Source organism: Abramis brama (assembly GCF_963993115.1).
Source record: "Abramis brama genome assembly, chromosome: 7".
NCBI lineage: Eukaryota > Metazoa > Chordata > Actinopteri > Cypriniformes > Leuciscidae > Abramis > Abramis brama.
The window spans coordinates 41,641,441-41,782,441 of NC_139969.1; the positions used below are offsets into that span (position 1 = coordinate 41,641,441).

Here is a 141,001-nt window from a genome sequence, read left to right on the forward strand (position 1 = left end):
GCAGAAGGGCAGGATTATGGTCACATTAAACCACGTGAGATGATTGACAGCTGTACAGCGAATGATAGAGCGCTGAGATCATAACTGACCCAAATCTAATCAAGCGTGCAAGTGAAGAACAAAAACAAGTGCAAGATCAGGATGACCGAAGTCAGCTATGCTGGACATATTCTGACTGCAGAAGGGTTGAAGCCAGACAAAGAGAAAGTCTGAGCGATACAGAACATGCCAGAGCCAGAGGACAAAGCTGCACTAATGAGGTTCTTAGGCCTGCTTCACTATCTGTCCAAGTTCGTTCCAAACATGTCAGACCAATGCTCCGTTGAGGAAACTGCTAGAGGGAGATGTTGCATGGCATTCGGAGTCAGAACAACAGAAGAGCTTTGAAAAACTGAAGTCACTTGTGAGCAACGCCCCAGTGTTAAATTACTTTGATGTCAACAAAGAGATAATGCTGTCAGTGGATCCAAGCGCTGAAGGTCTGGGAGCAGTGTTGCTGCAAGAAGGACATCCGGTGGCATTTGGCTCAAGGTCTCTTTCTGAGTGTTAAAAAAGATATGCACAAATTGAAAAAGAACTCTTGGCAATTGTCTATGGATGCGAGAAATTTTATCAATATGTCTATGGAAAAACAGTACAAGTGGAGACGGATAATAAGCCCTTGGAGGCAGTGTTCAAAAAGTCTCTCCAAAAAGCTCCTCCGAGACTGCAGAGAATGCTGATGAGATTGCAGCTATGTGATTTACGTGTCAGCTACAAGCCTGGAAAGGAGCTGTACATAGCAGACACTCTGAGTCGAACCTACCTAAAAGAACAAACAGAACCACTCCTGGAAGATGAGTCACAAGTTCATACTTTGTCAGTTTGTCTGCCAATCTCAAAGGAAAAGCAGAATACATTCAGAACAGCAACAGCAGAAGATGAAGAGTTGCAAAAAGTCGTGGAAGTAGTTCAGTCAGGATGGCCTGCAGACATAAGACAAGTTCCAGCAGACATAAGAAAGAACTGGACTTTCAGAGAAGAACTTACCCGTTCCGATGGGTTCCTCTTCAAGAACTGGAGAATAGTAGTTCCACAAAGCTTGAGAGCAGACATGCTAAAAAGAGTTCATGAATCACATCTGGGCAGGGGCGTAGAATTTAGTAGGGACGCTAGGGACGTGTCCCTACCAATATCCAGTGACACTGATATATCCTTAGCAATAATTTTGATCAAAACTTAAAATATATTTATATTGATGTCCCCGTCCCCACCAATTTCAAAATCAAACCTACGCCACTGCATCTGGGTATTGTCAAATGCAAAGAGAGGGCAAGAGATGTGATGTTTTAGCCCAGCATGGCAAAGCAAATTGAGGATGTCGTGTTGAAGTGTGCTATCTGTGATACTTTCAGATGGAGTAACACCAAAGAGCCTCTCATCTGCCATGACATTCCAGACAGAGCATGGGCGAAAGTAGGAGTAGACTTGTTCCACTTCAACAGAGGTAAATATTTGTTACTTTCGAAGTTGCCGGAGATTGCTAAACTCACACAGACAACAAGCAAACATGTGGGGACAGCTCTTAAATCCATCTTTGCGAGACATGGGATCCCGGATGAAGTGATGTCGGACAATGGTCCACAATTCTCGAGTGCAGAATTCAAAGCATTTGCAGAAAACTAGGAGTTTGAACACACCACCTCGAGTCCTGGATTTCCACAGGCAAATGGACAAAGTGAAAAAACGATCCAGACAGTCAAGAACCTGTTAAAGAAAGCACAGGAGAGCCAAAGAGATCCTTATACTGCTCTATTGGAGTACAGAAATGCTCCTATGGATGGTGTGAAACTATCTCCTGCACAGATGCTTATGGGTCGAAGACTGAAAATAAAAATTGCCTACATCAACACAGCTGTTGAGACCACAATTGTACAGAAATGTACATAAAGACATCAAGGACAGACAGCTGAAACAGAAAGGTTACTTTGACTGTGGAGCAGTTACCACCTGTAGCAGACGGAGAGAAAGTGAGAGTAAAAGTCAAAAACAACTGGCAACCAGCAATTGTGTTGAGGTGTCATGAAAAAACGAGAAACCAAAAAAAGAGAAACATTCCACAACCAAGCTCTATAGAGTTGGAGGAATGTTCTCCGCTAACAGAGAGCTTGCAGAGAGTGGTACTCCAGTGCAATCACCGGCACTGTCACCAGTGAAAAGATCTGTAACACCAACTGTGGACAAGGAAGAACAGGTCAAAAGGTCAAGATCGGGTAGACTGATTAGACCACCAAAACTCTATTCTCCATGAAAGCATTAAAGAGGAGTTAAAGAGTAAAGAGATGTTTATAGTTAATGGGTTATGGGAACAACACTATAGTGTGTAATTGAGAAAATAATAATAATAGTAGATGTGTTGTTTAAACTATTCTGTAAGGGAATTTATTTCTTAAGAGGGGAGATGTGATGTATGGTAATTGTATTATTATACCTTACCTGAGGATGGCGCTCTCAGGCTAAAGATGTGTTGGATTGTAACCTGTAAAAGGGGGGATTAAGAAAGTTCAGTAAAAACAGCAAGTCGCATGAAACCAGTGTCTCCATGAATTATTCAAACTTACATCCAATAAACATCACAGGCCAGACATTATTCTGTATGCATTCCCACTGGTTTGGAGGACTGTAGCCGCCTTCTGCTGTTAGTAGCTCCACATTGGCCAGCAAGGCCATGGTTTCAGACTCTTCTAGAGCAACCTTATCTTCTGCCCAGCAGACCAGACTGACTGAGTCACTTAGAATGGACATTTTTGGCACTAAAAGGTGTGTGGTGTACATTAAAGGTGTATGTGGCGCCATTAGCGGCTCATCTATCTGAGTTTAGTAATACTTCACCTGGATCTGACCAGTTAATTGTTGCCTTCCTGAAAGAGCTAATCGTCTGTGTCCTACACGTGCTGTGTGAAGTCCTACGTAGGATTTGAGTAGGGTTCTCAATTCCCTGTGTCAGCCCCCATTTGAGCCAATATTGAGTCAGATATTAAATGGCTGTCTGTCATTTAAGACCGCATTTCACCATTGCAACAGTGAAGCGGGTTTTCTATGGCCAGCTCCAGAGCAGCATGCACTCTCAAACAGGGCAATCAAATGTTACAAGGACTGCCTTAAAGCTACACAGTGTAACTTTTTAAGTTGATTCTTAGCAAAAAACACTTTGTTCTTTCAAAATTATATGTGCTTATTCATGTGTAATTACTTCCACCAACTAATCAAGTATTCTCGTAAGCATAGAATCTGCCATTCAGAATACATACGAGCGAGATGTTGCGCCTGCATCTTGAAAATACATTAGCCATAGAGGGACATACCTGGAAATTCAAGCTTCGCCTTTCGCGCTTTTACACTCAGTGTCACCGTGAGGAATGCGAGGGGGAGATTACTCACGACTGCCGGCAGATTTGAAAGCCTGTTGAAGATGGAGAATCACGCCTATTCTCGAGGACATGTAGCAGAGTCGCCAAGGGAAAGAGAGAATTAAATCGACAACGCGACAGGCAAATCAACAAGACCAAAGTCAATATTGGAGTGGCTTTTCCAAGATGGAAAGAGCTCATGAGGAGCAAGGATTTTAAAAGGGACGCCGAAGTCGTCTGCTTTCTTCTCGATAGGTAATTCAGCCTATATGTGTAAATTCCAAGTTTTATAGTTGCTTGGCTAACTATAGCATTGTTGTGCATAACACTAGAATGACGTCTAGGATACTTTTCCTCGCGTCAGTGATGAAAAAGGATTGTTTACCTTGTAACATATACCTGTGTGCTGCGATGTATTACAAGCGATGAATAGTTTTACTGGCGCCATTTGTAGGCTATATCAAAGGGCACTGTAAATTTTTATTATTTTTCATGGCTTTTACTTTGTACACAATGTCCAGTTAGGTCTTTGAGGGCTGGCATTGATAAGACGGCAGCTTTGCGTGAGACGGACCAATTGATTGTTTGCTTTAGTGATGCACGCATAGGTTCTGTGCGAGACTGGCGCACTGGGTGAAGCAGGTCGTTTCTCATGCATACGTGTCTGCTGGGCAGTCTGTGGCTTTATCTGTTCTCTGTCATTCCAAACGAGCTTTGGCAACATTTGGCAGCATTCAGAGGAGTGTCGCCCTGTGAGATTTGTGCTGCACCAACTTGGGGTTTAGGCTGCATGTTTCCTTGTTTCTACAGATTGAATGTGACTCTCTCTCTCCAGCGGTGTGTGCTGCAGTGCTCTCTGCCTGCCCGGATGCTTCGCGAGGGGATTCCTCACGACTGCGTAGGTATTCATCTTCCCCTAGTGCTTTCAGCACTGCCTCTGGCGGTCTGCCACGAAAAGAAATAGGATGCTTGTAACAAAAGTAACTGTGGTTCTATGACTAAGTGGAAGACTGCCAGAATCTCTGGACTCGGTAATGTGAGAATGATCCAGAGATTGAGATGACATGTTAGGGTGTTTTTATATCTCAAGACATGTCATGAGTCACAAGGTGACAACTTTATTATTCAGTTGTCGGTCAAGCGCCAGCATTAGGGGTCTTTCAGCACTGCCGCTTCCACTTAGTCATAGAACCACAGTTACTTTTGTAACATGCATTTAGTTTTGTGTGAAAATATGAAAATATGGCTGAAAGAAGTGAGAGGTTTTACAACCTTTACAAGCGAGTGCTGAAGGAAATTATTGAATGAATGTATGAATGTGTCTAAAGAGAACTGACTGCCTTTAGGAAACTTTAGAAAACGTTCAAAATCACCCCCTATACCCTTAAATATGGCACTATTTGAAGGAATAGCCATTTGCCGTGGTGTTCTGAAAGCAAAGTGGATGATATTGAGTGCATTCATTCAATCCCACGATGCACCGCAATAACGATTGTACAACTGATGTACGCCTAAATGGCTAGAGAATACCCATAATTCACTCTGAGTGTCACCATTCATTCACGCGCCGAAATAATTCCCGCGTTTGACCAGAAGATGGCGCCGCAGCAGAATCATCCATCCATCCATTTTCCAATCCGCTGGTTCAATGTGGGTACAGCGTAATATCATACAGGGATACATTCCTTTTAAATTTATTATTAAATGGTTTAATCAAGGTTTATAGATAGTTTCCATGACAGAGTTCAAGAATTGCATGTTTATATCTCGCAAATCTGACTTTATAACATGCAATTGTGAGATATAAAGTCAGAATTGCATGATATAAAGTCGCAATTGTGTGTCATAAAGAATTATGAGATATAAACTTGCAATTCTTGCAAGTCAGTCTTTTAAAATAAAAGATAAAATAAATAATAATTTATAATTTTGACTCATCCTGTTTCTTAAAAATGTTTTAAAGGCTGAAATGTGAGGTTTTAAAAATTCAACTGTGATTTTACACATGGAGGAAAAACACTCTCAGGCTTTCTTCAGTGTGTGAGGCAATCCAACATCTCCAACTACTATTTAAACAATTAATTCTCTGTCACCATCGATCAACAAGTTTGATGCTAAATATCATAAACATCAATAAATATCAATAATGTTTGATATGTAAAATTAATTTTTGGATGTGAAGATGACTAAGATAGATGGTTTCTTGCAAACTTCCAAGTATCCAAAACCTATGGATGGAAACACGATATTAGGAATAGATCGATTATTATTATTTTTATAACAGAGGATATCCAGAAGTTTGGTTAGAAAATGTTAATAAATTAGACAGAAATGATCTCTCGAGTACAAAAAAAAAAAAAAAAAAAAAAAATGAAAATCCATCTGTAAACAAAAAAATGTATCTGTAAATTGTACATGAACATATAAATCTCTTATTCAAAAACATTGGATATATTATCATCTGATGAATCATTAAATGATACATTTCAATATCGCCCAATATTTATATTTTAGAGATATGTTGATTAGTCCGGATGTTGGTATAAGGAAAAGTCTGCTTAAAGGGTTCATCAGATGCACATTTTCCACAAGTTGGTGTGATTCTTTAGGGTCTTCATGTAAAGTTTGGAACATACTTTGGTTAAAATTCCTCAATGGTTGTGTAAAACAGCACCCTTTTACCTCCTCAAAAACAGCTGTGTTCGCAGCGACCCGTTTTGGTGCATGTCTCTTTAAATGAGCAACTGATCACTGCTAAAGTGTCCTTGCCAAAAGATATAGATTGGAAAATCATCAGGACAATCAAAGTTACAGATTAATGAACATAAATCAAACATTAGATGGCAGACATACCTGTAACTTCACCAGTAGCTACATTTTAACCAGCTGGGACGTAATATTAAACAACTGGAATGTATCGGGATAGAGGAAGACTTACGATCACGGAGAGCTGATAATATTAATAAAGAATTGTTGAAACGAGAAGCATTTTGGATTTAGAAACTTAAATCACTGGATCCCAATGGGATGAATGAGGAATTAGATGTGAATACATTCTGATTAATTCCTGATTTCTGACAATCTAACAAATGTTGTATAAATACCTCAAGATTTTAAAATATGAAGATTTATGTTCAACTTCTTTCTTTTTTTTTTTTTAATTATTGAATTATTTCATTGTTGTTTTTAGTGTAACATTATGTCCTATATAAATGTAATTGTTTTATGTAGTTTGTTGGTGGATGTAATTAAGGTTATATTGGATTATATTGGTTTTATATTTAGCAATGATCAAACTTGTTGATCGATGGTGAAGTTAATAGAATTAATTGTTTAAATAGGGGGAGATATTGGACTGCATTAAGGATTTTGGATGTTCAAATAGGGTTCTCCTGGGGTCTTAGAGTAGTAATATGAACCCTTAAGGTATTACTATGAACCTTTATATTGTGAATAAGATAGAAACTTGTACTTTTGAGGGTTCTGCTTCAGTGGCAAGCTGTTGAACCACTAAAGATATAGTTTTTGCACATGTTTTGTAGTGCCGTGATCCCTTTATGATCCTCGCTGTTCTTCTTTCTGGAGGTCAACAGTGGCGATGGAAAAGAGCAGCTTTAGACCTTCTCCTTTGGCCAAGCTCCCACAGAAACACAAAGCAGCGTTTGGCTTTGGAATGAGCAAATAATGACGGGACTTTCATTTTAGGGTGAACTGTTGTTTAAAATACTGGACTGTTTATGTGACTACACGTGCTGACTGTCTGATCTTCATCCTCATCCTCATCCTCCTCTGGACTGGCGTTACACAGCATTCGTCTCTGTATCTGTCCGTACAGTTGGTCAGCTGATCAGTGGGTTTTAGTGCAGAATTAAAGCAAGCCCATCAGATGAGCGAGTGTTTGAGTCCTGTCTGTGAGCACTCGAGGGAATCACTAATGCTCAGCTGTTCAGAGGAAACCGCACAAATGGTTTAGAGGAGTAAAGCTTAAGCTATTTTTAGCAACAATAAGCTGTGCAGTGTGTCAGTGTGTGCAGCAGATCGCAAACACTGCTGTCGAATAAAGCAGGAGAACACACTCGTGTGAACGCAGGTACTGAGGACAGTCACACCGAGGATTGAGCGACGAGGAACGGCGTGTTTCAACTGACATGTTTCATGTGTTTGTTCAGAGGTTTGTTTGCTGAGAAACAAATAATCAACTAAATGCATGTATGAAAATTCAAGTTGAATAGACCTGTTTATCAAGTGTCTTTAACTACTATGCACTAACATTTAGATTAATCATTTGATGCAATGCACTTATTGTGTACAGTACATACATGTTTTTACATTTATGTTTAAATATTTATAACTTAAGCTCTCTTTGTCTTCAGCCATTAATCATGGAAAATATGATTTATATATTTGGCATATTTTGTTGGTAAACAAATAAATGCATCTCATAAAATGTGTTATGATAAGAAGTAACAATTACAATAAGGTTAATTAGTTAACATTAGTTACAGTTAACATTAACTAAGAATGAACAATACTTCTACAGCATTTATTAATCTTAGTTAATATTAATTTCAACATTTACTAATACTTTATTATTTGTTAACATTAGTTAATGCACTGTCAACTAACATGAACAATGAACTAAAGCTGTATTTTTATTAACTAACATTAATAAAGATTAATAAATACTGCACAAATGTATTGCTCATTGTTAGTTAATGTTAGTTAATAATCTAATGAACGTTATTGTAAAGTGTTACCGAAACAAGTAGGCCTACAGCTGTAATGTTGTAGTTTTTGCTGCTCGAACACAGATGATGATCATGTGTTTGAGATGTTCCTCAATGCAAGAGTGCGTGTCTTGCTCATACAGTCTCAGTGCAGGGTGTACAGGACGATATAAACACTATATTCCTCCTCCTCCTCCTCCTCGATGTCTCCGGCTCAAGGACAGCGGATGAAGAGATTCACTGCAGCACTGCGTGATGAACCCATAGACTGTAAAAAATATGGACAAAGCGTCTGTGACGTCACCCATAGACTTTCTGAAGAACGGGTTTGAAGCCGTTTATGGGGGGTATGGGCGGCGCCATCTTGGAAAATCTTGGGAAATCCTAACCCCGCCCACCTTCTGACGCAGCGCGCGTCACTCAGCTCGCTCTGCTACTCCGGTTATCTCTGTGTATATTTTAGGCAACAAAATATGTTATAAAACACCATACAAACTCTTTTCGTTTTCATTTAAAGAAATCTTAAACATTATAGCCACACAAATGTGGTTCAGGCAACGCGTATTGATTATATTCACTGCACATAACGTTTGCCTATTTATAAAAAAACAAAATATAAAACACAAACCTGCCTCTTTTCGTTTTAAATACAATATAAAAATATTAAACATTTTAATATGGTCCAGGCAATATGTGCATTTGTACTAAACAACAGATGTTGCAGTAAACAACTTTACAGATCATCTTTGTTGTATTAAAATTTAAAATGACAAAACTCAACCCAGTCTCTTTTTGTTAAATTTCACTTTTATCAATATTAGCCATTATAAAAATATAATTAAAAGGTACAAGAAGCTATACAAATAAAGCAAACAATTCAGTCAAACATACAAAGTCAGCGCTAGTCTAACCATAACGGTAAAGTTAAATAGCTTATAAAGTTATGAAACTTCCCCTCAGCCAAAACGATTGGCCAGGGAACAAATTATAGATTCACGAGACCAAAAATCGCCCATTAGATATAGACAAGACGAATTATATCTCATGTTTAACCACTACAGAGACGCCAGAGTCAGCGGCAAACGCCAGAACGTCTAGCCGAGGAAAGGCTGTTCCAGGCGGGGTACATGAGCGCCGAGCGCCCGGTCATCGCGGGATCTCACAACTGGATAAAATTTTCATAAATCTTTAAATAAACCACAGATTTGAGCTTTAAACAACTACATTCTCGCCTGAAAAACTCTTAAAACTACATTTCATGATACAGAAACAGTAGTATTATATTTCAACTGTGTTAAAAAATGGCGCTTCTTATGTTGTCATTCTCCTTGGCGCAGCCTTGTCAGCTGTCAATCAAGCTGTCAATCAAAGTTAACCACGCCCTTATTTGTCATACATTTTATATCTAAATACGATCTAAACTAAGGAGTCAGAAAAAAATTCACCCCCCCCACAGTTGTCAGGCACTCGGAAGCTATCGAAAAATACAATAAAAGTCCATGGGACCAACCTGTAAAAACATGAATTTATGCTGTGAAAACGGACATTTTAACATGGGGGCTATGGACATTTGCTCCCTTTTGGGACCTGCCCCTAGCAGATTTTCGATGTATTGCAGTTTTTCGCACTTCCGGGTAGGCTTCATTTTTCAGATTAGAATGTTGCCGCTTGGATGAACCTCAGCACAGCGACAGATGCTGCTCTCTTCAGACCCACGGCTCATCTCTGCACACAATAAATCACCCAGAAGAGGGAGAAGCCGTGAGGATCAGGACGGAGACGCAGCAGAAAACACACAGGAGCTTTCAGATCACTTTCTGCATTCATTTCTCATTCAGGAAACTCATTACACATTACACACTTTACACAATTTCTGTCTTTTTTAAAACATATTGCTTCGTCATTCATAATTTGATTTAATGTATTTATCCATTTCTCATCCAGGGCAAGTAAATGATGATTTATGGGTGAACTATCGCTTTAAGACTTCATATTAGCTCATATTAACATCTTAAAGTCACCATAATATCAGAACTGATAATACGTTTTTTTTAATGGAATATTGCAGTGGTTATCATAAATGATTTATCTGTGTTTTAAATTGATGTTCCTGGTAATCTTGAATCAGAATAAGTTCATCTTGCAGCATCTCTTCTCTTCTCTGATGACGAGGGCAGGGCTATAACCTGTCACTCACATGAGATCCACCAATAGCAAACCACAACCATCCAATCATCCAATCAATTCCTCACAGACACAATCAAGCCCCGCCCACATTTGTTCTTGTTCCAGAAGCGTTTCACTGAGATATACGACACAATAGAGGAGAAAAGACCAGCTCAACTTCCCTTTCTTGATGACTTAAACATTTTTACACACTTTAAAAGGGAAGTCTAATGCAATTTCATGCATTTTAAAGAGTTGGATTCTTATGCTAAACATGACCAGAGTTTCAGTTTCTGTCCCAAATACACTCCTTAAGGGTTCGTATGTGTTTCGGAAAGTTTGAGTATAGCCCTGTGTAACATAAAATGAATAAATATTTAATAAATCTGATAAAATATAGATATGAAGGATGCAATACTCAAGATTAACATGAGATTGGCAGAAACTGTGTGTTATGTGTCCTTTAAACACTCCAGTTGTTGTTTCAATGTTCATTTTTTCCTAAGTGCATGATGCAATGTCATGAAAACTGGGACATCTTCTGTCATTATTGTGTTTCATGAATGACATACAGTGTATATAGTTCTTTTCTCTTTTTTTTACCTTCAAATTCCAAAATAAAATGCCAAATGTACTTGAAGGAGCAAGAAAACAAATTTCCAATCTTAAAATAAATGAATGTAAGACTGATGGATTTATGTTGCTCTGTGTCATCTGATCATTCTCCATCTTCTGTTCAGCAATACAGAACATACATATGCAACAGAGCAAATAAAACACACTGCTTTGCTTTCAGGCCGTGTATTTCACAGCGCTGTCAGAAACGTGACTATTTTTAGCATCCCTAAAGTACCTGTTGAGGTGATTTTTCAGGTGAGATGAGACAGGTGTGAGAACAGGTGACAATTCCCAGACTAACACACCTGCACACACACTAGCATTCATACCAGCGTCTGAGCGTCTGCTGTGAGAAATCAACAAGATCCTATAGAAACGTCTGATCTAAAGGCTTCTGAACATTGGGTTTGTAGACTAAGTACTGTATGCAATTCTGTACTATTATTCTAATATGTGGGAAAGAGTCGTAAATAATACACAATAAATCCAAATGTTTGACAGATGCATGGTTTAATAGATCTTGGCTGAAAAAATTAGATATTTGTTCATTCATTAATTTGTTGAATGTTATGTAGAGAGAAGCTCCAACACACAATGGAATATGTAAAACAAAATAAGTCATCTTGATTTATCTCACAAATGTTATTTAAATGTTAAATGTTTAGAAAAAGGCTGAGATCACACTTTGTTTGAAGGTTACAAATGTTACATATTGTAATAACAGTAAATTATTAAGCACTACACTAAAAATGTAATGAGTCTTTCTTCCTCAAAATGTCATGTTTAATTCAATGTTACTTGCTGATTCTTTATCCTTTTTGTGAAATTTACTAGCAATGTATGTGTGAAAATTGTTTCCACACCATATTTTTGATCAACTTTAAACCAAACCCTAACCTGAATCCTACATGTATATAGGAACAAACACTGAACAGTTGTTTTACTGTAGCATTTTTACAGTATTTTCTTAAACGAAGTCAAGTGTAAATGCAGGTCATCCTGAAAAACGAACGAGATCTGCATTAAGATCTGTTTGCACATGGACTCTTTTTGAAGTTTTGAGGATAGGAGCATGGTTTCATCCTTTCCATCCGAGAACCGAAGGACGACGATAAATCAACATGAAAGTGTGTGTCATGCAGGTCAGAGAGAGAGAGAGAGAGAGAGAGAGAAAGATTTTTTGAAAGTTGTAAATAAAACAAGGAGCTAACTCTTTATTTTACAGTGTCCTTGTTACACGTTACATGTCTGTTGTAATAACTATAAAATATGCATAATTACATGCAACTAACCCTAAAGCAAACCACAATCCTAACCCTAACTCTATGGCAAGTGAATTATTCGTAAATAGTAAATTATTATTACTCAGTACTTAAATGCATAATTACACTGTAACACGGACACCTTAAAATAAAGGCTTACACTTTATTTTAAGGTGCCATTGTTACAGTGTAATTACACAAATAAGTCCAGAACAATATATATGAAAAACTGTAATAAATCTTGAAGAACATAATAAACACAAAAACATCAAATACAATTCATTGAAAAAAAGTACGTTTTAAGTTGAGATGTAAAGGCAGATAGAGAAGAAATATTATGAAGATATTACAAACTACATCTAGTCGAGCTGAGCATTCTTGCAGCTGCAGGTTGTACATACTGTAGCCTTTTAATGTGTGTGTGTGTGTGTGTGTGTGTGTGTGTGTGTTTTGTAGGCCAATTAACAAGCCATTGCAGTTGCCCAAACGAGACGTTATTAGTGCATGAATGAGGATTTCTATATTAGTCAGATTGAGGAGCGGAAACAACCGATATTACGCAGGTGCATAAAAGAGTTTTTAACAACTGAAGTAATATGAGAAACAAATGAAAGAGAGGAATCATATAAAACACCAATATTACATACAGGGGAGACGAGTTTATCTAAGTCAAGGGACAGGTCCATTATATTTACATTATTTCAGTTTTGCTGTCATTTCATTTAAGAAAGTTCAGAAACATCGAGTGTTTGATTTCTCTAATACATGCAGTGAGTGAGTCGGGCAGAGATGAAATATCATAGGAGGTGGTAAGATATATTGTGATGTCATCAGTATAACCATGAAAACGAAGTCCATACTTGTGTATGATATAATCAAGTGTCTGCATGTAGATGATAAAAGCAACAGACCAAGAACAGAGCCCTGTGGAACACCCTGTGTCAGTGGAGCTGTGGTGCACTTATACCCTTGCATGCTGATATATACTCTAAAAAATATTGGGTTATTTTTTTCTACCCAAATCCTGGGTTGAGCTTTTTGAGTCAATTTTTGGGGTTATTTTTTCAGTGTTTGGGTAGTTTTTGTGTAACCCAGATCCTGGGTAAGATGTAACAACCCAGTGTTTGGGTAGTTTTTGTGTAACCCAGATCCTGGGTCAGACGTAACAACCCAGTGTTTGGGTAGTTTTTGTGTTACCCAGATCCTGGGTCAGACGTAACAACCCAGTGTTTGGGTAGTTTTTGTGTTACCCAGATCCTGGGTCAGACGTAACAACCCAGTGTTTGGGTAGTTTTTGTGTTACCCAGATCCTGGGTCAGACGTAACAACCCAGTGTTTGGGTAGTTTTTGTGTTACCCAGATCCTGGGTCAGACGTAACAACCCAGTGTTTGGGTAGTTTTTGTGTTACCCAGATCCTGGATCAGATGTAACAGCCCAGTGTTTGGGTAGTTTTTGTGTAACCCAGATCCTGGGTCAGACGTAACAACCCAGTGTTTGGGTAGTTTTTGTGTTACCCAGATCCTGGGTCAGACGTAACAACCCAGTGTTTGGGTAGTTTTTGTGAAACACACATCCTGGATCAGACGTAACAACCCAGTGTTTGGGTAGTTTTTGTGTAACCCAGATCCTGGGTCAGATATAACAACCCAGTGTTTGGGTAGTTTTTATGTTACCCAGATCTTGGGTCAGACATAACAACCCAGTGTTTGGGTAGTTTTTGTGAAACACACATCCTGGATCAGACGTAACAACCCAGTGGTTGGGGTAGTTTTTGTGAAACACACATCCTGGATCAGACGTAACAACCCAGTGTTTGGGTAGTTTTGTGTTACCCAGATCCTGGGTCAGATATAACAACCCAGTGTTTGGGTAGTTTTTGTGTTACCCAGATCCTGGGTCAGACATAACAACCCAGTGTTTGGGTAGTTTTTGTGAAACACACATCCTGGATCAGACGTAACAACCCAGTGTTTGGGTAGTTTTGTGTAACCCAGATCCTGGGTCAGATATAACAACCCAGTGTTTGGGTAGTTTTTGTGTTACCCAGATCCTGGGTCAGACGTAACAACCCAGTGTTTGGGTAGTTTTTGTGTTACACACATCCTGGATCAGACGTAACAACCCAGTGTTTGGGTAGTTTTTGTGTAACCCAGATCCTGGGTCAGATATAACAACCCAGTGTTTGGGTAGTTTTTGTGTTACACACATCCTGGATCAGACGTAACAACCCAGTGTTTGGGTAGTTTTTGTGTTACCCAGATCCTGGGTCAGACGTAACAACCCAGTGTTTGGGTAGTTTTTGTGTAACCCAGATCCTGGGTCAGATATAACAACCCAGTGTTTGGGTAGTTTTTGTGTTACCCAGATCTTGGGTCAGACATAACAACCCAGTGTTTGGGTAGTTTTTGTGAAACACACATCCTGGATCAGACGTAACAACCCAGTGGTTGGGGTAGTTTTTGTGAAACACACATCCTGGATCAGACGTAACAACCCAGTGTTTGGGTAGTTTTGTGTTACCCAGATCTTGGGTCAGACATAACAACCCAGTGTTTGGGTAGTTTTTGTGAAACACACATCCTGGATCAGACGTAACAACCCAGTGTTTGGGTAGTTTTGTGTTACCCAGATCCTGGGTCAGATATAACAACCCAGTGTTTGGGTAGTTTTTGTGAAACACACATCCTGGATCAGACGTAACAACCCAGTGTTTGGGTAGTTTTGTGTTACCCAGATCCTGGGTCAGATATAACAACCCAGTGTTTGGGTAGTTTTTGTGTAACCCAGATCCTGGGTCAGACATAACAACCCAGTGTTTGGGTAGTTTTTGTGAAACACACATCCTGGATCAGACGTAACAACCCAGTGTTTGGGTAGTTTTTGTGAAACACACATCCTGGATCAGACGTAACAACCCAGTGTTTGGGTAGTTTTGTGTAACCCAGATCCTGGGTCAGATATAACAACCCAGTGTTTGGGTAGTTTTTGTGTTACCCAGATCCTGGGTCAGACATAACAACCCAGTGTTTGGGTAGTTTTTGTGTTACACACATCCTGGATCAGACGTAACAACCCAGTGTTTGGGTAGTTTTTGTGTAACCCAGATCCTGGGTCAGATATAACAACCCAGTGTTTGGGTAGTTTTTGTGTTACACACATCCTGGATCAGACGTAACAACCCAGTGTTTGGGTAGTTTTTGTGTTACCCAGATCCTGGGTCAGACGTAACAACCCAGTGTTTGGGTAGTTTTGTGTTACCCAGATCCTGTGTCAGATATAACAACCCAGTGTTTGGGTAGTTTTTGTGAAACACACATCCTGGATCAGACGTAACAACCCAGTGTTTGGGTAGGTTTTGTGTTACCCAGCTCCTGGGTCAGGCGTAACAACCCAGTGTTTGGGTAGTTTTTGTGTTACTCAGATCCTGGGTCAGACATAACAACCCAGTGTTTGGGTAGTTTTTGTGTAACACAGATCCTGGGTCAGATGTAACAACCCAGTGTTTGGGTAGTTTTTGTGTAACCCAGATCCTGGGTCAGACGTAACAACCCAGTGTTTGGGTAGGTTTTGTGTTACCCAGCTCCTGGGTCAGGCGTAACAACCCAGTGTTTGAGTAGTTTTTGTGTAACACAGATCCTGGGTCAGACGTAACAACCCAGTGTTTGAGTAGTTTTTGAGTTAACCAGATCCTGGGTCAGACGTAACAACCCAGTGTTTGGGTAGTTTTTGTGTAACACAGATCCTGGGTCAGATGTAACAACCCAGTGTTTGGGTAGTTTTTGTGTAACCCAGATCCTGGGTCAGACGTAACAACCCAGTGTTTGGGTAGGTTTTGTGTTACCCAGCTCCTGGGTCAGGCGTAACAACCCAGTGTTTGAGTAGTTTTTGTGTAACCCAGATCCTGGGTCAGACGTAACAACCCAGTGTTTGAGTAGTTTTTGAGTTAACCAGATCCTGGGTCAGACGTAACACAGGGGTTGAGTTATTTATCGCGGGCTTTTTGCGACCTCTTCAGGAGAGAGCAGCGCTGCTCCATCAAATTGGTGCGTCTTCAGTAAAATACAGGTTTGTGTACATTTTATTTTATATATTCATCATTGGTATATAGTTTAATTTTATGCACAGCAACATAGAGGCGCGATGTGATTTGTACTTTTAAGATTTGTTAAACGAGCTTAAATGTAGGCAATATGTATTCAAAACTATATAAAATATTATATACTGTAAAATATGATTTAAAAAAATAAAGGAATTACAATGCAAACCAGTGGTTGTGTGAAGTTTTTATATTTTATTTAGATAATTAAGTTAATCTGTAAACATTAATTCATGTATGAAGTAAAACAAATCTAGTACTAAAATGAATCAACCCAATTTGCTGGGTAAAATGATGTTTTCTGTCCTATATTTACCCAGCCTTTAGGTTGAAACCCCAGTGTTTTTTAGAGTGTAGTTATTTCTTTCAGTGAGATAAGAAATGAACCAGGAAAGAGCAGAACATCTGATTCTGATATCAGGAAGACGGGAAATGAGGACATCATGACAGATAGTATCAAACGCTGATCTTAGATCGAGGAGAATAAGGATGTTTATAAACCCAGAATCCAAGGATATCATCAACCACACGAATAAGAGCCAATTTCAGTACTTTGTGATTGGTGAAATCCAGAATGAAAAAGTTCAAAAACACCATTTACTGTTAAGTAGGATCGTATTTGAGAAGCTACTACTTTCTTAATGTTTTTTGCCAGAAAGGGTAAGTTAGAGATTGGCTTGTATTTTTCATATTCAAACGATCCAGGCCAGATTTATTAAGGATGTGCAGATTCTAAACTACAATTTACCAAAATGGTAATGATGAGTGAAATATCAGGAACGCACATTTTAAGTAAAACAGTCTGTGTGGGGTCAAGCACTGGCCATTTAATGTTTCTTCTAAGTTTTTGTTATCAGAAACTATATAACATTAGGCTTTTATGTTCTATCTCATGTTGTGAAATGAATGTTTACTGCATTAGTTTAGTGTCTTGTTTTGTGTTGAGAGAGAGAGAGAGAGAGAGAGAGAGAGAGTGTGTGTGTGTGTGTGACACAGTGTGCATTTATCTCTGCTGCTTGTGATGAACTTCGATTCATCATGACTTTCTCTTCATCAGTGTTATTATGGTGGATGTCAGAATACGTTTAAAGATCTGAAACAAATTTTAATAGCAACATGGCCTTTCAAATGTAACATTTTACATTTACATGTTTTTCCTGTTTTCCAGCTTCCTTTTATTCTTTTCTTTTTCCCCCCTGTAAAAACATCAACTTGCAGCCCGTGTATTGAACACCGTGTGTGGGTCGTGTGTGCCTCGCTCGCTCGCGCTGCTCCTCGGAGATCCGCGCTCTTGTCAATCAGCAGAATTATCGCGGCTCGCGTTGCGCAGGCGTGATCCAGTCTGAGCCGCGCGAGCTCGAGGCCAGTCTCTCTCTCTCTCTCTCTCTCTCTCTCTCTCTCTCTCTCTCTCTCTCTCTCTCTCTCGAGCGAACCAGCTCCATCTCTCCCGCCAGACATGCCTCTGCACCACCTGCGGATCGCGCGTCTCTCCGGCGCGTGAATGGCTCTCGCGCCATGGACGAATTGCCGTTCCAGAAAGTCAAGACCCGGCGCCGGAGGAGCCACTGCCCGCCCGGGGTCATCGCGTGCGAGGACGAGTTCGACTGCAAAGAGCTCGAGTCGCTCTTCCACAACTACAACCTGAAGCTGGAGCAGGCGTCCACGCTGAAGGCGCTGTGCGTGCTCCTCCTGCTGTCCTTTGGGCTCAGTCTGCTGGAGCTGCTGCTGTCCGGCGCCGGCCTCAGCGTCGCCAAGGGCTCCTACCCCGTGCACTGCGTCGTCTTCATCGCGCTCTTCATCGTCAGCAACGTCAAGTACCTGCAGGTGCCCCAGCTGCAGCAGATCGCGCACCTGAGTCTGTTCTTCAGCCTCACCTTCGCGCTGCTGTGCTGCCCGTTCCCGCACGCGTCGGGCGCGTCGGGCGCCGCGGGTCCGGAGCAGGGCGTGTGGCCGCTGCTGCTGCTGACGTTCGTGGCGTACGCGTTGCTGCCCGTCCGGACGCTGCTCGCGCTGCTCTTCGGGCTGCTGGTGTCCGTGTCGCACACGGTCGTCGCGGCCGCGTCGGTGACGGTGAAGACGCAACGCCTGTGGAGAGCGGTGAGCCTCTGCTTCTTCACACACACGCACGCGTAATGTAGTTCATGAGTTCAGCACTGGACAGCGCGCGCGCGCTCAGACACCGGCACCAAAGATGCCGTTCCGATTCGTTTTCCATGTTAAACGCAATAATTGCTATACAATGCAGGGAAATACAATACATAAGCTGACTGATCAGCAGGCTTTTCTAAAGCTCATCTATTTGATCATCACGCATAATCAAGATTATGTTTGAGAAGCTCTGCGTCAATCTGTTTGTTCGGATGTTTCAAACACTCCTGCCATGCAATCAAGCTGTGTGATTTACTGCTTACTCTGTTTCTCAAGTTAAGAGCATGCTCGAGGAGGGAAATATTTTCACTCAGTAAATTGCTAAATTTCACCAATTGGTTAATTAGGAAGAAACGGCACACATACATTACACGTGACGTGACATTTTAAAGGAGAAAGACTGAAATAGTATTTAATTGTAAATGCACTCCAGCAATCTTCAAAAAGATTTGTTTATAGTGGGAAAATCTGAATCAGAAGTTCTACTAACTTAATCTCTGAGTTTATTAAATTGAAATATGTTAACTGAATATCTCAAATTAGCTGCCATTGTACAGATTGATTTGATTGATTGAACAAAATAGTCCTGCTATCATTCATTTTCCTGAAAGGTTAACACTTTAATAATATCTGTTGATTTTGATTGAAAGAACGTGGAGGTAAAGACTGTGATGACGCGTTTCCGGTTATTAACATCACAAATCTATTTAACAAATGTATGTATGTTTATTACACTATACTTTGTGTTACATCTACTGCATTATTACAGTAAACTAGTTAATGCTACTCTTGGTTAATGGGTAGTTTTAATCGTTTTGTTTTCAGATGAGAACACAGATTCAGTATGTGGGACTGTGCATTTAGTGTGTTGCAGAGTCTTCATTTGCGTACTTGTGTGACGAATGTTTCTGGCTTCATCCTGATGCCTTTAGAAAAAAGACAGAAACATGCTGCACTTTATACTGTAAGAGTCACACACTCTCAGCATCGAACCATAAAGGGTTTTGTCAGGCGCTTCATATAGGCTACAGAACCTTAGGGGTCCCATCATGAGATCATTTTATAGATTTACTTTAAATTCATTAATTTTGTTTACATTTTTAATGAAATGTTATGAATTAAACAGCTCATTAACATACTTCATCAGTAGAAAACATTGAAATAACATAAACATAAAAGCATTTTGCAATAATTGAAGACATTAAACTGCCTTGCTGTTTGACATCTTTCTCTCTTCTGATCAACGTAATCAATCTCTTCATATTTCTGTCCTCTTATGGAAAGTCAGAAACAATATCATGGATTTGATCTTTTGGGACAAATGGGAAATTCATTTAATTCAATTCAATTAAATTCCTTTTATTGTCTTTGCATGTATTATACAATGAAATTAATTAGCAAACCTTGCTGTGAATCCACACATGACAACACAACAACAATAATTAAGACACCATAAATGAAACACACTACAATACAGAAACTTGACAGTTTCAGTAAAGATATTGCACATTGTTGTCACAAAGTGACCCTAACTGTAATTATGATTAGTGCAATTGAAACATGACTATTCAAGGTGTAATCAAAAGTTCAGTGTTTAGCAGAGTAGTTCTCAGAAACTATGTTAGTTGGGTCCAGATTCACCCAGAGGACGAGCGGCTCGAAGTAGGACGGCTCTGAACAGAGACCAGACACACTTCTGAAAGCTATTTTAGCACAGAAATGGGCAATGAGGCTTCAGATGATCCATACCGGATCCACAGACGTCTGTAGATGTGACTGTGAATGTAGGGTTAGTGATCAGCGCTGGTCTCCTGCAGGACTGACGCATACAGACATATCACTAAAATAACGCATGGAAATCATGTCAGGAATGGTTGGCACCACTGTTGTGCATGTTGGAGTGTATGTTGGAAGGCCTGTGCATTACAGTATTACAGTAGGGCATTACAGTAGTCCAGTCTGAATAGAACAAGAGCTTGGACAAGGAGTTGTGTAGCTCTGATAGGAAGGGTATGATCCTCCTAATGTTTTATAAGGCAAATCTGCAGGACTGGGCAGTTCTAGCAATGTGGTCTGTGAGGTCCAACTGATCGTCAATCACAACTCCAAGGTTCCTGTCTGTCCTGGAGTTATGGCTGATAAGCCTAGCTGAATGGAGATTTAATATTGAACAATATTATTGATCTGCCTGCATTGCCTGCATTGATTATATGAGAACTGAACTGAGCTGGACAATGACATCACTGTTTTCTCCAAAGCAGCTATATATATATATATAAATTAACTAAATAAATAACTTTTTTTACAACAAAAATGAACTATTAGTGAACTTACTAAAGCTGGACTGTGATGCTGTTTTCTTCTAGATCTACTGTACAGCAGAAACTAACTTTGTTGCATTATTTTTCTGTTATCACTATAAAGCTGCTTTGAAACAATCTGTATTGTAAAAAGTGCTATATAAATAAAGGTGACTTAACTTGATGTGACTGAATGGAGAAGTTGTGCTGAAGTGTTGGGATGGCCGAGTACGCAAGCAGTTCTGTCTTTATAAGGTTGTGCTGAAGGTGATGGTTCTTCATCCAGCAGTAAATGTCTGTCAGGCAGGCTGAGATGCGAGCGGCTACCGTCTAATCCTCAGGCTGGAATGAGAGGTAGAGTTGTGTGTCGTCAGCGTAGCAGTGATGGGGAAAACCATGTTTCTGAATCGTAGATCCTAGTGATGTCATGTAGATGGAGAAGAGAAGCGGTCCCAGCACTGAGCCCTGAGGCACTCCAGTAGCTAGATGTTGGGTCGTAGACCCCTCACCCCTCCACGACACCCTGAAAGTGTTTTTGTTTTTTTGTGGTTAAAAATGTGAGACGCAAGTCAGTGCAAGGAAAATCAAGCAAGGTCTACAGACACGTTTTTAAAGTTGAACTTCTTTTCGTTTTTAGATTGCCGTGTCATGTGCGAGACACTGCAAAAGATGCGAGACGCGAGAACAACAGTCAAACACGTCAGTCTAGCTCTTGTTTACTTGATTATAGAAAAGCAGTGCAGTGGAAAAACATGTGAACAGAGTGTCACTCACATGAATGTTTCATTTCCCTGTAGGCCTGAAACACGTTTCATGGGCAGTTGCTTACTGAAAAGTTTAAGTGCACAGTTCATAATGTAAGGCAGGCATTGAGGAGTGAATTTTGTGTGAGGGCCAGAGATTTCCACAAGCAGATGTGACTCACTGTACTGAGTGACAGAAAGCTGCTCTGTGTGAGTTCATACACTACACTAGTGACAGTAGACAACAGACATTTTTTGCCTGGTAAATTTTACTGATGCACCTTTAGATTCTCAGTGCTGCCACGAGAGACTCTAGTAGACATGAACTTACACTGTCTCCTTCTGCGGATACACTTTCCTCTCTCAGATACATAACTACAACTACACAATGATGGTCAAAAGAGTCATGCTGAGCTACTTAGTTAAAGCTAGTTGACATGTTTACATGAACAATACCGGAACAATAACACATCTGGTATAATTACTCTATCAACCCCTTAACATTTGAGCTTTGCAAAAATCATTGTTAATGGATAGTTTTCATAATTTTCTGTAAACACAGATTCAGTATGTGGGACTGTGCATTTAGTGTGTTGCAGAGTCTTCATGTCTGTATTTGCGTACTTGCGTGACGAATGTTTCTGGCCTCATCCTGATGCCTTTAGAAAAAAGAGAGAAACATGCTGCACTTTATACTGTAAGAGTCACACACTCTCAGCAGAAAAGCTTCTATATCGAACCGTGAATTTAGTTTTAATTAATCAATTTTGTTTACATTTTTAATTGCATTTAATGAATTAAACAGCGTGTAAACACACTTCATCAGTAGAAAACATTGAAATAACATAAAAATAAAAGTATTTTGCAATCATTTAAGACATTTCCCCTTATATGGAAGCTTTTTGGCAAAAAAGGTTCTTTGAAACTGGGTCAAGAACCCTAGAGTTTTATATAGAACCCCACTGAACCTTTTCCTCATGTTGGTCTGTGTGTAAATCACTGAGTTTTCAGCATGTGCTTGTGCAGAGTAAGGCCGGCTAAATAAAGGTGCTGTGCGTGTGTCCTCTGACGAATCTAATCCAATAAAGAGGAGATAGACTCAGGTCCCTTAACTCTACGACCTGAATATGAACAGAAAACCAGCACTGACCGCACTGATGAGGACAAACACACGTCCAAACGAAACTACAACCACACTTAATGCTGTTGTTCACATTGCTCCACTGACACAAACTGTTCTAGTGCTCTTTTACAAAGTCTTGTTGTTTTCGTGTTCTTCTAGAACAGGTTTTCCTGCTTGAATGTTGATTATTCTCCTCATATTCTCCATTGTTGCGGCTCCTCTCTTCCCAGTCTGTCAGTAACGCTCTGTTTACTTCCTGTCTCTATGAAGCCCCTCCTCCTGAAAAGCACACTGTGCTCTGATTGGTCGGCTGGTGAAGTGTGTTGTGATTGGTCGAGCGCTTCGAGTGTGTTTGGGAAATGTCCCGCTCTTACCATAACCGCCGGTTTAACACACTACTAACTAACTCAACCAGGCCCCGCCCCTTTATTCTGCGTATTAATTATTATAATGAGGAATACTGTGACGTGTTCGTTCCCGGAAGAAACTCAAGACTACAATGGAGGCGTTTCAGGAGTTCAGAAACACTGACACTGATATAGAGAAGAACATTACACACTAAAGAGAGATGAAGATGGAGAAAAGCAGAATAGCTGCTCTTTAAAGCTCTCATATTGAAGCTTGTGTCGTGTCAACATGTCTTGTAATGATTGATCTGGTCTGTATGTTGGCAGCTGGTGGCGAACACACTGCTCTTCACCAGTGTGAATCTGTCCGGTCTGTTCGTACGCATCCTGACGGAGCGAGCACAGCGGAAAGCCTTTCTCCAGGCCCGGAACTGCATCGAGGAGCGACTGCGCATGGAGGACGAGAACGAGAAGCAGGTCAAACTTCATGTGATTCCTTCATTCTTCAGAGATGCTTGTGCTGTTTTGTTCTTGATTTGTCATGTGAACGTCCACTCATGCAGGAGCGTCTGTTGATGAGTCTTCTGCCCAGGAACGTGGCCATGGAGATGAAGGAGGACTTCCTCAAACCACCCGAGAGGATCTTCCACAAGATTTACATCCAGCGGCACGACAACGTCAGGTAACGCGGACTGAGATGGTTTGAGTAAATGTAAAGGTTACTGACATCAACTTGATTAACCAGCTTGAGACTTTGTTTTCTTTGTTTACACCCTTGACTGACTGATGGACCTTGAGTCAGCATGAATTCGGGCTGACTGACACATTGATTTTACAGTGCTGATAGTTGCTTTATTAGTTTACTACTGGTTCCATCAGCAAAGATCAGTGGCTGATAGTTTGTTATAGTTTTTCCTCTGTGTTTCTCTGTGGCTGCAGGGATAAAACCGTAAACTACATGAACACACATTCACCTGACACATGAGCTCACGCGGATATGAAATGTATAGTGCTGTTCTAAAATTACATTACAAAAAGACTAGAATTTACTTTATTTCTAGCCCTTTCTTGTACAGTGCATTGTACATTTGGCAGTAAAATAAACATAATGTACTATTTTTATTAATTTGATTAAATAATAACAATGCATTCTCATGGTTTAGTCATTATTGTGATTTTTTAATTATATATATATATGAAGACTTCAGATGCAAAAGCCTCTAAGTGCCATCTGAAATTTTCTTCTAAAATTATCATTTTTATCAAGCTCGTATATTTAAGTTCAGTAATTTCACTTTGAAATCTTCAGCTTTATAAAAATGATCATTCCAGAAGAAAATTTCAGATGGCACTTGGAGGCTTTTGCATCTGAAGTCTTCATATATATATATATATATATTTTTTTTTTTAATTGAATGGAAAGTTTTCAAAACCCAGTTTTCCACCCTAGTTATCGCTAGTGGTCGTCCTCTACTCTTCACTTTACTACAGCGCATGTTCAGTCTCATTGTGAATGACATTCTTCTAAACAAATACATGCATGTTTGTCATAATCTTTTATGAAAATGTCATGACTTTCTCTGCTGATCTTCAGTCAGTGTTCACTATAGGGGGAATTACTGTAAGTGTTGGTTCTCGTGGAGAACAGGATCCCGTGATCAGTGAAGGTCCTTCAGCTCCGTGTGTCCTGCGGTGTTTCTGAGACACTTCGCTGGTCTGCAGATTAAACCTCTGCAGGGATTTGCTGCAACGGACACTAAAGACTGTTGCGTAACGCTGGCAGTGCTTAAAGACACACACACACACACACACACTCACACACACACACACACACACACACACACACACACACACACACACACACACACACACACACACACACACACACACACACACACACACACACACACACACACACACACACTGACAGAGATCTGCTCATGCTCAAGAGTATTTCTGTCCAGATCAGAGGGAGGGAATATGCGCCATTCCTCCTCCTGCCCTGTTGACTCTGAATGACAAATATTTTTCAGTATTTCTAACAGTGATATGCATATGTATATATTTCAATATTTAAACATTTACTTTAAAGGGTGATTCATGTTTCAGTGAGAGGAAGCATCATTTAACTCAACAGTCATCAACAGAGAAGGCAGTTTGACTTTGAACTTCCAGATCAAATAACTCACAGAACTCACGCACTTTAAAGTGCCCCTGCTATTTTAAAGATTGTTGATGTTGTTTTTGCGTCTCCTACAACAGGTTTAAATGCATCGGTCAGTCTGTTGTGATTGGTCTACTCTGTTCTGATTGGTCAGATGTCCCAGTCTGTTGTGAGTGGTCTACTCTGCTCTGATTGGTCAGATGACCCAGTGTTATGTTGTGATTGGTCTACTCTGCTCTGATTGGTTAGATGACCCAGTCTGTTGTGATTGGTCTACTCTGTTCTGATTGGTCAGATGTCCCAGTCTGTTGTCATTGGTCTACTCTGCTCTGATTGGTCAGTCTGTTGTGATTAGTCTACTCTGCTCTGATTGGTCAGATGTCCCAGTCTGTTGTGAGTGGTCTACTCTGCTCTGATTGGTCAGATGACCCAGTGTTATGTTGTGATTAGTCTACTCTGCTATGATTGGTCAGATGGCCCAGTCTGTTGTGATTGGTCTACTCTGCTATGATTGGTAAGATGACCCAGTCTGTTGTGATTGGTCTACTCTGCTCTGATTGGTCAGATGGCCCAGTCTGTTGTGATTGGTCTACTCGGCTCTGATTGGTCAGATGACCCAGTCTGTTGTGATTGGTCTACTCTGCTATGATTGGTAAGATGACCCAGTCTGTTGTGATTGGTCTACTCTGTTCTGATTGGTCAGATGGCTCAGTCAGTTTATGATTGGTCTACTCTGCTCTGATTGGTCAGATGACCCAGTCTGTTGTGATTGGTCTACTCTGCTCTGATTGGTCAGATGGCCCAGTCTGTTTATGATTGGTCTACTCTGCTCTGATTGGTCAGATGGCCCAGTCTGTTGTGATTGGTCTGCTCTGCTCTGATTGGTCAGTCTGTTGTGATTGGTCTACTCTGCTCTGATTGGTCAGATGGTCCAGTCTGTTGTGATTGGTCTACTCTGCTATGATTGGTCAGATGGCCCAGTCTGTTGTGATTGGTCTACTCTGCTCTGATTGGTCAGATGACCCAGTCTGTTGTGATTGGTCTACTCTGCTCTGATTGGTCAGATGACCCAGTGTTATGTTGTGATTTGTCTACTCTGTTCTGATTGATCAGATGGCCAAGTCTGTTGTGATTGGTCTACTCTGCTCTGATTGGTCAGTCTGTTGTGATTGGTCTACTCTGCTCTGATTGGTCAGTCTGTTGTGATTGTCTACTCTGCTCTGATTGGTCAGTCTGTTGTGATTGTCTACTCTGCTCTGATTGGTCAGTCTGTTGTGATTGGTCAACCGCTTACAAGGCATGCCTTTTTTCAGACAATTTAAATTTTACACCAAGTGATAAGACACACCAGTAATTACTGCCCATAATGTCCCAGCAACCACAATCACTAAGAACACCCTAGCACCCTCTTAGTAACAGTAGTCTTCAGTTCATCATGTGTCATTACTCATAAAGGCTGATTAAATGATGTGTAACTCGTGCTCGTCTCTGTCCTGATCTGTCACTCATTATCTTCATTGATTGAAAGATTCTGTCACTCATGCTCCTCTGATTGCTCGTCAACAGCATGAACTCTGTCACAGATGGACGCGCATTAAGACACTCACAGCAAACTGAATTTATGGCACCAGTGTTACGGAGGCATCTGTGATCTGACAGAGCGGCATTTGAGCGGCTCAGTGTTCCTGCGCCTCCGCACACACTCCGCGGGACGCCTCGAACGCCTCGCTCTCATGTGTGTGTCGCTTCACAGCTCAGATGGAGCTGGACGTCAGTGTTCATGTGTTTCTGGACCGTCAAGGTGTGTGTGTGTGTGTGTGTGTGTGTGTGTGTGTGTGTGTGCATATCATCGTCATCTTCATCATATCACTATGACAGTGGGAGGCAGTCAAATGACAGGTGGCCGAACCGTCATCAGACCTGGTTTATTAACACTCTCATGAGAACCAGAGAGACTGAAGCCTTTATCTCAGTTACTGTGGTGTGAGCTTCAGATCTGACTCATATTTCATCAACTGTTTACTGCCCTGGAAAAATGTTCTTCCTTGTGGTATTTCTGACTTGTTTATTTTTAACTTGTTTAACAGTACAAATATCTAAATATCTAAATTCAAATAGCTGAATATCAAGATACATTTGCTTGAGATGCACAAAGACATGCACATAAGACGTCTTGTTTACAGAGTTTATGCATAAAACAAGAAAGAAAATATGTGGACGGAGATTGAAACAGAGGTCGTGATCAGCTTCACTCCTGTACTGTGATATATTTCTAAGTGAAACAGCTTTTCAAACAGGAAACATGTAGTGCAGGAACTGGTTTTATCAAGGGTTGTTGATTGGATGGGGAAGTGATTGCTGAATGCTGGAACATATTCGTGGAAAACAACAGAAAATAAATGATTCAGTCAGTAGGAGACATTTTATTTGAGTGAAAGCTTAGAATTGAGAATAATACTGAAGAAATATCAATAAACACATGTAGTTTAAAAAGCACCTATTCTGCTTTTCTCCTTCTTCATCTGTCTTTAGTGTGTACTGTTGTTGTTTGAGCATGAAAAAGCTCTGAGTTCTTCTCTATATCAGTGTCTGAACTCCTGAAACGCCTCCATTGTATCTTGAGTTTCTTCCGAACACGTCACAATATTCCTCATTATAATAATTCATACGCAGAATAAAGTGGTTGAGTTAGTTAGTAGTGTGTTAAACTGGTGGTTATGGTAAAGGGCGGGACATTTCCCAAACACACTTGAAGCGCTCAACCAATCACAACACACCGCTCTAGCCGACCAATCAGAGCACAGTGTGCTTTTCAGAAGGAGGGGCTTCATAGAGACAGGAAGTAAACAGAGCGTTACTGACAGACTGGGAAGAGAGGAGCCGCAACAATGGAGAATATGAGGAAAATAATCAACATTCAAGCAGGAAAACTTGCTCTAGAAGAGGGGACTTTAAGTGAGAACACAGTTACAGAAATGTATGAGCTTTACAAAAACTAGGCATGGTGGTCATATGACACATTTGATGAGGCATGTTCCAGTCTTTAATAGGCTATTTGCTGTATGTGCAGGAGACAATAATTAGTTTACACACACACAGGGTTTGTTGTTGTGCTCCATTTGTAATCTATATGTCGCCTGGTTCTCCATTTACACCTTGAGCTCTCGCTCACCTGTTTATGGAATGAGTGATCCTGCTTTTTTTATTGGATTATGACATTCAGATTCGTCTGGCACTGCAGGAGTGATAGAAGATTTCGTCCTACCATCTTTAAAAAAATGAACACTCTGCCTGCCAAATAACAGTTATAAACACACCACTGAAATGTAGAGGATCAAAGCAAAAATGACAGATGCTCATTATGCAAGAGATCAATGCCAACCCTAAACGTGTAAAAATAGACAGATTTATATGTCTCTTTACTTTATATTATGCTTATAGATGATACATTTAGAAATAGCCTTATGCTTGCGTATAAAATCTCATTCTCGACAGAGAAGTTGCACCTCTGCGAGAGAAAGCAGAAAGCTTCCACTCATGTCTTATGAACTTGAGCACGGACAGATTTATTTTCATCACAAAGAACGTTCAGGGCTTCAGCTCGATTAACCCCAGCGGACTCGTCTCTGTCCATTCATTATTACAATGAGGGTGGACAGACAGATACAGGCCAGCGCCTCTGTGCCGCAGCTCAGACTACAGATGATATTTTCTGACAGTTGTCATCTTACACTGAATAATTTAATCTGAATCAGATGAAACATTCAATAAAATTGTGACACCCATATTAAACTGCTCACTACTGCAACGGAAATATAAACAAACATATTGCTTCATTTTATATTATTATTTTTATTTTTTTTAAATCTTCCTTATTGAGATCCTTTTGATGTAAAGTGACAACCAAAAGACACGTCTAAAACCCTTTCCCCTGCTCTCTGTTCCTCCAGCATCTTGTTTGCGGATATCGTGGGCTTCACAAGTCTGGCGTCGCAGTGCACCGCACAGGAGCTGGTCAAACTGCTCAACGAGCTCTTCGGGAAGTTCGACGAGCTGGCCACGGTGAGTCTCTCCTGCTCTCTCCTCTCATTGGCTCATTCCTGTTGCTATGAAAGTGAGAAAGTGATGTGTAGCCAAGTACGGTGTCCCATGCTCTGCATTTCACCCATCCAAGTGCACACACACACGGCAGTGAGTATTGCAGTGGGGTGGGAATCTTTTGGTACCTCGCGAATCGATTCACATCGATACTTGAGGTCACGATTCTCGATTTTGAATCAAATTTCGATTCGATATGTGCATAGATTTGATTGTAGTTTACTTTTTTGTGTTACTTTTCTTATTTGACTGCAGTAGACAGTTTAATAAATCTAGAAGAAGAACAATCCTACTGAATTACATGCAAACCTTAAAATTAATTTAGTTTTTCTTCTCATTTTATTCAACCCAATATTATAAAACAAATGCCTTTTAAGCCGACTACAATCATTACACACAGTCTTCTGTAATAAAGCAAGGCAAGGCATTTTTATTTAACTTTTGATATTAAAAATAGGAACAAAGAAGCAAATTACAAACAATAGGACAAATACAATAGAAAATAATATACTAATTAAATATTGTTTTGGGTACAGTAGCATAGGTATATTTAACATGTCAAATGTTAACAATAATCAAATGTTAAAATAAAACACTGTATAGTCTTCACTGTATGAATTAAATATACATTTTTAATTAACATTAATAAATTGGATGGCAACAGTTTATGAGGCTGCTGTCCCTTTAAGAATGAATGCACGGATCTGTTACACATCCGATGTTCTCCCATTTGTTTTCTTTGCGTAAGACAGAACAGACTGTTTACAGTGAATACTCTAAAGTCCACATGATGTGCATTTTGACACAATTGTGTGTGTGTAGCTGTGAAAGAGAACTGAATTTGAGATTGTATGCATGTGAGAGTCGGCATCTGTGCTCGTACTTCAGCTGTGTGTCTGTCGTGTGTCCATTGTGATTAACGTCAGTAACTTCAAAGTTAAAGAAGTCTAACACTTTAGAAAATGTATTTTTGAAATTTGTGAATCGATGCAGATCCCCATACAGAAATGTAATATATGTCAATATATGTTAATTACATATATAATGTCAGTGCTCATGTATGTCTGCTGCCTATATGAGAATATATGCAAAATTCATATATGTAAAACACATATACATATATGAAACATATATTTCAAAATATAGCAAAAATGGCCGTTTTCATGTAAGTGCCATATATTTTCCTGTATATGCACATAAATGTGAAATATATGTAAGACGCATATATGTATACATGCATATATGTACTTATTTCCATAGTACATACTTTCACTATATATTATTCACTTAAATATAGTATTTTTAATACAATAATACAGTGTTTTCTTTGTCATTTTTGACAAATACATCCACAAAGTACCATAACCATATGCCACAGCTTTAAAAATGCATCAGTATCACATGCATGTATGTTTACATACATTTATTAAATATGCGGAAAACAAATATGTATGTCACATATTTATATTTAATGTTGTCCATATATGCGAGAAACCAATACTATACTGTAACATATGCAGATATATGGTATCATATATGGATGAACTCAAATATTTTCTTCACATGTTTGGACACATAAATGTTCATATATGTTGCAGGCATATATTGTGTTCTCAGATAAGTCAAATATATGTATAGATATATGTCATGCTATTTAAAATATAAGTACATATATGGCCATATATTACATTTCTGTATTGGAAGATAGAATTGCTATTCATATATGAATCAATTTTTTCCCTCACTCATAAGTATTGAACACACACCTAGTGCTGTGGTGCTCGGGGAGTGATTGGGGGTTCGGTGTCTTGCTCAAGAACACCTCAGTTGTGGGTAATGAGAGTTGAAGAGAGCGCTGTTCGTTCACTCCTACATTTCCTGCTGCTACTGTGACTCGAACCCACAACCTTTGGGTTGCAAGTCCGACTCTCTAACCATGCCACTACTGCCCTCTTTTTTCTTTTTCTTTTTCTTTGTTTTCTTCTTTTTATAAAAGGTATTTTTTTGTGATTTCATGCAACAGCATCAGGAAGACAGGTCTGCATAATCAAAGAGTTATATGCTTCTGAAAATGACAGAAGCGGTGTGATCATGACAGGCTGTTCCCTGAGGTGTTTGATCAAACTTGTGTGATCTGAGAGTCAAGAGCTGATGTCATGTGTGTCTGTGTGTGTGAAAGAGCTTCACAAATCCTTTTTTTAAAGCACACAGTATCTGTATGTGTTGGTGAGAAACATTCAAAAAATCACAGTAATAATAGGATCAAAGACAGAAATTAAAAAATTTCAGACATTCAGACAACAGACATTAAAATGTGACGCTTCATTGGTTGCAATGCGGAAGTAGATATCTTTCTCCAAGTTTTCCAGTCACTCTCATTCTTCAGTCTCTACGCATGGATGGACTTGGTTAGAAATATCTTTGCTCTGAAAGGCTCTTCCCCACACTGCATTGCTATGCTAATAAACACAACTGCGCACATAACAGTAATTCTGACCTGTCTTACTGAGGATAATGTGATCTTTATTAAACAATTCTGTAAACTTAGATTTATTGTATGAACTGTGTACAAGTGAAAGAACTCTAAACAGGGTTATTATTGTTAACTAAAACTAAAACCATAAAATAAAAAATAAAAAAAACCTTAAACTTATTTTATTTCAGGTCGTTGCCAAGGCAGCATTTCTCATTTTGATTTAGTTTAAGTTGAAGTACTAAAATAACTAAAACTAAATAAAAACTTTATAGACATATTTCACATCCTCTCCTCTTGTCATTTTGACCCGAAATTAATTTCCTTTTTAATACAATTTTTTTTTGTGTGTTCATTGGAGTGGTACAAGACCTGGTCAATTTGATCCCCACTGGAATAAATGGGAAATTGGATAAAATGGGTATTTTTTTAAATTGTCTGAATAAATGAATAAATAAATCTGGCGCAATACAGAACAATGTTTCAATGTGAGGTTGGTGCTTTCCTTCCGTTTAGCTAGGTCTGTGGTAAACACCTTCTTGAACCTCAACACATAGACCGGATCATCATCTGATGGCTTCATAACTCTGAACAAGTGGCACAATGCTGGTAACACCACTGAACAGGAGATGTATTGCTCTCCCCCCAGGAGTTCAGTCACATTTCTGCAGTGGAAATGTTTGAAATATGTCAGTAAATTGTAATAAATTACACACACACACACACACACACACACAGAGAGAGAGAGAGAGAGAGAGAGAGAGAGAGTAATAGAGCATCCCCTATCAGACACATACATACACACAGAGAGAGAGAGAGAGAGAGAGAGAGTAATAGAGCATCCCCTATCACACACACACACACACACACACACACACACACACACACACACACACACACACACACACACACACACAGAGAGAGAGAGAGAGAGAGTAATAGAGCATCCCCTATCACACACACACACACACACACACACACACACACACACACACACACACACACACACACACACACACACACACACACACACACAGAGTAATAGAGAATCCCCTATCACACATACACACACACACACACACACAAAGATGGAGAGAACACAAACATAAGACACAGGGAGAGAGAGAGAGAGAGAGAGAGAGAGAGAGAGAGAGAGAGAACACAAACTAAATACAGAGGGGGATAAACGCACACAGAAGACAGAGAGCACACACACAAACATAGGTAGAGAGATACTAGCATAATATTAACTAACCTGCAAGGTTCTAGTAGTTCCTCCAGCTTTTGCAGTTTAGCGAGCTCTTGTGCAGTGAACATGACAATTTTGCTGTTTTGCTGAGCCAAAGTGGTGGACAGTGACGATTGGTTTCTCTGGATCCGCTTGACCATCTCTAGGGTAGAATTCCATCTGGTCGCTACGTCCTGTACAAGTGTTTCTTGCTCGACTTCCAAAAAATGTTCAGCGCATGCCTCTGCAAAGTGGTGCTCTGTGGTCTGACTCACAGTAAGGGCAAACGAACGCAATCGCCACTCTTCATCTATGAGATGTGCTGTGACGCCCAAGTAGTTGTCATTGCTCACGGATGTCCAGTGATCTCCTGTGAGAGCGACATATTTTGCTTTCTCTAAAATGTCCATCCTTCGCGCCCTCTCGCTGTCATACAAACTGTGTATTCTCGACATAATCGTTCTTCTCGAGGGTAGATTGTAAGACGTGTCTCCCGATGCAATTTGCATGATTTCTCTCAGTCCCTCGTCTTCCACAGTGCTAACTGGGCGGCAGTTTCTAGCTATCCATTTAGCTAAAGCATCGGTTCATTTTTCAGTTACAGGTTTGGTCAATGGCCTGCCACGATTACTGTAGCACTCTAGTAACGTGGATTGGCGAGGCCCTCCTGTAGCCTCGCTAGTTACGTTGCTAGCACCTGGGTGCTTTGCTTTTAAATGGTAGATTAAAGACGAATTGCTTCTATAATATTTGAATTCAGCTTTGCAAATCGTACACACCATCTTTGTTTTATCAAACAGGCCATCAGGCAACTTTTTAAATGTAAACATTCCTCCTAAAACTCCATCCTTGTCCATCTCCATCATGACAGGGTGACTTGGTTCGGCACACTCACAATAGCAGCCGCAACAGGAAGTCATGGAAACAAGGTGAAAAAAAAAGAAGTGCTGCGTCAATTGCGTTATTATTTTTTTACGCGTTAAACATCTAAAATTAATCGCAAAGATTAACGCGTTAATTCCCCCATCCCTAGTAATAACATAAAAGTCCAGGAACGCACAAGACGGGCACAAAGGTTGAAATCATCACATCAACAATAGGTGATAATAGATGACCAACAATATGCAAGTCCTGTGACCAGTCCCAGTTAGTCCAGCAAAGTACACATAGCATTATGTTTTTCTTTTTTCTTTAAAATAAATATAGAATAGTAACTTTGAGTATTAATGTGTCAAGTGTTGACAAAAAAGATGCGTCTTCAGCATTTTCTTGAAAATGGCTAAAGACTGGTTGAGTTGAGTGCTTGGTTGAGTTGGGCAGGTCAGTCCACCGGCAGGGAACAGTCCAGGTGAAGGTCAGTGAAAGTGATGTTGTGCCTCTTTGAGATGATGGCACACCGTTCACATGCAGAACACAAGCTTCTGGAGGACTCACAGGTCTGGAGTAGAGAGTTTAGGTATAGGGGAGCAGAGCCACTGGTTGTTCTGTAGGAAAACCAGTAGTTTGTTTTGACGAGCCTAGCTGAATGGAGAAGTTGAGCTGAAGTGTTGGGTTGGCTGAGACCGCAAGCAGCGCTGTCTTCGCAAGGTTGAGTTGAAGGTGATGGTTCTTCATCCAGCAGTAAATGTCTGTCAGGCAGGCTGAGATGCGAGCGGCTACCGTCGGATCATCTGCCGTCGGATCATCCGGCTGGAATGAGAGGTAGAGTTGTGTGTCGTCAGCGTAGCAGTGATGGGAAAAAACATGTTTCTGAATGACAGACCCTAGTGATGACATGTAGATGGAGAAGAGAAGCGGTCCCAGCACTGAGCCCTGAGGCACTCCAGACACCTCACCCCTCCACGACACCCTGAAGGACCTGCTGAGAGGTAAGGCCTGAACCACTGGAGTGCGGTTCCTGAGATGCCCTTCATCTTGAGGATCTGCTGTGTCAAACGCAGCTGACAGATCCAGCGGGATGAGAACTGAGGATCTGGAAGCTGTTCTTGCCAGTCTCAGAGCCTCAATAACTGAGAGTAGGGCAGTCTCAGTTGAGTGAAGCTTCTGAAGCCAGACTGGTTGTTGTCCAGGAGATTGTTTTGTAAGAAAAGTGTGTTTGCAATGAATGGAAGAAGGGTTTAGAGTGGGTTTCTTAAGCAGTGGGGTTATCAGAGCCTCTTAAATGCTGTGGGAAAGGCACCAGTGTGAAGAGAGAGGTGTTGATAATATGAGTGAGTGCAGTTACAACTGAAGAAGAAATGGCCTGAAGGAGGTGAGTGGAGATTTGATCAAGCGGACAGGTAGCAGGGTGATTGGAAAGGATGAGTTTGGAGAGCAGAGAGAAGGAGGGGTGAATGTGTGTGTTTGCTATTATGATGTTTGTGTCAGTTTGTGGAGTGGAAAATTGGCCACTGATGGTGGTTGTTTTATTTACACACACACACACACACACACACACACACACACACACACACACACACACACACACACACACACACACACACACACACACACACATGCACACGCACACACACACACACACACACACACACACACACACACACACACACACACACACACCTAGAAATTCCCCCACTGATTTATATCATTCTTACTGTAAAAAGAATAATTATTCTTTTTTAAAGTAAGAAAAATCTTAATATGATATTGTTTTATTGCACTTTTGTAAATGTGGTTGAATATATTCTTTTGTATTTTGATCGTAGACATTGGTGTTGTAGTAGTGTCATGTGGCTGTTACCATGTGACTTGTATGAGTCAAGAAGACTCCCTGGTTTTGGCTGTCGATCACTGAGGAACGACACTTGCTCACTTTCAGTTCTCTTGTATGTTTCTTGACCAAGTTGTCAGGTGTGGTGTAGAGGGACGCGAGGATCCAAACACACAGAACCAAGACAGCATTGAATAGTGTGACTGTTTATTAAAATATAGTAAGGAATACTGGAATGTCAGGTATTTTCTACCTCAATGTTTTTTATTGCTATTTAGTTACATTTTAGGTGAATATTTGACACATCAGCCAGTGAATCACTGTGTGAGCATTTTCAGTTTACCCATGGAAAGGTTAAAGCAAAGTTGTTTTGAGTCTCCTGCACTCACACCCCCACCGGTTAATTCTCTCCCTGTCTGTCTCAGTTAGGGAAGGTAAAGGTGCTTTAATGTGAAGGCCATGTGTCTCTACGCAAATAAACATGTAGATGTATCTCAATGTAATCTAGGCACAATTACTTACATTCACATGTGCCTGTGAAATCCTTTAATCCAAGGATTACACCAACATGTTTTCTGTCCAGCTTAAAAAATCTTCAGCACGTCTGTGCTCGATGTTGCAGCATGATTCTCGTTCTGTGGTGTGAATTCTTTCGTTACATGGTCGGTTTGTTCGCACGTTTCATTCGATCCACTCAGGCTCCTTCTGTTGGACTGTCTGTTGGATCACACACATGCTGGTCCACACCATTGCTCTAGACTCTGTTCTTATGCTGTGTTTGAACTGTGTGATTGTATTTGTGATTATATTGTTTGGATTGCTTGTTTTGTTTATGTTGTTTAAAGAGTGTAAAAATATATATTGATTTGTCATGAAATCCTTCATCCTCACCACTGTTCTGAAAATTTGAGAGGGAAATAGCCTCACCTACTCATGAATAATGTGGAGAGGTACCCTAGACATGTACGTGTTGATAGTCAGGTCAAATATAAAACATATACATCACATCCGCGATACTGAACATCTTTCCCCTTGCAATTAATACATTGTGTGCTATCATTGTCTTCCATCTGGTGCAATACATATTTATTAACATTTTAAAATGTGTTTTAGTGTTTCATGACACTTCAGAATTAATTTTATGTAAATTGTAAAGAAATTGTGCCACTGTGCTATTTAGTCTAAATATGAAGTGTAAAACCTTTTAATGAGGAAAAATGAGCTGAGTGTATCTTAAACAGATGCTTTTATCTAAAGTGAGAAAAACACACTTACAAATGATGAAAAGCAGAAGCTGTTTATTTTTATTAAGGTGTCAAGACACTTAAAAGAACCACAATGTGTTTCCATGACGAACCAGGAGATGTTTATATGGACAATAGCAGCGGACCAAGCACTGAACCCTGAGGCACTCCAGTGTTTACCCTCATCCTCGGGACACCTTGAAGGACCTGCGCGTCCCGTGACAAGCAGCAGGATCTGAGTATTCCCTCTGTCGAAGGCAGTGGACAGGTCTAGTTTGATTATTTAGGCAATTTCAATCTCTGAATGATTTCTGAGTTTCATTTACAGACAGATCTCCTGATTCTCCACTTTTAAAGCTGAATGTTCTGTGAAAGAAGAGAGCTGATCGAACACAATTTTGACAGGAGAGGGACTGCTTCTATTACTGTAGGGTTGAGTATTGTATTTTCAAGCTGTTAGGTTAACCGAGTCTATATAGAAGTGATGGAAAAGATGCCAGTAATAACAAGAGATGTAAGAGGATTGTGGAGTGGAATGGTTTTCCTTGAGCAAAACCACATCAGGAGGTTCAGTTTGATCCAATTAAGTGTTTACGTGGTGTGACGTGCAGGCTCACTGGCTTGCCGTTACAGGAAAGTAGCTGTGACTGTAGCTGACCCGGGATCAGTTATGGTTTAATCATGATGATGATTTGGGATTATACAGTGAGGATAAATTTCATGAGACTGGTTTAGTAAGTATGCACATGGCCTGTGAGTAGACTATTTATAAAGATGTAACTGTTTTCCTGATTGGTCATGCTATGCCAGTAACTGGAGTCCAAATGGGTTTACAATACTGTAGTTTATTCACACAGGCTTTTATGACTCCTGTATGACCCATAGAGAAGACTCAATCACCTGTGAAGGCTTATACTCCTTCCCGCTGAGGTTGTTCTGCTCTGTAATACAGTTCAGTGCTGGAGTGAAGGTGCTTGAAAATGATGAAAATGATGATGATATTCATATAACAGCAGCAGTAGATTGTGGGGAGAGTAACTGGGAAGATTAGGTACAGAACAAGAATGCGTGATGCTCTTGGTCTTGTATATCAGCAGATATACAGAGATTCACCGGGGTGGGACCCTATGTTTTGGTGGGGGTATAAAAACCTCTATTATATATAAGGACATTACACTTAAATTGACAGTTTTGAAGGGAGTTCTAAGAGATCCACACACAATTTTAGGGGGAGAAAGAACTTGCTTGGACCAATATTCATTATGAATGGCGCTATACAAATTATTTTAATTATTAATCATTATTTTTAATTAGTATTGATATTTTCCAGATAATATTTTAGTACAATGACAACATAAAAATGGCAATTATTTTCATTCATGTTGTCTTCGTAAAATCACATTTAATATTTTTCGCATACTTTATAAATGGAAAGCTTTTAGGAAGCTAAAGAGGTTCATCATATGTGGGTGTCAACTAAATGCTGCTTCCTTCAGACAGACATCTCGAGGAAGAAGACCAACACAAACGCCTCAGTATTTATTTGTGCATTAATTAAATTACAAATACTTTTGTGGACTTTTGTATTGAAAGCAAAGAAACTGTATTTGTGAACTGAATGCATGTGGATTTGTTGCCTGCATTTGTGAACTGATGTGTGCATGTATGGATCTGTTGCATATATTTTTGTATTTATATTTGTGTCTCATCAACTGTAATTGCGTGCTCTCCGGCCAGACATTTACATGAAAACCTGGATCATTTCACACACATACACACAGGGTTTCCACCAGGATTTTTGCATAACCAAGAAAAAACATTGTTAAAACGTTTAAAAAAACTGGACATTTTAACGTTCTTAAAATATTAGAAATAAATGTTCAAGTTCATTTATACATTTCCAAAAATGGTCTGGTAACCTATAAATTACATTCTAATCAAAACAAGAAAATTGGACATTTTAACATTTTATGAACATTTCAAAACCCTGTTCCCACAAGGTTTATATTACCTAAATGTGTTATCTGTGAGAGGAGCTGCAATAATGTCAAATATGGGGAAAATAATGTGTTTTTTGAACATTCAAGCATGAAACCCTATTCCAGCAGAGCCCAAAACAAAATCAAGACTGTGAAAAAGGGCATAATACGTCATCTTTAATACATTTCCGCTTCAGTTGAGTGACATTGGTGTATTTTGTCATATTGCTGCTGCAGTCAAATCAGTTGTTGCATTTCGCAGTCATGTCATGCTCCTAAAACCAGCAGCTGCCAAGCAGGAAAATCATGGCGTAGTAAAACCATCAGAGACAAACGTGAAAGTAATGTTAACTGAAGAGCTTATTTTACTCATAAATAAGAAGCAGTGTGAGTGTCAACACCTGTAGGGCATTGGTGTTCTGTATATTCAGTGTATTCTGAGCGGCTCTATTCACAGCCTCACACGGCTTACTGCTTTATTTCGCTCTCATTTCTCCTCATTTAGATTTAAATTAAGAGGCTAAATTGACACAGATTTGTCCGTGTGCAATCTAATAATCTCTCTCTCCTGAAGGCTAAAGAACAGACGCTCAGTTGAAGCGCTTTGGCTCCTGAAGGGCTCTCGTCTGAATGATGCAAATGTATGCAGTGTCTGTGATGACGGTGATATACTTTAATCTTACTGTGCTTTTTATGCTCTCCTGTTTCCATGGCAGATTCACACACTCTTACGCTTGTGTTTCACCTAAACACTCTGCCTGCTCGAGCTTCAGTGTTCGACTCGCTCCACTTTCCCTTTGAGACGCATCTGAGAGAAATGAACCCTAACTGTGAAAGAGCCACACTTGAGATTTGTTTTCTTTGGCTCAGGCTGCCAGATTAGATAATCAGCCTTTATTGGTCTAAATGACTGAAGGAAATTCTCTTTTGAAGACATGATTACATGATCAGGCCATTGTGCGGAGTCATGTAGGTCAGCAGTCTGTCAGGAATACTCTGCTCAAGCCTCGTCCCTGCTATCCTTCCTGTTCAAGTATGAAAACATTATTTCTGACGGTTCTCTAAACCTTAAAAACGTCCAGCTTCTCGGTTACATGATCGTTAAGAGAACATTCCATTTCATCATTCTTCAAACATTATTGTGATGTTTTCTTTCTTTCTTTCTAACAAATCTTTCTTTCTGTCTTTTTAAATTTTCTTTCTTTCTTTCTTTCTTTCTTTCTTTCTTTCTTTCTTTCTTTCTTTCTTTCTTTCTTTCTACATTTTCTTTCTTTCTATCTATCTATCTATCTATCTGTCTATCTATCTGTCTATCTATCTGTCTATCTATCTATCGCAACCACCCAGAGTATCCTAGCATCCGCATAGCAACACTCTAGCAACCACCCAGAGTATCCTAGCAACCGCATAGCAACCCCCGAACACCATATCAACCACCTAGCTACCACACATAACACCCTAGCAACAGCATAGCAACCCTCCTGAGTACCTGAGTACCTTAGCAACCACATAGCAACACCCTAGCAACCACCCAGTGTACCCTAGCCACAGCATAGCAACCACCCAAAACACCATAGCAACCACCCTGAGTACCTTAGCAACCACATAGCAACACCCTAGCAACCACCCCAAGTTCCTTAGCAACCACCCCCGAACACCCTGGCAACCACCCAGAGTACCCTAGCAACCTCATAGCAACCACCCAGAGTACCCTAGCAACCGCATAAGAACCACCCTGAGTACCCTAGCAACCGCATAGCAACCATAATTATCTATCTATCTACTATTTCTAATCTATCTATCTATCTATCTATCTATCTACTTTAAACTTCAAACTTTAAACTTCATACTACTTTAAACTTAAAGCTTTTAAAACTTCTTCAAACTTCAAACAAAAGGCTTTCTCAAGACAACTTAAAGTTTGTCTCGACAAACTTTTTAATCTAAAAGATGTTATTATCAATGTTACTTTTGAATGTTCTTTGAATGTTCCGTCCAACTAACAATTTCAGGAAAAAAATGCTCAACGAAGGCTGTAGCAAATTTTAATGCTGAATGTTAGCTAAAGTGCGGAGAACGTTCCCTGTTAGCTGGAGACATCAAGAAATCAATCTAGTAAGCAGGTCTCATCCGTTACACCTGACACATATTGATCCGTGGCTTTGCATTTATCCGCTGTCTTACTGTACACGCGGGACGCAGAGATATTCAGTGTGTCATGCACCTCAGTGGAGGATTATCTAGATGAGAAGAGAAGAAATACATGTTGAGCGTGAGCGTGTGACAAAGTGCTGGATCATGAAGTCCTCCGGGTTCAGAGGGTGTCGTTCCCTCATGTGCTCAGGAGCAAATGTGTCTGTAAATATAATGTTTCCTGAGGTACACTTATAATGTTGACAGAATTTTTCTACAATAACAAACTGTCATCATTTAGACATATAAATGACCATTTCCTACCCTCATACTGGCCCTATGATTTAAAGCGGCGTGTCTCCTTTAAGACTTTAATGTAAACGCCCATTTATCACTTATCGCTATTCAAAAGCACATTACATTTTTTTATTTCATCATCTTATTTATAATTTTCCCACCATATTTGGTCTTGTTGAAACCCAGGGCAGGATAGTATGTTGGGAACATAACCAGGGGTTTGAAAACCACCCGTCTTGAAGGACAAATGCTTTGAAATGTTCTGTTTCTCCAGAAACAAATATGTAAATAGTCATTACAGAGGTAGTAACGTGAAAGATGAAAATTTACTTGTGTCGTTCCAAACCTGAATCCTGCCATTACTGGGATTTTCACACTGTGGGTTATTATCTTTCTAAACCCTGATTTATGAAACTCCGCTCCAGAAGAGGGACAGCGTGAGAATGTAAAAACCCATCATAAACTCAACAGTGCTCGCCTCATTAACTTGATAACACTCTTTATACAGTCACAGACACTTCAGAGTGCACAAGCTTTCAAACAAATACACAAGAGTGCAGTTTAACATGGCTCGCCCTGTCAAGTGCTGTGACAGATTGTTTAACACATTTAGACATGTTCCTGTCTCCTTTGTGCTCATGGTTTCTAAGGCTGCGTCTGAAATCACATACTCTCTTGAGTAGGCACTTAGTTTGAGAAAGTAATTGTTTCACGACCTGTAAACAAGTATGGTCTATCTATGTAGTATGAATGTAATCTGGACGTACAACATCCACCATTATGATGTGACCAGTTGCTTCACTGTCTTGCGTTGACAGTTGCAGGGCTGCCAACTTTTGAGTTTAGCTTGGAGTGAGATTTTTTTTTTTTTTGGCGGGGGGGGGGGGGGGGGGGGGGGGAGGGGAGGGGAGGGGGTGGTATGTAAAAACAAATATTGCATCACAATAAGTGTAATTGTGATTGTCAAAACATTTGGTAACTAAATAGAATTTTATGAAGTTTAGTGACAACATGTTACAATGTTTACATTGTACAATGATAGGATACAGTTTTTATTATTGCTTGACAAAAATTTCAAGATTTCAATTCCATTCTTGTGATTTGATTCCGATTTTGATTCAATATTGACTATTTTGGATACATGTTTATTTTAAATTTTATTTAAAAAAATAATCTCACCTAATGCTGTAAACATAGAGGGCCCAATCTGCTGGTATTATTAAAGGTTAAAATAATATTAAATTAAATATAATGCAGTTTTTGTTATAATAACAATTATTTAATGACATAAGTAAAAAATATAATAAATATGTAATATAGTGCACAGCAAAATCTCCTCTCTAGCTATTTTTTTCTATTTAATTAACATGCTATGGTCGTTAAATGGCTTTCCTGAGGTAAATGTAACGTTATGTGACATAATTGTTCTCCTGCTGTTATATTGACCTCTTTCCGTGGTTGAAAAACACTAATTGGTCGATATTATGTATACTTTCGGTAAGTTGTACTGCATCTTTAAATAAAAAAGTAACAGGTGATCGGTTCACGTGCACTTGAACTGAGGCGCTCAGCGATCTGTCACGTCACATTTACAAGCGCCAAACGTATTTTTGTCTGAATTTCGTAATAAAATTGACGGAATCTAAGAACTGAGAATTAGTTTAATATTAAAAGTACCTCTTTGCTCCACAATTTTTCTGTGCGTGAGAAAATGGATGTGTGGCGTGAGAGCGTGTGAAAAGTGTTAATTGCGTGAGTCTCACGCTCAATGCGTGAGAGTTGGCAGCCCTGCAGTTGCGTCGCTTCACTGTCATTCACAAATCCTCTCCCGTGGCCTCATGGGATAGTAAAGTGTCCATCAGATGCACACTTCAGAATCTCACCGGAAGAAGCAGCTCATCGGAGTACTTTTTGCTGACTCTTTTATGAGTACTGTGAATTCAGACACTTCTTTTGCCACATATTGTTTTTCGCCTACTATATAGTAGGGAAGTATGCGATTTTGGACGAAGCCTCATCATGTTCTCATTTGTTTCCTTGGTTACTGATTATGTTCCTCACCTGTGTCTCATTGAGTTGATCATTATCCCATGCATTTATACTCCTGAGTTTGATCTGTTCACTGTCGGTTATTGTCTATGTTGTGTATGTGTTTGCAGTTTCATTTCTACGGAAGCCCTGAACCGCAATCTCATTATTTTGAGATATTAAGTCGTTATTTTGACATAAATATCTCGTTATTTCGACATAATATCTCGTTATTTCGACATAATATCTCGTTATTTCGACATAAATATCTTGTTATTTCGACATAAATATCTTGCTATTTCGACATAATATCTCGTTATTTCGACATAAATATCTTATTTCAACATAATATCTCGTTATTTTGACATAAATATCTCGTTATTTCAACATAAATATCTCGTTATTTCGACATCGTTATTTTGAGATAATAAGTCGTTATTTCGACATAAATATCTCGTTATTTCGACATAAATATCTCGTTATTTTGACATTAGTTGTTTTTTCGTCAAAAATCTTGTTATTTCGACATAAATATCTCGTTATTTCGACATAAATATCTCGTTATTTTGACATAATATCTCGTTATTTTGACATAAGTCATTATTTCGACATAATATCTCGTTATTTCGACATAAATATCTCGTTATTTCGACATAATATCTCATTATATCGACATAAATATCTTATTTCGACATAATATCTTGTTATTTCGACATAATATCTCGTTATTTCGACATAATATCTCATTATTTTGACATATCTCATTATTTCGACATAATATCTCGTTATTTTGACATACGTCGTTATTTTGACATAATATCTTGTTATTTCGACATAATATCTTGCTATTTCGGCATAAATATTTCGTTATTTCGACATAAATATCTCGTTATTTCGACATAATAAGAGGACATTCTAATATGCATTCTTATAATGGTTTTCTATGGGAGGAAAATGCTAAACGTGAAATTAAACGCATTGAGTTCATAGTCTGATCTCATCTGATTTTTTGTAGTATACTTTATTATGATTTTAGTATCATAATGATTAATAAATGCACGCACAATTATCCGTGAACTTGATAAATGTTGCAGATATGTTTTAGGCTACTATCCACAAACAAATTGCTTTCAACTTATGTGTGCAAAATTCAGAAATTAACGAATGTGCAGCAAGTTGTACAAATAGAGACATTTTTTGTGAATAAAATGTTTTATTTTGTATTAGTGATCATAATTTGCGCATGCAACAAAGAAGATGTACAGGTGACGTGTGCATTTATTGACATCTTTTCTAAGTTGATCTTATTTGAGGTTATTCGGCAATGAGTTTATATTCTGGGCTCATCAGATTTTATTGTACATAGTATACTTTATTAGTATGATTTTTACTGTGTTTGGTCTGTTAATAACACTGTCTGTCTCTTTATGTTAAAGTCTCTTTATGTTTAAGATCATTTTTCTTCTCTTATTTTCTTGTTTAGCAGATAAGCCTGCTGCCTCGATCCGTTCCTCCTACAGTTATATGAGAGAAGTAACTGTAAAGAGGTTATAATGTAAGACGTCTCTTGCGTTTACACGCTGTAAAGTGACAGTAACTTGTTCCTGCAGAACATTCGACCTGAACACGCTTTCTGTTTTTTTTTAACAAAACGTTTTTTTTAACTGTTTTTCTGTCTTTAAAACTGTGGATAAGCGATGTGGATTTGAAATCTTTTTGCACAGTCACTTAGTTTATTCATCCATGCAGTGACCTTCACATTTCTGTTTGGTGTGATTTGAAATGTCTCGGTACATTGGTCTGATCTGAGGAAGATGAAAGCTAATAAAGATGTGATATTTTTCCCACTGTGTGGAGGGTGTGCAATGAAACATGTTAATCCGGCAAACTAGGGATCTAATTCCTGCTTGACAGAGTCACTATACATACGACATGTTGTGTGTTACTGATCCTTGTGTGTGTGTCTGTATTAGTTGAGTGGCAGGTGTAGGTCTGTGTCCTCAGAGACGTGTGTCAGTCATAGAAGGACACATAGCCTATACGGTTGTGTTGCTACGTGGTTTGAATCACTGTAGTTGTTAAGCTATTTCTAGGTGTTTTCCTCCATTTGATTTATATTTTAGAGGTTGTGATTGTTGAAACTAGCACTGATTTTACATTTGCTGCATCCCAATTCGCCTACTTATACTACGCCCTAAAAGTATGTACAGCTTTTGTGAAGAAAAGTACATACTTTTGAGTGTGAAGCGGAAGAGTAGGCAAGCTTTGGGACAAATAACGGACAGCTATTTTACATATTTTAGTTACGTGCATCCTGTCACTGTTTAAACTGACCTGTCAATCATCGTCACTGTTAAAGTCATCCACGTTAATTTCCGTTTCGGAGAGAAATGTTGCACACGTTGATCTGCAGTCGCGGGTCTTTCATGCGGAGACTCTCCTCATGTGTTTGCAATTTGCATAATGATGCATTTAAAAGTTAATGACCACACGTATCATTACAAAAGTTCATAATGATGCTGCAGATGAAATATGGATAACACTGAATCAATATATTTTCATCAGGTTAGATACTGATTATTAATCACTCAAACCCCTTTGTCTAAATCTCTCTACTTAACCATTGGTCTCACACATCTGCCATGTTGGTAGTCAAAAAAAAAAGCTGTATTCGTGTTTGTAGTTCTAATCGAATCCTCGTCCACAATGGGTCGTGGCTAATATTAGCCGTTAGCGTGTTCAGGGATCTGCACTTCAGATTCTAATCGGAAAAATAGACCATCCGGGTATCTTTGGGATTCTCATTTCAACACACTACGATTTGGGACGCTCTTATTCTAATTATGAATACTATTGGACGGATAGTTTTGTTTGTTTGTTTGACTTTATTTGTCTGTTCAGATTTACTGGACAGAAATTCATCTTTAACACTGGCATAAAAAACAGAGACATCGGACAACACTGTACAACCACATTGTATACCACAGAATACAACACATGGGGCAGACATGATTAAATACAAATGAATACAATATGTACACACACGTTCATACACCTATATTAACTACCTCAATTGAGAATTTGATTTAAAACAGTCACTGCCAATGGAACAAAAGATCTTTTATAAATGTTCTTTTTAGCAGACGGTGTCCGCAGGAGCGGAGCGGAGGAGTCTGGGCTGAATACACTACTAACGCCTTTTTCTCCATAAAATGTGAAAACAGCTCCTTCAATGTACTCTGTTTTTGGCCGGTAATCTTATTAGCTTTGTTAATTACTCGTATTAATTTATTCTTCTGTCTCATTGTTAAATTTCCATTCCGCATGTGAGTTGGTGAGTTGGGACACAGCAATTTTACTTATATTTAAAAATACCTTCATGTAATTACAGCTGTGATTAATTTCTGTAATTCCATTACTCTGGAGCTCACCCTTAAACTACCCATCCCAGCAAACTAATAACCATAACCATGTCCTGAACTCGCCCGTATCCACCTCAGTAGCAGCAAAAGTGTTTTACATTACAACACAATAACTACATCCTACCTAAATGTTTTTATGTAACTATAAAGATGCCTAATATATAATGCAAGTCTGAAAATGGGAACACATAGTGCTGTAGAATCAAAGTGAAAAACACTTATTTTGGACTTGATTTTAATGTGTAACACCTAATAAACACAATTAGAGTTAGAAACAATTAGAAACAACAGAGCTAGAACACTTCCGTTATAATCAACAAGCTCCAGACATGGTGTGAATGAGAGAAACAGCTTCACTGATTCACAGTCACCTGGAACTGGGTCAAACTGTGACAAGAAACCCTGATCACTCGATGATCGTTAAGGGAACCTTCATCATTCTTCAAACATTATTGGAACGTTACTTTGGATGTTCTCTGAACGTTCGGAAACAAGTAGATACATTTAAAAAACGTTAGATGAACATCCAACTGAAACATTTCAGAAAAACAATGCTCAATGAATGATGTTTATGTGCTGATATTTTGAGAACATTATTAAAGACCAGATAACTTTGAATGAACGTTTTATTAATGTTACTTTGAGAGAACCTTGCCAGAACGTTAGCTAAAGCTCTGAGAACGTTCCCTGTCAGAGTGAATATACATTTATCCTGAAATCAGTCGCAGTAAAATCATCCGTTTGTCATGTTGTCTGAGGCGTGTGCTGTGAAACGGGTCCATGTTGAGTTCCAGCCTCACGGTTCTGCTTCCCTGTGTTGATCTGCAGGAGAACCACTGCCGGCGCATCAAGATTCTGGGCGACTGCTACTACTGCGTGTCTGGACTGACTCAGCCCAAAACTGACCACGCTCACTGCTGCGTGGAGATGGGCCTGGACATGATCGACACCATCACGTGAGTGTGTGTGAGTGTGTGTGTGTGTGCTGAAGCCTCCTGTTCAAGGGCAGCAGGGCCATAAATCAAACACCCGGCGCTCAGAACACACTGTGCTCCTGCTCGCACAGTCAGTCTCCAGAGGATTGTTTAGAGTTACTCATATCTTACTGGTACAGTTTCAATTATGATTATGAATTTTCTGCTACGTAGTTATGATGATTGAATCTTCAAATTTGGCTCATATCATCATCATTATCATCATCAGATCATGCAGGGTAGACAAAGAGCTTTTTGATGCATCAAACTGTCCTTGTGTATTTTGACGAGCACATCAGATGCGACGTGAGGCTGATCTTTGAAACCCTCTGAGCTTTTGAAATAAAGCTTCAGCAACATAACATGAGCATCATGGGAACACTGGCACCTGCTTGGATTTGAGTTTTTTTGCCGCATAACTCAAAAATGGTCATCAATTACCAGCTGACAGGGAACGTTCTGGAAAGGTTCTCTCAAAGTTATGAACAAATGTTCTTCCAGTAACAGTAATAGAAAGTTAACTGGTCTTTAATAACGTTCTCAAAACATTAGCAAATGTATACATTGAAAACAAAAAACGTATACATTGTTCATAAAAAAAAAAAAAAAAAACTGAAACATTTTAGTATTTAAATGTTACTACTTTCAGAATGTTCAGAGAACATTCAAAAGTAATGTTCCCTTAATGTTTGAAGAATGATAAATGGAAAGTTCCATTAACGTTCATTTAACCAGTTTTAAAAAAAACTGGACATTTTGAACATTCAGAGAACATTCAAAAATAACGTTTTCATAAATTAATATGAACATCAGCTGGAAACTTAAGCATGTCATTTCAAACCTGTATGATTTACTGAAACACAGAAAAAAAGCTTATCTGAAGAATCTGGTTTAATAAAGGCCTTGTATTAAAGGCAGGGTAGGTAGGACTATATAAAAATAAAAGATCCACATTTGTTAAAACTTTCTATATATATCAATACATAATTAAAATGTAAGTACTCTGAAAAAAAGAGTATAAAAATCAAGTGACTCTAGACCGTTTAATCTGTATTAAACACAGCTCATTATTTCGATTCGGGACGAATCAAAGGATTGGCTTAGGCGACTGTCACTCTCTCTCGCAACCATGGCAACCACCCTTTTGCCACGGGATCTGCCCACTTGCGCGCGCACGTTTGATTTGAGGAATTCGAGAGGCACGGAACCTAGGAATAGCAAAACAATGGCAGAGAAAGAGCAATCAAAATTCACATTACCGGCATGCAGTTAGTGAAGGCAAACAAGGCAAAAAAAGAAGACAGTACAAGAAAAGGTAATGAACAAAAAGTCTTTGGATAAACAAAGAAATAAAACGCGTGTCAATATCGGCGTAGCTTTCCAGCGACCACCCCGTCCTCAGCCTCTACTTCCTCGGACCCTAGTTGCACGCCACGGCCTCTTGCACGACCTCCTCTGCTTCGCCCTAAAATTATTTTTATTTTACAAAAGGACATTTTACAAACCTACATTTTGCGCATGTGCTCCTGCACGCACTTTTCCAGTCACAACACATCAATCAAAGGAGGACGCGCTGAAAACTGTAATGCTGTTCTCTTCCTTCATAACTCGTACTGAGAATGTTTGCGTTGCAGAGGAATTTGTGACTGTTTCAGCTGTTCAACCACATCAAAGTTTCGTAATTAGTAAGTCCGTGCTTTTTCTCTTTTTGTTCTTATGTGCTGAAGGGCTGCTGTGCCTTGGTGAAACGGTGTTTGTACGTGAAGAGCTCTTTTCCAAAACGCCATAAACCTAAAAAGTTGCCTCAAAGAACCAGCAAAAGTAATGATTATGAATGTGTAAAATATTGCAATAAGACATTTTAATTGTTTATTAATTTCTGTGTCGGCTGCAAAGATGAAGTTGACGATATTTGACTCGCGATCTTCGCAGTAGGCTAGTGAACGCATGCACCGGAGAAATGCACATTTAGGCTACATAGTTTTATTTTGTTTTGGATGGTTTTGTTTAGAACCAGATTTCTGTAAATATATTTCACATTTTTTAGGCCTGTGAGGCGAGGCTACGGTTCGGTTCACGATGATATAATCTCCAGTTCAAGCACCTTATGTTGTGATTGATAGCCTATATTTACTTTATGTATTTAATCCAGGAATGAAAATATTAATGAATTAATGAAAAAAAAATATATTAAAATTAAGATACAATTAATACAAAACGAAATTCGTTTTAAAGAAAGGCTTTGTGCTTTCTGTTTTGAGGTCTCTGTTAAAGTTTGAAAGTCTTAGTGCAGCTTTCAGAGCGCTCGCGTCCATAATGGAGAAATGTCAAGTAATATTGTTTTTTCCTCATAAATGCAAACACGAAAAATAAAAGACAAAAACTTTTTTAAAAAGACAAACCATAAATTTAGAAAAAAAAAAAGAAAAAAAAAAGGATTTATAGCGTTTTGGGGGAAAAATGAATGGATTTATACCGTTTTGAAAATGTTGATTGATCATCAACAATATTGTTGTTTGATTTAATAATCACTGTTGCAAGAAGTGCCTAGTTAAGTTTTTTTTTTTTTTTTTTTTTTGTAAGTGGAAAAAGTAGGGGCTGCCACAGATTCTGTTTAGTTAGCTCCTTTATTGTTTTTTTCTATAGCCTAGAATAATACAGGTCAAATGCAGCAAGTCAAAAGACCAACTGGACCTTCTTTGCCAGTTTGCTCACATTTCTTTGAAGGATGGCAAAAATATCGCCTGAATATCGATATCTAGATATTGGAAAAAAATGTCGAGATATTCATTTTTGTCAATATCTCCCACCCCTACATGCAGAACACCATATATGTTATGAATCTTACACGAAATTCATCTTCATCACAATATAACTGATGGTAATGTAAAAAAGTGTATCAATGCAACCTGTTTTTAGCTTATATAACTAGCTCGTTAGCGAATCAAAAAATATATATTTTAAATTTACCAATATCAATATGCTAGCTTGATAGTGAGTACTAAAATACATCTTATTTGTTTATTTTCATAAGCAATTAGCGTTAGATTTTTTTATTACATGTGATTCTGACATGATGTCACTACATGCACTGTGCTCCTTCCTCTCTGCTTGTCTCAGGTAAATAATGCGTCTTCAGCTCAGCGGTTGGAGTCGCGCGTTCATGTGTTTTGGGGGCGTGGCTTTGGAAGGAGCCCAGAAGGGAGGGGGTGGAGTGAATGGAAATAATGAACTGTCTTTAAAACAGTCCTGAGAGGTCTACAGACACTCGATTTTTATACTTTCTTTTTCAGAGTACTTACATTTTAATTATGTATTGATATGTACATAAAGTTTAAACAAATTTGAAAAAGAAGTTTTTTAGACCATTCCTACCTACCCTGCCTTTAAATTAAACATCCCTTGGCCGAAGTAGGTGTTACTTTATCCTCCAGCTTTGCTCTTTGCATGCCTTATTCAGAACTGTTCTGATATACTGAACTATTCTCATCTAACCCACAACTAATGTGATGGCAAGGCGCCAAAAATGATCTGATCTGAATTTCTGCAACTTCACACAAGCCTTTATAAGTGTCTGCTGTCAGCACCATCAGTTTGATGACAGCACCACCTGCTGGTCAACAGTTAGACACACACACACACACATTCACACACACACACACACACACACACACACACACACACACACACACACACACACACACTACAATATATATAAAGAGTTTCTTCTGCTCACAAAGGCTGCAATAATTGGATCAAAAATGGAATAACATAGTTTTTGAAAGCCAAGAATCCTGAGAATCAGTTTGTTAATAAATCATAACTGCTGCAAATAGATCCTGCACTGTCTCATCTCTGCCTACTGTGACGTTAATATCCAAAAAAAACATAATAGGGGCTCTTTAAGATTTATTTTTTACATAGAAAACAAGTTATTTTAAATTGTAATAAAATTTCACATTATTACTGTTTTCACGTAGACAGGGTAAACCCAGCCCGATCTGATCTCGCCCTGCAGCTCAGGCTGGAAACCTGTACATTCTTCTATCCTGCTTCCCTTACAAACCTGCGGGGATCAATCACTAACTGGCTTATCCACCTGGTGCGCTATTGGCAGGTTTAATCTAATCCAATTCATTTTAACCTCTCAACGATGCTCAATGGCTTCTTTAGTTTATAATAATAATAATAATAATAATAAATTTTATTTCTAAAGCACTTTTCATAAAAGAATCTCAAAGTGCTACAGAGACCGTATTAAACTAATTCAAATCAAAAACAAGATAAAATAACTAGTGCTAAAATATATAGGAAACTACTAAAATATAGCAGGGCAAAATTAGTAAAGCCTAAGGACAGCTTAAAAAAACGCCTGCCTGAACAAGAAAGTTTTAAGCTCTTTTTTAAAAGAGTCCACAGACTGGGGTTCTCGCAGATGTTCAGGGAGGGAGTTCCAGATGCGAGGGGCAGCAGTGCAAAAGGCTCGGTCTCCCATGGTGCGAAGTTTTGAGCGTGGCTGATGGAGGCGGTTTGTGCTTTGAGACCGGAGGTTACGGGTGGAAGAGTGAGGGGTAAGGAGATCTTTGAGGTATTGTGGGGCGTTGTTATAGATGCAGAGGTGGGTGATGAGGGCAATCTTGTATTGAATTCTTGAGGTTATGGGGAGCCAGTGAAGATTCTGAAGAATGGGGGTGATGTGTTCATATTTGCGGGTTTTCATAAGAGTTCGGGCAGCACAGTTCTGAATGAATTGAAGTTTCTGAAGATGTTTATTTGGTATACCGATAAGCAGGCTGTTACAGTAATCCAGCCTGGATGAAATTAAGGCGTGGACCAGTTTTTCTGCGTCAGAAAAAGTGAGGAAGGGGCGGAGTTTAGAAATGTTTTTGATATGAAAAAAGCAGGTTTTGTAAAGATGGTTGATATGATTTGTAAAGGTCAGTTGTGGGTCCAGCTTAACACCGAGGTTGGTAACAGTAGTTGACAGAGGGATGTCTTGGCCAGAGAAAGAGATAGTGGTTATGGGTGATGACTGGACCTGATGAGGGGTGCCGATTTGGATGGCTTCAGTTTTTGAGCTGTTCAACTGGAGAAAATTATGACTCATCCATGCCCTAACCTCCTCCAGGCAGTTAGAGAGGGCTAGAGATGATGGTGAAGAGGAAGCAGAAGCTGTTGAGGGAGCAGATAATGCTGGAAGGACCGGGGTGGAGCATAGGTTTGAGTCGGTTCGCAGGTATAACTGAGTGTCATCAGCATAGCAGTGAAAGGAGATGCCATGACGGCTGATGACACGACCCAGTGGCAACATATATAAAATGAAGAGCAGGGGCCCTAGGATAGATCCTTGGGGGACACCACAAGTGACAGGAGCTGTACGGGACCAAGCAGATCCCAGGTTGACGTACTCTGTCCTGTCAGCGAGATATGAGGTGAACCAGTCCAGTGTGGAGTGACAGAGTCCAATGTCGGTATGAAGACGGCTTAGGAGGATATGGTGGTCGATGGTATCAAAGGCCGCTGAAAGGTCAAGGAGAATAAGCAGAGAGGGTGATCCAGAATCTGCAGAAATTAGAAGGTTGTTAGTTACCCTCAACAACGCTGTCTCTGAACTATGGGCGGTACGAAAACCAGATTGGAATGTTTCAAACAGTGAATGACGTTGTAGATGTTCTTGTAACTGTGCAGCAACAGCTTTTTCAAGCACCTTGGACAGAAACGGAAGATGTGAAATGGGTCGATAGTTAGAGAGGCATTCTGGGTTGAGGTTGGGTTTCTTCAGAAGAGGTTTGATTATGGCAGTTTTAAGTGGGGGTGGGACATAACCAGAGTTTAATGAATGGTTTATTATTTGTGTGATGAGAGGACTAATGGCCGTCATGTTTGATTTGATGAGCGCAGTAGGGATGGGGTCCAGGGGAGAGGTGGAAGGCTTCATCTTTTTGATGAGACCCTCAACTTCGGTCTGTGTGACTCTAGTGAAAATACTGAAAAGAGAGGGTTGAGGGCCGGCAGATGGCACTGATGGAGCTAGGGAGCCAGAAAGCTGAGACCGAATGGAGTTGATCTTGTCTTTGAAAAATTCAAGAAACCTATTGCAGAGTTCTACTGTGGTTTAGCAAACAAATCACTCGAGTGGGTGTAAGTACCACTCACTTTCATGTTTCAGAAATCACTCGATGCCATTCCTGCTTCTGCAAACCGCTGATCAATGCTCCAAACCAACACGTTTGTTGACACGTTTCCTGCCTGGAGTTTTCGCTGCAAAGTACGTCACCCGGATCGTTGGTCTGATTGGTTGAAGGACTATCCAATTGCGTACAGAGTCATTTGAACTATGCCTGTTGATCCCACCTCTTGTGCAGTAGAAAATACAGAGCAGATCCCCAGACTAATGTTCAGTCTTAAAAGATTGAGCTTGGTCTGGTGATAGCCAGACTAGTTTTCACTGTATTTTTGATCGATTTAACCCAGCCTTGGTGAGAATAAGAGACAACTTTCAAAAAACATATAAAATCTTAATTTATTTTGACTGGTAGTATAAATAGTTTTAGTAATGGCAGATTAAAGCACATTTCATTTGAATCATGGTTTTAACTTTGTGCTCTTCAACCAGTGATTATAGATGACGGCTAGATGAAAGCTCAGAGTCATTGAGACTGTGATTGTGCCGACAGGTCGGTGGCTGAGGCCACGGAGGTGGATCTGAACATGCGTGTGGGTCTGCACACGGGACGCGTGCTCTGTGGCGTGCTGGGCCTCAGGAAGTGGCAGTACGACGTGTGGTCCAATGACGTGACGCTGGCCAACATGATGGAGGCTGGCGGACTGCCGGGGTGAGCATCTCAACCAGCTCCCATCTCCCAGAGTCAGGCCTGATGTGTTGCTTTGGATAGTTTTAGGACTGTTGTCCTCTCATGTGATTGGTTCGCAGGAAGGTGCACATCACACGCGCTACACTGGAGTGTCTGAATGGAGATTATGAGGTGGAGCCGGGGAACGGCCGCGATAGACACGAGTTCCTGCTCAAACACGACATCGAGACCTTCTTCATAGTGCCATCTCACCGCAGAAAGGTGTGTGTGCTTATTCATACTATAGAATATGATCTCAATCCTCAACAAACAACGATCAGTGTCCTGCTTTTCTATTGCCTTTTTGCCCGTCACATATTTTAATAATCTTCATAAATTAGGTATCATTCGAAAGCTGAAACACTAAAAATTCATCATGTGAAACCCGTTTTAAAAATTGGGAATTGTGTTACCATGGAAACGGTACTTAAAAACCTTTTGGCAGGCTCCTCCCCCTAGTAGGCGGAGTCATGTTTCATATTTCACAAAATATCCCAAATTTTTCTTTTTCTAATTTCTAGTCTTTCAAAACATATTATTAGAAATGTCTGAGACTCAGTGTACCATATTTGGCCACTGTTTTGTGATATTATGGTGACATTATGTGTAAAATGTATATTTATGATGAAAAAAAAATTGGAAACAAACAACTTAGCTAAACGTAAGGCCTTGGTTTTATAGCAATTTTAGTTTTAAAAAACTATTACTTCTCTAACTTTTTTACACTTTTTATACTTTTTACACCAGGCGTAGCATTACATTTAGCTCACGTTTCATATGGACGGTCCCTGAGGCTTATATCTGTTGATTTTCATATCACATGTATTAACATTTTCATATTCAGTCTGAATATGGGATGGGATCTACTCACTACTATTTGTGTGTGTTTTTTCAGATTTTTCCTGGTCTGATCCTATCAGACATCAAACCTGCCAAAAAGATGAAGTTCAAGACCGTGTGTTACTTACTAGTGCAGCTCATGCACTGCCGCAAGATGTTCAAGGCTGAGATTCCCTTCTCCAACGTCATGAACTGTGAGGACGGGGACAAGGTATGTCTGTTTAAAGGAGGACACACTGGTCTTTGTGTGTGATGAATATAAAATTAATGTATTTTCTTCCCAAGACAAACAGTGTCTGATGGTAATGATGTAAAGCAGCTGGTGTGTGTTGTCTTGATCTGGACATTACACAGCTGTTCAGATCATCCCAACTGCTGTCAGTCTCCAGCTATGTTCACACTTTCAGTCCAAATCCCATTTGTTCATACATTTGTAATATGATCTAAATTATTGACTGTCCACGCTGTGTATCACAACTGTTCTGATCTGATTTGTGTGTCCTGTGGCACATGATAATGACATTGCGTTGGTATGCCTATACCAAAAACAACACCAGCACGTGTAGACCAGGCTGACTAGCTGAATATTTTATTTCACTCGACCTTTTCACTCGCAACAACATAACTGGACCCATTTTATAGTGTGAAGTGTCTTTAAAGGGATAGTTCAACTAAAAATTTAAATTCTGTCATCATTTACTCACCCTCAAGTTGTTCCAACCCTTTATGAATTTCTTTCTCCTGCTGAAAGAGAAGATATTTTGAAGAACACGGGTAACCAAACAGACTCAGGGCCCCATTGACTTCCATAGAATGAAAAAAAAAAAAAAATACTAGGGAAGTCAATGGGTCCCATCAACTGTTTGGTTACTGACATTCTTCATAATATCTTCTTTTGTGTTCAGTAGCAGAAATAAATTCTTAAAGGTTTGGAACAAATTGAGGGTGAGTAAAGGATGACAGAATTTTCATTTTATAGTTGAACTATCCCTTAACTACTATATACAAACATTTGAATGAATCATTTGATAAAATGCACTTATATTGTACATGCATGCTTTACATTGTACTTATATTTAAAAATACTTGCAAATAATTACAGCTGTAATTAATTTCTTTAATTGCATCTATAATTACACTATTGTTCTCTTAAGCCTTGTCCACACTAATACGTTTGAAAACGCATCTTTTTCTCTCCGTTTTGGCCTTCCATCCATACTGAGACGGCGTTTTTATTTTTGAAAACGCTCTCCAAAATGGATAAATTTGAAAACGGCGTTTTCGCGTTGTATTGTGGACTGTCAAAATGGAGGTATTTGAAAATGATGATGCATGTTTAATCATGTGACGCATAGTGTACCAATAGATATTCATGTTTATACCGGTATTGTGTCTGTTATGTGCTATTCACTTTTACACAGTTGCTAAAATATGTTACTTTTGTGAGGGTTTATGCATGCGCAGTAAGGTGAATTTAGCATTTTCCGACGTTTCAGTGTGGATGAGAAACTTTTGGAAAACACTATTGTGGACGGAGAGCGTTTTTTAAACGAAATCGCTGTATTCAAATGTATCCGGATTAATGTAGATGTAGCCTTAATCCACCCTTAAACCTACCCATACCACCAAACCTCTTAACCTTACTCGTATCCCACCTTAATAGCAGCACAAGTGTTTTCAATGCAACATCAACAAAATAAGTTCATAAGTTCAAAACAATTAGTAGTTAAAGACACCTATTATAAAGTGGGACTTCGCTTTTGAAGTGGAACGTCGACACAGTGTCTGGAGTTGTCGTTGTGGGGAACGCCCTCAGAGTGCCAGGTGTCTGAACACGTGTACCAAACATGCCAATCTATTGGCTGACGCCAGTCTATGACATCATGAGTGGATCTAAGAGTTAACAGTGTCTTCCTCCATGTAGGTGCTTCTTTACACCAGCTCTGTGTTATCTGTCTCAACCTGGAGCATACATGTTCAGCTCCAGAGAGAGCTGGATGTGCCCACTGTGACAAGTTTATGTTAAGGAAGCTCTGATCGCGTTTGTCTCTCTTTTCGAGGGGGGAGGGACAATATTTGGCCTGTGCCTCATGGGTTTGCTAAGGCAGCGCGGCGGCTACAGTCATGGGGGTTTGTAATTTGAGCTGGCTGAGGAATTCAGGGAAGTAGTAAATATTTAAATATCTCCTCAGGCGAGTTCAAGCGATCTACTTGATTTTGAAGCGCACTTGCAGTTTGCAGAAAGCAAACTGGATGTGATTAGAGAACCACGTGACGATGTTTCGACTGAGTCTGGTTCACCCACCAGCCCTGCAAATGGGGAACTATTGAATAGAATGGTCCACACCACTCACAGGTTATGTCTGCCCTGGTCACGTGAGAAACAAAAAGTTGTTTGTGGTCATTTGGACAAGTGCTTCCTAGTGGGCCATGAATGTCCTTCCCCCATGAGCCTAACATTTCTTCCAGACCTTCATTGTGAGGTAGAGAAGTCTTGGAAGAAACCATACTCGGTTCATGTCTTTCCTTTCCAGCATTTGAGCTATGGGGCGAGCACGATATATGAAGATGCCTCCTATGAAGGAACCACTAGTGGTTTATCTTTCACAGGGTGAGGCGTCTTCACTTAAGGCTCCGGCCTTGCCTTCAAAGCTGTGCCAAACCATCTCGCAGCTTGTGGAGAAGGCGTATGTGGCAGTGGGCCAGGCCGGTGGTGCTCTGTACATCATGGCGTTGTTGCAGGCATACCAGGCTGACCTGCTCACGGACTTGAATCAGGGACATAGGTTGTCTCCTGAGGCGGTGGCCGAACTGCGCTGGACCATGGAACTGACACTCAAAGCCACCAAACAGACAGCCACGGCCATTACCCGTTCTGTGGCGGCCTTGGTGGTTACAGAGAGGTACCTCTGGTTAAACCTCTTGGGGATTAAGGAGAAAGATAAAACAATTCTCCTGGACATCTAAAATCTCACATTTGGGTCTTTTGGTCAAGTGTTTCAAGGAGGCGAGGCCGAGATCTGCCGCCTTTAGGTGATTTATCCCACATAAAGCTGAGTCCAGACCCTCTGCCTCCTCTAAGCCTTCTGGCCCATCTCCGGGAGATTCCTGGAGACAGGAACAGAAGGTTAGCATGGCTGCTCATATCCCCTCACCTCCAAGGAGCAGGGGGCAAAAGCGTTGCGCTGCGCTGCTAAGAAGGAGGCAGAACCTCATGGAAGTGATTACTAAAAGGCGCTCTGAAAGCTCATTATTCATTCTTCCACCCTCCCCTCACCCACGACTTCTCCGAGGAGGATTTTTTTGGGGGTGTGTGAGGTCCTGTGAACATTGAAACCTGGCTCTGTCATGGACTTATTATAACGTGCATGTTGCTAAAATTGGTCGATAGACAGTCCTAGGAGTTAGAGTTATTGAAGGTAACTGGCTAATGTGTTGATTCACTGTCGAAGTGAACTAATGTGATCTCACATTAATTCAGCGTCCTTCAATCGGCTACTGGCTCAACCTGGCAATTGGTCACGGTATATCCCTATGACCCTCACTTTCTAATTGGGTGATTACTGCTTCTGGAAGCAATTTAATTCCTTGCCAGTATGTGTATCACCTGTCGCTATTTTTAAGATTGAGTAGTGAAGCTGAGGTATTGTTGCATCAACCCTATCAGCTACTGATATAGGTTGATGTAAACTACCAGTTCACAAACTGATGACTGATCATGTTCTATGTTCAGTCTCATTTGTTCTTGATTATAACATGGATTACAGTGATGTTAGTGACAGTGACATAATACTCCTGTCACCAAGGCCAGCTGTCATGCTCAGTCCTCTGAAACATTTCTTGAGTTGAGTACATATGTTATTAGGAAGCTCCCCTCTTTTTCGCAATAGTGGCTAATGCACTAAATGGGACAAGTGCTCCTGCAGTCTAGGGTCGAATCAGGGTGAACAGGTTTGGAGTTATTATTATTCTCCACCTTGGTTTGCTCTCTTCATGACATTAGTTGGGTTAAATCCCCTTAGCGAGGATGCAGGGGTGTTCCCCTCAGGTTTTTTGAGTCTGGGTGATAGAGTTTTAGGCATACTTTCTAGGTAGTGTAAGTTGCTCTCCCCTAATTGTCTGTGTTCTTTAAGTAGGGCATGGCTCCCCTGCAGTCTCCTTGGAGTATATAGCCCAGGTAGTTAGAATAATTAGTAACTCTCATGTTCCACCTTCCCTAAGTTGAAGTAGGGATTGGCTCCCCCTTGGCTGAGCGGCATTATAAGAGTTAAAAACTATTACTATGGGTAGAAAGCATCTTAAAGACATGCTCCCTGTCTTTCCTTTAGGGTGGAGCAGAGTAGACGAAATTGTAATTAATCTGAATCCGTCTGCTCCTCCCCAACTATGGTTGGGTCCTAAATCAGGACTTTATGCTCCCCTATAGCGGGTATTGCTCATAACTCTGGTCGACCTATACTTAGGGGACCTGGCAAGTTAGGACGGTCGGACTATTGCCTCCCGGCTTGTTATAACAGCACTGGCTCAATTAGTGCTTGCAGGTCTCTGAGCAGGTCCCAGAGATGAAATGGATAGGGTTGAGATCTCTCCCCTATGGATTTAGGTTAGATAAGTAGAGCTTTAGCTCCCCTGCAGTTTACTTAGGCATTGAGTTGAAGTGGTAATAGCCCTTCCGCTATGCGCCTTGTGTATTTTCATCTCCTTTTTTGATGAAGCGAGAGCCTTTTCACCTCCTGAGAAGTAGTGGTGAATCAAAGGTTGTAGTTGAGTACTCCTTTTGGAAAAGCTACTCCCTGAGGGCTTTGTCAATATACTGACAATAGCTAGCGTCAGAAACTTGCTCTTGTGGCCTTTAGGTTTTTACCTGCCCTGCGAGGGAGGGTGGAAGGTTATAAGGCCGGGACTTCCCCTGCAATAGAGCATTGAAGCTGAAATTTCTCTTGCTATTAGAGAAATTAAGGCTTAGGGAGTGGCTCCACTAAGAAGTGTGTGGCTCGCAATTTTGTGCCTGTGGGTTGACGCGCCTTGAATCTGATTGACCTGTAGAATCAGGTTATTTTATTGCTACTATGGTTTACAAACTCAGCATAGTAAGGCAGGCACCTCCTCAGCATGGTGGATTGTGTATTTGTTACCCGTAGCGTGTCGAAGTTCCACTTCAAAAGGGAACGTCTCAGGTTACGACTATAACCCTGGTTCCCAGAGAAAAGGAACGAGATGCTGCATATCGTTGCTATGCATCAGGTTGCCTGTACGTCTCCTTCAGACAAAAGAGTTGATGACATATTTTGCAGGCGCCCTCTTATACTCGCAGGCACTCCGCATTCATAGACTGCTTTTGACCAATAGATTGGCATCTTTGGTTCAGACACCGGTCACACTAAAGGGATTCCCCATAGCGTCCCATTTCCCCTTCTTAGGGAACCAGGGTTACAGTCATGACCTGAGACATTCTGCAGTGCCTTTCAGCATGTTTCCTACAACATCTGTCATGTTTAAATTTTGCTTGGTGTCATAAATTGGCAGATAAGCTACGCAAAATCGGATTAAAGCAGTCAGGACTGAATTGGATGCCCATTAATTTGGAATGAATGTGAAAAAGATTTCAAACCACGTATGAATGTAGGTTGAAATGGATTTGTAAAAATTGTATTTAGGGCCAGATTTACTAACAAAAAGCGTCAATGCAGCACCTCTTTTGGTATTAAAAAACTACTGTCAGGATTTACTTAAGACACGCAGTGAAAAATGAGCGATGAAAAGGCATGGACACAGTTATTTTTGCGGCTGACCTTATTTCATTTGCATTTGTAGGAAATTCCCTTTCAGATGCAAAATGTATGGGAGGAGAGTATGAATCATGCAAGGTTTGCGCTCGCTAGTCAACTTACTGGTATTTGCGTAATTTGCATCATTATTTAATGCCCAGAAAAAGCATGCGTTAACCCATTTAGTGCTTGACATGCTGTGATAGTTGTAGGCGGGGGAACCACAGGGAACAGACAGCGTGTGATAGAAGGGAGAGAATCTTCTCCACTCGTCTTCATTTATTTGGAATGCCAGAGGAAGATGCTATCTGAATATATAATTTGCCAAGCCACGTTATTTTTAATTCGCTGTGATTGTGTTGTTAGTAGATCACTAGTTGCTCTAGATTGCATTGGCCATTATGGAAATGAGCTGCTGCGACTGTGTTCTTTAATTTGCGCCTTGTCAGTAGATTCACCCGCGGCAGTTTCCTCTCCCATTCCATCATTACGCTTATTTGCCCTGTTTAGTTAATCTGGCCCAAAATGTGATTTTTTTTGCCACATATATATGATTGGATTCCAATCGGATATGCACAAAAATCAGATTTGGACTGACAGTCTGATAAAGGCTTCACAGCTTCATGATGTGATCGTCCGTTGGCAGAGGAGGGTTCTCCGCTCTGCACCGGAGAAGCTAAGGAACCGCACATCGACGGCGGCCAACGCCGCGCAGAGCAGCCCGGGGACACGCGTCAACCGATACATCAGCCGTCTGATCGAGGCCCGGCAGACGGAGTCCGACACGGCTGACCTGAACTACCTCACGCTCATGTACAGAGACTCTGAAAGAGAGCACCGGGTGAGAGCCATAAACACTTCATTAACACGTGTCATCAGTCATCACTGTGTCGTGTACTGAGGTTAAACAGTTCTAGTGGACTGAATGAAGTCTGCTGCAGACGCACGGTTGGATGCGGTCACATTTACACATTTTTACTGGTGAAATCCAGTTATTTCAATAGAAATACATGTAATCTGGAATTTTGTGTGAGGGTGAAAGAAAGGTACTCTGGGTTCGGGCCAAATTTCCGAGCTTGGAGTCCTCCCCTCGGGCAGTACGCATAACCTTTTCTCTATTTAATTTTATAATTATATGTAAGTGTGAACTCGTGAAAGCAGGTTTCACAACTGGTTGAAGCTGTCAAGGATTCACAGCACTGACCAACAGAAAGCTGATTGGTTTGAAGCTGTGCTTCATACATCGCTACACTATTGAAAATAGACAATGGACCTTTATTGCCCGTGACATTTCACAAAAATTTCACTAATGTGACCGTACCACTGTGTCCAAACCAGACGCGAAGCGATATGATTCCAACAACAAGGAGTTTGTCTGTCCACTGTAATCAATCACAAATCACAGCCAATCAGAAGAGTGTGTGGGCGGAGGCACACTGGACTCACAACCAAATGGATATGCACGTAATCAAATTCATAAATATTACAGCATTTTCACATGATTAAAAATACATACTGAGAGACCGAAACCATCTTTGTCTCAGAGTACTCTTGAATACACTTGTCACATTTCGAATGTTCTTGTTTCCTTTAATTTATTAAAATTAAGGTGCGGTGAATTTATCCATTATCACTTTCAGTATGGCCATAAATGATATTCAAACTCACATTAGACACTGTTAACATTAAATAAAGCACACAATCAGTACCTGAGATTATCATTATCATACTTTGTATGTTGTTGTGCCAGCCGTGAAGTTACAGAAATAGAAACCATTTCTAAAATAGAATCGTCACATATCACTGTTGTGGCTGGTTAAAACAAAAACAAATTGTTTAAGACAAAACAAAAACTTTTCAAAAAAATAAGCCTTTTATCACATCGCAGTGTTGTGTCTGGTTAGGACATGGTGTAAACTCAGCCATGAACGTGGATTCTGGTTGAATTACGTGAATTTGAGCTGCTGTAACTGCTCAGCATTTCTCTTTTGTTTTTGCCCATGTGTAAGCAAGTGCTCTGTGAATAAGGCATTGACAGTGTGATGTGTGTCTTTAGTATCATCAGCTGAATGACGAGTACTTCACCGGCGCTGTCGTTCTGTCTCTCGTCCTTGCTGCTCTGTTCGGCGTCCTCTACCTTCTCATCATACCACAGTACGTACAGCAGGGTTTCACTCAGCCACAGAGTTATTGTTGTGACAGAGAAATACTCTCCATGGTCAGTAGTATGAGGACGCCCCCTTCAGGCTGACAGGGTTGTTATTCCAGTGAAAACCAATCTCAGCGCTACACGTACAGTGACAATCTAGAGAATGCATTGTTTTAGACATTAGTTTCTCTCAATCGCTTTGGCTCAATGCTCAGTTTTTTTCTCTAAACAATAAGTCAGATCTCTGATCAATTAGATTCTTGTTTACATCAGATTTGTATGTATTATTTAAGCAAATTGCATGTGTTTTGGGGCATGTGTAAAAAGAGTAAGTACATTTGATTTGACAAGATGATTCTCAGTGAAATTGTCAAACTCTTCACAACTTCTAAATATTCTTTGATCATGTGAGACATAACATGCAAAATTATACATTCAGTTATCAAAATATGTCAGACATGCATGTACTATATTCCATAAATATCTGACATGCAATATTTGTAATGATTAATACAGTAAGTTTCCCCCCAAACAGACTTTAGTCATAATTCATATTTTAAGCTGCACTTTAATGTGATCTGTTGTTTGTATAGTATTCTTGCAGCTCTGTAATGTAATGAAGTGATCAGACTCAGACAGTAGGGTTTGCACGCTCCCCTTTAAATCACGATATATGCGTTGAAATATCACAATACCATTTTTCTCTGTTTTACAATACTTAACTAATGATTGTTTACTGAGGTTGGTGACATTAGAAGAAGTATCTGTGCTGAACTTGATATAAATAACACTGTCAGTTCTTCTGTGCATTGACTAGTATTATTATTTTTCATGTTTTGTTGTGTCTGTGGCTCTCAGGGGGACTGTTGTGCTGGTGTTGCTGGTCTTCTGCATATGTTTTCTAGTCGTGTGTATCATGTACCTGCACATCACGAGAGTTCAGGTAAGAAACTCACTCGCCCGGGCCAGCTATATCATACTAGTTCATGTTCAGGTTCAAGACTGGCATAAGCTTTTTCAAATACATATATATTTTTTAAATGTGTGTAAATATTAAGATTTTCTTAGCAGCACTGCAGTAAAAGTTTGTAAAGGTTGCTATATAAAATTGCATTAAAGGGTTAGTTCACCCAAACATCTAAATTCTGTCAAAATGTACTCATAAACCCATAAGAACTTCTGTTCATCTTCAGAAAACAGATGAAGATATTTGACCATAGAATTAAGTAGATTTACTTGTTCATATTTCGACAACTGATCTTCCACCATGCAAGTCTTCTCTAATCTCTGTCTGTCTGTCTCAGTGTTTTCCAGGGTGCCTCACCATACAGATCCGGACCGTTCTATGTGTGTTCATAGTGCTCTTAATATACGCTGTGGCTCAGGCCAGTGTGGTAAATCACCTTAAAATCATTCTGAGCATTTCATTCCCACCATTTTAATACTGTAAAGAAGCCATGTGTAGTATCATCAATCTCTCTCTCTCTCTCTCTCTCTCTCTCTCTCTCTCTCTCTCTCTCTCTCTCTCTCTCTCTCTCTCTCTCTCTCTCTCTCTCTCTCATCTCTCTCTCTCTCTCTCTCTCTCTCTCTCTCTCTCTCTCTCTCTCTCTCTCTCTCTCTCTCTCTCTCTCTCTCTCTCTCTCTCTCTCTCCTCAGGTAAGTTGTTTGCCATGGCTTTGGCCCGCTAACTCCACACGCTCCATCTTGATCATTGACCCGGCCGGAGGGCTGAACCGCACCATGGCCGAGCTCCCGTGTGAAGGCGCCCAGTACGCCTTCCTATCCTGCATAGTGGGCACGCTGACCATGGCGCTGTTCCTGCGAGTGTCCTGGCTGCCCAAAATGATCCTGTTACTGCTGCTGGTGGTGCTGTACATCACGGTTCTGGAGCTCAGCGGACTGAGACACTCTTTAGGGTGAGAGATGGCTGACACAGGGCACTGAGCTCTCAAAAACAGTTTTATATAGATCCCTGTGTCGTGTGATGGTTGGAGACAAGGAAGATCTAAATAACAATCTTTATTATCTTTAAAAAAACAGGCAATTGTGATATTTAAAGATACTCAGACAGCAACATAGCCTGGGAAAACCCATACAACTTCCTGCAAATTTAGATTTGCTCTGCAAGTAGTCTGGCAAAGAGCTTATTCAAGCCCATTTCTAATCCGTCGAAATCGTGGCACCAATCAGAAACGTTGGGGCGGGCTTTACACGATGACGATCGCTCTGATTGGTTTTAGGTCTATCCAATTGCGCCTAGAGGCATTTGAGCGACGCCCGTTGGTGACGCCCCTTTGGAAATGAGTTATTAATGAAGCTTTGCCAGACCATAACTCAGTTACTACTGAGAATGGTCTGGTTTTAACCAGGCTAACAGCAACATAGTGTCGGCCCAGATCCGGCCCACATCTAGTACGTATTGAATCCACAGGTGCCAGATGTGGGCCGCATCTGGGCCGACACTATGTTGCTGTCTGGGATCTTACTCATCGCCTTCCCTCTACTTCTGAAATCCTCCCACACTCAAAGTTCCTATGGCTAGAAGAAATATATATATATATATATATATATATATGTGTGTGTGTGTGTGTGTGTGTGTGTGTTCTACAGAGGTGTAAGCACAGTCAGACACGCTTCCACTGTTCCGTTTTTTTGATCCAGCTGAAAAATGTTGTTTTCTGTCATGATTTGAGCGTGAAGAAACAACATTTATGAGACGTTTGTCAGATTTCATTGGTGATTTCAAATATGAAATTTAATCGTAAACTTGGCGAACAGTTTTGTCATGTGCATGTTTCAAAGAGGCGTTTCAAAGATGGCCGCCGAGTGAAATGACTTGTCTTAAAGGGACTTTGGTTAAACATCAAGAGAAAACTTTGTTTCACTTTATTTTGATGGTCCCTTTAACACATTCTGTTGACGATAAGTAACGTTGCACCTACATGTCTACTAACTCTTATTAGGGTGTTAGTAGAGTATTAGTAGACTGGTAGGGTTAGGGTTAGAATAAGTTGACATGTAGTTACAAAGTTACTTATAGTCAGTAGAGTGTCTGTTGGAGGACCAACACAATGAAGTGTTAGCAGATATTAAGCAGACGGTCTACTAATGCTCTAATGAGAGTTAGTTGACATGTAGTTGCAAAGTTACTTATCGTCAACAGAATGTTCAAAATGGACCATCAAAATAAAGTGTTACCAAAAACTTTAATAAAGTTGGCTAAATAATTAAACCATTTAAAAAACGTGTTTCAGCTTGACACAGCCTTCCCATCAATGTTTTAATTAATTAGCCCAATTTATTAAAGGCCTTTTACGCTTAACCACGTGAGTGCCTTGGAATATTTTGTCTCATCAAATATATATAATCATTTGTTCCAATGGTAGTGATTTTTTTATTTTTTTTTTATTAATCCAAGAGAATAGTTGGCACTATGGAACTATTTTAATAGATTTTTCTGATGAATCTTTTTAATATTATTGTGTGGGGTGTTAGGAAATTTGTTTAATTCTGTGTTCGTGTCAATGTGTAAGCATTCATGTGGCTGTATTTTCGGGATGTATGGATGATACAAGTGTCAAATGTCCGCTCTGTGACAAACAGAATGAACAATAAAGTTAAACTGAACTAAACTAAAGTCCGCTCAAAAACAAGACTATATGTACGACTCATTACCCAGCTAACACGGAGCGTTCTCAGAACTTCAACATTCTGGGAAGGTTCTCTCAGGGGCCGTTTACACGACACCGGTTTCAACTAAAAACTGAACACTTTTCTGCAGTTTGGATCAGTGTGTTGACTCTGCTGATGTGTGTTTTGGAGAGCAGTTGGGGCTGGCTGAGTGTTCGTGGTCTGGAGCCCGTGGTGTCCCTGCTGCTCTTCTCCACCGCTCTGGCCCTTCACTCCAGACAGATGGACCTCAAACTCCGGCTCGACTTCCTCTGGGCCACGCAGGTACGTGGAGAACCCCAGCCTGTGCTCGGATCAGCTGCTGACGCACTCAGAGGAGCAAGAAACCCTGCCAACACCAACACCATAATCTGACTGTCCTATCCCTTCTGAGCCGATGTCTGTCACAGAGCAAGATTTCTGAATACATATTTTTACATTATTTAAATGTATTAATTTAGCAGAACAGGCAGCATTTCAACAGAAATTATAATAGCAGTGAAGTTATGCTAGTATAGTAGCCCTAAGTTTACATTTTTTAAACACTGTTTTATTTATAAAAGGTGCTGTGATAAAACTTTAACAGAATTGTCTTATCTTCTGTGGAACACAGCAGGAAAGGACATGGTGATGGAAAAATATGAGATAGGAGAATTATTATTATTATTTTTTAATTATATAAGTTCTCTTAGCAAAAGTATTGTGGGTAACACCTTATTTCGATATTCCACTCTGAGTTTTGAAATTAATGGCCCTAAGTTTAAATTTTTTATAAAAAATATATATATTTATAAAAGATGCTGTGAAAGAACATTAACAGCATTTTCCCCCATTGGGCTTTATGTAAGGTTTTTTTTTTTTTTTTTTTTTTGGAAAACCGCCCCGAGACTGCATTTTTATCAACCCTAACCTAACAGCACAGCAGTCTACTAATACTCTAATGAGAGTTAGTGAACATGCAGTTGCAAGGTTACTTGAGCGCCACCAGAGGTCTCTTTCCCTGAGTTTTGACATTGCACCTGTATTGCATCAGGCTAATGACTGGTGACCTATTTTAGTGCGAAGTTTTGTCTTGCCTTGCAAACATCTCTGATTGTTTTGGATTATTATTTGGATTGGATTTACCTGTGCTTGACCTTACATGTTTATTGGACTTGATTTAAGCCTTTTCCCCTTATTTGGATTATTTGGGCTTTTTGCCTGTTTTCACGTTTGCTCTAATGGATTCCCTTGGACTGATGTCTGATAGTGATGGGAGAAACAAAGCTTTTCAAAGCTTCGAATCAATTGAACCAATTGCTTTGCAAAATGATTCACTTTTTCGAAGCGTTCAAAGCGACACACGCTGGTCAGAACAGTGTAAATGCAACAAAAACTCAGGCCAAACATGCATAAAACAGCTTCTACAAACCCATTGCAAATGTCAATTGAAAGTATAACCTATCAAATGCAATTAATTAGTCATCTAATACTATTAAATATTAAGTGTCTGTATAATATAGATTATTTTATCGATTTTCAGGGCTTGTTTTGTTTGTTCTATGGATGGCTCAGCTAAACAGAGACTATTAACTACTATTATTTATTTTAATTATACAAATACCTCATTAAAATGTGTACAAATGTATAAAACTGATCAGAGATCAGGTAAAACCCACAAACCCTTGTTCAATCTCAGTGAATCTGCATGATTCATGGGTTCACAGAGATCATCGCCCCCCAGTGGTGAACCATTGACATTTCTAAACGTTTCGAAACAGTTATGACGTACTGTATTACTGAAATCACGTGACCACTATTTCAAAACAAAAGATTCGTAAATAATTTTTGTGATTAGTTGCAAAAGCACTGAGATGTAGTTCTTCCTCCCACCTCATATTATCTCCGTCACAAGCGTCCTGCAAGTGAACGAAACGTTTCTCAGGAACGCAGAAGTTCAACCCCCATCATGTAAATATAGTGTTCTCTGAACGATCTGAAACGAGTAACATTTCACTAAAACGTACATTTCAAGAACATCCAACTAAAACGTTTCAGAAAAAAAATAAATGCTCCATGAATGATGTATAAATAATGTTTTTGTGCTAACGTTTAGAGAACATTATTAAAGACCAGGGCCCGTATTCATAAAGAATCTTAATGCAAAGAGTAGCTCCTAGTGACAAAATTCTAAGAAAATTCTTAGAAATGTGGGCGTTTACTCTTAAAATTGAAGAAAAAATCCTAGTAAAGAAAAAAGTAATTCAGGAAGCATCTTAACCCTTAAAAGAGGTTTTAAGGTTAAAATTGTTAGGAGCACGGATGAGGACTTTTAAGAGGCTTAAGAGTTTCTTTAGCAGAGGAGAAAATGGCAGAAAGACGAAGAGGGAGAAGAAATGTGTTGCAGATGATGGATGACAGTGAGTTAATAAGAAGCTATATATTAGATCGTGTAGGGATCATGTTTGTGACAGATCTTATTAGAGACACGCTAACATCTCCGACACAGCGCAGAAATGCCATAGCGCCAGAAATGAAAGTAATCACTACATTACGATATTTGGCAACTGGGAAAATTCCATGTTTGATACATTAAAACTAACATTCAAACCACCACTTAAATAGACATGCCAGTAATCAGTGTAATTGGAAAGAGTGGAACAATTTTTATCATTCTAAGCAATCAAATACCTTATAGGAAATTAACAGCATGGTAAATAAAAAAAGGATTTATAAACACATATATAATGTGTGTGTGTGTGTGTGTGTGTGTGTGTGTGTGTGTGTGTGTGTGTGAGAACGATCAAATAGGAAAAATTACGCATGTAAGTTCAAAGTGAAGGCTTAGAATAGACCCTATACTTAAAATCACTTTTTTTTTTCCTTCTTGGACAACCAACCAATCACAGTCGTCAAAAGATTGTGTCATACATAGCAACGGGGTCAACCCCGCCTCCTTACTAAGATAAAAGTTTTTGTCTTTTCCTTGCTCAGAGTTGCTCTCAGATCGGTCCCGAATCGCTCTTAAGCTAAGACTCCTACATAAAAGTTTTTAAGCTAAATTAAGAGTTTTCTGAGAGGATTCTTAGATTCTTTATGAATACGGGCCCAGATACCTTTGAACGTTCTATTAATGTTACAGGAAGAACGTTTGTTCATATCTTTGACAGAACGTTCCCTGTCCGCTGGGATTATCCCACTGAACGTGTGTGTGCGTGTGTGTGTGTTCAGGCCGAGGAGGAGAGAGACGGCATGGAGAAAGTCAAACTGGACAACAAGAGGATTCTCTTCAACCTGCTGCCCGCTCACGTGGCTCAACACTTCCTTCTGTCCAACCCCAGAAACATGGTGAGAGGCCTTCAACTCAATGTCACGAGCACACTAATGTAAGAGATCGCTGAGCTGACTGTCTGGTTCTCGTGTGGCAGGATCTTTACTACCAGTCCTATGCTCAGGTGGGAGTGCTGTTTGCCTCCATTCCCAACTTCAACGACTTCTACATCGAGCTGGATGGAAACAACATGGGCGTCGAGTGCCTGCGACTGCTCAACGAGATCATTGCTGACTTCGACGAGGTCATTCTCCTACTTTTACAGGACATTGTCAAACATTCCTGTGATCATGCTGGCACTCCTGATCTATTCAGTCCTGTTTCCCCTGTTTTGCAGCTCATGGACAAAGAGTGCTACAAGGACATCGAGAAGATCAAGACCATCGGCAGCACATACATGGCAGCGGTGGGGCTGGTGCCCACCATCGGGACCAAGGTCACTAAACCAGCCGCATATTTAAACATGCAGAAATACTCACAGAACATCTGTGAACATTATTTGTTTCTCCTTCATAGGCAAAGAAATCCAGTGCTGCCCACTTGAGCACCATAGCAGACTATGCCATTGAAATGTTTGACGTTCTTGATGAAATCAACTATCAGTCATATAATGACTTTGTCTTGAGAGTGGGTAAGCTTTGGTCAGCCTTTACTGCTGTGTTCGCCTCAGTCCCTCCGCCAAATCTGCACTTTTCTACCATTTGTGAAGGGAAGCAAGAATTATATTTGAGAATATACCTTTTTTTAAATATTTGAGAAAAAAATGACATTTTTTTTATTCATTCAGTTCATCATTTACTCTCCCTCATGTTGTGCATGTACAAACCTGCATTATTTTCTAGCAGTGAAACACAAACGATATTTTGAAAAAGCTTTCAGTGCTTTATTTTCCGTTCAGTGAAAGTCAGTGTGGTTTGTCTTTGCTGTTCTGGACACCACTGACTTTAGTTGTATGAGCAAAAACTGTTGAAACATTAAACATTTTTCTAAACGAGGTTTGGAATGACATTTTCTATCATGAACTGATGTACAGTACATGTAAAACATGTCAAATGTACAGTATAACTTCAATGCAATACAAGTTGCTTTGGATAAAAGGATCTGGCGATTGCATAAATGAGAAAGTGATGACAGAATGTTAATTTGTAAAAACTAACTCTTTAAATATTTAAATTATATAAAAATATTGAAAATATTGAATTCAAGTTTTACTATACTTCTTCTACAATACTATTAAAGACACGGCAATGACCGAATACAACAACCTCAAAATCAAAACCTAATTTCTGGAATCATATTTTGGGACATTATCTATCATTATTTATTTATCAATCATTTGTTTAAGTGGCCTCATGTCCCCGTTATCAGTTAAATGTAGTCGCGGTTGAGGATGTGTTCTGATGTTTGTATCTCTGAATGCGCAGGTATTAACGTGGGTCCAGTGGTAGCGGGGGTGATCGGGGCTCGACGGCCACAGTATGACATCTGGGGGAACACGGTGAACGTGGCCAGCCGAATGGACAGCACTGGGGTCCCGGGGAAGATCCAGGTACTCGTATGTGCCAGACACGGTGATGCATGTGATTTATGTCTTTATGGGGGAAAAAATTCATTTTATTTTTAAAATAAAAATTAATTAATAAAAAATTCAAATATTTTTTTTTACAAATTAAAAAAAACAAAACAAAAAAAACATTTTGCATAAAGAAAGTAAGGCCTACTTTTAGGATCCTTAACATTTTATACAGAAAAAAAAAATATTTTAAATAATATAAATGTGTTAATTTATAATTTGTATTCATCCCTTTTATTAAAAAAAAAAAAATGAAATGGAAGGTTTGTCATTTTAAACTTTTTAATTTTTTTATCAAATCATGTACACTGCAAAAAATTCCTTTTTTACTTAGTATTTTTGTCTTGTTTCCAGTCCAAATACCTACAAATTCTTTAATCAAGAAGCATTTACTAGATAAGTAAAATGACATAAGAAATTATATCTTGTTTTCTAAAAATAAAAATAAATAAAAAAATAAATTAAGTGAGTTTTTGCTTAAAACAAGAATTATTCTTCCTACCCCATTGGCAGATAATTTTGCTTAAAACAAGCTTAATTATCTGGAAGTTATCAAATGGAAAAGAAATAAATAAAACAATAAAAATAATATTAATTCAAATGTAATACAAGATCATTTTTCTTACCACATTGGCAGATTTTTTTTATTGTTTTTTAGGCAAAGAAAATCACGTTTAGTGATTTGGACTGGAAACAAGACATTAGAAAAGCATTTTTTGTAATGAATTAGGCAATTTGAACTGTAAAGTTGTTTAAATCTGCATTTTTAGTCATTTTATGGTTCGGATGTTATCATAGACATTGCCTTACCCAGACACACAGTATTCATTTTATTTGTGCAGGTCTCAAAAGGTCTTTAAAAGCCTTAAATTTGATAAATAAATAAAAACCTGCAGTTACAGTTCATTTGTGACATTATTTTCATAGCAATAAACTATTAGTGTAATGCAAATAAAATATATATATTTTTTTGTAATAAAATTTCTTTATTTTTAATGTTAACATTGTCACAAACTGCTTTAAGTCTAGGGTTGAAGATCCAAAGGCAGATTTATAGGGACAATCCAGAATCGTAATCCATACAACAGGCAAAAGGTCAAAGAAATGGGCAAACAATCCCAAATGAGCAGTAGGGCAGAAAACACAGGCAAAGGTCAATCCAGAAAACAGGCAGAGAATCAAAAAACCAGTGACCGGTCATTGCGTCTGTCACGTGACAGATGAACGAAAGACTCGGAAAGTAAAGTAATTATTTATGTTCCCTGTGAATTATCTTTGGCTGCATTATAATCATTTCTTAATTTAAAATATGATCAAGATTGCGTAGGTGTGTTCAGGGAATTTGGCTGTTAAATGAACAAAAGACTTGAATAAAGATTTGTTCATTTTGATGAACGAGAGAGTCAGTAAAATGATCCGAACTTCCCATCACTACCAAAAAAGTCTGATGCCCCCCCTGTGGACAAGGAACAAACTTACTGTACATATTTACACACGCACGCAGAAATAAATACGCATGTACGTATATTGATTTGAACATAAATGCCCCTCCAGGTGACAGATGACGTCTACCGTCAGCTTCAGAACGACTACGATCTGGTGTGCCGTGGCAATGTCAGCGTGAAGGGCAAAGGTCAGATGCTCACGTACTTCCTGGAGGGCAAAGCGCAGGACGCCGGCATCAGAGCGCCCCATCACACCAGCGGCCTGGAGCGCAGGGTCCACGCCATCGCCCGCAGCAGCAGCAGCACGCAGACCAAGGCGGACAGCAACTCGTCCGTGGCCTCGGGCTTCGCGGCCAGGCTCGGCATGAGCAGCACTGCGGGGACGCACGCTCACAGCTCCAATGTGCCTTCAGTCGGAGAAGAGGAGGAGACCAAAGAGGAGGAGGTGTAGGAGCCACGTCTGCAGGTGGACAGAATCAGCGGTGTCTTCCCTTTATACCCAATAACACATTCTGAGAACGTTTTGCTAACGTTATTTCCCTTATAGTTCAAAATGTCAATTTTTTTCAAAAATGTTTTAAAAACATTTATTTTATTTTTTTCGTGGTCATGCGAATGTTAATGGGTCGTTCCATTTGATCATTTTGCAAACATTATGGGAATGTTACTTTTAACTGTTCTCTGAACGTTCTGAAAAAAGCAGTAACATTTAAAAAACGTTAGACGAACGTCCAACTAACCGTTTCAGGTAAAAAAAACGTTCCATGAACGATGTATAAATAATGTATTTGTGCTGACGTTTTGAGAACGTTATTAAAGACCAGATAACTTTGAAGGAACGTTCTATAAACGTTACTGGAAGAACGTTTGTTGGTAACCCTGAGAGAACCTCGCCAGAACGTTCCCTGTTCACTGAGTAAGCATTAAGATTCTCATGATTTAGCTTTTCATTACACATTCCTGCCCTTGCTGTGAATGATTCTTCACTTCACGCTCTTTTAAAGACTTCTCACCATCACATCACTTCCTCCTGGATGAGTTCAGGTGCCGTCCTGCATTTCTTTCCCACTCAAGTCATTGAAGCAAATGGGTTGTGAATGTCCACGTTCACAGAGACGTGAACGGTCTTTGAAACATGAAGGATTCTGTGGCGCTGCGGAAACGTTCAAAGCCTCAAGTGATCTTTTGCAAGGCGTCATTTTTTATGCATCCTAAGCCAACATCTTATATGAACTGTACATACTAGATGTTCTTACAATTAGAGTTTGTGCATTATTTTGTATGAAACTCTCCAGTGCATTTGAATGAATGTGATAGTGTGTGCATGAGACACATTTATAACAGATAGACGGCAATAGAACAAGCACACGCTCTGCATCCAAACAAACAGTGCACTGGATTTTTTTTTAAATTAATTTTCTCTTCATCACATGCTTCACATTTTTCTAAAGGTTGATACTGCTTACAACACTGGAGGAATACAAATCAGAGCTCTCCAATGTTAATAACACATTTATAGCTGCACTCTGATTTAATAATAATACAATACCAATATTTCTGATGCTTCCAAAGCCTTACATCAGGATACAGAGAGTTTATATGTAAAGTATGCATTGTTTCAAAGCAGTGTGTGTTTATAGAACAAGAGAAATCAGGGAGTTTAATAGCAGTCTAAAGAAAGCTTCATCATCATCATCTTCATCATCGGCTGCAGTCACACTGACAGACTGTTCTAACACTATAAACTACAATATGACATTTATATTCATACAGTTGGGTCCAAAAAGTCTGATGCAATATTGAAAAGACTTCTTTTTTTATTATTTATTCATTACAAATTCTGTTATCAATGTGGAAATGAAGATGAATGCGTCAGTCTTTCAGCAGCTCTGAATAAAGAAACTTAAAACTTTCCTTTTTTTTCCAGGTTTAAATTGTATTTCGAGTCCCAGATCGTCAGACCTTTGGACCCCACTGTATATAAACAGTGATATAGTGTGTGATTAGCAGGGACAAACCTCAACATGCTGAATATGTGCCAATTTTATGAAATCTTAATCTGAAGTGTTAATGATTGGACACGATTCTGTCATCAGCATTCACTTTAATAATGTCAACAGCTCTGTTAAAAGACTGAAGCTATTAGATACTATACGTTTTCTACAGTATTCGGATTGTTACCGTGGTGTTTACCTGAGAGCGGCAGATGCTTTGATGGGAATGAGGTCAGATAGAGAGGGCTATGGGGACACAAGGGTGCAGTGAACATCTGTTGACATGGAGGTCAACAACCTGTCCATGACGAGCGCTGTCTCACACACACACACGCGCACACACACACACACACACACACACTCGCACACACACGCACACGCACACACACACACACACACACACACACACACACACACACACACACACACACACACGCGCACACACGCACACGCACGCACACACACACACACACACACACACACACACTATAGATCCCTGTCGACTGGTGCGTGTTTACAAGCACAAAACCCATTCTCAGATTCTGTACATTTATGAGACTGTTTGTGAGTCATTGAAGAAGGAGAAACAATGATTCTGTCAATATTTCTATGGCATATGTCTATTTTCATGCTGATGTTTTTGAGTCATGACGCTTTTCTTCAGGGTATGAATCGCTCTTTCAAATGCATCTCTGTACTGTCGATACAGTATTCTTGCCTTATTTGATGCTTGCGGTGGTTGAAGTCGTTTGCCTTTTAGCTCTGATATACAGAAGTGTATTTTGTAAATACAGCGATGTATGATATACTGTCCTTTGTACAGTGTAAACCTCAGCAATATAAGATTTTGTAATAAAGAGAGTATTGAAGTACAACGACTGTGTTTTCCTGTTTGATGGCCATGAGACGTGACATGTCATAGATCTGTTATGTATCTCTTGTTTGTGTTCTTTGTGCTTTTGTGTTGTAGTCTGTTAGTCTGTAGTTTTGCTTTGTTTCCCCTTGATTGTTTGCTGGTGTGTCTTGTCAGTCTTATTACTCGTGTGTACAAGCCCTTGTGTTTCCTCTGTGTTTCTCCTTCTGTGATGGTTTGTTTAGTTCTGTTTTCCATGTCTGATATATTTTGGTCATTATTATAAACATATATATATATATGCATTTGTATCCTCTCTTCCTTGTTGTCTGAGTTCACATAAGCATGACAAGCTCAAACCCCTTTACACACTCCAGCTGTCATATAAATTCATACTCGATGTTGTACATGCCTTACATTTACCTGGCCTTTATTTGTATGATTTTAAATGAGATGCAGTGATTCATAATGGGCTCTTCTTCTGACTCAAGTCACTGTGACTCATCCGTCCACATTCATAATGAGAACATGATCACAGTAAATGGATTCACTGGGATGTTGCAGATATTTAATTAGATTCTAGATGCATTATTAGATTTGGCACAAACCGTAGAGTTTTCACTGTTGCACAGCGGATTCCTGTCTGCCTGAGCGGATTGTGTTTGTTGCTCCATATAGCTTCGTTTTAATCTCCATTCCCTATCTTTCCTTGCTGTTTATATTGATTAGTATAACTTAATCATCACACTATATCTGATATTATCTAATATTGTCTGTCACATTAACCTTACATTGCTAGCTTGTTATCGCTGGCACAACGTGCAAACATTTTGCTAGCCCTAGCCTGTTAATCTGGTATCTGTACTTGTCGTATTTTTTCTCTTGTGCCATCAAACAACTGTGGTGAGTAGGATCAGTCAACAAACACAGTGAGTCATGTCATCTCCTGTTATTGTCACTTACACCACCTGCCACATGTATAGCAAAACCTTCTCTGTCAGCACTGAGGGCTTCACATGTGATAAATGCAGGGAGATAGTCAGGCTGACGGAGATGATTTCAGAACTAGAGACACGCATCCAAACTTTAATCGAGGAGAGTAAGAGTGCAAGGGCTTTAGATACTGCTCTGGATGCGTATAGCTTAGTGAACTCTGTACATGGTTCAGCTCCGGCTGAAGTAGAGCCCGTGCAGCAGGGCAACTGGGTGATGATGAGGCGCTGTAGTCGCGGGACAAAACACCGCTCTTCCGTTCCGATTACAACATCAAATAGATTCTCTCCCCACTCAGTGAAACACCCACTGAGAATCCTGTTGATTGTGCCCTAGTTATTGGCGATTTTATTACACGGAACGTGAAAATAGAGACACCAGCCACCACAGTCACATGTTTGCCGGGAGCCACAGCGCCTGACATCAAATCAAATCGTAAATGCCCTAAGATTATTATTTTCTAAGATTATTATAACTCGCAAGTATGATGTCAGACACTGTAATTTGCTCTGGCCCCCTTCCTGTTCGCCGGAGTGATGATATACTTAGTAGACTGTCCTCGCTCAATGGCTGGTTGTCTAAGTGGTGTCCGCAAAATAATATAGGGTTCATAGACAATTGGAAAAGTTTTTGGGGCAGACCTGACCTGTTGAAAAGAGATGGTATTCATCCCTCCTGGGATGGTGCTGCTCTTCTCTCTAGTGCAGGGTTCACCAATCTCGGTCCTGGAGGGCCGCTGTCCTGCAGAGTTTAGCTCCAACCCCAATTAAACACACCTGAACCAGCTAATCAAGGTCTCACTAGGCATACTAGAAACTTTCAAACAGGTGTGTTGGAGCTGGTTGGAGCTAAACTCTGCAGGGACAGCGGCCCTCCAGGACCGAGATTGGTGAACCCTGCTCTAGTAATATGGCACATAACCTTGTTTATACTTTCGCCTGGCTCCGCAGCGCGAGCCTCCCCAAACGGATGAGGCATTTATACTCGACGTGCTCGAAATTTATACTCGAAAATAGTTGTACTATTTTTTTAAATGACTTTGAAACGTTGTACTATTCTTTGAAACAAATTGTCCTCTAAACCATCAGGAATTTTAAAAGATTTTTTTGTAGTGTGGTATTGGTGGTGGTGTACTAGAGTAAACACGTGCCAGTGTTTACTCTAGTACACCACCACCAATACCACACTACAAAAAAATCTTTTAAAATCCAGTAAACCCTGAGATTATTACTTGTGACATTGAGAACAAAATATATGGATATAAGAACATGTATGTACACAACTAAATTAACAATCTCTTTAATATTTTCTAATTTCACTAAATATTTCATTAAGTTTTGTGAACATTTTTATTAAACATGGACCTTTATGTTCTTTAAAAAGGCTTATTATGCTATTGTATGCTCATTTTGTAAATATAAGCAACTAATTTAGACGTGCAAACTGGGTGCCGGTGTGATGAGACACGCTCGGCTAGATTCGCCTCGAAGTCGTTCAGCAACAAGCGGAATGGGGCCTTGTGCACGACCGCCAGTGACGTCATTTTTGCCGTGTGCAGCTTCACGCTTGTGCGATCACGGCGAGTATAAACCTAGCTTTAGAGTTGAACCTTGACAAACTGGGGCCCAGGTCAGAAAGCAGACAGACTGGCTAAACCAACCGTCTGCTAGCTGTCTCGCATCATAGTATCCCATCACATAGAGCCTCTTTCACCTAGATATCATCATATAGAGACTGTGTCTGCTCCCTGAATTAGTGAATACAAAAAACTCTTAAACCCATTTCAGTTTAAAAATGTAATTCATGTTCAACAGATAAAAAACATAATACAGATGAACAAATGATAAAGCTTGGGTTACAGAATATTCAATCCCTTTCTTCAAAAGCACTTATTGTAAATTATATGATTACAGATCATTACCTAGATGTGCTGTGTTTGACAGAAACCTGGCTAAAACCATGTTACAAATATGTTAGACCTATCACTTCTGCCACTAAAGATTGCTTTATTAATGATCTTCCTGATCAGTTTCATCATCTCAGCATCCCAGATAGCTTAGAAGAACTCGATATTGCAACAGAAACTTTTAACTCTCTCTTTTCCAGCACTTTAGACACAGTTGCTCCGTTGCGCTTAAAGAAGATTAAAGAAAATAGTCCAACGCCGTGGTACAACGAGCACACTCGGGCCCTTAAGAGAGCAGCCAGAAAAATGGAGCATAGCTGGAAGAAAACAAAACTAGAAATTTTTCACATTTCGTGGAAAAATAGCATGATTGCGTAAAGAAAGGTCTTAAAAACTATTAGATCTGCTTATTTGTCTGATATAAGATCTGCTTAAGAGCTGCAGAGAAGCTGAGGACTCATGTGTTTTATTTCGATAATTCAAAGTACCAAACAATAGTCGCGCTCACACAAACACAGTTCACACGCAGCTCTCCTGAGTATTCAGCATCCACACGAGTCCTCAGCTTCTCTCTCTCCTTGCTTCCTGTTTCCAGGTGGCTTTTATCTGCTCCCTTCACGCCAATTATCGAACGAGACACAGGTGTATGTCATTTTGTACTTGACCCACTTACGTACTGCTCGTCTCCTGTCTCTCTCTCCCGTTGCAGACCTCGCTGAACACGCCCTTTTAAACATTGAATACATTTTAAATATTGCTGATTACTTACAAAGCACTAAATGGTTTAGCTCCGCAGTACTTGAGCGAGCTCTTAACGCTTTATAGTCCTTCACGTCTATTGCAATCTCAAAATTCTGGCCAGTTAATAATACCTAGAATATCAAAATCGACTGCTGGCGGTAGATCCTTTTCCTATTTAGCACCAAAACTTTGGAACAGTCTTCCTAACATTGTCCGGGAAGCAGACACACTCTGTCAGTTGAAAGCTAGATTAAAGACACATCTCTTTGACCTAGCATACACATAACACATTATAGACTTCAATAATTCAATGTTAGGCTGCATAGATTAGGCCAGCTGGAACCGGGGAACACTTCCCATAAATCCTGATGTACTCGTTACATCATAAGAAGAATGGCATCTATGCTAATATTATTCTCTCTGTTTATCCCGAGGTTTACCATAGTCTGCCGGATCCAGGCCGTATCCAGATGAGATGGTGGACCTGCGCCTGGACATGATGACAACGCAGCCCTGAAGTGTCAGCAGAGATTGTGTCAACTAGACTCTTCCTCCTCCCCTTCCCTTTCCCCCTGTACAGATGACAATGTTATTAAAATAATTCCTATTCACATGGATCCGTGGAAACGACTAAAAACGCTATATAATGCAGGTCAGACAAGTAATTTGGCGATGTCACTTTGTAAAGAAAGACTATGCGCCCGCGCACATACACATTCAAATGCACATGCCTATAGACTAAACTATTCACGTTTTTGACATTTACACAGAGATGATAATGGTATTGTTTTCAAAACTTGTTTTCAAAAACTTGCACTTTGAACCCTATTTCAAAGTTTGAGTTCTCAGGCCACCAATGTTGTGTAAATGAACGGCCAGAGTGCATTAAAAGTTTTTTTGTTTTCAGTTGAAAACAGCCCCTAAGTTAATAACGAATTATTTTTACAATGGAAATGAATAAATCGAAAACGTACTTAAACTGGACAATAACTTTATTCTAGAGCTGCGGTAAAGCCAAAATAATCTCTGTTCCATTAATTTCCTATTATCACTAAAGCTGCTTTGAAACAATCTGCAAAAAGCGCTTTATAAATGAAGATGACTTGACTTAAACCGAGGAAAAGGCTGTTTTTTTTTAATCTATCATTTATCAAAAAAAATTCTAAAGAACCGTTCACACCAAGGACGATATGGACTATAATGATAAAGATATAGTTCTAAAAATCGTTCTCAATATTAAAGGGTCATGTAACCCCAAAACACATTTTTTGAGATGTGAACAGATATGTACAGGTTGCACATCACTGAAAACTTCGTTTTTCCGAGTTGAAAAGCAAAGTCGAGGCTCCATTACACATGACAGAGGCAATGTCAGGGAATGTGATGTAGAAGCACCTCTTCGGAGTGTGTGACTGGCTGCATTCAAACAACATGCGCCGCGCACGAAGTTTATTACACAGAACACAATGATGTAGATCAACAATTCAAAGAACAATGCACAAAAAAGTAACTATGCCTTTATTCTTTCAGTTAAACTGACAAATCATTTGTTCAGTGACTGTAGTGCTCGTAAATGTATTATTATTAGACCTTTTAAATGTTCTTCCGCGTTTCTCCCTCGTTCTTGTGAGTGTGTTATTTATGTAAAATGCATGCAAGGTGTTCTCAATCCGTTATTTGTGTGTGCGTGCGTGCGTGTGAGAGAGAGATTGTGTGTAAGTGTGAGAGAGTGAGTGCAAGTGTTTTGTGTTTCTACCCCTGCCGTTCCCGCACAAGGTTCAGTTCTTAAATGTGATCTAATAAAGGTAAAGAGAAGATATTAACCATATGCTGTTTATATTGCTTTTGGTAATTGGGATGAATTAAACATCTGTTGAGTATTTTAACATAAAATATTTTGATAGTGTTGAATTAAAAGCCCCAAAATGCAGCGGGTCCACCAGACCAACGAACACTGGCTGAATAACAAAACTATGAACACCACACAAGGGTTAAAGAATTGCAGAGTTCACACCACAGCTATAACGGCACAGAGAAACGATATTGTTGCAGTCACTTTTAGATTTTATCCAGCTGATGAACGATAAAAACATTGACAACCAATCAGAATCCATCCTTCTTTAACGCGCGCGAGCATTTAAAGTGATAAACAGACATGCGCTTAGAAAAAACTAAAAGATATCTTCTGCTGGTATGGGCGGCGCCAATATAGCTTTCGATACAGTTATCTTTATATTTATCATAGTTGGTGTGAACAGGCCTTAATACTGTGCAGTTTCTTCTAACATTGGAGAATGGCTTGTTAACCTGCACAGGTGAGCTCAATCATCAGCTGACCTCAGGAGGATCCGTGTGTTTGTGGCAGGTGAGACGGGTAACCGACGGGATACCGAGGATCTGTGCGGCTCACACACAGTTACAGTAAGAGTAATTGAGTGTATGTCAGGGTTAATCGTTTTCACAAACATCAAAATACAAGCTTATGCTGCTTTACCATGGTAAAACTGAGGTTAGGCTAAAGCACTGTTGCTGTTGGAAAGAAAAGTCTCTCTGTCTATTATCTGTTATTTCAACTGTTTCTCCTAGACAGAACTAAGATTAAAAGAAGAGCAAACGGGTCAATGATTTGTAAGACGACAAAGGAAAATATTTTCTTTTTATTGTGCCAAGAAATGCATTGTTTGTGTTCATGATAGTTTCATGTGTTTTCAAAATATTTTATTTTCAAGAAAAGTTTTGATTTATTATCATTAGTGACTTTTTGAAGAGTTGCACCACAAGACATTTCACAATCTGAAGCGAACTAACATTGCCCAGGCATGAAGGTCAAACGATCTGATAATTTAAGTCTCACACAATTCTCTCTATGATAGCAGTTCATGTGTTATTTCTGTGATTCTGCAGTTGCAGACATGTTTTTCAAATATTAATGTTACTTAATATTAACGCCAAGGTCATGGGTTCGATTCCCAGGGAAAACAAGAACTGATAAGAATGTAAATGTGTACCTTGAAATGCTGTGGATTAAAAAGCGTCTGCCAAATGCATAAATGTAAATGTGTGACATAATAATGTAAGATTATGTCATCCCAGCTGACAAAAAGATGTTTCAAGAGCTTTTTGCTAACATTGCCATTCAATTCTGAAAAGGTTATTTCTGAATGTTCAAAACATCCAGTTTTTTTTTATTCTTAGTTCGAAACATTCCATTTCATCATTTTGCAGACATTTTGGGAACGTTACTTTTGAATGTTCCCTGAATGTTCTGAAACGAGTACTAACATTTTAAAAAATGTTATGGGACCTAAAATGTTTCAGAAGAAAAAAACATGATGAACCATGCATAATAATGTTTTTGTGCTAACGTTTTGAGAACATTACTAATGATTACTCTATCAATTTTACAGGAAGAATGTTTGTTCATAACATTGGCAGAACCTAGTCACAACATTAGACAAAGCTCTGAGAACATTCCCCGTTAGCTGGGAAACATTATTTTCAGGAAATTAATTTTTAATTATTTCTTTCTTCATTATGATCTAAGGACAGTCGCTTCTCACTGGAGATCATGAGTTCCCTGCACACCATCTCAGAGCATGCGGAGCCGGACGAGTCTCTGGAGCTCAACTCTGGAGTTCAGCGCAAACATCAGACCGGTAAAGAGCGGCAGGCGCAGACGAGACTGACGACTGCACCAACTGCTCAAGACCCAACGAGCCTGTCACCGTCTGACCCCGCAGATCATCCGGTCCTGCACACGTCTAAGGTGACTTTACAACTTCTCTCTCTTTCTTTCTTTCTTTCTTTCTTTCTTTCTTTCTTTCTTTCTTTCTTTCTTTCTGTGAACTTATGTTCATATAGCAACACAGTTTCTACAGTAGGTTAAAGCGGTCATGGTAAATCAAAATGTCCTTGATATTTACACATACAAAAAAAACATACCTTAAAGCTAACTCCCTAGTTTAAAATATGAGGTTTTTTTTACACCCTTGTGAAACGGCTGGATTTAAATTGCCATAGTGGGCATGAAACCGAAGTTGTGCTGGACATGCGCCATCAGCCCTACTTTAGGCACAACATAAAATATTAGCAAATTGCCATGAGATTAAGTATTTCAGAGAGATGTAATCTACGATATCTGAAATCAGCCAATTAATAAGTGAAAGCATAAATCCTATTGAGGGAATATTGCAGATTCTGTTGAGCATGAAGAACACGGATGTGCTCAGACTGAGGTGTGTTTCTGCAGGGGAATCTGCCGCAGTGGCTGGTGAATCTGATGCGTGACATCGAGGAGGCCACGACACATGAGCTCACCGTCGAATAAAGAGACGCCCTGCTTTACAATGGAGGAATGAAGCTCATCGTTTACATTTGTCATTCTTTGGGTATTTTTCTTGCTAGTTAGAAAAGATGAAGGCAGAAGTTTAATTTTCCTTCTCCGGTCCACTGTTTTCGTTCTTCTTGCACAATCTATGGGTGAAATGTGTGTGTGGGTGGGATGTAAATGATTTGCTCATGGTGTGTGTGTGCGTATAGGCACCCATGAGCCTACAGTGATCCTGAAGAGCATCAACCTGACAAACAACACTTGAACTCATGTGCTCCTCATTTAAGGCTTACTGGAATATACTGGAATAAACTAAAATGTTCAAGCCATTTTTTAAACCTGTAGTGTCTGTTGTCTTCAAACTAGTTTGACCTATTGGTTGATCTCCTGCAAGAGATCTTGTGATGTCCAAAGTTGGACTAATACTACACTAGGATCTGTTAATTACTGTGCGGCGCCTCATGGCAAACATGTTATGATTGCTGAAGAGCTCACAGTAACCCGTCCTGTTATGCAACGACCTCATGACCTTGTTTTTGTGACCTAACTCAAAGTGTGTCAGTCAAAAACACATCTTTGAGATATGCTCACATAAGTGCTATTGTGTAAGTAGTGGATTGAATCTGTTATATGAGTAATGTATTATAAACAGCAGCATAACGAGCCTGTAATTGGTGGAGCGGGAAACAAATTGTCAATCCATGTTGCGGAGGAATGGGTTCAGCACACTTCGTTCTGGAGTAAATATTGACATCTACGCAACCGGAGTAAACCCATGCACTGAAAAAAACAGCAGCATTAATACAGATGACGAGTGTGTCAATGATTAACCGCTCTGAGGTCATCATGTCACAGCATAAAAACACGGCGCACATCCCCAGAGAACCAGATCTGACACACACAGCAGCAGATATTAGTTTCAGTGCGACACACAGCTTGTTGTTCTGCTATGAGAGGTCCGTGTGTGTTTGTAATGTTGGTGAGCGTCCTGGTCCGTCCGGCGGATCTTTCCCCCGTGGTCGGGCCTGAACCCATCCGCTGCGCTCCATGCTCACCGGAGCAGCTCGCCGCCTGTCCTGCCGTGTCCCCGGGCTGTCCCGAGGTCCTGCGAGAGCCGGGCTGTGGATGCTGCTCGTCCTGCGCCCTGAAGAGGGGAGACTCCTGTGGTGTCTACACGGCTCACTGCGGCACCGGCTTGCGTTGCGTCCCGAGGCCCGGCGACCCGCGGCCACTCCACGCTTTGACCCGCGGCCAAGCCGTCTGCACCGAGTACGAGCCGACGGAAGGTACGTTTCAGTGAACATCTGCTTTCCAGAGGTCAGTTTTCACTGGAGAGAAACTCATGTTTGTGTCTAAATTGCCTTTCTAGAGGACACGGACATCACGTCTGATCAGGGCTCGCTGCAGTACCTGCTGGGACTCAACAGGCCACTCGACCCGCAGGACGCGGCCGAGGCACAGGAGAGCATCAAGGCCAAAGTCAACGCCATCCGAAAGAAACTGATCCAACAGGTACTGAACCGAGCGCCAACCATTACATTTACAAGACATTTTACTGGCTGAAGCCATTGAGTTTCTACATGTTTAAAACAGAATGCTTTGTATTTCGACCAAAAGATTTATTTATTTGATTGCATCTTTTTTTAAAAAAATTAAGTAATCATATTTTCAAAATGCATTTTTTCAAATGGCTTTGAATCAGATCATTCTCTTCATTGACTAAACAAATGTATTCAGTTAAAAGGTATGAACATGGTTTAAATATGGCTAGCTGTGGACCAAGCCATATTTAGTTATTTAAAATGTATGAGATTGAAACAAATTTGATTTATTGATGATAAATATATAAACCTGGTTACCAGAAATGTAACCCGTTGACGGACAAATATGCATCAAATTAATTTTATTACTTTATGTTAAAACTTTGTTTTCCACTGAGTGAAAATTTCACTTGCAATTTAAATCCTCAAATCTTACATTTAGGCCTGATTTGGTTTGTCATTCCCAAGCTTGTATGTTTTGGATGAACCACCCCGTTTACTGTTGAATGTTTCTGTGATGCTTCTTTCGCTGGTCTAGGGTCCGTGTCACACTGAGCTTCACGCCTCTCTGGACGTCATCGCACAATCACAGCAGACGTTAGGAGAGAAGTTCACAAGCTTTTACCTCCCCAACTGTGATAGGCACGGATTCTACAAGGCCAAACAGGTATCTCTTCTCTATCCTAATGACATCTGACCCTACAGAGGCACGCTAGCCCTAAAATGCTCTTGTTTTATCTCTCTGTCAGTGCGACACGTCTCTCGTCGGCCAGCCTCCACACTGCTGGTGTGTGTCTTCCTGGAGTGGGAAGAGGATCTCAGGCACTGATGGTTTATCGGCTGATTCCCAGTGTCATCAGGAGCTCATGCACTGAAGCCTTCACTGGAGGACCATACCCTTAACTTATGTTTCCTTCCATACCATATCAACACCTATTTATTCTTATGTATAGCTCTTACATGGTCTTAATATTTATTAACTAGTTTTATATTAACTAGTATTATAAGTTGGTCAAATGACAAGTCTGTAATTCTGCCTCAGTCTTTGTTCACTGTGGTTTAATTCATTATAACCATGTTTGCACAGCAAGTATCCAGGATTATCTTGTTCGGACACTGTAAACATGTAGTCTGTAAACAGTTTTAGCCTGTAAGACTGTTTATTATTGTAATATTATTATGTAAGCTAAACTTTAATTGTTTTATTTCATTTCACTATGTATTTAAAACAGATGTCTACCTCACATTAGACACAACGTCTTTATGGACTCCCTGAATATTTAATGTGCTGCTGTATTTATTCTGAAACTATTGTTTTATTGTATATACATGTAATATACTGTATATTTCCTCAAAAGTTTGTTCAATAAAATGTTAGAGATTGCACAGGACTGTTCTGTAAAAACACTTTGGGCTGAGAATGTTTAGTGTTATTTCTATATTGTTTATTGTTGTTGTATAATCTGAATAACACTGATTATTGAGATGCAGGACAAAAAACCTTATTTATCTACAAATAGTTTTTAATATATAAACATTCCCACTCTGAATTTAAGCCAAGATGATCTGATTAATGCAATACCCTGATATACTTCAGGTGAAATCGAAGAACGAACTGGTGTGATGCAATTTTGAACAAAACCAGGCCAAAACTAAGTTCATTTGGAGTTTCTTGAGTTCAGAAGAGTTTACTGATGCAAAGTTTTAAAGTTTTGCTCCAACTGCTAAACCCCTTGGTCACTGGTCTGTGGTGATGATGTAATGGGTGGGCGTGGCTCTGAGTCTCCACCTTCTTTTAGGTCAACTTTTTCTTTGGCTCATTTCTTCAGTTCAGTTTGTCGAGGTCAGACGTGAGTAAACATATGAACACACTGATAATCTGCTTTATATTAGAAACTGAAGTTGCAATTCTGATTGAAAGCAACACTGATCATTTAGCAGACTATTTTATCCAAAGTGATTTACAAATGAGGAAAGCAATCAAACCAACAATAGGGCAGCAATATGCAAGTGCTATGACCAATCACGGTTAATCCAGCACAGTACACATAGTTATTGCCGAAAAAGATGCTTAATGTTTAATATATACTCGGCTCGTATTTTTTCACGGCCTGACGAAACATAATTACAAAACATCTCGGGTTACGACTGTAACCCCTTGTTCCCTGAGAACGAGACACTGCGTCGCTGACGACAATATGGAGAACGCCTCTCAGTGTAGTGCGTCTGAACAATTATTAGAACTATTAGTTAATGTGTTCATGACCTCAAGGCTAGATTATTGTAATGCTCTACTGGGTGGTTGCCCTGCACGCTTAATAAACAAACTACAGCTGGTCCAAAACGCAGCAGCTCGAGTTCTTACCAGAACCAGGAAGTATGACCATATTAGCCCGGTTCTGTCAACACTGCATTGGCTGCCTATTAAACATCGCATACATTTTAAAATATTGCTGATTACTTACAAAGCACTAAATGGTTTAGCTCCGCAGTACTTGAGCGAGCTCTTAACGCATTATAGTCCTTCACGTCTATTGCGATCTCAAAATTCCGGCCATTTGATAATACCTAGAATATCAAAATCGACTGCTGGCGGGAGATCCTTTTCCTATTTAGCACCAAAACTAGAATATCAAAACTATGACCTGCTTCAACTCCCCCCCCCCCCCACCATATGTCAGCCTGATGTATCCCAATCTTCAAGCAGAAGGAGCTGAATGAAATGAACTTAATGATATCAATGCACAATCTGACATGTGATGCAGCCTGAATCATAATCACACTGTGTCCGTTCGTTTGGCCAGAGGAGAACTGTTCCGCCTGGATTCTCCCAAGGTCATTTCTCCATTTCTGTCACCTGATGGGGTTTGTGTTCCTTTGGCTTGCTTAACTGGGGACACTTTATGTTCAACAATATTATTGATTTTCCTGCACTGGCACTATCGGATGAGAACTGAACTGAGCTGGAGGATGACATCACGGTTTTGTGCAGAACTGCTTTGAAACAAGCTGTACTGTATAAACCGCTGTATAAACAAAGGTGACTTAGTGTCTTGATTTTAACAACTTTAATAGTTGACACAAACAGCAGGATCAATGAAACATGGATGTCTGCAGCTATTGATGGATGCTGCAGGTATTTACATCATTTAAACATGTTCACGTAATCATTGAATGGAGTAGTTAATAAACATGTTTGGTTCGCTGTCCTTGGTGGAGCGCTCGAGCTTAAAGGGATACTTCAGGATTTAGCATTAAGCTTTGTATTAGTAGAAAACCTGTAGTATTTTCGAATTACCATGCTTTCCACCCTCATATCCCCCTGAGACAAGAGATTTATGTATTTTTTGTCTGGAAAAAATCTTCCGATGACGCAAAAATCGTCATTTTGCGTCATCGGAGGATTTTCTGGCCAGAGGCGAGAGACTACAGCCATTAGGAGGAGCTGTTCTGCATGTTTTCAACCCGCCCATAGAGGGATCTCACTCACAGAATGTACACAGTGTCAGCCGTCTTTCTTTGGAAGCTAAGCTAGCAGGCTCTTGTTCTGTGGAGAAAGCTGAATAGTAGGAGAAAGGTGAGTAAGTAGGGGTTAGCGTTACCATCCTCCTTTTCCCGGACTTGTCCTGCGGGCGAGATCGTTCAAAATGTCCTGGATTCAGCTTTTGCGTTCTGCGGTCACCATTCATTGTTTACATGCACACCTTTTGTTTCAATCTAACTGAATTCATTCCGATCGGTGAATCTGAATGTAGTGTTTACATGAACGCTAAACAAGTGATCGGTTGATGTGCGTTTTACCATTGCTAAGAAAATTTCCACTCCTCCGTGAGAGATTCTAGACCCGGCGTGTCTCAGTAATGACGCCACCGGCCTCGCGCCGTTCTCCCGCGGCCGTCAGCCTCGTCCTGCTCGCCACAGTAAACATGATGAATGAATGGCGACTGTAGAACGCAAAAGCTGAATCCCAGACATTTTGGGCGATCTCTAAATCCCAGGAAAACTCATCACGGAGTCTCAATAGTAGCCTAGCCTTGTTGTTTCAACTGCGCTCTCTTACCGGTAGGCGTGGCTTGGGAGTGGCCTCCTAGGGCAGCGAAACAAGTGCATTCTGGGAGTTGTTGTCTTTCATCCACATAAGCCAAAAATACATTTTCTGGCTTTTCTCAGTCTAGAAAGCTCCAAATTCAAAAATTTCTTCACATTTCTTCTACTTAAATGACCTATTTTAAAAACACATTAATCTTCCCAGAGGTGAAGTATCCCTTTAAGACTTGACCCGAAACCCGAAGTACTGATGCTGGAAAACTGTCACAGGATTGAGATATATATCCTCTGATGCTGAGTGGCTTGATTAAATGAACATATTCCTCCTGAATCTGCATTATAAACTCCATTTTTTGAGTTTATGTGTTCTTGTAATATTTGAATGGAGTCTAGATATGGCATTTAGACAATGAATTGGAGTGTTGTGTGAGCAGGATTTAGATTATTAAAATGGTTTAATGACACAGATTGTGTTTTTTTTTTAGTTTATTAACCATCTGGGGTCTGAGAGTGTTTTTGGGCCCTGGAGAATTTTTGACATGCCCTGACATTTTTTGCTTTTTTCAGTTACTTATAAACATATTAATGTCTAAAGTCTCATTACACTGGATTTGAGTGTGTCTGTAATACAGGTTGGATAAGAGAATGTGGTATGGTTGGATGGGAGTGGACAGGTTGAAAATGTAAAGGCTGGTGCAAAACAATTTGAAAGGGACGAATCAAAAGAGCCAACCATAAAGCATGATTTCACTTCTTGTCGTAAGAGATTGTCTACTGTAGCAGGTTCGGCGAGTGTGGTTTGTACTGTAGGTTATTACAAATAATGCTTGAGGAGTGCAAGCACTCTAGTCCGGGGTTAAAAACGTATTTGAGAGCAGATAGCGAATAGTTAGTAAAGTGGTTGTCAGGGTAATTAGATAATTCCACAGCAAGATAAGGAATACTGACAGGAGTAGAAAGATGTTTTTCAAAATCTTTATTTTTGTCATCTTTCAAGGCAGGACATATGGAGCGGGTGTAATCACGGCCTCAGTAATTAAAGACATGAAGCTGCCTAGTAAATTTTACATCATTTAAATTTTACAAACCTGTTGGCCTGAAAAATAAAAGAGCTACTCTGAATTACTGGAAGTGATGGCGGGGCATGGGACGTAGCTTGTAGATTTTGACTGGCTGAAATCTGGACCTGACGGGATTTCTGGATTGATCTTTGGACAAAGAGTATAGAAGTGTCAAGAGGCGAAACTCCGTTGCAGTTTTGACAACAATCGCTAGATGGCGCTGCTGTCGCCATTTTGGACTGAACCAACGGCTTTACCGTTAGCACAACTACCATATACACTACTACAGCATTAACATTATGTCTGGAAATAATTGAAAACAAAGAAAACAGTGTTCTGCCATCAACTGCAACAACTACCAGTGTACCACCAATCAACTAGCATTTCATAGATTCCCCAAAGATCTAGAGAGGTGAAGTAGGAAAGGTTAAAGTGAGCTAACGTCAACGATAACAGGTGCTGTAACGTTAATGTAAGCTATCCCATAACCGCAGTAACAGTTTGCTAACGTTATGTATTTGGTCGAAATTGAGTCAAGACTCGAAATGGGCTTTTTAAATCGCATATTTTCAGAGAATTATGAACACCTAACCTGGCAAATGACCGCTTTATTAATTCATTGTTATTACTAAATTAACCCTTTAACTGTCACCGACCCCCAATAATGCTTTGGAATATAGCTGAAACTGAAACTATACAAACTGATGTTTCTACCAATCTTTCATGATTTTTCATGTTTATTGCTATTTCAATGTTAGCCACTAGCAAACATTTTAGCCTACCTGCTCCCTTGAAGGCAATATCCACTCTGACAACTTTATGATAATCCGATTTATGATCCTGTTGAAGTTTCTTCAGCTCCAGTAAAGTTAAAGTTAACGTTAATGTTACCGACAGTTAGTTAGGTGCACTCCGAAAAGTGAAATTAATGAAATTACGTACAACATTTTGAAGGTGTGCCAGAGGGGTGCAGAACCTGAGGAATGCTACATTGACAGGGATAAGCTCCCAGCAGCTCCATCAGAGCTACAGGGTGTGCAGTGCACATTTCCACCCCAGCCAGTTTAAAAGGCCATCAGATGTGTATGTATAATTGAAAATATAGTAATAGTATATAAGCATAGAATACTGATATTGAAATGTATGTTATAAACATCAAAGATTTCATTATAAAAATAGCCATGCAGGATTGAACTGGAATGCAGTGCCCACTATGGTTAATGCCCCTAACCCACCGCCACCACTGGACATAGTGCACAAGAGAAAACCACCAAAGACACACCAGGAGTTGCCACCAAAGAAACGTAAGAGTCTATATTATGTTACAGGTTGACTTGTTCTCAGTCTTAATGTCTATCAAATAGTATCAACATCTTGTTCTGCTGTTGAATAATTTAATGTTTTTTTTTTTTTGCTGTAAAATTATTCAATTATGATCTAAGTTACAAATATTTTTTTTACAGGGAAACAGAGTCACACCACTGGTCCATTTTTTGAGGAACATAGCTTGCCTGATGATGATGCTGTCGCAGGTCCTTCGTCGCCACCATCATAACCAGATAATAATGCTGTCGCAGGACCTTTATTACCACCACCAATGCAACCAGACCTGACAGGCGCTACTAAAAAACATTCTATGAATATCATGTCTCTGAAGTCACAGATATGCAAGCTGAAGGCAAAAGTAAGGGACCTCACTCGCCAGAAGACCAGCAAGACGGATGTGATATATGAACTGAAGAGACAGTTACCAGCCAAGTCTTATGCTTTTTTCAGCACTCAGTTACGGATGTGCCAGCGCAAGGCTAATGGTTTCTGTTGGACCGTTCAAGACAAAGCCTTTTTCTTGTCTCTCCTGCATGCCAGTCCCAAGTGTTATCGGCTACTCTGCAAAGTCTTTTCGATGCCATCTGTCCGCACACTGCAGAAGGTCATTAAGTCTCTTGATTTCAAACCTGGTTTTAATCAAAGCATTCTGTCCACCATAAAGAAGGCAATGGAGACGATGAAGTCCAGGGACAAGGTATGTGCCATCATCACCGACGAGATGTCCCTCAAACAGGCAGTCCATTATGATGAGCCTGCAGATAGAGTTAAAGGCTTTGAGGATCTTGGAAAAAGTCATCGTAGTCCATTTGTGGCCAACTATGCCTCAGCATTTATGGTAAGAGGTCTTTTCCGGAAGTAGAAGCAACTGTTTGGATATTGCTTCACAAGTGGGCCCATACCACATTCCCGGCTTCAGTCATTGCTGCTTGAGAGAATTTGTGAGCTGAGGTAGGCTGGAATGGAGTGCATAGTCTTCATTTGTGACCAGGGTGCCTCTAATCGTGCCTGATGGCCTCTTTGATTGCTTCCCAGCGCCTCAATTTTGGTATTAGTTTGAATTGGGGCACACCTTTGTTAAAACACTTAGGAATTTAAAATGGTTGTAATTGTAATAAAAGGTTGTAATTGTAATTATTGTATTTAGCATGGTGGTGTGTATGTTTGTTTCAGCTCGTGGCAGTAATCATGACAATCCTGATTCTGTCCAGTTTGAATGTGAATATCGGGCCGTGGCCACAGGACTGATGTTTAACAACTCTGAAAAGACCAACTGTGAGCAAGATCTTGACACCTTCCTACTGCAGTTCAGCACATATGCCTCCCAGGAGAGTCCCCAGGTCATCATTGACACAGAGATGGTTCTGAAAGAACATGACTTGACTACAGTAGAGTGGCTGCAGATAGTGGGGTGGCTGAGAGAGGTGGGGATAACACTGTCAATACACAGACAGTGTTGTAATGTGAGAGATAGAGGACCAAAAAGCGAGATTCACAATAATTCAGTCTTTAATGGAAATGAGAAGCGAATCACTGAATCAATAAGGAACATAAATCTTCTCAGGAGAAGTCAGAACAGTCAAACAGAAAACTTTGCTCGTAGAAATGGAACATAAACTGCAGGTAGCAAATAACTTATTCCTTGAACTCTTGATGCGCAGCAATGCGTTAGGCGAAGTAGAGGACCCAGTGGAGACTGCAGTGAGAGGCGAAGCCCGCCGAGAGAGAAGGTACCGTAGACTGGATACCGCGCCTGGTCAGGAACTCAGCGTCTGAATTGGCAGGGCAGAGTTCAGTGAGCGTGCAAGAGAATGGATAAGTCTACTGGCTCGAGGAGAGGCTTCCACACGAATCAGACAGGACAGGACAGGACAGGACAGGACAGGACAGGACAGGACAGGACAGGACAGGACAGGACAGGACAGGACAGGACAGGACAGGACAGGACAGGACAGGCTCAATTCGACAAGAGAGGTAAGAGAAACGTCGTCTGCATTGATAGCTTGGAATAAACTGACAAAGAGGCAGAGAAGGAGAGGGTTAGAAATAGCAGGAAGCATCAGGGGGAAAGGAGAAACAGGTGAGATGATAGAGTAGAGATTAAGGTAAATGGGAACAGCTGGAACTGATGAGGCTAAAGTGATGGTGTAGTGAATGAGTGTGAAGTGTGGCCACAAGAGGGAGACAGAGAAGGGAGGAACCCGGATCATGACAGCCAGTGTTATCCCCACCAAACAAAACCATGCTATGGAGACCATGGTAAGTAATGTTTTTTTTTTTTACTTTGTATATTAACATTGCTAATTAACTACTAATGTTTGCTTATATTTTATTATACATAAAGAAGATACGATGAATTACACCGAGGTCAGGGAGAGAGAGGTTCCCTTGATCTATGAATCAGAGAGACCAGAGAGAATGCTCAGGCAGGACAAGCCGTCTACCTCTAGTAATGCTCAAGGGCCAGTTGTTCAAAGGTAAGCTTATCGGATTTTGGTTATCGGATTGGATCAAATCTTGAAAAGAGGGAAAGAAGGAATCTGAAATCAGATTAGATCATGGAATCCAATCCTAGTTTTAATCTGGATCAAACCTTCAGTTTGTGTTGTTCAAAACTTGTCAGTAGGATTTGGATAACTTTGATCCAAAAAAACAGGATCATCCTGATCCCAGCAGGGGGTAGGATTTCAAGGTGGAAAAAGAAAATGTAGTAAAACTTTAAAATTGGTCAAATAATACATTTGTATTATTTAGTGTATATACTTTTATTTATATTTTGCACTTGACTTGTGTAACCGTTTTAACAGTGATAAAGTAGACATAGGCTACCAATTAAGCTATTCAGTATTGTATAGTAAAGTAAAAATAAAATAAAAATGATCTTGTCCCCATGAAAAAATCACCCAAACAGATTTCAATAACAAACAAAAATAATATATTCCATTTTTCTGTCATTCATCTCCGTATATTAATTTCAAAGAAACAATCATCAGAGATGAAGAAGAACCCTGAAAATTCTTTATTTTGTTAACTATTGGACATTTAGCCATTTTATGTTTTCAAAATATCCACAATGTATTTGTTAATGTATATATGTGTGTTTTATTTGTTGTGGCTCAGATGAGGGGTCATAAAAGAAATTATGAATGGAAGTGGATGTTTATGTTATTTTTGTGTTTTGTCTCAAAATAAGAAACACTTACAGTGACCCCATGTTGGCTCTTCTGCCTGTTCTTCACATCGCTGGTCGCCCACATTGTGATATGTTGTCCCATTTAGAGCACTGGTAATCCGGATTTGGCAATCTTGAAAACTGTGTATCTGGATCAGGGTGATCCAGTCCAATGCTGCTTTGAAAAAACGGCATAAAAGTAAGACGGATTACCTGATCCTGAACAAGAAAAAATGGGATTTCCAAATTCGGATAATTTTGATCCAGATTAAATGTTTTGAACAACTGGCCCCAGGATCTCAAAATTCAAGGAAAGGGCTCAGCCAGGACCAGCTATCTCCAAGAACATGATGTCTTGGCAACTCAGAATCAGACCTGGTTTATGAAAAAAAAAAAAAATCGCTTTGGTTAACACAGGGGTCGGCAACCCAAAATGTTGAAAGAGCCATATTGGACCAAAAAAAACCCAAAACAAATCTGTCTTGAGCATACCTGTCAAGTTTTGGATTTGAAAATAAGGGAAATTTTCCGGCACCCACCGCGAGCAGTCCCACCACCCCAACCAAGCTCCAGTAGGCTATCCCTTACATTTTAAGACAGGTGTACAAGAAAGCTAAAATCACCACTTGTCAACCACTTGTAAACTACAATTTAGAAGTTAAGTGCACTGAAATACCATTCTAATTACTAGTAAAAGTAATACCTTTACAAGAAGCCTATAGCCTATTTCAGGGTTTTTCCTGGCTCAAAACGAGGCAGAGGTGATAAAATCATAATAATGTATTTTAATTATAAGATAATTACATGTGTATTTTTTTTGTAGATCATCATACAGCCTAATGTGTTTCACATAGTTTTTTGTTGGTGGAGCTTGGTATCTCTAGGTGTGTCCGGGGGCATGCCCCCCCGGAAGAAAAATTTGTACATTTTAAAGATAAATTCATTAATCTGGTGCACTTTGAGTCACCCGAATCCACTGTTAAAAATAAATAATCCACCCGCAAACCACCTATATTCTTTGATTTAGATATCTGCATCTGATCATCACATTACAATTATTAAAATTCTCAGTGTTAAAGGGGCATTTCACCCATTTGAACATTGTTTTTTATTTAAAGTGGGTCATATATGTAGTCGAAATGTAAAATAATTTTTGAATTTGGTGCCTTCGTGACCGAGAAAAGACAAAAAATAACTTCAGGATGCATTTGTATGAAAGACAACAACTCCCACAATGCACCACATTGCACAGCTCCGCAAGCCACTCCCACTAATCCAGAAAGCGCATATCTGCCTATAAGAGAAATCACTCTTCCGTCTAAAAGACTAGCTACCACCAGAGCTTAAAATTCATTTCACATTCACACAAAATGTCTAGTTAGTTGGCGAACTCATTAGTGCATTACTCCTCGTTTGTATTTCTTTCGAAAAGGTGAATTATTGCATGGTACCTGGATGTTCAGTCAGAACATATGCGGTGCGAAACTAGGATAGTTCACAACACAAACGTCCGTGTCCTCGTCTGATTCAGAGACTTCGTCCAGGAGAAATTGTCATCGTTGAAATTCTTTGCCGCAGACGGACTCAATCTCTGTTCGTAGCGGTTCGTAGTTGCATAGTGAGATCACCGGCGCCACCAGTCCGCCCTAACTCGAGCCAGTCTGGGCTTCTCGTCCGCGGCAGGCAGGTCTTCTGCCTCGGCTGCTCTTCGCTATAATGCGGCTTGTAAAGGTAGCCACAAACACCTGATTCAAGCATCAGACTTCCGAAATCCTCTTCCTTTATATCATATTGAGCACTCTCCTCCGCTATTGTCATAACTTTACATCTGTCTCCACAGCGCCTGTTAGCTTAGCTTCAAACAAGATGGAGGATATTGCTTTCAGTTTCAGAGAGTAAAGTCCCACCCACTGATCTGTAATAGGCCTGTAGCGTGAGCGGGTCCCGCCCCCTGGAATAATGAGGAGCTAGTGTTTGTAGTCTCTACACTTTACAATGAAATGTGACTTCCTGCTTATTATGACGCAAAATGATGATTTTTACGTCATAATAAGCAGGAAGTAAAACACTTAAATCCTTATTTCTCCCATCTCAGGGAAAAATTAATGAAAAATCCACGTTTATTATAATATATGACTGGGTTTCTAACAATAGAAAGCTTAATGCAAATGGGTGAAGTGTCCCTTTAAGCATGATAATATGGTAACATATCACACTGAAGTAGGCTGGTTTAAAATTAACATTTATTTAAAATAATAGTTTTTCTTTTGGCAAAATTACATTTCCTTAATAGCCTAAACAGAGGCTTTACTCCCTTCAAGCTTAAATTGTCAATGTTTCATTACATCACTGTTTGAAAACACTCAGAATAATTTTTTGTACCTTTATAAAGGGCATTTTCCCCTAATTTTATTAAATGTATGCTCCATGTTTCATTTCAAATTCTTAAATTTGATAAATATATTCAATTAAAATAATTAGACACTAGGCTGTTACCAATAAAATTAAATAATTTACATTGAAAAATTATAACTGTATTAAATTAGATTATTTTAAATATTTTTGAATATACAAATAAGGAATGTTGAAAAGAATGATACTTTATGAAACTAGCGTTTTGTCATTCAACGTTGACACTTGCTCGAGAAGTTGAAGTCGTTCTCTATCTCCGTTGCTTCTAGCCACGGTGGTTAAAAATGGTACAGTCCACAATAGGGGTGTCTGAAATCGCTTTACATTAAAATGTCCCTACAGTGAAAATAGGAGTTGACTTGTATTGTAACTGTAATTATATTTTTTCACAATATCAGAAAAATGATCTGACCCCGCAAAAAATTAAAAGCCTTATATAAGCCTTATAATGAAGGCAACACATGCTGTAAGTGTCTATATTAGCTTTATTAGCCCCCTAGTATCAAAATGATAAGTAGGCTACAAATACATAATGAGCATTCATGATTAAATATTTATTTTCCTTGCAGCGCATCCTGGAGAGAATGACGCACCACGTGACTACTCTGCTGTAGGATGGTGCTGGGATGGTGCTTTAAGTTTAACTTCCATTATAATTTTAATGTATTATGTTTCGTTTTATTTATTCGTGTATTATTTTTACAACGTTGAAAAACTTTAAGAATGTTTGTCATGTTTTTCCTCCTACAGAAATTATATTAAAACAAAAAATATTTTTTCCATTTTCATATTTTTGAAAAAGCTCCAGGGAGCCACTAGGGCGGCGCTTAAGAGCCGCATGCGGCTCTAGAGCCGCGGGTTGCCGACCCCCGGGTTAACAAAACTAGAAATGTAGGGGAAAACAACTTGTGTAATATGCACACTTATATCAGTAGATTTGGCTAATATTGTTATCGTTTTTGTTCTTAGAGCAGCAATGCTGTCCTGGAGCTTGACGACCCTCCTGAAGATGTCCTGGACGTACTGAGCAACACACCAATGTCATCAGTGCCTGCCTTTCAACACAATGAAAATGTGCTGGAGTACATGGCTGGTTACATTGGCAGTAAGGTGGTGGGAAAATTTGGTGACTGTAATAAATGTCCACTTTTCACTACAGCTGTTTCCACTATCCCTGATTTGAGGTACACTTTTTTTGAAAGAAAAACAATACACTGACTTCACTTTGGGGGAGAAAGGCCTAAAAGTGCCCAGCACTGACCTGGTAGATTTCATCATAGCCCTGGAGTCAAACTTTAGGAGAAAAATCAGGTCAGTCATCTAAATGGTGGCATGGAGGTGTACAACAGTGAGTGCAGGGAAGTTGTGTGTGACAAGGAAAAGTGCAAAAACACTCTTGTATAGATGGTGAAACTATTCAATAGAGTCAGAATCCATCATATATTACGGACCCAAAATCGACAACTCTCACAGCCCAAACAGAAGCGCAACAGATATGTTTTAAAGCTAAGTCATCTGTAAATCTGTACATTAACTCTCTCTTTCTGTATCAAATGGAACATGTGTTGTACAAAGTTTTTATCAGTCAAGATTAATTAAATTATAATAAAACTAAAGAATAAAACATATAGAACAGCTAATATACTTCCATTGTCATTCTATTTGTAGTAAATGTGTGCACTTTACTTGCACAATGTTTGATTTGTTGTGTGTAATGCAAGCAGAGATGATGTGGTGATCTACTTACCATCACCAATTTTATTAGTCAATTTTGTGATGATCTTCTATTACTATTAAATATTCTCTCTTGACTAATGTGTTGTCCCTTTCACCCATTGTGTTTTGGCTTTTTCAAGGAATTTGTCAAACATGAGGAACATGGGCTGTTGTTACTGGTGTTGTAAAATTGTGCTGTGTATGAAAATGGGAGTTATCCCCAAAAGTTATTGGGGTAAATAAGTAGCCCATTTGACAGCTTCATGCTCTATGATGAAATTGTTTAATTATAAACCGATCCATAAACATTATTTTGTTGTACATTTTTCAACACACCATTTTAGTTTAGGCTATAGCAGACATCCCAACCTGCAAAAGGTCATTTCAGGGAGGTATCGCCCCCACCCCCTGTAAAGTAAAAGAATGTGTCTTTTACTTTCGTTTTCATTTCGACACTCTACCTCTGCCATGGCGCTCCTGTTTCTAGATACACTGAACTGATTAATTATGTTGGGGAGAAGAGATAAAAGCCCGCCAACACTGACAATTGATTGGTTGACTTACTGAAACAGGCCAATCAGGATGCTCTCTGTCTTACATGCGCTTGTTGAGCCACACACGCAAACTAGCACACACACGCAAGGTCTCTCGCTCCCTCACCCTTTCTGCTGTGTGCTCTACACGGTTTGGAGCTGCGCGCTCTTGCTCGCTCGCTCGCTGTAGATTCCGGGAGTTTTTAGCTAATTTGCGGGCATCAGGGAGCCGCTATCAATATGCGGGAGACTCACGGAACTTCCGGGAGACTTGGTATGTCTGCTATAGAGATATTAAAAACTAGAAACTACTATTTAGTTTCCTTAACTGCTTTTGAATTGGAACTGGTATCGTTCAATTCTATGACAGCTGTGTTGCGTTCAGTCCAAGATGGCGGAGCTGCAGCTCTGCGCATGGGTGCGTTTGTTGCAATGGAACATTCTATTGAGTTTCGCCTCTTGGTGCTTCTATACTCTTTGCTTTGGACATGATATTGTTGCACACTGTGCAGGAGATGTTGCGACAGCCGAGGACAACTCTACTGTGCAGATGGGTGTCCAGGCGCCCCAGTAAGGGCACTGGTTCCACTGGGATCGCAGACAGAGCATTCGGTGGAGAACAGTTTGTGATATGTATAAAAATGACTGCCACTGTAGGACAGTGCGAGCTCCGTGATTAATGACGTATAATCATTTAGCTCTAGCCACCTATGGGGAAACGCCAATGTTACGGCCTGAGTTTCTTGCATCTCTGTGTTCTCTTTCTCTCTCTGTTCCTTCTCATTCTGTCTGATTTCTGATAGGTTGTCCAGTGATGTTGTGTATGATCATCATTGGTTGTCCCACTTCTGACACCAATATAAGGACACTGCCGGCACTCGACTGGGAGCTCATTGTTGGTTCGGTCCGCCTGAACGATTTCCTGTTGTCATACCGAAACACCAGCTATGGGACAACAATGGTTTCTCTGATGCTGAAGGGTTGGGATTTGACTTACTGAGACCTTCTGCTGTCAAAGAGGTGGTCACTCGTCAGCAACAGAAGTTCACAGGAGAGACATGAAGGCTAAAAGCTGACTGATCCAGGACAAAATGTTCTGGCAAATGTTCTGCATCACAAGAGACTGAAAACATTCCTCAGATGCAAAACCTAGAAAAACTAAATCAGGCTCCGGCATTTCCATTTCAGAGTCCATGTCAAACACAGAACCCCACTTGGGAAAATTATCCCAATTATCAATTATCCCACTTGGGAAATACACTCACCAAAAAGACGCTGAGGTTAAGAATTGGGCACCAAAACTAGGTGGAAATTCACTCCACTTTCATACTTCACCAGCAACCCAGCAATCACATAAACAATATATGCTGGAAAGCAGATGTCACAATACACATGAACCGAGCACACACGCGCTGACGAGCGAGTTGTCCAGGAGAAACCAGGATCGACAAAGCAGCAGCATCAAATAGTGTTGCCCCGCAGGCCTCACTGAACGCACGTATCCGAGAACAGATTATTCCTTCATTTCATAGCTGGTCGCAAATCCAAGTCACGCACACAGAAGACTAACAAAAGCACAGGAATGCAGGAGGGGCATATGAATAGCCGCTGCCAACAGCCCCCAGCAACGGACCATCCGCCATAACGCTCAAGCGGAAGGAATGAAACAAACCGGAATAGGCAGTCCCCGGCAATGACGCACAGGCGGTGACCACACACACACACACACACACACACGGTGCATTCGAATCCCTTTTATACGCTCCCTCGCGGAATATAATTGGACACTACATTACCCACGAGCATTAAATTAATTAAAAACGAAACTCTGTACGTCCCACCTCACATGCATTAAAAAGTTAGGCAAGATGCTAAAATGTTCTCAGGAATGACCTAACTGAGACTCAGATGATAATCAGGATGGAAATGACGCCTCTCAAGGTTCATTACTGTGTGATCTAGGCTGAAATCTTCCTTCCGTTTGTGACCGGAGCAGTATTTTTGGTAGTATAACTCAATACAGATAGCCTGACTACGCCACCTTGGGAATTACACCCAAGGAAATATAAAAAGGAACCCAGGTTCGGTGGTGCAGGGAAAAGTCAGAGTCGTGTAATTCAACAAACAAATAATTTTATTTGAGAGGAAAATATTCTGCTTGTATCTTTAAATAGTATAAATCACTGGCAAGTTTATTGTAACAATACTAAGAACAATGTTAAAAGAACATTCCTCCAGGCATACGTGATCCAAGCAAGTTATCACATCAAACAAAACATCACAACCAAAAAAAACAAATGTATCATCTCCACAAAATATATTTTAAAAAAGAATTAATAAAAAATATATATATATATGAACAAGGCTAAAGTTTACTTTAGGGGTGGCAAGCTAGCTATAAACAACTGTGCGCTCAACCATTTATGTGTGCACGGCAAACCAAATAAGTCGAGGTGCTCAACCCTGGTGCTCCAACCTCACAACAAATGTGTTCACCCAGGTGACTAGCCTCCCCCTCGGCGCACTCAGCCTTGACTCAAACGAACAAAAGAAACAAAGAAAAATTAGTGGGTACGATACAAATACAAAATAATCACAGTAATCACATCCAACACAAATAGAAAAATGGACCAAATCAGTAATTATTGGTCTCAACAGGTGACCATTAGAGAGACGCTACTGATATGATATGATATAATATAATTAATTACACCACACGGCCAACGGCCCAAATCACACTGGTCAAGCAAACCTCAAAGAAATAACAAAAATAACCCGAACCATAAAATGAAAAACAAAACAAAACACAGCAATCATAAAGTAAACTATCCATTCACAAGAAACAAGGAGACTGATCTAGTCACGAAAAACAGCAGCACGACCTGAGTTAATCACGTTGTACGCGGGAGACACACGAGAATCACACACATCTCACGAACCACACATAACGTTATCACGAAGTCAGGATGCACTCACGAATGTCCAGCTTAACGCTTTCCATGAGCGCTTGACGCAACTCCCAGGGAACACTGCCGAGACGGCTACAGCCATCACTCGACTAACGTGACACCGATAACCGGAAGAGGGGTGGGTATGACAAAGCCTACATTCTAGGGCTTCCTGTTTACACACTTAAATACACCGGTCCTAATTACCTCATCCACCCATTACCATATAAGGGTAATGATGCAAGAGACAAGAAAGGGGAAATCCTCTACTGCTACACTTTATTCGTCTCTTCCTGACTTTCTGAGAAAAAAAGGCTGCTGTGTCTGTGCAGATTCTTTCAGTGTAAATGTCTGTAGAACAGTGTGTGTGTGTCCACACCTCTACACGGGTCAGTACTGCTTGATCAATAGGTTAGATGTTAATGTCACACAGTCCACACACCTGACTGTTTCCTCTTGAGCAGGACGGACTCGCCGGGTCGTAACGAGGCTGTTAACGCTTCACATCAGCAGATGCTTTAATGTTCACTGAATCACACTTCACACAGTGAACAATGAGGGGGAGTTAGACCAGATGCTGCTAAACAAGAATGATCACTGTTTAATGGTGACGTTCAATGTGGTTTGGACAAAAGTTAGGAATGGTCACTAATCAGTGTGTGTGTGTGTGTACATAACAAAGTAAGCTTTTGCAGAAAATAGAGAATCTAATTACGTATTACTCACATCCGCCCCAGCATCGTTCCCTGGAGATGAATTGGCCTTCTCTCCAATGCATCTACTCCAGAGGACATCTCCTGAAGGTATGTTTTCAGGAACTTGTTACAGATTCTACAGACATTGCCAGGCTGGCATTAAAAGGCTAGTACAGTTATGTTCTAAGGCTATCATAGGATTTCATTCATATGCTTGGGGCCCGGCCTTATCTTTCCTCAATGCTTTGAATCATTAAATCATTGATTTACCACTTATCAACTGTTAGCTTAAACCAATGGAAGGAGACATTGCTTAAATATACACAACTGTTCAAAAGTTTGTTATCACCATTCATTTTACCATTTGGCTTCATTATAATCATTATAAACTTCCTTAAACTGCCTGACAGTTATGACAGTAGACTCATAAGGTAATTTGTATTGAACCTTAGTCTCAGTCATTCCACATTTCACACTTCAATATCTCATAAAAACTGCTGTTGTTTCAGTCTGTTCAAGGTTGTTTCACGCCTTTATCAATCACAGTTATATTCAGACTGATAATAATAATAATTCTGCACAGACCAAATTGGCTGAAAATGACATTCAGAAATTTTCCTTATGAAAAGTGTCACTGCAAGCTGATCCTTTTTGCCTCTCTTTAATTCGAATAAACCCATGCACATATTGGGCAATTTTAACAAATGCTTTGAATGTAGGGAAAACATCATAGGCTAGCCTACAACACTGGACAAATTGCCTTATCCGATCATTGAAAAATCCTAGGCTACTGAATTTGTTTCCAAGTGTGCAAATATGTGGGTGTTCTGTTTAACTTTTTTGCATTGTGCTTGTATTTTCTGTTTTAGATGCTCTTACACAGCAGATGAGAAAAATAATTTTCCATACAAAGCTGGTCGTGCAAAAGCTTAATTTAATTACAATGCCTGTGTGATAAAACACATAAGCAGACAGGCACTGTTAAACCGCAGCTCTTTTACCTCTCCTCAAGTGACAATGCAGGAAAGAGGACGAACCTTCGATTGCACTGCTGTTTGAACCTCACTCCTACGTATGACGTCAGCCGACGTGCATACTGTGATGATTACGTTTAGTAAGAGCACACAAACCTTTCAAAATAAAATACCCCAAAACAAATAATAAAAATAAATAAAAATTTAAATAAAATGGTTTATAATCTGGTGTAACAACATATCCCTGCTACACATCAAAGGTAAAAAAAACTGTTTAATTTTCTCATAATATACATTAGCACGTCATCACATTTTCAATGATTCTCAAACGACTCGTCAGGTGAATCAATCTCTCTAAATCCCTCCTTTCCACGAGCTACTCTGCTCTAATTGGCCAGACAGCTCAGTCTGTTGTGATTGGCCTACCGTATACAGCATGCATCAAAAACTTCCATTGCCATTACAACGTCAGCTCTGCGTGTCCTGAGGCTTTCTACACTGTAAACTAAAGACAGTAACGAACAATGACGTCGATTTGACCATATCAATGCGCGCGAGTCCGATGATGAAACATTGAAAGATCTAGTCATTCAACCCGAACTTCCATCACAAGGACGACTGGAGCAGGACTCAGTGTTTCTCAGTGATACACTACTCAGTTTGAGGTAACTTACATTATATGAGATGTTGCAACTGTAATTCCTCTTCCCTGGTAATCCAGAGTTCTCGCAAGAGCACAAGTTGAATTTGCTCAGCGAGTTACTCTGGCGTTGAGTAATGATGCTCATTAAATACACCCTTGTATCCGAGCTGCACCAATCACAGCGGGTTTTCTGATATAGGCGGGCCAGAGGCGAGATGACGACAGCGCTGTGATGTCGAAGTCATTAGTAAACATTGCAAGATGGCTATGGATGAACACCAGTTGTTTGAAACGGCTCTGGCCGCTACAATGAACGAGTTAGACTTGGTTTTTTATCTAAAACAGGAACAGAAGACGCCGCTCGAATCGTTCCTTTGCAAGAAGGACGTTTTTGCTGTTTTGCCGACCGGATACGGTAAGAGTATAATCTACCAGTTAGCTCGGCTGGTAGCTAAGCTTATGGGGTTTATTGCTGTGATTGGTCGTAGTGTTATCCAATTGCGTGCAGTGAGATTTTCAAATGCATGCTTGGTGCCACCCCTCGAGCTGGCCGATCTTCATTAGTCGACGCCAGACCATTAATCTTTTAGATTTGCAGGCTATAATTCCTCACCATCAGCACTAACAAGTGCATGTCCATCAACAAACCGATTATTTTACTTGTACTAATTTATTTACCGAGTATTTTTCTAATTTATTGTGGTGAGCACATGGAAACTGTATCAATAACAGTGCATGTATGCAATTATGTATACATTAGCCAAGCTCTAGAGTGAATGATCTGATGTAACATAAACGTTGGTAAAACAAATATTTCCTCAAAGTAGTGAGAACGACAGACAATCTGCATTAATAAACACAGTTAATAGTGGCCCACAACTGATTAGCAGAAGTATTTCAGTAAGACAGTGATAACGTGAGTTAGCCAGTTAGCAGGAGACTTACACAATATAAAACTCAAAACGAAGTATTTTGAACACCATCTTTCAAGAGCAAACGGTTTGTGAATCCTGCACTGAACGCAGTCGTCAGTGAAATAAAGGGAACACCGCAAAAGTGTAGGATTATACTGCTGTGATACCGCGGTAAAGATTAACTTTAACCACTGATTCTCCACATGCTCATCCTTGGGCATTGAAAACGTACTCGGTTACTAACGTAACCTCGGTTCTCTCTAGAAGAGGGAACGAGTACTGCGTAAGTATCTTACGCTCGGGGAAAACCTCTTTTCCACGAGATATTGAAGCCAAAAAATTATCCTTATTATTTTGTATTATTGCAAAACGCGTTACAGCAGCATGCGGCCATGGGCGAGACAGCTCGCCTGAGGGCGAAGCCCAGGAATTACAGTGAACAATCACCAGAGGGACTCACAGAGAGTCCTGGAAAAGGAGGGGAATCCCTCTATCCATATAGAGCAGTGTCATAGACGCAAAAGTCAACATGACATCACACAGACAGGGCGGAACTGGCCTGAACTGATGTAGGAAATGCGGGTCTTACGCAATACTGCCCATAGCATAAACAGTCGACGGCGCGCAGCGCTCACGACCTCAGTGTCCTGGTTAGACAGCACTGATTCGTCTATACCGACAGCATCTTAGCCTGTAAGGCGGGAACCTCTAGGTTATAGAACCTTATAAATGTAGACGGCGAGGCCCAGCCCGCCGCCATACATATGTCTTGCAAGGAAATCCCGCTAGACCAAGCCCACGAAGAGGCAACGCCTCTCGTGGAGTGCGCTCTGACACCCAAAGGGCACTGTAAGCCCTTGGCAGTGTATGCCAGCGCTATGGCGTCAACTATCCATCTGGATAGGCTCTGTTTCGAAACAGCCAGTCCCTTGGAACGTCCGTTGAACGAAACAAACAGCTGCTCTGTCTGTCTGAAAACAGATGAGCGAGACACATAAGCTCTTAGCGCCCTAACTGGACAAAGAAAGCTTGCGTCCCCTTCCTCGCCCGACACCGGTAGGGCGGACAGGGAAATGACCTGAGCCCGAAACGGCGTGTTGAGGGATTTTGGAACGTAACCATGCCTAGGTTTGAGTATGACTCTTGAGTCACTTGGCCAAAACTCTAAGCACGCCGCGCTCACTGAGAGCGCGTGTAGGTCGCCTACGCGCTTCACTGAAGCGAGAGCCAGCAAAAACACTGTTTTGAAAGACAAGTGTTTGAGGCTAATCGTTTGAATAGGCTTGAATGGGTCACCTTTCATGGCTTCCAGCACCGTAGAAAGGTCCCACATAGGGACTGAGGGAGGTCTGGGAGGATTCCACTGAGCCACAGGGGGAAACACACAGGCTTTCAGATGCGCTGAGCATATAAGAGAGCGTCAACATGTATTCTTCGGCGTTTGCTGGCAGGCGTGCGTGTTTATAACAGACTCGCTTGCTGCAATATGATTATTTTCCAGTTGCCTGATCAGGGAACTGAGAAATGTGAGAGAAAAAAGGGCAGTCCGGCCGAGGCGGGACTTAAGAACACTCTTTTCTCCTTTCGCCGGTGAGTGACGCGCGCAGGGGCAGGGTAGCTTTTCTTGTAACGTAAAGAAAAACTAACCCCGACCGTCCGCTTCCAGGAGGAGCAGCCTCGGAGAAGAATGCCAGGTGAGTCCTCAGAGTCACCATAGGCAATCGGCTTGCAGTGAGGGCAGTCGCCGTCAGCGAGCGCGAGAGCTGCGTGATCCTCAGGAAAGGGAGGCGTCTTGAAAAAGACGCCCGGCTCTTTTAGTGCAATGAGAGTGTGTGTCGCGGCGGCGAGCACACATACATACACAAAACACAGTAGCAGAGAAAAGGATATAGGCGCCGGATAGCGCAGCGGGAGCGGCAGTAGAAGGCGGCGTGGCCAGCAGCTTCAGATGATGGCTCGTCCCGCTGAAAGGCTTCTTCAGACGGCGCGGCTTCTCTCGGGATCCAACGATGCGTGAGCTTCGCTGAAAAACCAGGGATCAGCTGTCCCGAGCCTTCCTTTATAGGGCTAAGCCACGCCCGTTTTGGCGGGACGTGAAGACGTTTCGAAGCGCCCTCATTGGCCTGACGTCACCTCAGGCCTCGCTCGGTATGCTGATGCAGTTGCCGCAGAGCAGCCAATGGGCGCGCGAGCTGTCTCGCCCATGGCCGCATGCTGCTGCAACGCGTTTTGCAATAATACAAAATTAGAAGGATAATTTTTTGGCTTTTCCCCGAGTGTAAGATACTTACGCAGTACGAGAGACCTCTCGTAAGAGAACACTGGCTTTACCTTCACATTGTAGAGCACAGCATCTTCTGGACATGATGCTCTCCAGTATCCACAGGATCAGCTGCAGGTTTGAGGGGGTTCAAGTTTTCCCTGGTGTCTGCGTGCGCTATAAGTGGGTGGGCGATATACTAATGTTTCGTCTTGACATCACAATGAAAAGGACTCGTTTGAAAAACGATTAATTTCACTGACTCAGAGTCGACTCTTACTTTTGAAAGACAATAACTTTATATACGGTGTACTTTCAGATTTAAAACTTTGCAGGATGTTTTCATTCACTTAGAGCTGTGTGAAAGGTCATTTTAAAAAATCCATAATAGGGGCCCTTTAATAACGACTGAAATTCATTTGAAATCACGTTGATCCTTAGTTCAGTTGAAATTTTAACATTGTTTCAATATTCCTGATAATTGAAATACCACTGAAATTCCGTTGATCTATGGACAGGATTTCAATGTTGTTTCAATATTAAAACAGGGTGCAAAATGATGTAGAATCAACATCAGAGTTCGATGTTGATTCAATGACTTAATGTTGACAGCAGAATGTTGATTTAATATAGTTTCAAGGACTGTCTGATATCTGGGCTCTCTTTCTGCACTGTGGTCGCTCCTCCTTTTATGCTTCCGCTCCTCCGTGAGAGATACGAGACCGGTGCGCGCGCAGGTGTCGCTCATTATCAATCATGTCACCGGCCTCACGCCGTTCTCTCACGGCCCACAGCCTCGTCCTGCTCGCCACACACCATTTTAAGGTTTATATATATTTTAAAATTGTCATCTTTTTTACTTTTTTTTATTTTTACATTGTTATGTGATTAAAACATAATTATGTCATTAAAAAATATTATTTTAACAGTATTGTAATTTCCTTATGTGTAATTTAAATGTGAGCAGGCTACAAATCAGTTAATTTGAACCTTTATTATAATGATTTACCAACTGTCTTTGTATAGTTTAGAAACGCCAAAGAGTGTCAAGTGGTCAAAAAACATAGAACTACATTTTTTAGATGAATAATAAGAATGATATAGAGCAGAATAATAATAAAAAAAGAATAATAGCATTGTTAGTTCATGTTAGTAAACATATTAACTAATGTTAACTGATTAACCTTATTGTAAAGTGTTACCAATCATTCTAATACTCTGATTTGGTGCTCAGTTATTATCTGTTATTATTTAAGCTTTAAATTTAAATCTTTTGTAACACTGTCTTTACTTTCACATTTGATTATTAATGCCTCCTTACTGAATAAAAGTATTTAAAAATATAAATCCACATTTTTTAATGTAGCATCACGATTTCCACATGGAAAACTGTACAGATATAATTTTTGGCCAAACTGTCATACAAGTGACACTGAAGACTGGGGTAACGATGCTGAAAATTCAGCTTTCATCACAGGAATAAATAAATTACAGCTTACAATATATTACAATAGAAAACCATTATTTATAATGTAAGAATATTTACTGGTTTTGCTGGTTTTTGAATAAATGCAGCCTCGTGAGCGTAAAAATCTTTTTTTTTTTTTTTAAGATAGTGTATGTGTTGTTCCTACATCGCTATTATCATCATCAGTCACTCGTTTAGTCATATGTCACTGCACTTATGTAGAATTAAATTATTTCTATAAAACTAAAGTGTCTATAGAGTTATTCCATGTGATTAACTGTTTTAATGTAAAAATAAAACCTTTTGCAGTAGCATGTATCAGTTGGTGCATCTTAAACAAAGCGGGTTTGTCTGATTGGCTCAAATCAAGCTGACAGTAGAAGCGCGCGCCTGTGACTGAGCAGATTGTGCACTTCCGGGTGTCACGCGCCAGCGGAGCAACGGCCATTGATGAATGAGCTCAGGCTAGACTGCGAGAGGGAAGCGGGAGTAACGGTAACTGTGTATGATTTACAGTAGTTTAATCGATCCGACAGTAGTTATGACAGCTCTGGTAAAGCCAGTGAGCGCTAGCCTGATCTGATTCTCGTGGTTTCTCAGTATGCGCTGAATAGGCTACGATATACAGTGCCAAATACTGGACCGTGCTGTCTGATATCGGAATGGTTATTTTCAGCATAAATAAAGTCGTCCATAAACACGAGAGTACAATACTGAGTTTAGAAATAAGATTTCAGGCGATTCGATCATTTAAAATCCATTCAGTCATTGTATTTGTTCTGTAAATGTAATATATAGCCTAGATATTTGTTATTATTAATTCCAAGAACACATATGTGTAACGCTGACAATAGTGGAAATCAAGAGAGAAATATGACATTACAGTGAAAGTAGATGATTTTTTATTGGATATGTTTGTATAACTTAAAAAATTGTATATATAAAAAAAAGAGTTTTATCATTCATATACAAAACTAAAAATACTGAATATGTCATGTTATAATAGAAACACTGCAAGTCTTAATACAGTGGCATCAGTGCTTTGAAGAGCTTTCTAAAGGTTTTCACAGAAACACGATCAGAGAAAAGGTTCAGTGTTATTTCACACAATCAGCTGTGAGTTTATGGTTCATATCCTCTCACTTCACACACCTTTTTAATGTTCATGAGGGACATGATGTGACCATCGTATGATGAATTCAGAGCTAAATACTAATAATGACTTCTGCTCCAACAGTTTCCAGGTGTAAAAGAAGAACGAGTGACACGATTGTAAAGATGGAGTTTATTAAAAAGGAGAGTGAAGACACGAGTGATGCAGAAACATGCATAGAGAAAGATGAAGAAACTGAGGAACAGAGAGGTCGGTGATCATTCTTCACTCTTCATTAATGATTGATGAAAATCACTGGAGCATTTTTCTTTCAATTACTAATAATCACATTTGTTTCACTCTCTATGTATAGTGAGTGTTTGTCTTTAAAAACCCTCACAATAAATACAATGAATTTTAGCATCTCGTGTCGCTCTTTCAGAATTATCTCTTTGCATCTTGTTGTGTTCTGGTGCTTAAACAAACAGCATATCTTTATTTAAAGCAGATGATCATTATAAAATGAGCCCAGAAATGATGTATAGCATCACTCGCACATTTGATTTAGACATTATTGTACATTATATCTGCACACAAGAAGTGTGCTTAATTTTTTTTGCCAATTTGGAAAACTTAAAGAGAAAGTTTTTATTTATATTCGTTGGACTATTTCCAGACTTCTATTTGGATATATTTTTAAAATGCAATTTATTCCTGTGATGTAAATCATTACTCCAGTCTTCAGTTTCACATAATCATTCAGAAATAATTCTAATATGCTCATTTGATGCTCAAAAAACATTATTATTATGAATGTTGAAAACATTTTTTTCAGTTTTACAATTTTTTTCAGGATTTTTTGATGAATAGAAAGTTCAAAACAACAGCATTTATCTGAAATAGAAATATATTGTAACATTATTCACTACCGTTCAAAAGTTTGGGTTCAGTAAGAGTTTATTTTAAAAAACATTTTTTTTTAAAGAAATTAATACTTTTATTCAACGAGGATGCCTTATATTGATCAATAGTGACAGTAAAGAAGACATTTATATTGTTACAAAATCTTTCTATTTCAGATAAATGTTGTTCTTTTGAACTTTTAATCAAAGAATCCAGAGTTTTTTTTTTACACAACTGTTTTTAACACTGATAATAATCATAAATGTTTCTTGATCATCAAATCATCATATTAGAGTGATTTCTGAAGGATCATGTGACACTGTAGACTTGAGTAATGATGCTGAAAATTCAGCTTTGATTACAGGAATAAATTGCATTTTAAAATATATATAAATGGAAAACATTTATTTTAAATTGTAAAAATATTTCACAATATCACTGTTTTTGCTGTAATTTGGATCAAATAAATGCAGCCTTGGTGAGCAGTAGAGACTTGTATGAAGGTAATATGATGTCATAAAGAATTGCATGCGTGATTTGTGAAAGTGTTCATAAGATTGCAAGCGTAAATTAAATTTGCATGCGCAACAGAAGATTTGTAAAGGTGTAAATCGGCTTTCATGTGTAAGAAAAAAATATTTGCATAATTTAACTGTTATTCTTAAGTGTAATTCATGTATTGTGAAGCTGAAGCTTCATGTTAACACAAAATAAATAGGAACTGGGGTTAGACAAATCACCTATTGTTTTCTGTGTTTTGGGCTGCAGAGATTAAGTCACGATGCGGACTGGTCATCTCCTCAGAAGTGGACGTGCCTATATGTACGTTTCATACAGATTACATAATCTGAGAATATTTATTTTCCATTTCAATTTGTTTATTCAAAAGTAGACATTTCAAGCTTTCTATGGATATATTTGTTATGTCTGTGAGGCAAGTATGCGCTGAGTTTAGGTTAACTTTTGTGACGTGCTCAAGTTCACTGAGACCGAGACGGCAGAAAGAGCATCCTGATTGTTTTCATTTTTTTACAAAAGCACAACGTGTTGTTGTTATTGTGAATGCACAAAACTAAAAGTAGACACTTTACAGTTTGCATTACTCTTATCTGAATGACCAAGAATGACAGAGTATTTTAAGTTAAATGCAGGGATGCACTGGCGCCTGAATGCCAAGGAGTAAGTGGCTCTCCACACAAACACAGATATGCAGCTAATAATAGCGCACATTAATCTAGGTTAACATTAGAGCGAGCTGACTTATAAAGTTGCTGCTACTTAAATGTTTCAAGGGATAAGCCATATTTGAGGTCGATGAATGATAGGCAAATGTTGAGATTTCTTGCTGATAACGATATGTCCCTCACGGACTGCGTGATTTCGCCACTTCCTGTGGAGTTTTTTTTAACTAACCGACTAATACAATTTTGGTCGGACAAACCTCTTCTAGTTAACTAACGGTTAGTTGACTATTAGTGGGCAGCCCTATATAAATATATATCTCACAAAAGTGAGTTCACCCCTCACATTTCAGCAAACATTTAAGTATATCTTCTCAAGGGACAATACTATAGATATATCATAGATATATCAAACTTGGATATATTTTAGAGTAGTCATTGTGCTGCTTGTATAGCAGTATATATTTACTGTCTTCTGAAAATAACTCAACATACAGCCATTATTGTCAAAATAGCTGGTAACACCCTTAGTGAACATGTCAAAACTGTGTCCAAAGTGTCAATATTTTGTGTGAGCACCATTGTTATCTAGCACTGCCTTAATCCTCCTAGGCATGGACTTCACCAGAGCTGCACAGGTTGTTGCTGTGATTCTCTTCCACTCCTCCATAATGTCTTGGCCACTCCATCACCTTCAGCTTCCTCAGCAAGGCAGTTGTCATCTTGGCGGTGTGTTTGGGGTCTTTATCATGCCGTTCGGCCCAGTTTCTGAACGGAGGGCATCATGTTCTGCTTCAGAATGTCACAGTACATGTTGGAATCCATGTTTCCCTCAATGAAGCACAGCTCCCCAGTACCAGCAGCACTCATGCAGCCCCAGACCATGATGCTACCACCACCATGCTCGACTGTAGGCAAGACACAATTTTCTTGGTATTCCTCACCAGGGCGTCACCCTGAGCCAAAACACCATCTGAGCCAAACAAGTTTATCTTAGTCTCATCAGACCACAAGACATGGTTCCAGTAGTTCATGCTCCTGGACAGGCTGCTTTCAACAAACTGTTTGCAGGCTTTCTTGTGAGCCAGCTTCAGAAGAGGCTTCCTTCTGGGACGACGGCCATGCAAACCGACTTGTTGCAGTGTGCGGCATATGGTCTGAGCACTGACAAGCTGACCTTCCGCTTCTGCAACCTCTAAAGCAATGCTGCCATGATCATGCGTCTGTTTTTTGAAGCCAGCTTCTGCACCTGACGCACAGCACGAGGACTCGACTTCTTCGATTGACCGTTGCGAGACCTGTTTCGAGTGGAACCCGTCTGGGAAAACCTCTGTATGACCCTGGCCTGCACTGTCACTCAGTTTCAGGGTGTTACCAATCTTCTTATAGCCTAGGCCATCTTTGTGGAGAGCAACAATTCTAATTCTCAAATCCTCAGAGAGTTCTTTGCCATGAGGAGCCATGTTGAACATCCAGTGGTCAGTATGAAGAATTGTACTCAAAGCACAAATTTGACCTGCTCTAATACAAGATACAACATTTTGTATGGTCCTGTGAAGCAGACAAAAACATGAACATGAATAGGACAGGTGTCTTTGCATGGTTTAACGACGTACAGCTATTATCACTTAGGGTGTACTCACTTTTGTTGCCAGCTATTTTGACAATAATGACTGTATGTTGAGTTATTTTCAGAGGACAGTAAAGTTTCATTTCTATAGTATTGTCCCTTGAGTAGATGTACTAAAATATTTGCTAAAATGTGAGGGGTGTACTCACTTTTGTGAGATGCTGTATATATATATTGTTATTAACAGAATTTAATACATTTTAATATTTAAAGGTGTTAACTGTATTAACATTTTTTATGAAAAAGCACTAAAACAGACAATAAATCTGCATAATTGTCAAACCGCTCAAACCATTGATAAAGCTGCCAAGTCATTGCGTGGGCACTATGAAATAAAATGCTTTCGTTGCGTGGAAACGTCACCGTTATTTTCTTTAAGATAAAATACTGAAGTTTTGTACAGAAATGGGTCATGCCATTGACATTACCCGTCCTGAACAGTTGAAGTAAAACCCCACTTATTCAAGAGAGTGCATTTATTGCATGGAAAGAGCAAACAAATAATAGGTGTCTAAAATGCATACGCACAGTTCCGATGAATCATGAATGATAAATTAAATTTAACTTAATGACCTTAAACTGAATGTACGAAGAAAACTGCTGAAATAACAACAACATTCATAACACTGAAATAAGAGCGTGTGGTTTATCTATCAATCAGATGCACATTAATGTTGCATTCTTACTATAGCAAAAGTTGACACCCGGCGCGTTTTCTTTCAGAATCATAAGGAAATGTTCCGTGTAAAGAGAACAAAGAGGGCTTTTCTTACTATTCCATGAGGAAAAGATAGTTTAGGTTTAGTTGGGAAAGTGCCCAATATTATTAAATATGAAAGCATATTTAATACCAGGAATACTTTAATAATGTTGTGTATCCACTATCCTACAAAATAGTTAGCAACTAACAATACTTTTAAAGCCTTTTTAAATCTTGGCTTATGTAAATTTCTACAAATGCCAATTTATAGGCTATTAAAATAAAGTTAATAATAATAGCATGTCACGATTTTGGGTTTGTTCTTGTCATGTTTCTGTGTCATGTCTTGTTTCCTTGTCTGTCATATGACCCTTGTAAGTCATGTGATCCTGCCATGTGTTCCCTTGTCTGTGTCATGTTGTCATTGGTTAATTGTTTCATTGTTCACAGGTGTCCCTTGTCTAGTCATTAGTCTTGTGTGTATTTAAGCCCTCTTGTTTGCCATGTGTCGTTGTCAAGTATTGTTTTCTGTAATCTGCTGTGATGTAAGTTCATGTTCATGCTTTGGTTTTTGTTTCATATTTTAGTTTAGTTACAACTGCACTTGGGTTCTCCTTTACACTTGCCTCCAGTGGACCCCTCATTACATAGCATCACTAAAAACTAACATGAACTAACATTAATTATGGACAAAATGTTTGTTTTTTTTGTCCCCACTCTCTGACCCCCCTGAAGGCCGCTGTGTAATTGACACCCTGACAAAGACACACTGGGGGAAGCATTTCAATAATCCTATGAATGCATATATAAAAATGCAGAATCGAATCGAATGAATCAAATCACATCGAATTTTAATGTGAATCGTCTTGAATCGAATCGTTCTGAATTTGCAAAAATCATTCTTGAATTGAATCAAAAACCTATGAATCATGAATCGAATCGATTCTCTGTCTACCCAAAGATTCACTGCTCTACTTATAACACACACACACAAAAAAAAAGGGTATCGTTAAGTGCATGGACTCATTTGATTGAAGACCTTTTTAAACTTTGATCATGTTTGGAGGCTCTTATGTTACAACACTGCTGAGAAAAACTAGCGCTCCAGTTGTAAAACAGTGCCCATGATCGAGTTTACATTGGTTGAACTTTTAAATGATGTTGGAAAACACCGCGCCGTGACGTGATCACGGATGTCCTATAGCTTTAGCTAATCAGCATGTCAATGTCAGTATATGAGGATTTTTTCAAGATCTCATCATCATGTTGTGTGTGGCTCGTTTGAACAGAGACAACCTGCTCTAAATAAAGATGTGCGATTTACTATGGAGTTACTTCTAATGCTTTGTGAAGTTACAAATTATAACATGGAGCAAAAGCCTTATCTGTATACAGTTTACATGTGCGTTAGCGGCGACTTTTTATGGTTTTACGTCATTAAAAATTGTGATCAGTTTGTGAGATCGGCAAAATTTAGTGACAATCGATCGAGTCATAGAATTTTATTATAGGCATATACCGATCTGCCTATAATCGATTGGCGAAGCGCCCCTAGTAAACATTATTAGTGACTGAACTAATTTTATTGGTGCAGTACAATAATAATATGACTATTGTAATTTTCACTGGATCGATTTATGTGTTCATCTGGAGCCCTGATGTTTGACCTCTTGCTTTCTGCCATGAAACTGTGAATCACTTGTGTTTTTTATTTGTCTGAACTGATTTTAGACCTGATGGAAGTGAAGGTGGAGTGTGAAGAACTGAATGAAGTGGAGGAGGATCATCAGTATCAGAGACCTCAGAAGATCATAACAGGAGAAAAATCATTTAGTCGCTCACAGACCAAAAGCAATTTCTCCCAGAAAAGAACAGGAGCCAATAAACCACCATTCATCTGCCATCAGTGTGGGAAGTGTTTCACACTCAAAGTGAACCTTAAAAGCCACATCAAAATCCACAGCGGAGAGCGTGATTTCAGATGCCCACAGTGCGGCAGGAGCTTCTTCAAAAACGCAGATCTGAAGAGGCACCTGCAAACACACAGCGGGGAGAAGCCGTTCAGCTGCCCTCACTGCGGGAAGAGCTTCACACGCAAAGAGAGCCTGGAGAATCACATCCGAATCCACACCGGAGAGAAGCCTTTCACCTGCCTGCTGTGTGCCAAGAGCTTCATACGCAAAGGACACTTCAAGAACCACATGCGCGTTCACTCCGGAGAGAGGCCGTTCACGTGCCACGAGTGTGGGAAGAGCTTCACGCAGGCCACCATCCTCAAAAACCACCAGCACTCGCACTCGGGAGAGAGACCGTTCGGCTGCGGCCAGTGCGGGAAGAGTTTCATTTCAGCCAAGCATCTGAAGATACACCAGAAAATTCACCAGAAGGTTTTCTTGTGCTCTTTCTGTGGAAAGATGTTCTCGCAGCTGGGCTATCTGAAAGAGCACCAGAAAATACACACCGGCGAAAAAGCTCACATGTGCTCGGTGTGTGGGAATAGCTTCTCTAGAGCCAAATATCTGAAAGAGCATCGAAAGGTCCATACGGGAGAGAAACCCTACAAGTGCTCACATTGTGCCAAGAGCTTCAGTCAGTCAGGGAACCTGAAAATACACGAGCGAGTTCATACCGGAGAAAAGCCGCACCGCTGCCCGCCGTGTGGAAGGAGTTTCGTCACATCCAGCGCTCTGCTGTCTCATCGAAGGAAATGTCGCCAAAAGTTGTCATAGTGAGCAGAAGTCAGTTGTGGGAAATTCTATGAACTAAAGTGTCATTTGCTTCTACATCTTTGTGGACAGATACATTAAACATGTTAACTGTGTGTAGTGGAATTTGTTTCCATCCACCTAATTATATGCAAATTTTGGGATATTGCATAAAAAACGCTGGATGGAAATGTGCATACATTTTAACATTTTTAAAAATGCACATAAAAAACATGCGCTCAATTTAGGCGAACAATTGTTTTATCTGAAAAGAAGATGCGTGACTAAAACTGCAATGGAAAGACATTTACCGAATAAATCCCTCGATGTGCAACAATAAACTCGGGCCAGTTGTTCAAAAAGTTTCATCTGGATCAGAATGATCTGGATTTGGAAATCCCATGTTCTGCTTTCCAGGATCAGGTCATCCATCTTATTTTTGGGTCGGTTTTTCAAAGCAAAATTGGATTGGCTCACCATGATCCAGATACACACTTTTTCAGATTACCAAATCTGAATCTCTACATAGGGCCATGGTAATGAAAAAAATATGGTTGGATGGTTTTGCATTCTCTTTTAGAAAAGAACAACCCATTTTAAAGATTTGATCCAATCCAATATGGTCAGATTACTTTTGAACAGCTGGCCCCTGGTGACTTTGGTTCAGCAGAGACTGTGATTGGATAACTGCACTAACCAGCAGACCAATGGCATTGCAGCATCACAAATGTTGGTTTTGTGGACCTCTGAAACGTCTGAGTCACCAGTCTGTCTGTCTGTGACAAGTCTGTCACCAGAATGATTTGGTTTAATTCCCTCCAGAAGCGTCTCACACGGTTGCATTCATAAGAGAATATGACAGCGTTTATTGGGTTTCATCTGACACTCTGAGACGCAACTCATTTATGATAGAGGGAAAAAGAGCTGATTGAAGAAACTTAAATTTTTTGTACTAATATTTTGTGCAAGTATCCCAGGAAGTGACAATTTTGTTCTCTTGAACACATGGGATGGAAACGCTGCTTTCCCTTTTAGTTGGTCATGTTCAACATACGTCTACGTGCTGATGTATTGGGATCGCGTCAGAGAGCCCCAATCATCTTCGAGTGTAAACAGAATGAGCCAATGCATATTGGCAGGCAAGATTTGCATCTCGCGCTCCACCCCGAAGCGCAGGTATAAATAGGAAGCAGATGCAAGCACCAGTTGTCTTTCACTTCGGAGTTGAACAGATCATTCTGTATGCTGTTTCTGAGAGTGGTATAAATACAGTCAACCAGTGTGTCGAGTGTTCTTGAGGAAGAAGCCTCTACAGCAGTGTTGGTGTTACGGCGTATGCTGCGGTGGTTGTGAGCTCACAGCTCTCAACTGCTGTTTTCACAGCATCGGTTGGCTCAAGGGCGTCTTCTTTAATATCTGCCAGTGTCGCTGTGGCCATTTCCCCTGTGTGCTTCAGCACTGAGAGCTAATTCCTGAAAGAGTGAACGCGGGTGTGACTGTTTCTTTTTCAAGATGACATTCCACCTGCACGTTTCTGGATGTAGTCGTTACCTGGCACCAGCTGACGGTCACAATCGCTGCATCACATGTCTGGGCATGCAGCACGCTGAAGCAGCTTTTGTGGATGACTCATGTTCTCACTGCGGGACCATGACCATCTCTCCATTAAAATTGAGACTCTCATACCTTCAACGAGGTGGACTCCCCTTACCTATGCCTCAATCTAGTATCTCTTTTGGCCAAAACCAGAAGAGAGCTACTTCGACAACTAGCAAGGATTATCTGAGGATTATACTGAGGGCTTCCCTGCCCGGTAACCAATCCCTGTGGGCTCCTCACTCCTGATAGGGCCCAGATATGTGCCCAAGGTTTCTACCACTCCCTTCTGGGACCAGGTAGTAAAACTTGCAAGTGCTGCCCCTGGAGGAGGCAGGCCCAGACCTGCCTTTTCTCTGTCCTGTTCGCGTTATGTGCCTATACGTGGACAGAACAAAAAGACTCAGGACCCCAGACCAGCTCTTCGTCTGTTAAGGAGGCCAGCAGAAGGGAAAGGCTGTCTCCAAGCAGAGGTTGGCCCGCCCCTAATTTAATAACAAATGATCGTTGCGACGGAAGCGAATCAATCAAAACTAACTTTAGCTGGAAAATATCTTTATTAAAGAACCGCTATAAAGCCAAAACAATCTCTGTTACCATAAATTATACGTTTATCTCTGTAAAGCTGCTTTGAAACAATCTACATTGTTAAAAGCACTATATAAATGAGGATGACTTGACTTGACTTGACTGGATAGTGGATGCCTTAGTCTTGGCGTACCAAACCCAAGACGCACCATGCCCCCTCAGGTTGCGAGCCCACTCCACTAGGTAAAAAAAAGGTTATGCCATTCCCCTCCTATGGACTGGATACATGCACCATTTCTACTCCAGGTGCGTTCCTCATCTAAGCGAACCCTCTTGAGTTCCTCCACACCCTCTGGCAGTCGGACACCAGGCCTAACACTCGTATGCATTGGTGGAACCTGTGTTAGGCTGGGTCCCATATGTTGTGATCCCTACGGTGATCCCATATGTGTATTCTTCCACGGTACGGCTCCCTGCAGCGAGCCTGTGTCTCTGCCATCTCTGAACGGTATTGCCTCCCCCCTACATAGGCCGGAGCCACCTCAGGGACATTCCATATGTTGTACAGCCCTAACCGGCCAGTCCATATATGATACCTCCCTACGGGCAGGATGTGGCTTCCGCAGCGTTCCTCTCCCCTGAAAAGGGCATCCAATAGTGTTATCCAATAGTCTGACTGTATGGTTCATGCGGAAGAGCAGCAAAGACTTCCTCTGCGTATGTCCCATCTTCCGCCCCTCATGAGGCTTACACTGCGCTATATAAATGAATAAAATAAAAGCGCTATATAAATGAAGATGACTATATAAATGAAGATGACACTGGGTGCTGAAAGGTGGCAGCAATAGGTGGCGTTATACTTGGGATCCCAATATGTTGGCATGTCGAAGTATGTAGAACGTGACCGACTGAAAGGGAACATATCGGTTACGTATGTACTCTCGTTCCCTGAAGGAGGAAATGTACATCCCATCGCCACCGTTGCTGGACCACCGCTGATGCAGTGTTTCTGCCTAGCTCCTCAGCAAAAAAACAACTGGTGCTTGCATGTGCTTCCTATTCATACCCACACTGCACGAGCTGCAAATCAATGTGAATTGGCTTGTTCTATTAACACTCGAAGATGATTGGGGCTCTCTGATGCGATCCTAATATGTACGTAAATTAAGTTAAATTTTCAGCTTTTGATTGAAGCACAGGTAATGTTTAACACTAGTCTATTATTTCTTCATGCATAGCCTTAACAAATCAAGTGTATAAAAGTCATATATTTGTTTTGTGAGAAACAGAAAATTATTTATAAAAGTAGACTTTACCTCACACTAGAAACAGCATTTTTTTTTATGTTTTCCCCCCCTTTCCTAAATTGTAGACCAAATGGATGAAGAAATTAACAACACAACTGTGTTTTCATTCATGGTTCATGGCAGTTAAATTGTTTCTTCTTCTCTTGCAAAAGAGGGTGATGTGCCTGTTTGTTGACATTCTTTTAATTTGTTAATGTGGAGCTCTTTTGATTTTACATTATTTAGGAATAAATGTAATTTTATTCACCAGATTGGAAGACTCATCCGGATCCAACAAATGGAAACCCAACAATATCCTTGTACAGAAAGGAAATTCTCTGACTGCATGAGACACGGAAACCTCTTTTAATGTGTATGAACTTGAGATCATGTGCTGAAGAACAGGAGAGGCAACTGATCAACTTCTACAACAAAAAAATGTAGACTGGGCCTCCCCTGTTAACCCCCTGAGGTTGGCAATCACGCCGCGTGATCTGCTCGCTTTTTTCCTTATCAGTGCAAAAGAGACTCAAAATACTATTCTGATTTTGATCTTACGTACTTGTGTTATACATCAATCCTGTTAAGTGTGTATTATTTTTTTTGTGTATACTCACAATAAAAACAAAGTGTTGTGCTTTTTGCCAAATAAAGAAAAATAAACATGTTGCGAGTTCTGCTTTCTCTCTGTCAGTGAAGTCCATTCTGAAACGCGTCCGAAAATGAACTGTAACTCAGAGAATACTCAGTCAAACAGTCACACAGGCACACAGGCATGAAGCTTGAATTCTCTTCTTTTAAATGAAGTAATATTTATAAAAAACAAATATTCTCAGTTTACGTAATATGTATGAAAAGAGAGAGATGTCAGTCGTTCTCATCTCAGCTCATTATGTTTTAATGTGACCCCGCCCACGGAGAGCCGGGCTATTCAAACGCAAATGTGAGGCGATCCATACAAACCTGTGAACGCCCACAATCAGCTGGATAACACACACCGCGAGTTCACTTTCAGACTCATGTACTTTACGACGCTGTGAGGAATAATACTATCTTGATAATAATCCTGGAAAATTTACCTCAGAAATTCTGGAAGTTTCATTTCGAGGAGCAACAGATCCAGCTGAGGAATAGGTCAGTTCTATATTTGCTTTGTTCTAATCGCAATAGTGTCTGTAGGCTACACGCAAAAAGACTCTATAGCAAACTCTATTGCTATACTGATATGAGTAAAAATCATCTACAAAAATTGGATAGATTATAAAGTTTTTACTGTAAAATACTGCCACATCAAATATATATATACAGTGCAATGCATAAGTGAATACACCCATGCTAAAGTTGACTAAAAAGAGGAATAAAAAGTCATATTTTGGAAATTGAACTTAATGCCTTAATTTAAAAAATTAGGAAAAATCCAACCTTTAAGGACACCAATTTTCTTTGTGAATGAATAATGTATCGTAAATAAATAAATAAATGTTCTTCCTTAAAATACATGGTGCATAAGTGAGTACACCCCTATGTTAAATTCCCATAGAGGCAGGCAGATTTTTATTTTTAAGTATTTTTTATTATTTTTTTTTTAGGATACTATGCATCCTGATAAAGTTCCCTTGGCCTTTGGAATTAAAATAGCCCCACATCATCACATAGCCTTCACCATACCTAGAGATTGGCATGATTTTATTTCAGTTAGCCTAAAAGCTAGTTTGATTTGCATTGAGAGATGATCTTATGGAAAGTACCCCATGCCAATCTCTAGGTATAGTGAAGGCTATGTGATGATGTGGGGCTATTTTAATTCCAAAGGCCAAGGGAACTTTATCAGGATGCATAGTATCCTAAATTATTTTTTTTTTAAATACTTTAAAAAAAAAATCTGCCTGCCTCTATGGGAATTTAACATAGGGGTGTATTTAATATTTAATATTCAGTTATGTTAATGATCACAATTAAAGTTTTAATTTTATTAAATTGAACAAGCGCAACATTCAGCATTCAATCAAATATTCTAAAATATGTAGGCTATTATTAATAATAATAAATGTTATTTCAACACAATATCTCGTTATTTCGACATAATATGTGAGCGTGCAACAAGCAAGATGTGCATTTGTAAATCCGGTGACGCGTGTATTGATTTTTATTAATAAACAAGTGTTTTCTCTGACAGTGTTGACTCGGCTGCAAAGATGAAGTTGACGATCGCCATCTCAGTGTGAACGCGCCTATAGAGAGAAATGCACATAAATAGGCCTAATGGATTACATAATCAGAGAGTTTCTTTTTTCGTTTTGAATTATTTCGTTTAAAGACATTTCAAGCTTTGTGTATTTGATGTATTTTTCATGTCTGTGTAAGGCATACGCTGATTTTCGTTAAGTTAGGATGAGATGTGCTCCAGTTTGCACTGATGCGCCTCCATGATTGTCTGTTATATTTTTCTTCTTATTCATTAAATCCAGGCAAATGGTGGATGAAAAATTGATTAAAATTAAGATACAATTTATACAAAACGAAATTCACTTTAAAGAAATGCTTTCTACAAAACAAAACAAAACGTGATGAAGTGGTCAAAATCATGTCTGACCCGCTCCATATCTCATATTGCGCATCCTATCTTACTCATGCTGTTCACATTTTATAATCAACATAGATGGAAAAAAAATAACATTATAATATTTTAACAAATATGAAACTAAATGCACTTATTTAATGGCTACAATAGTATAGTAGGCCTACATACTCTCTATTTGTACAAATTGCTGCACATTCATTTAATTATGAATTTTGCACACACAAGTTGAAAGGCATTTGTTCAAATCAAGTTCACGGATAATTGTACGTGCATTTATTAATCATTATGATACTAAAATCATAACAAAGTAGGCTATGCTATGTACAAAAAAAATCAGATGAGCCCAGAATATGAACGCAATTACACGTTAAGCATTTTCCTCCCATAGAAAACCATTATAAGAACGCTTAATGTGGCTTAATGCAGATTAGAATGTCCCCTTATTTTGTCGAAATAACGGGATATTATGTCGATACTAGGCTACTGCTGTGTCCACCGTGGTCTCCACATTCTTGATCAGCGGAAACGATTTTTGCTTGTTTGGGATCTGACTGGCCAGCGTATTTGAAAAAGTTAAGCAAACTTTTCTGTCTTTTTGACATGTTTCCCCTGAGTGAAACGATCGAGGCTAACAGCAATCTCAACTAGTACAACAAGCGGGCAAGTCATGTGTCACAAACATTGAACACTACACAAACAGTAAATTAATTTTTTTCATTTAGGCAATTAATTTTCCATAGTGACACAGGAGGTGCCGGATCCAATAAAAAAAGGTTCCGGATCCAATGTCGGAGGTGACGGAACATGTTCCGGCTCAAATTAAGCCCTGCTGTTACTACACAGTGCTAAGAGATCCAGTAAAGAAATAATTTGAATTCGCCACAAAGTAATAACTTCTCTGCGAGATCTAGTGAGAAGCATTCAAATTTCTCTGTTATTAACTGTAGATCTCTATAAGCCTACCCTTGTGAAAAAAGTGCTCTAAAATGTACTCATGTAGCGGATTTCACCCAGCACCACAAATAAACCACCGACACCAGGCTCTTCGGGGGACCACGTCTGCAGTCTGCAGTTTATTAAAGACAGGACAGGACTTAATTAACACACTCTCAGTTCTGTGGTCTCTGTCTCGCTCAAATCCAAAGCTGTTATAAACAACATTTACTAATTAAACTTTTTTTATTTTATACAATGTTTCCTTTCACAACATTCATCACAAATTACATTTGATTTAATAATTTATAATACATTTAATTGTAATAATTTTAGCAATAATAGGGATCACAAAAATGTGCATGTGCAGTACTGCCCTGATGAAGCATTTCATTCTGCAAGGTGTACGTAAACTTTTGACTGCTACTGCGTCACCTCAAAGTGATTAATTACCTTAGTCATCAGGGCCACATCGTAGTAGAATGCTGGGAAAAGTTCCTTCACATTTTCTCAAACACCAGGATTCCTTTGACCACATCTTCACTGACACTGGGCTTTAAAAAAGAGAAAATTTGTATTCCTACTTTATAGTGTTATGCAGGTAAGAGAGGACCCAATAGCGAATTAACAAAAATAGAGTCTTTAATGAGAACACAGGGTAGCAATAAAGTAGAACACAATTCCTCTTCTTGAGAGATAATGGCAAAACAGGCAACCCGCAGAGAGGGCGATAAAAAACAAAACAAAAATACTTAAGCAAAAGAAACTTCAGAAAACTTCAAAAAGAGTCTTTAGGCAGCAGACAGAGAAGGCTGTGTTTGCGGCGACAGGCTGCAGGTCTCTCAGTGATGACAAGGCTCGAATAACAACTGCGGTTACCAGATCTCTTTCAGCGTCTGATGAACTGGACAGAATACAAAGATCAAGATGATTAGTAGGGAACAGATCGCGCTCACCAGGCGGATGCCGACAGGACAGGACTCGGACAGGACTCGGACAGGACTCGGACAGGACTCGGACAGGACTCGGACAGGACTCGGACAGGACTCGGACAGGACTCGGACAGGACTCGGACAGGACTCGGACAGGACTCGGACAGGACTCGGACAGGACTCGGACAGGACTCGGACAGGACTCGGACAGGACTGTAGTTTGCTTCTTGCATGAGAAACTCAAGTGAGAATCCGACAAAGAAAGAAGCAGAAACAGAGAGAGAAATAGGGACCTAATCAGAGGGGAGAGGGAACAGGTGGGATGAGAGTAAACGAGGTAGTCAGAGAAGATGAGGAACAGCTGGAGGAAGGGAGAAGGGAAAGAGAAAGTAACCAAAAAGACCAGCAGAGGGAGACAGAGTAGAGAGAAAGATCAGGAACAAGACATAACATGACAAGACATGACATATAGGGAATTAAACATAACTTTATCTATTACAGAAATATAGATAAATAACCTAAGACCCATGCAAATTGAGAAAGGTAATCTTTCATGAAGAATGTTCCTTTATTTACCATGGTTGACACAGCAATGCTGCTGCCCTCTTCCTTTGGTTTGTTACCTGGATCTGTAAATGCACAGGTGGGAATTTATTACTTGCAAATGGAAAAGATTCAAAGCATTTAAACACTTTTGGGATAGTTATTGATTTGATAGCAGTGTTTTAGCTTGATGAGTGTGTGCTATCTGTCAGGGTTCTGTCACCTCGGTCTAGTGTGTTTCTTGGTTTTGTGACAGAGCCCTGACACTCCCGTTTTCTCCTGTCTTTGTCTGTGTCTTGTTGTGTTCTGTTCTGCATGTGGTCCGTGTTTCCACGGCCATGTTGTGTTTCTGTCTTGTGAAGCGACGCACACAGCTAGTGTTTCTCACTGGCCTTCTTTCTCTTTCTCCGTCTACGTTGGTAGGGCAATGGCGTGGAGATAGCTGCTTCTAGGGGAACAGCAACATTCACGGCTGTCTCTGGGAAAGCAGCAGCATAAATTAAGCATCTGTTGTTTAACAGAGCTCAAATAGGCAGGAGATGGGAAGAGGAAGGTGCCCATTGTCCGCTGAGTCCTCTTGTGGCCAGATTGCTATGTTATGGGTTGAGGTAATGGTTGAAGTGAGGACTCAAGGATGCAGAAGAATATGGGCTTTATTAATATAAAAGTAAAACACAAACAGAAACTACCCCGTGGGGGAAAACACTACAGGCGAGAGTTGACTAGGCAGGAAACATTCACGACAGGAATCATCAGACAGGCAGGGTAACAACAGCATGTGACAATGTGCGAGAACGATCTGGCACAGGACAGCAAGGGGAATAAATAGGACAGCATTACCATTACCTCAACCCGTAACAGCAGTCTGTGCAACTATTCATGACAAATCTTGTGACATCACCTCATCAATACGGGTCTGTGATTCCACACAGTTTGCACTGTATTTCCAATAACAAATATGAACTGATCCTTCAAAATAAATGTATAACTCTAGATAACCACAAAAATATTACATATTAGAAACACAAATAGACTGAACTGAACAATTCACTCTTCAAATGCAAATATATATATAAAAAAAATACATTACAAGCATTATTTCTAGAGTTGGGTAATATATTGGTGGTTATAACATTGATTATATGTATTAAATGTATACAAATATCTTTGAGTGCTACAAGATCGGATCAGCATTCAGCAAATTTAGTCATTTAGTTAGTTTAAACTCAGAGTTGAATTAAAATATTGTATTTTCAGCAGCCAAATTCCTCAAACACGCCCACACACGTGATCACATTCCAATGTAAGACAAAAACTGCCATAACGTCTAAACAAACACATTACTGCATTACTCCAAGACATTTAATGCATTTATACATGACTTTATTATGTAATATAATAGCATTTAATATGAATATATACAGGCACATTTCTGCCAAAAAAGCTTGTTTTACTAAAGTTAATTCACAAGTTGTGGAGTGAAATGTCTTCTAACTGGTTTGATCCTACAATGCCTGCACAGCTGCTTTGGGCACGATCGCTGTTTTTTGGGGCGAGCTGATAATGCTCCACGCTGCACAGGTCAAACAAGGTAATGCTCTGCGCTGCACAGTTCAAACAAGGTAATGCTCTGCGCTGCACAGTTCAAACAAGACGTGGTCATGTTCTCCTGAGACCACGTCAGTGCATTATTTGTCATGCCTTTCTCGTAAGGGCATAAGCATTCAGCTGGGTGCCGTCGAATTTGACGGCCACGTTCACAGTCTCGCATGCCTGGCATCTTACGGATGGGATTGCTGGTCCTTCTCATGGGGGACCTAGCATTTCATTCGGGGCTCCAGCTGAGGACAGATGTCGAATCGGAGAGAGGGCTGTTATACTTTGGAAATTATGATGCTGAGCTTCCCATTATATTTTTATTTTATTTATAAGTTTATTTGTATAGGGACAGTACAAAAAAACATGATCCCAGTCAAAACTGGAAAATATGTATTGCACATAGAGAGTATAGCAAAAGCTAATTTGCATCTCAGGTCCCTAGAAAGGCTTTTCTAAACAAATAATAATAATAATAATAATAAAACTACTATTCATAGAATAAAACTGTCACTTATAGACATTCAAATACCTACCTAAATGATACATATTAGAATGGAGCTTTCAACTCTAGCATAAAAAAAAAATACCTAAACAATTATTACATTTAAATATGCATACAGTTCTGGTTTATTTTAAACCACCGCTTTACCTTCAATGTAAAGGACTTTATATCAAGTATTGCCTTAAACTCATTTGGCAACAGGTTCCAGAGTTTGGAGCCCTCAACAGAAAAGGTTCTTTGCCCTTGTGTAGTTCTACGAAAATGAATCCTACAATTCCCACCTGCCGAACTCCTAGTGATTCTACTTGTATCATCCTGTCTCTTTATCAATTTACATAGAACAGATGGTGCCTTATTGTGCAAACATTTAAAAATCAATTTTATATATGACAGATTTTTAAAATTTGTAAAGCTTAGCATATTAATAAATAAAAAAAAAAAAATTGCAGTGATGCCATCGATTTGGCTTTTTATCCATTATTTTTAGAGCTCGATTATACAACATTTCAATTTTTTAAATTAAAGGTGATCTAAGTAACTTTTTTACCTTAACTGAACAGCTTCAGAGTCATTGGAATGATTATATTACTTATTTCGGGTTGAATGGTGGTCGTTTCGCACCCCCCTGGTGCCCGTGAGCGGAAAATCCGCCGGCCGCCGCGTCAGGAAGTATCGCGTGATATCAGGTCTCGCGATGTAAACAATTGCTTTACGGCCAAAAGAAATCTGCTAAAATGCTGTCATTATTGCGCTCCCTCATGCTGTTCGAACCCGAATGAAGAAGACGTTTTAAAGATTGTCCGATCTGCTTTGATGTCGTTGATCTACTAGCCTCTGGTGTCTGAGAATCGCCAACGAGTTTTTACAACAGTGTTGTCAAATACCTATTCCGAAGCTGTGGGGGGAGCTCTAGTGAGAAACCTGCGAGCAAAAAGCGAGAATACAGCGAAGAAATCCCGAAACTACTGAGCCCTGCTTTAAGGAATCACTTGTTTGAGTCCAAACTGTAATACAGTATGAAATGCGGGACAAGATCATTGCATGCATAAAAAGATGTGCTGCCTCAATTGAGATGTATTTTCTAATAAGTCTGAATCAATTTAGGTTAATCCTTACCATTTTTGAGAGCTTTTTTACATATAGTTGTGAGTCTAAAACAATACCTAAAAAATTTAACTCATCTACCTCCTCTATTTCTTTATTATTTACTCGAATTATTACTTTTTCTTTTTTCTTTCTATTAGAAAAGCACATAAAGACAGTTTTCTTAACATTCAGAGTAAAATGATTTTCCTGGAGCCATATAGATATCCTTTCCATTTGTTCATTTAAAACTGCAGCAACCTTGGCAGATGACTTAGCCGATGTATAAATTACTGTGTCATCAGCATAAAGCGTAAACAATGATTTTGTATCCTCAATTTTAACACACTGATCTCTTAGATTTAAATAAGAGGTAAACCACTCAATTGAACGTTTACTAAAATTAAATGCACTTAATTTAGATAAAAGAATAGTGTGGTTAACTGTATCAAATGCCTATTTTAGGTCAATGAATACTGCTCCCATCACATGTCCCTGATCCAAAGAATGTCTAGCTTTTTCCAAGAAATAACATATAGCTGTTTCTGTGGAATGCTGGGCTCTAAAACCAAATTGATGTTCATGTAGGAAGTTATTGCTCTCTAGATAGTTTATCAATTGTTCAGCTACAACCTTCTCCAAAACCTTGACATAACCGGCAAGATTGATATTGGTCGATAATTTGAAATCAGGCTTGGATCCCCTGATTTAAAGAGCGGTGTAACTACAGCCTTTTTCCATGTGTTAGGGAAAACACAGTCTCTAATTGATACATTTGTCAAACGAGTTAACGGAGCTATCATCACGGAGCTATATTTTTTTAATCAAATTAATATCTAAATTGTAAACATCTTTTGCTGTTGAATTCGGTAGAATTTACAATTTTACAATCTCCTTAATAAAAAATGAATTTGGTAGCTCATCCTCCACCTTATTATTTAATAATATTGGTTTAAATTTTGAGCCAATTCATCTACTGAACTTATAAAATATGTATTAAACTTATATGCTAGAGAACCTTTATCATCAATTACTTTTCCATCTATTTGTAACTCTTTGATTGTTTGCTGCTTTTGAGTTTTATTTGTTAAATTATTTAATTGTTTCCATAGGGTTGTACTTTGACCTTTGGCACTCTCTATTATTTGTGTATAATGTGATACTTTTGACTTCTGTAATTCTTGTACTACTTTGTTTCTGAGACCTTTATAGATTAAATTATCTGTATTTAATTTGGAAGATAATGCCGTTTTTAAAGCTTGGTCTCTTTTTTTCATAAGATTACGAATATCACTGTTTAACCATGGTAATGATACATTTTTCCTTGAGCATTTCAAAGGAATATAATATTTGTTTACCAAATTAGTTACAGTTTCAGTTAAGGAAGTGCAACACAAGTTCCCCTCATTTATCAATAATATATTATCCCAATCAGCATTGTTGATCTCTCTTTCAAATTGACCTACTTTAGATTTCGGTATCCCAAACTTAATTCTATCTGGTCTCTGGTTTTTGAATTGCTTTAGTCGTTGTTTAGTTAATTTCCTTACTGTTAATACCATATTATGATCTGATAAACCTGTCAGTAGATTATATTTTTTTATAATACGCTCTTCCCTATTAGTAAAAATAAGATCTATCAAAGTCTTACTAGTTCTGGTCACTCTTGTTGGCTTTTTTATCAACTGATAATTATAATTGATTAAATTTGGACATCATTATTTTTAACTTTTGTCTTCCACTTTTATCTGCCCAATTTATATTAAAATCACCATAAAATATTGTTTCAATAGAATTATCAAACATTTCCAATAGTTCCTTCATATCATCATAAAAAGAAAGAGTGTGTGATGGAGGATTATATAAAACAACATTTAATTGCATTCGAGGAGAAAGTATCACTTTTAAGGCTAAACATTAAATTTTTGGATTTAGATCAACTCTTATACATTTAAACGTTTCTCTAATATAGATCAACACCCCACCACCTTTACCAGATGATCTATCTTTTCTAAAACAGACATAGCCAGGGACGTCTACCATGTTTGTAGGGATATTACCTTGAAGCCGTGTTTCACTCAAACAAATGTAATCTAAATTTGATTCAGTCAAAAGAATATGAACTTGATCCAACTTTGGCATCAGACTCCGGATGTTTAAGTGTCCACCTAGAATTCCTCTTAGCTTAGATTTAGTGTTCCATACAATTTTGGCATGATTTACAGTTTGAAAAAAACGGTGATCTTTCTGTTTCAGCATCGATCTACATTCATCCGTAACTGACCTCAGCTCCTGGTAAGTGTCATCAAGCAGCTGATCTCTTGTGCGGACTCCTTTCTTCCTTAGCCGATTTTGCTGGGTCGATGTCGGTCCCGCATGTTTACCTTTTTTCACACCACACCCGCCTAGCTCATCTGAGCCGTTATCAACTCCGACAACCATCTCACAGTTCTCACTTCGAACTCCTCCCGCCATCGCCCCTTGCAGTCGCAGATCACGCCGGATCAATCCCATGTCCTCGCCGCAAGACATTGGCGACACAATCCCGCTCCAAAAGCACATCCACCTGTAGTGAACTCCACAGATCAAGGCCCCCAGCCACACCGGCTCTCGCTGCAGCAGGAGCCCCTTCAGTGAGATCTTGCACACCCGGAAAAAAGTGATTATTCACCGATCTCGTAGATTCAATTGGAGCCACGCTTATGCTTACTGTATTTTCCGGACTATAAGTCGCACTTTTTTTCATAGTTTGGCTGGTCCTGCGACTTATATTCAGGTGCGACTTATATATCAAAATTAATTCAGACTGAGATGAACCAAGAGAAAACATTACCGTCTACAGCCGCGAGAGGGCGCTCTAGTTGGCGGAGTTATTCAGAAGCGACACCATATGAAGAAAATTCAATGGATTCAGTGATGTGGAATGAGATCGCGGGAGCTTGGTGAACTTGTTTACTGGTAACTTGCATGTTGGACTCCCTGGCTTATGTTAATTTAGCCTATTCAGCCTCCCAGGTATATGTTCTTTATGCTATTGTGTAGCTGAATAACTGTTAATGTGTTGCGTTAACATACCGGACACCTACACCTGTTGTTCTGTGTGCTACTGTGTAGTTAAATAACTTGCCTTTCCAGATTAAATGTCTGTTCTTGGTCTTGGATTTTGTGAAATAAATTTCTAAATAAATGCGACTTATACTCCAGTGCGACTTATATATGTTTTTTTCCTCTTCATGACGCATTTTTTGACTGATGCGACTTATACTCCGGAGCGACTTATAGTCCGGAAAATACGGTATATTTTTACCCATATTAGGTCCAGGATTCAAATAAACATCGCCAGCCAACAGCAGCAAGGTAATCAAAATGTGCAACTTGGAGCTCTTGCACTTGTCCATGTTTTGTTTAGTGAGTTTCATTTTGTAGTAATGTCCCAATGATTTCTGTCCAAACCTCCAATATAAAATGTAATGGCCGTATCCACAACAATACAACTTGATTTGTTCCGTTGTTGACCGTAATCGCATATTGGGTGATGAAGTTTGCTTTGTTTCTAACCTTGAGCGATAATGAATTAATACCAGCAACATGCAGCCGCTGATCAATAAACAAATCAGTTGTTTACGATTACCCTTTATCGTGGAACACTTTTTTTGCCTCATTAAAAAATCCAATGAGCTGAAAAAAGAAAATCATTTGCAAAACTTTAGCTAGGAGAGTAGAGCCTAACCAACCACTCATTCCCTTGGCCGCCATCTTGTCCCATATGTTTTATCATGAGATCGTGTTCTCATGATCGTGATAGTGGTGTGTGCTCATGCTAAGTCAGATTCAGACTTGACAGCCATGCTTTCCCGGGCTACTCTCTGGGCGCAGCGCAATGCGTAAATAGCCTTGCCTGCCTCCGTGCCTTTTTCCCAGATGTGCGTGACGAACTTTGGCAGTATGGAAACATGTTGGCACCAATATGGCAAGCCAAACATTCTTAAATCTGCAGAAAACTTTTTTTATCTCTCACTACCCTCTGTGGTGGGGTGGCAGTGCTACGCGCAGGCCGCCTCTACCCTTCATGTGATGGCCACCCTGAAACTATGGAAAGCCAAAACACTCATAATGCAGGAGGGTAGTTCTGAGCTGGGGTTGAGCTGCGCATGTTGACCGAGATTAAATCAAAGCGTTGGCCCTCGGCCAGACGATGTCCACCCTGGTGGTCCAGAAGTGCCCCCTGGCTAAACCTTGCAGAGGTGCGAGATATCACCAAGTGTGCCTTCTCTCATCTCACAAGGTGGCCTTTTTGGCGACACTGTTGAGGACTGGGCCCAGCAGTTCTCTGCAGTTTAGAAGCAGACTGAGGCAATCAAGAGCTTGCCCATTTGTGGCCCACAGGCAATTGTGAGCCTGTCGGCTGCCCCTCAGGCTGCTTGTCGCCAAGGGCGTCGTTCCCCTGCAAAAAAAAAAGAAGGGGACTCCGCCACAGCCAGCTCTACTGTGACATTGAGCCTCACAGGAAAATGACGGTACTCGTCTCAGCCGCCAAGCGGCCAGTGAAAATACGCCTCTGAGACGGGCGACCCAGACCGGGATGAAGCTGCTCTTTCCCCGGAGGAGGGCCGGGTGCAGAATTTAACAAATTCCTCTGGCGGCTCAGCCAGCGGTACCCACACATTCAATAAAGAGCAGTTTCTGAAATCTCTGGGTGCCACGAGGGTGGGGACGACAGTGTGCACTGACATGCCTCGCCACTCTTGTTCCCCTCTCCCCAAGAGGACCAGAATGGCAGCTTGCGACACATTGCCTCGCAGCTCTCGTTCCCCTCATGGCAAGAGGATCAGAATGACAGTGCACAACGCTATGCCTCGTCACTCTCGTTCCCCTCTTCACAAGAAGGCGAGGTCGACAGTGTGCGCCGTTACAAAACCTTGTCACTCTCATCCCCTTCTGCAATCGCCAGCGGACAGCAGCATGCGGTTCTAGAATGCAGTCAAGCCTTCTCACGCATCCTCTGTCCACCTGTGGAGCCAGAAGAGAGTTGCACCACACACCCAGACCCCACTCCGAGCCGCCCCAGTTCCTCTCGGTTCGGGTCTCTGTCCTCCACCTCACTGCCCTGAGGGTCTGGTACGACCCGAGTCTGTGCAGTAGTGAACGCTGGACCCGAGTCTGCGCAGTAGTGAACATGGGACCCGAGTCTGCGCAGTAGTGAGCATGTGACCCGAGTCTGCGCAGTAGTGAACACGGGACCAGAGTCTGCACGGTAGCGAACGCTGGACCCGAGTCTGCGCAGTAGTCAACACTGGACCCGAGTCTGCACAGTTCAAGTTCAAGTATACCTTACGTGCAAACGTCACCTCTTTTTTACAGAGTTAAGCAGAGAGATAGCCGAGGGTACAAAGGAAAATTTATATCTATTTGTTTTAGCGGATGGCTGACTAAAACGGGAACCAGAAGGCAGCATCGTAAATTCTGCATGCAGGGGGTGAGAACTATCATGATGGATTCAGCCTTTTTAAGTACATGTCTATTGTACAGTTCGGTCAGTGTTATCTGCTGAATCCCGATGATTTTGCTGCTAACTTTATTTACCATTGCTAATGTGTTTTTCCGTTTTAAACTAAGAGAAGCATACCAGAAAATACATGTAAAAGTAAAAATGGACTCAATAAAAGATTTATAAAACATTATCATCAGAGATCTGTCCACTTGAAACTTAGCTAGCTTTCTCAGACAGAAGAGACGTTGATGACTTTTTTAACTTTTTTTACATGTCTGTTTAGTTCAAAGGTCAACTTTTTATCAATGATGATTCCCAGATACTTGTACGACTCAGCAAATTCAACCTCTTTTCCATCTATAATCGTCTTTACAGGAGTTGGATGGTGATGTCTAAAATCAATGCACATGTCCTTTGTCTTTGTAACATTTAAGTCTAAAAAAGCTTCTTTGCACCAGTTTAGAAAATATGGTAGTACCGGGCCGTAAGATGTTTCAGTGTTGTCCATTAAACTTACTATGACTGTATCATCTGCAAACTTTACAATATAGTTATTGGTCAGTTCACTCCGGCAGTCATTAGTGTACATAATGTACAGAAGAGGAGAAAGAACACAGCCTTGAGGGGAGCCGGTTGATGTCACTGAAATTCCAGAAAAATTTCCATTTACTCTCACTCTCTGTGTCCTGTTAGTGAGAAAGTCCAAAATCCAGCCCACCAAGTTGCAGTCCAACCCGAAATTTTCTATGAGCTTCTGCACCAATAAATGGGGCTGGATAGTGTTGAAGGCAGACGAGAAGTCCACAAACAGCAGTCTGACATGGTTTTTATTACCCTCTAAGTGCTTGTATATGAGGTTAAGCAGAGTTATAGTAGCATCCTGCACCCCCCTGTTGGCTCTATATGCAAACTGCAAGGGGTCGAGGAGATGTTCAATTCTGCCCAGCAGTTCTTTCTTTACCATTTTTTCAAAGGACTTCATAACTAATGAAGTTAGAGCCACAGGTCTGTAGTCATTCAGAATTTTTGGGTGGTTGCTTTTTGCAATGGGAATAATTATTGATTGTTTCCATAAGTTTGGGACTCTATGTTGACACAAAGACAAATTAAAAATGTGATAAAAAATGAAGCCTAATTGATCCGCACAAAGGGTCAGCATGCGGCTACTAATGTTGTCAGGGCCAGGGCTTGTACAAGCCTTGTTGTATTTAAAAGTATTCACAACATTTCGTTCAGAAAAAACAAGAGTAGGAAGACCAGAGTTAATTAGACTGTCCCTTAATGCACCTGTTTCTTTACTTAAATCATGGACATCAAACCTAGAATAAAACTTGTTAAACTCCTGTGCCAGGGTAGAGTCTGCCGTAAAACCTTCTAAAAATGTATTTTTCCTTGATTTATCATTAAGTCCAACAATATTCTTGACACTGTCCCAGGCTGAGCCCAAATTATTATTACTTAGTTGTCTTTCTAATTTATCTTTGTAACCCAGTTTGCACCTTTTTATTTCCCGTTTGATCTCTTTTTGTATAGAGTTAAGATCAGTAATACTGCCCTGTTTAAAAGCAATTTTTTTCTTATTTAACAGGATTTTAAGATGTTTGCTCACCCAAGGTTTACTATTTGGGTAGATCTTTACCTCTCTATCCGGAATTACAGTATCTTCGCAGTATGAGATCCAGGAACTGACAACATCTGTGAGCTCATCCAGGTCCCTAGATGATGTTATGAACTCCTCCCACGCGGTACAGTCCAGGCAGCCTTGCAGTTCTTGTACAGCATCCTCAGACCAAAGTTTCACCCTTTGGGTGAGAATTTTCCCCCTCTGTAAACATGTGCGATAAGCAGGAATAAGATGTACACAATTATGGTCTGCTGTGCCAAGTGGAGGGAGCGGTATGGATTTATAGGCCCCTTTAATTGAGCCATAACATTGATCAAGTGTCTTGCCATGTCTGGTAGGGCAGGATATATATTTATAAAAGCCTTTTAAAATTTTGTTTAGTGAGCAATGATTAAAATCTCCCAGAATTACATTGGGGGCATAAGGAGACAGAGACTGTAACTTTTGTACAGTCTGCAGAATCAATTCTGAGGCGGAGCTCTCATTCGCCTTTGGATGAATATACACCACCGTAACAAAAATCTGTGGGAATTCCCGTGGTAAATAGGGTGGGCGCATAGATACAGAGAGCAATTCTTTGTCCTTGGTGCATACTGACGCTCTCACTATAAAGTTTTACACCTGCGTTCGTTGATGTACAAACACACACCCCCACCTCGCGACTTGTCGGTGATTGCAGCCTCTCGGTCCGTACGTAGCGGCGCGCCAAACCCGTCTATTGCCATCTCGCTGTCCAGGTCCTTCTCCCCAAACCAGGTTTCCGTCAGCGCCAGGATGCAAGCTTCCTTAAACTCGTGCTGATAACGGACATGGGCCTGGAGATCGACGATCTTATTGCGGAGGGACCGGGCATTGGCCAGGATGATGGAAGGCATGGCGATGCGAGCCAGGGGTTGCCGTCTCGCTCGAACCCGGATTCCTCCCCTCCTGCCCCACTTCCTCACTTTGCGAAGAGGTGCGCCAGCGTGGCCTCTCTTCCCCGAACCTCGGTCAAACTCCTCCAGGTTAGGGAAGACCAAGTCAGAAGGTGGGTTGATGTTTGTAGGGTTGTTAAACCCAAGCAGAAAGTCTCTTGTGTACTGAATCTTACTTATTGGAGGGTCGCCATCCCAACCTTGGACCAGGTAGGACGGCGACAGTAGCAACACGAGTGCCAGCCACTCCATGCCAGTAGTTGGTAGCATGATTTTGGCGGCTTGTGGAGACCAGTCCACCAAATGTGACACAAGGGCTACAGATAAGCTGCGGGTCTGCTTAACATAAGCTATAAAATGTAAAGGTTACTGAACCAAAACAGAAACAAAAACAAACAATCAAACGAACGCCACACTACAACTGCTACTGCTGCCGGTCGCTGCGTGCGCATGAGCCCTATTGTTCCCTCCCAGTAGTGACCTCTGAACCCGAGTCTGCGCAGTAGTGAACACGGGACCCGAGTCTGCGCAGTACTAAACACTGGACATGAGTCTGCGCAGTAGTCAACACTGGACCCGAGTCTGCGCAGTACTGAACACTGGACCCTTAGTCTGTGCAGTAGTGAGCGCTGGACCTGAGTCTGCACAGTATTGAGCAGGAAGTAACGCTGCGATATCAAGGTCCCGCCCTCACTCTCGCAGAAACCCGCACTCAATCATGACGTCACATTTCCGTTTTTTATAGCATCAAATAACGAACTAAGATCAAACTTATTTAAAAAAAACGAACACTGAAACTTAAATCATTGTGATAAAAACGACCTAAAATGACAGAAAACAATGTATTTGGAGAGAAAATTGATTGTTTAGTTTCCATCGCATCGATTAGACTTCATGGGGAGGCGGGATTTATGACCTATACTGGGACCAGCCATCAGGGGGGCGATCACAATTTGGCTTCACTTTTCAGGACTTATTCACATTCAAGGGTAAATTTTTACTCGTACATTTTAAACATTCAAGGGTTTTTGTGCACAGTTTAATTTTATTTTGCGCATCTGAATTGCTTTTTTTGAATATATAACTTTTGAATTTCTGAATTGTTTTTTTTTTGTGACCGTGAATTTGGTTTCATGCATGTGAAATTTTCTATGCATGTGTGAATCAAGTTTTTTTTGCGTGAATTATTAAAGAGGCTGATCTGGCTCCATACTCCAAAGAGGAAACGGATCTGCTCGTGCGCGAGGTTAAAGCACGCAAGCAGAACATCTACGAGACAAGCCGGATTCCACCATATCTTTATGTACACAATATTAATCTTTTACATTGTAATCCTTTTATTTTTAATATTTGGCTGGTTTGTGTCCTGCTGTGTGTGCCCTGTGTGTGTATTAGGCGTGTAATAAGCAGAGTGTGTGTGTAACAAGCAGAGTGTTTTGCGTGTTGTGGACCCACCTATAGGCGCACATTACTAACACGTTCTTGGATAACAAAAAACAATATTGCTCCATTGACTTTAGACCAGGTTTCAGTCGGTCAATGGCTCAGTCTATTTCAGTTCCTCAAAATAGCAACGCTCCAACAATGTGCCTGAACACACACCTGGTTTTCAGACCAGCAGCCCATGGACACACAAATAGGCGCAAATGCATTTGCTATTTAAACAACGTGGCGCAGGACGTGAAAATGAAAACTGCATCCAGCTGAAACTAGCAACACTTGCGCCGCGCTGGCCTATGATAGGACCTTGTGACTGCCGTGCACTATGATGCTGACATAATGCATTATAATCATCATCATATCTTTATTCAGACTCAAGGTCCAAATGTAAAAAACACAGACAGACAACAGATCAAAACACTATATATATATTTATATATATATATATATATATATATATATATATATATATATATATATATATATATATAATCAATCAATGCATTGCAAAAATACAATAATAAAAATGTATAAAAAGATTTCAATGCATGCACTATGATGCTGATGTAATCATCATATTATCTTTATTGCAGACTCAAAGTCCAAACAGACAATAGATAAAAACAAACTTGTGTCTCCACAACTTGGACTGTGTTGAAAAGACACAGTATGTTCCATAATATTTTCAGTTTTGATGACAACAGTCATTTGTATTTCTATACAGCTCTGTCAACTGCTCGCTATAGAGTTGCCTTTATTGTGTGTGAGTTCAAGAGAAGTAAGTGTGTTTGTTATATATTACGCTTATATGATTGTAACATCTCGTTTCTTGTCTTTAGTGTGAGAATTTGAGTTTTAAGCTGTTACCGCTCCATTCTATTATAACTGCGTCATCTTCAGAAGTGCACACTTCCGAAACTAATACAGCCAAGTTTGTGTATTGTATTATGTTTAGATCATATTAACTGTTTAATCAGCATATTGTTATTGCACGTATATAACCTTTTGAGGCAGTATTCTTTGGTATGTTATTAACGGTCGTTCTTGCTTAAATAAGGCGTCTTTAGAAATAGTCTGATTGTCTATTTAAATATTTACTGCTGCTGATCTTATGTATAGTGCATGTATTTCAGTTGTAATTTATATGTCTTTATTTGTTTTAGACACCACACACGTGCCATATGAATGTGAGAGCGTGTATAATAAACGCTGTAGATCAGCAGTTGAGCACAGAACTCTGGCGTTCTCCCTCTCTGGGTAGAGTTGCTCCAGCCGTTTGTTAGTTCTTTCTTAATGGGGTCATATAATGGTACATGCACTTAAACAAGTTGATTGTACTGAAATGTGTGTTGACAGTGCCTGTACACAACCATCATTTAATGATAAAAATCCATCCAGTGACGTCACACGATTGGACGCCTCTCCCATGATTGTTAATTGACAGCAGCGTTTCAACACAGACCCACCCTCGCTCGTGAGCGAGCTGTCATCATAGTCCGCCATTGTTGATACGCTGGAGCAGAATGGCGTCTAAGTGATTGTTGTGTTCTGTTCTTGGGTGTAATAACGAACACAGCAGTCATTTAGATGTTCCTAAATCCGAACCGCTGAAGACGCAGTGGCTGAGTTTGTTTTCGAAGGGAATATTCCCCACGATCAACGTCAATGCTTTCACATTTGCGCAAATCATTTCTCACCAGACTGCTTTATAAATGAGGGTCAGTATAAAGCAGGTTTTGCTAAGAAACATTCCTGCCGTGACCTCATGTCAGTGCTTCAGCCCTGACAGTTGTACCTAACACTGCATAGATAACGATACGCATCACTGACAAGCCTACATTAACCGAAAAAAAGTTTTTCATGACCATTAGCTGTAACATCAATCTGTCAATGAACTAACGTATACATCAGTAAACACATAGCATTCGTAAT

The 141,001-nt window shown here is 39.9% G+C and overlaps 3 protein-coding genes across 8 annotated transcripts; all 3 read left to right on the plus strand.

Moving 5' to 3' along the window:
• The first annotated feature begins 17,505 nt into the window (after window positions 1-17,505).
• On the plus strand, window positions 17,506-76,147 carry adcy1b (adenylate cyclase 1b). Of its 3 annotated transcripts, none has more exons than XM_084120614.1 (20): window positions 17,506-18,356; window positions 23,248-23,397; window positions 23,484-23,602; window positions 29,035-29,146; window positions 47,525-47,652; window positions 54,348-54,506; window positions 54,605-54,746; window positions 55,420-55,575; window positions 61,779-61,973; window positions 63,189-63,286; window positions 64,140-64,224; window positions 64,586-64,675; window positions 64,938-65,197; window positions 67,109-67,235; window positions 70,161-70,277; window positions 70,358-70,504; window positions 70,598-70,696; window positions 70,777-70,891; window positions 71,685-71,809; window positions 73,388-76,147. In XM_084120614.1, the coding sequence occupies exons 1-20, from the start codon at window positions 17,775-17,777 to the stop codon at window positions 73,727-73,729; spliced, it is 3,348 nt and encodes a 1,115-aa protein (XP_083976740.1). In that variant the 5' UTR covers window positions 17,506-17,774; the 3' UTR covers window positions 73,730-76,147. The 3 variants fall into 3 exon arrangements, with proteins under 3 accessions (XP_083976740.1, XP_083976738.1, XP_083976739.1); XM_084120612.1 differs by having other exon boundaries at window positions 17,637-18,356; window positions 61,719-61,973; XM_084120613.1 differs by having other exon boundaries at window positions 17,637-18,356; window positions 61,719-61,973; window positions 70,385-70,504.
• An 8,814-nt stretch (window positions 76,148-84,961) lies between these two features.
• igfbp1b (insulin-like growth factor binding protein 1b) lies at window positions 84,962-87,020 on the plus strand. The gene is made up of 4 exons (XM_084119521.1): window positions 84,962-85,381; window positions 85,465-85,607; window positions 86,175-86,303; window positions 86,386-87,020. Exons 1-4 carry the CDS (start codon window positions 85,045-85,047, stop codon window positions 86,509-86,511), a joined length of 735 nt encoding a protein of 244 aa, XP_083975647.1. The 5' UTR covers window positions 84,962-85,044; the 3' UTR covers window positions 86,512-87,020.
• A 23,192-nt stretch (window positions 87,021-110,212) lies between these two features.
• On the plus strand, window positions 110,213-122,103 carry LOC311087308 (uncharacterized protein). Of its 4 annotated transcripts, none has more exons than XM_084120616.1 (5): window positions 110,230-110,300; window positions 111,043-111,168; window positions 112,275-112,304; window positions 112,570-112,623; window positions 117,044-122,103. In XM_084120616.1, the coding sequence occupies exons 2-5, from the start codon at window positions 111,084-111,086 to the stop codon at window positions 118,039-118,041; spliced, it is 1,167 nt and encodes a 388-aa protein (XP_083976742.1). In that variant the 5' UTR covers window positions 110,230-110,300; window positions 111,043-111,083; the 3' UTR covers window positions 118,042-122,103. The 4 variants fall into 4 exon arrangements, with proteins under 4 accessions (XP_083976745.1, XP_083976742.1, XP_083976744.1 ...); XM_084120617.1 differs by lacking the exon at window positions 110,230-110,300 and adding an exon at window positions 110,811-110,921; XM_084120618.1 differs by lacking the exon at window positions 112,275-112,304.
• Window positions 122,104-141,001: the final 18,898 nt, after the last annotated feature.

Coding starts and splice junctions, on each gene's coding strand:
- adcy1b (XM_084120612.1), top strand. CDS start 17,775: ATGGACGAATTGCCGTTCCAGAAAGTCAAGACCCGGCGCCGGAGGAGC. Junction 54,747..55,419: donor TGCCATCTCACCGCAGAAAG/GTGTGTGTGCTT, acceptor GTGTTTTTTCAG/ATTTTTCCTGGTCTGATCCT. Junction 64,225..64,585: donor TGCACATCACGAGAGTTCAG/GTAAGAAACTCA, acceptor TGTCTGTCTCAG/TGTTTTCCAGGGTGCCTCAC.
- igfbp1b (XM_084119521.1), top strand. CDS start 85,045: ATGAGAGGTCCGTGTGTGTTTGTAATGTTGGTGAGCGTCCTGGTCCGT. Junction 85,382..85,464: donor CGAGTACGAGCCGACGGAAG/GTACGTTTCAGT, acceptor TTGCCTTTCTAG/AGGACACGGACATCACGTCT. Junction 85,608..86,174: donor GAAAGAAACTGATCCAACAG/GTACTGAACCGA, acceptor TCGCTGGTCTAG/GGTCCGTGTCACACTGAGCT.
- LOC311087308 (XM_084120616.1), top strand. CDS start 111,084: ATGGAGTTTATTAAAAAGGAGAGTGAAGACACGAGTGATGCAGAAACA. Junction 112,305..112,569: donor CAGTAGAGACTTGTATGAAG/GTAATATGATGT, acceptor TTTGGGCTGCAG/AGATTAAGTCACGATGCGGA. Junction 112,624..117,043: donor AGAAGTGGACGTGCCTATAT/GTACGTTTCATA, acceptor AACTGATTTTAG/ACCTGATGGAAGTGAAGGTG.